The sequence below is a fragment of the Enoplosus armatus genome, chromosome 15 (assembly GCF_043641665.1).
Source record: "Enoplosus armatus isolate fEnoArm2 chromosome 15, fEnoArm2.hap1, whole genome shotgun sequence".
NCBI classification, from domain to species: domain Eukaryota; kingdom Metazoa; phylum Chordata; class Actinopteri; order Centrarchiformes; family Enoplosidae; genus Enoplosus; species Enoplosus armatus.
In genome coordinates, this window is record NC_092194.1 from 20,611,695 (window position 1) to 20,755,209 (window position 143,515).

Sequence of the window (143,515 nt, forward strand, 5' to 3'; positions counted from 1 at the left end):
ACAAGCTTGAAATGCAGCAACATACAGTCCACATTTAGGATTAAGTGCCTTGCTGAAGAGTTCTAAAGACTTCTGTATGTTTGAGATGAAAGTTATTGGACCAGGTTTAGGGCTTTTTTTATGGCACCTTACTTAAATATACTAAATTTAAACATGTTTTATAAAACACTCGTCTTTCAAAAGAATGTCGTCACAAGCAGCCACACCTGATATAAAAAAGGCCCGAAAATTGATCAAAAATATTGATTTAATTTTGAAAATATCTGATGAAGGAATACGGCTGCAACTAACTTGGTTAATTAATAAATAATTTGATGTATAAAATGTCAGAAATCATAATTTCCTAAAGCCCAAGTTGTCAAATTTATATTCATTTATTCTTGTTATTTCTTACAGTCAGAACTATGCAGTTTACTGTCATGAAAGACAAAGAAAACCAGCAAACATACACGTTTAGAAGCTTTAATGAGTGAATAACTTTAACATTTTTTAGTTTAATAACTGATAATCAAAATTATTATTATTATTTAATTTACTGTTAGCTATTTGATTGCTCAACAAATTGTTTCAGCTCTAAATGAAACTACGACGGTATATAAAGTAGTTCAAATTATCTTGAACTTAAGAAAGTTTCTTTTATTTTAATACATCAATAATAACTTCATTTTCACCATTAATCGTTTCGTCTATAAAATGTCTGACAATGATGACAAATTGCTTTTTTGTCCAACCGACAGTGAAAAACCCAAAAACAAAAGTTGTGAGTTAGTCTTTCGAGCATGTTATAAATAGACTCTTTCAGACTTTTTCAGCTTTCAGTCCTGGTTCTGATTTGTGAATTAACATCCGGACCAAAGCAGATATTTAATCCAAAACATTGATGCTGTTTATGCCTTTTTCCTTCTTTTAAAATAATCTGTAATATAATTTCCCAAATAATAAAAAACAACAAACATGAAGTCCTGGTGTGTAAATAGAAAAGCTGAGTAGATTTGAAAACTTGAATAATATCCTTGGTCATTTTTCATTCTGTGCCGGCAATAATTTAGTCAAAGTCGTAGTGATTCTTAAAAAATGTTAAATGTCTAATTTTGGAATGAAATCTTTCTTTATAGCGATGATTTTATTGACGTTACTGTTTGACGTGACGTTTGAAGCTTCTTGTTGACTGTTGATCAGTCTGCTCGTCAACCTGCTTTGTGCTTTTATTTTTTAAATCCTTATCGTCTTCCTGTTCGAGGCTCCACAAAGTAAGAGGCACATAACTGGTTTTGATGAACTGGGCAACAGTTTGGGCAACAGTTTGGGCAACGTTCGACTGGCGACACCTTCAGCAGCAATAAAGTGTTGTTCAGTGTTGATATGAACACGTAAAGAGACTCATTTAATGTTTAATAACAACATACAATACAAAGTAGTTGCATATGGAAGCAAAGAAAGGCCAAAATAACAACTATTTAAAGACCACTGAATTTATTGTATCAAAATATAAAATCTGCATTTCTGTGGTTTGAAGCTTCTAAAACTGTTCTCTCTTTCTTTGATCACATAACTGACACTGAACATAGCCCAGATGCTGAAGTTTTAATTTATCATTTCTGAATTTCACCAATCTAATTTTACCGAACAGACTTTTTTTGGCTCAACTAACTAACTGCATTTAAGCGATTTGAATATATCATATAACAATAAATGATAATAAAATCGTGTTTCTGAACTGGAAATTTCAAACCACGTGAGTTTATATACATGGTTATTATACAGTACATATACAAAATAAAATATTTTAAATGCTATAAGTTCAGTGGTATTTAAATTAATTGAAAATTAAATTAATATTCAGAGGAAAATGTGATTCTTCACCAAAAGGCAAATCTTCTACATTTTAGTAATGATTTCAACCAAAATTCAATATCTGGACATAGTTTTTCTTTATGTATTTGTGTGTATATATACTTACTGGCAACCAGGTGTTTCTGTCTGATTAAAGCAGCCATGTTGAGGCGTTGTCACGCTCACTGTTGCCCAACGTTAGTCAAAGTTGGAAAACTTAAAACTCTGTCCTGAAGCTACGACTGCTATATATCTATATATACTTCTATATTTTTCAGTGGTGATTATGATGACGTGAATGTAAATGTATGGATTTATGGAAGTCGACTCTTAATGTGTGTTTCTTGAAGGTAAAAGTCTCTCAGTCCGTCCTTTTGTTTTTATTTCTGCTTTTTAATTGTATTTGTGGAAGAGTAATTTCTGCTGCTGGCTGTGGACCGTGTTGTTGTGTGAAGCGGTGATGTGGATGGTTTGATGAAGATATTCTCAGGTTGGAACAAAAGTGGTTTTATATGAATTTCTTTGAATTAACATGAACATGAGACCTCTATCGCCCCCTGTCAGCGCTCGGTGGAACCTGCAGCAACACTGATAAAAAAATGTTTTTAAAAGTTTCCCCTCTTACACAAGCCATTCAAATATAATTAGAATAAAGACGTTGCTGCACCTTCCTCACGTACTGCTCCACAACTCAGAGGCTCCACAGTGCGTCCGGCCTCCTAAATCTAAAGTTTACGGGCACAATTATTAAACACAGGATTGAATGTAAAGTTGTGTGTGTGTGTAAAATGAAATTATTTTAAGGAAGTTATGCTTCCTCCCTCCAAGTTGAATATGAAACACAACCGTCCCCTGTATGTGTTGTATGTACAGAAGATGTTCCTGGATGAGACTGGCTTCCATGATACTACTTGTCCTCTGTAACTGCTGCTCTCTCAGACATGTTGGCTTTTCGTTTGTTCTGCTTCGCCTCCTTTTTACCTGAAGCAGGTGTGACGTTTGTCCAGCAAATTATTGTTCAGCTTAACTGTATTTGAATAAAACGGTCAAAATCCTGACTTCTGCGCTGTGATTTTTGATATTTGATTCATGCCAGTTCTGTACTAATGCAAACTCTGAGGCACTTGTACTTCACTGGAGTACAGTGGTGGAATGTAATATTTATTACAGTACTGTGATTCGAGAGGTACTTTCTACTTCTACTCCACTACGTCTCAGAGGGAAATATTATATTATTAATTAGAATCTGCTTGACAAGAATGCACAGTTTTTTTCCACAGACTTCAACCCCTCTTTAATTAATTTAATTTAGTTTAATTAATTTTCATTCAGACTAGTCCGACTTTGGAGCTCCTTTTTAAAGGGACACATTTAAATAATCAGGGCACCTCCATATTAATTACTAAGTTAATAATAAAACGTGTTATTTTACAAACAGAAAACTTCTTTATATATATCAAGAGAACATCAGTCTGTATATAGTAGTAACATAAACCAGAGACAGTATAAAAAGTACATTAAATTAAAACAGAAAAACAGAATTTTCGGTGACAGAGATTGTTTATAAAAATGAATGAATGAAAATGAATTGTTTGTTGTTCGTTATTTATGGATATAATAAAATTTCCCGCGCAGACAAGGGAGTTTCATACAACGTTAATAATAAACAATGTAGGCTATTCATAAAAATATGTATTAATAAATATAAATAAGTATGTTATTATTGAGTAGCAGCGAGTACAAAAATTAGCATCAATAAACCTTAATGTTCTTAATGTGTGTGTGTGTGTGTGTGTGTGTGTGTGTGTTTTCATGCGTGTTGTAAAAATCAAAACAGTCCCCTAATGCACCACGTGACATCGACTTTGATTGGCTGAACGCCCTGTCAATCATTGTGGAGGGCGTGTTCAGAGAGGAGTTTGTGGTGGACGGAGTCTCTACTGTACAGAGACGAGAAACAGCTGCTAAAGCAAGATGTCTTCAGTCCCTGATGGAAAGAAACTCGTCCGGAGCCCCAGCGGCCTTCGCATGGTGCCGGAAAACGGCGCCTTTAACTGCCCCTTCTCCCTGGACGAGCCGCAGTGGGTCCCGGATAAAGAGGTGAGACCAGGCGCGGGGGATTTGTTTGACAGCGAGAAGCTATCAGAGCCGCGGACACCAGCGAGAAGCTAGCTAGGATGTTAAACATGGCGCTTCCGTTTGACGTTTTCAAAATAAACACTCCTGAAACAACTTCAACAGCTGTAACAGTAAGAAAGCAAGATTATAAAAAGGGGTGATGTTAAATTAGCATTATTTGGTTCCTGTTTGTCTTTTGTCTGAAATGTAAAATTTCATGATTAAAATTAAATCAAAAAATAAACTTCCACATTTATGAATTCATTATCTGTTCATTTTAGTTATGTTGCTTTAAAAATACTTTTAATTGACTTTTATTTGAATAGCTAATCTGTTGCAAGTCAATTAATTTTGTTTATTGACTAATCAACTAATCATTTCAGTTCTACCACCAAATGGCTAATAAAAGATAACCATATAAAAGTACTAAAGTATACAACATAGACAAACAATAGTAGTATTTTTACATTTATTACTTGGTTATATTTTGTATTTATAACCTGAATCTGTAAAGTAACTAAAGCTTTAAAATCTATGTAGTAAAACATTTCCATCTCAAATATAATAGAGCAAACGCGGGTAAAGCGCTTTTATTTTCCAGGTGACGTCTCTGAACTTCCGGTTAGCTTCGTGCTAACTGTGGCTAACTTAGCGCGGATCTGGACATGGCAGTTGGCCCCCGGACTGGGCGTAGCAGGCACGCACGGCCAGCCTGGCAGCTAACGGAGGCTGTTAGATAACCGGCTAGTTAACAGCTGAAACTAGCTGTTAAACGCGGTCATGTTTAACTTCGCCGCAGATTTTTAAAGTGACAAAACATCCGGTTGTTTCGTGTGTTAGCTGACAGCTACGTCCACACTTAGCTAGCTTGTCATATTAAGCTAGCCGAACGAGCTGCTACGCTAGCTCTTCAGTGTGACCGTCCACAGCTTTCCGTCTGTTTGACTTGTCTGTTTGTGTAAGAGCCGTAAAACAACAGGAGGAGGCACAGAAAGACAAACATGTGTTAAATGTGGCCGATCACAGTGGCACTTTGACCAGACTGACCGTAAACTACAGCCAGAAAAGTTAATAATTTATCATCTGCAGGTCTCTGATGAATCTGTAAATGGTGTATGAGGGTATTAGGCATGATTATCATGAGTTATAAACAGTGTTAGAAGAAGTGTTCAAGTTAACTGAAGTAAAAGTAGCGATGCCAAAATGGAAAAACAGTGTTGCAAGTAAAATTCCTGCATTAAGTCTCAGACATGGCTAAAAAGGCTGTAAAGCACTTTCTCCCCCACCTTGCCAGCATACATGTCTGATCCTAAAGTGAAAGTTTGTGTATGTGTAAGTTTAAGTTCAGTTCCTTATTGTCCTGCACGGGAAACACTTCAAAACACACTCATCCTGCAGTAAAAAAGAAAAGAAGAATCAGTTAATGTATTAACACTAAGTAAACACACGTGTAAAAACATACAGAGCTGAAAGTCTTTTTGATGTAGTGTTAATCATTTAAATCACTTTGTAAACAAAAGTGACAAAAACAAACTTTGTCTTTGTTGGTCTTCTCAGTCCATAGGCCATTTGTAGACATCAAATTGACCAAATTATCTTACAGGAGCAACACCAACACGTGCCTGTAAAACACTTAATGGTAAGAAAGCTGAAAGAACATCGTCATAAAGTTTCTTTCTGAACGTTTTTTTTTTGTTTTTTTTTAGCTGCTGTTGAATTTAAATCCGCCCAGCTCAGCATGTTGTGCAACATCCTGTTTTTCCTCTTTCCCCTGTCTTGCAGTGTCCGAGATGTATGCAGTGTGACACCAAGTTCGACTTCATCAGAAGAAAGGTCTGTTTTGTTTTGCACCACGACCGTGGCAGCAAATCACAGCTTTATCAGACTCAAATGAGGGACACACATGCACGTAGAAACCGGAAAATTTGAGGCTTTCGCTTTGTTTCTGTTGTGAAACTCGGAAGTGATTCATTTCGCCACTAGGCTTCTGTTAATTTATGACATCACACTGAGGGCTCTGTGGTGACATTTATTTCCAGTCACTACTGACATAATAACATAGTAGATCTGTTGCTCTCCTCAGTTGTGCTTCCAATTTCTTTGCATATTTGCTAGAAAGTCTGTTTATAGTAACATGATCTCAGGAGATGTGTGTGTCCATTGTACTCGCCAGCTGTGTGGAATTAAAGTTGAAATGACTGAGGAGTGAATCACTAAAAGCAGTCTCCACTTTCCGAATGTCGCACAGTTCAAGTCTGCTGCATTACACACTTTCAGTTTCAGTGTTTTTCTGCATTTAAAGCAGTTTTGTGAATCCACTAAATGTAGGCATGAGATGTTGTTGTGACAATTTCCCTTCTCTTTAAAAAGTACTCAAGATTCTCCAATATATCTGTATTTTAGCTGATAAGTGTAAGTCATTCAGATTTCTGGTTAAAAAAATCCTTTTTTTGGAACAAGATCTCAACACACACTACAGGACAAGCGCTAATTCATGCATTGATTCGTGAAACTCATCACCTCATGATAATGTTTCACAGGGCAGCACAGGGGCTTCTGTAATAAACCACCCACATATTATTAAACGGATTTATTCCCTAAATAATGTGTCTTCACACACTTCTTTAATGTGACGTACACGATTTGAGCAAGATTAAGAGACGTTCTTTTTACATTGAAACCCACAAACTGTCTGTAAATGTGACTGTAACTGTAACTTTGTGCTGCAGCATCACTGTCGGCGGTGCGGCCGGTGTTTCTGTGATAAGTGCTGCAGTAAGAAGGTGGTGCTGCCCCGCATGTGTTTCGTGGATCCGGTGCGGCAGTGCGCCGAGTGCAGCCTGGTCTCCCAGAAAGAGATGGAGTTCTACGACAAGCAGCTCAAAGTGCTTCTGGGAGGTGAGAAGTTCAGGCACCTTTAGCTTCCTCTTTTCCAAACCTCTTTCCTTTACATTTGGTATAAATGCTGTTTCCACCCTGTCGAGAACATTATGGGGGAAACATTTGAAAAGAATTATTGGCAAAACGTCTCAACTATCAGGAGCTTCATATCGTCTGTCAAACTGTCCTTCTGATCTCATCTCTGGGCTCAAAAAGACAATTCCTGTGTGACCCTTTCTCTTTCCTTTAATAACGACTTTTTAAAAATGTTTTATTAACTAATTTACACTAGGGCTGCAAATGATAATGTTTGTTTGTTATCAAATAATCTGTAGATCATTTTCTCAATTAATCGATTCATCGTTCAGTCAAAAAATTGTCCAAAAAGACATTTTCAAATCGCTTGTTTTACCTGAGCAACAGTTTAAAACCCCAAAATATTCACTTAACTATTATATATGACAAAGAAAAGATGAAAATCTGCTCATTTTGAGACGCTAAACCCAGAAAAAGTTCAGCATGATATCTTTAAAAAGTGACTAAAATGATTTATCCATCGACACATTTGCTGATTCATTTCTTATCAACTAATTGATAATCCGCTAATCATTTCAGCTCTGATGTGCAGGTTCTTTCACAGCTGCTTTACAATAAATTCTTCACTGAGACTGAACCCATCAGAACGTCTGACCGCAGACTATAGATGTTAAAAACAGGAAATAAGTTCACTGTTTGATAATTATTAGTTAAGTTATTAGATTTTGGAGTTTGAGCTCTTTAGTGGCTCGGCCTCTTTGCTTTCTCAGTTTATGTCTTTATGATCTGACACACTGTTCCCTGTCACTCTATACAGGAAGCAGAAATACTATAAAAATCAACTCTGAGATAATCTAGCAGAGTGCCCCCCCCCCCCCCCCCCCCTCCCTGTGGTAATCCTTTGTGTTGAGTGTGGGTCAGTGTGCAGCTATAAAGCAGCAGCAGTCGGGCTCTTAATGAAAAATCCATTATCAGCCCGGAGCTGCAGGGGGACGACCGGCTGAATGCCTCTGATGTGAAGCCTGCAGCGTGTCGGGGCCTCGTGCTTTATTCATGACGAAGTGACCGATCGCTCAGCAGAAAACAAGACGGACAGAAGTTCACAAAAGATGAAGATATAAAGCAGAAAATCTCTCTGTGACATTTCCACAAGAATATCTGTCTGTTACTGTTTGATGTTTAAAGCTGAATAAAAGCTAAACTAAAGCTGCATCACTCTAAACACTTTGATGAAATCAGGTTGAGCTCTGATGACACACATGTAGACAAAAGTATTATTTTATTATTCAAAAGTTTAATCAAGCTTTAGTTTCAGCTCAAGCAGCTAGTAGTAAAGCATTTTCAAACCTAATCGCAGAGTCAGCCTGGAAGAAACTGTGATTTATAAAATGAGAAATGTGTAAGAATTCCTTATTTCATATAACAACAGAAGCAGCTGTCTAAATGATATGTATATTTAACACAGGAACTATTGTGAGCAGTATAGGATGTGGTTATCGAACAACCATAAAGTGTCAGAAAATAGTGAAAAATGTTCCTCACGATTTCCCCGAGCCCAAAGTGTCGTCTTCATGTCGCTTGTTCTGTCCGACCAAAAGTCAAAAACCTCAAATCTATTCAGTTTACAAAGAAATGAAACAGAGAAAAGCAGCAAATCTCCTCATTTGAGAAGCTGGAACAGAGAATATTTGGCATTTTATCTTCATAAATGATTTAAACGATTAATCAATCATGAAAATAATTATTTATTTCTTAATTCAGTGTGAGCTTTCAGTACTTATCAGATTAATGTTTGAGGCCATATTAAATAAAAGCTTTGACCAAACTGCTAATTATTTGTTAGCATTTTTAACCCATCTCCACCATGTTTAAATGGCAGTGTTACAGGTGCTCAGTTTTCTTCTCTGTTCATCACCTGTTCTTGTGTTTCCAGGTGGAACCTTTGTCGTCACTTTGGGAACGTCAGAGAAGTCTGAAACTATGACGTGTCGCCTCTCCAACAACCACAGGTGAGCTTTTTAAATTCCACGCTTGTGTTTAAGGGTCAGCTCTCCAGAATCACAACATTTTATTTTCCACTGTTGTTGTCCGGCCACGCTGCAGGTTTCAGTTTTATGTGCTGAGGGTTTTAAGACGTCCACCTCAAGAACTTCTGCCACCAACTCAACACAATAATTTGGCCTTTAACAAGCTAACGTTTAGCACATTAAATTTAGCATTTTAAATATTTAGCATGCCGTTCACCTCATTAGTTAAGGAATAACAACATTGTGTATCAGTAACGGTTTTGTTTTCTGGTTGTAACAATATTATTAGTTAATAATTTATGAGTGGACAAGTGATATCTGATCCCAAGTGGTCCTGAAAAAGAATATGAAGCCTGTTCTGATGTCATGTGTGAACCGCAGTCCAGCGTAAGTGGATCTTGACACAATCCGGATCTATCTGGATACAAGATAGAGGATGCGAACATGACCAACGATAGCAGGTTTCTTACGTTTACGGACGTGTCAACAACGTTTTTCAAGTATAGAAATATAAAAATGTCCTGTTACACAATGCAGATGGTGACAAATCCAGTTACAATCAAAAACGAATACCGGTTTAATTGCATTGAATTACAACGTTGTTATTAGTCAAACTGGTTTGATGAGATTTGGATATGATTTTTTAAATCAGGTATCTGTTCCTCGACGGTGAAAGTCACTTCGAGGTGGAGTTGTCTCGGATCTCCAGCATGCAGATTCTGACAGACGGGTCGAGTCCAGGAGGTGAGACTCCGTTTAGGATGTTTTTATTTATTTAAATACACACAAACAGACAGTGTTATTACCTTAGTTACGAGACATCTAAAAGACCCGTGATAAACGCACATATTTAGATCAGCAGTTCTGTCAATACGACCAGATCATCACAGAGTCCCAGCAACGTGTATTTTCTATACCAACCAAGACGTCTCCACCACAGCATACAGGAAACTCTTGTGCCTCCATCATGTTGTTTTTTTTAGCTTGAGATGGATCCACTAATGTCTTGATTAACACTTAAACCTGTTTTGTCTGTTTATTTTTCTAATCGAACACTAACAAATTCTCTCTCCTCCGCTGCTCTGACTCTGGTGTCCCGGCTCTTCTTCTTCTTCTTCTTCTGGGCTCAGAGAATGACCTTCACACTTACACCAGTCTGCTGGACAGTCACTGTATCTCTGAAGGTTAGCTTTGGTTCACTCTGGTGTCGCTCACCGTCTTCACTCCATCCCTCCTTTTGTTCTTTTCTTTTCCACATCTGGTTTCTTTGGGTTTTCATCTATGTGCATGAAGCTGCCTGAAAATGAAACCAGTGAGACTTATTGGCTTTATGTTTACGCCTCAAACACCACTAATATCTAGCTGTTATATAGCTAATGTCCCATAGCTCATGGTTTGGCTGATATTCCTTTTTGATTTTCAAAAACACTAAACTTTAGTCATCAGCTGTCGAGAGACCCGCGATAATGCTGCAGGAGTCCGCAACACTCCTGCAGCTGACGTCTGTTAATTAGTGCTGAAATGATTAGATGAGTAATCGATTAGCCGATCAACAAACAGGAAGTTTGATAATTGATAAACAGTTATTTATCAAGCAAAAATGCCAAACATTTGCTTCTTAAATATGAGGATTTCTGCTTTTCAAAATGGGTCAAAACCCCCAAAATATTAAACAGAGAAAAGCATTATCACAGAGAAGCTGAAAGCAGAGAATGTTGTTTGATAAATAACTTAATTGATTGATTGATTAATAGCTTCAGTATTGGAACGATCATGTGGTGGTTCCGGTTTGCGCGCAGTGTAAACACACATGGAGTGACGGTCTGATTTTTGTGTCCTGATTAACTTGTGAGAACTCATCATTTTACTTTGAAGGACTGTGTCACTGTGTGTTTCTGCTCTGTTCTCTCTGATTTTAATCTTCCAATTCATCTCTGTTCCTCTGACATGTCTGAGTTGTTGCATGTGTATGTTTTGCGCATGCATTAATCATTTTGTTCTTGACGTTGTTGAGGCTGATCAGTTGTGTGTGTGTGTGTGATCAGATGCTTGACACTTTCAGTTTTGGTTTGTTCTTTTATTCCACTAGACGTGTAAACTGCACCACACACTTCCCCTTTTCCTTTGCTTATCATTTAAACTCATCTTTGTTATTTCATGAAAAACCCTCCAGCAGTTTTTAATGAGCCAGAGGAAGTGAATTAGTTAGTTATGAGTGTCAAACCTCTTAAACCTCTTTTCCAAAGTGTTAGTGAGGCAAGTGTCTATTGTATTCTGTTTGTAAGACAAAACATGCACAAAATAAATGTTCTTTGACGAATAGGCTCACACAGTTTAGTCCATCAATCTTGTTTGTTGTGTGTGTGTGTGTTTGTGTGTGTGTTTGTGTTTGTGTGTGTGTGTGTGTGTGTGTGTGTGTGTGTGTGTGTGTGTGTTGTGGTGCAGGAGGGACGTCGCGGGCTAGCGGCATGCTGCTCCACTACAAGCCAATGGGCTCCCAGGACGCCCAGCAGCTCCGCCTGGAGGCCGCAGATGACAAGAAGGTGGCCTCGTTATGGTTGGCTGCGATGCACAAGGTACGATAACCAGGACGCAGAAACTCATAAAATGTTTTTATTACAGTTTATTAAATCCTCGTAGTCCTGCTGACTTTGTGTAAATATGCACTCATCACGTAATACTAGAGTGTTACTTGCTGATACGTCTAGCGGTCAACTCATCATGTCTGACTATTTTATTAATACATGCAGACATTCTTTATTTGCCACCATTAAAAGAAGCAATATTAGCTGTTGAGACTGTTAGTGGTTGTTTCCCATTCTTTTTAATATGGATGCTAGCATTAGCATTTTCAAGAAATGCTACAATTTGAGGTAAGCATTTTAATATGCTAGTGCTTATTAAAATGTTACATGGAGACATTAGCATGGCTCAGTTGTACATAATGCAAACATAGTAGCATGCCAGATATTAATATGTTAGCATGCTATATTAGCATGAAGACAAAAACAAATTTAGGTACCAACATGGCCAAAGGTGACTTGTTATAAGGATCTAAGATTAGAAGTTAAGGCATTTTATTTCATTTTTAATTTTAGTTTTCATCTAACAGTTTATTTTTCTCATCTGGCCGACTGTACCTGTTGATCTTATGTATTCTCTTCTGCATTAACATGTTGTTTTTGTTTATGTCTGTCTTCCACACAGGCGGCCAGACTGCTGTATGAAGCTCGGGACCAGTGACGTGCAGGCAGCCTGCAAGACTGAACCTCCAGGCAGCACACACCCAAGTGTTTTGTACCCCGTCTCGCCGGGGTTTGGTATCGTTTGGATTTTTATTAACGCCAATTCTCATTCTGCTTATCCGTCTGATTCCTCATCAGTTCTTGATACCAGTTCTTATCATGGAAATTTCTGCAAGAAATGTTTATATAAAAAACAATTTATTACCTCTATAACCAGTACTTTGTACATCATGTTTACCAAAAGTAGGCTGATTGTTGCTTTTTACATCTCTCAGAGTTCTTAAATCCTCTTTGGTTTAATACATAAATCAGGGCATGCAGCGTTAATGTTTCTACATGAAAATGGAACCAGCTGAGCAGTGAGACGGCAGGAAAAAAAACTTTCCAGCACAAGTGTAGTATCTGTGGATTTTGAGAAGCTTCTGCTTTTAATTCCTGTTCTTGTACTCTCTCTGATGTGAGAATTGGACATTGTTTTTGTTCGCCAATGACCCTGCGATACTTACAGTGTGTTTTTTCACACAGAAGTTGAACTTTGACATTATAACACCCATGAAGTGTGACATTATACCTTTCATTAACCATTTTTCATAACTTCAGAGATGCGGTAAAACTCACAAGAGTCACAGGTGTTTTACTTTTATACGCTGATGTTTTTTTTTGTGTGTCAACAAGGATTTTATTTCCTGGATGAAGTGATGAGACACTTTATGGATCCCTGTAGGGATGTTTCTGTTTTTTATTTTGCTGACCCGCCTTCCACAGAGGTCAGCTGAACAGCACCAAGTAGGGACTGAATGTCTCGCTCAGGGGACCTTCAGCCGGTTGGATGCTGGATGGTTGAGCTTGTTTGATCTTCCGGATAAAGCGTTGTCTCTCACAGGTTAAAGGACACCTTTAACGCAGATAGAAAAACAGCTCTGTGGGATGTACTTTGCATTTCAGGGCCCACTTTGTGCTTTTTAGTAATCTGATAGATAAGAAAGATGTTTGCTTCAGTGGAGTTTGATAGCAGTCGATGTCTCAGCAATATTACAACTCATGTCCACTGGATCTGGCTGTGTCGCCTTCCAGCATGATACACTGTGTGTGTACGAGCTATATTGAGCTTTATCGTGACTTTCAGCTCAGTGTTTAGCCGTCTGGCCGCAACTTTACTTTTTTGGTTCACTCTCACCGCTCTCATAGCGTTGTTTTCGGCCACAGCAGAAAAAGCTGTAAAAAGCCACTGTACAAACAGCAGGCCGACACGGTCAGAGACTCACTGGTGAACATTTACTCAGCCGGCAGGAGATGGTAGAGACCAGAAACAGAGCTGAAAGAGAGTGAATATTGGATTTTTCATTGAGCTTTCAACAATGTAAAAATCCTCAGAGAGGCACAGAGGGCATTTTATACACTCACAGGAGCAGGAAATAGACCAGACAGCAGTGGCAGGTTTGAATTTTGTTCAGGAGTGAAAGGCATTATGGGGAATGTAGGATTCTGTCACTGAAGCAGGAGCAAGAAGAGGCAGGTTGAGGAAACTTTCATAACAGAATAGTTCCTGAAATGCAAAGAACCTCACAGATTTATTCACCATTTAAAGGAAGTGGTCTGATTATTTTCCTTTCAGAGACCAGCTCTCATGACAGTTCAGTTCATTTGAGTTTCACAGTAAATGAGATGAAAGTTCAGGTGACGCGTTTCTGTTTCTTCTCTGTAACTTGTGTTGATAACTCTTAGTGCTCTCTGCTACACGTATTTACAGATTTAACTCTTTAGGCCGCGGCGTCTAAGGAAACGACAGACTATTCACTGATTCTAGTGATGCATAAACACACAGACGTAAATAAATGCTTTAAATGTAGTTTCATGTATTGAAGTTTTGTATAAGCTATTTTGTTAACTATTCCTACTTTAACACGAGGCGTGTGCGTACTTGCATCATTTTCGAAGCTGAAGTATGACTATAGTTTTTGTACCATTTGTAAACAGTAATTCTTTTTGTCCTGAAGGCCCAAACAGAGTCTGTTTTTCCTTTTTTAAAAGTTCTTGTCGTTATCGTCCAGAGCCACAACCAGGATGTTAAATCAACCAAATGCTGTTCAGTTCTGGTTGAGCTGGAGAGTTTGTTGGTTTGGCAGGTAGTCAGTTGTGCTTCCGGGACCTTTTTTCTAAACAAAAACTTAGTTGACTGAGATGGTGAAAGTGTTGAGTGAATTGCCATGTCAGCATAGTGCCACACAAATGACATTGTGACTTTTAAAGATTTACTCCCTGATGTTGTTTTAGTGTCCACAAATCCCCAACTTCCCTTCAAGCTTTAAGTTTGAAACTCTTGTATCTTTAACACATTGGAAATCTTGAAAATATACTTTGTCTTAAGCATGAAGTGTATTTGTGAATTTTTTAAGTGTGAATTTAAGATTGTGAAAACTGTAAACTGAAAGTGTTGTGACACAAACGTCTTAACTCTGCGTCCTCTTACTATCTTTTTTCTGGAGCTTTCAGCATCTCACAGTCTTCATCTGTTCACGTGACCTCAGTATGGAACCTCTGTAACGTGATATATGAGAGGTATATGTGATGACGACTGAGCAAACTCCATCTGCTGAGGAAGACCTTGAGACGTGGAAGAAAGCTCCAGAAAAAGCTAGAAAGTGGACCTTGAGATAAGACTTTTTTTTTTGTCAAAACACTTTGCATGCATAAGCTTAAATCTGTCAAAACACCTGAGTAAAGACATGAATTATAAATGCACAGTTGCATTTTAGTCGCTAACGCTATGCGCTACATTTAGCTAAGATTACCAAGTATCATTGGCTTCACAATAATTTGCATTTTTTAAATTCTTGCTGGCGTCCGTGTGTCTTCCCTGTTTCCCTAAGCTTCAAGAAAGAACTTAAAGCGGTTTAATGGAGCACAGAGTCGGTTGATTGTTGGGTTTGTTGGCCTTTTACCTTCGTGTGAAAACAAAATTCACCTCCTCCACTTCGTGACATAAAGTTTATTTTTATATGCTGCTCACCTAAGAATTTAAGTCACACGTCGTCGTTTTGGTTCGAGGCTTTCAGAACAGAGACGGAGGACGGTGATGGTGAGGTTTTGTGTAAAAACACGTCTGTGCGGTCACTCGATGTTGTTATTACTGTACGTTCACAAGGTTTTCCCGTTTTCAACACCAACAACGCTGTTCTTCCATTAAAGAGCTGTTTGTTATGAAGACACGTGAGGGCTGCACAGAAGGAACAAAACTGATCATCTGTATTATTTTGTCAGTTCTTAGCCTCTGTAGTGGAAGACTTGTACTAATGAGATGCATCATCCCTTCAGGTTAAGTCTAAATATGTAAATCAGGCCGGTGATTGGTAAATTGGACATTTTTCCCCTTTTTGATCACAATAACAAACTGACAAAATGCACCATCCTTCCAAGTTTTATCAAAAATACCCAAGCTTACAGTGAATTTCTGGATTTCTGCAGTTTAATTCACTACAATGATTTCAGTTTTGCTTCCTTTTGAAAGTCTATGTGATCAAACTGAGACTCTGGCCAGGCCATGACACTCACACAATGAGTCTGCACTATGTGTAATATCACCAAGTCATGGCTCAGTGTTTGTACTGCACTTTATGCCTCCCTCCACCCTGATCACCCACCCCTTTTTATCCCACCGCTTCATTTACTACGCTGAAAATGTTCTACTACACCCTTTGTTGGATTATTCTGTTGAGAATAAAATCAAGTGTTTATACGTGTGTGGTTTTGCTTGTGTCTTTTGGAAAAGGGGGATTTCTCCTACAGGAAACACCTCACGGTATAAAAATCTGTGATTCAGGTGCATTATTCATCATACAGGCAGTCCTCCTCCTTGGCACCAAACAGACAACTGGTTTTAAAAGCAACATCTTTTGAAATATACAGAATGTATATTAAAATACCATGTGTTTTTCCTCATGATCATAAGAATAACAGAAAGAAGAGAAGGACTCTGTTACTACGCCATGTGGACTTGTACAAAGAACACTAGAAGCTAATGAGGACTTATTAAATATCTGTTACCTAATAAGGTGACTTGATTTCAAGAACCTCCAAAGACGAAACAACACTGTTATTGTTCCCCGAGACGATGACTCAGCTACTTTCGCTTTAACTTCTCTTTCCCGTGTGACGCAGTTATATTTCACCATGTAAACGTGGTGTAACTGCGTGTTTTATAGACTTTAACTAATCTTATTGTATCGTCAGTTTAATCAATTAGTTCATTCAATCTGGAAAACACAAAAACCCCACGGTTGTGTAAACTGTAGTGGACTAAAAACAACAGATGACAGAGCGGGAGTCATACACAGGCACGACCACAGTGCGCATGCTCAGAACGGTTCTATCTCTCGCCGCCGGTGGAGGAGCAGGACCGACTTTCCTCGGCGGGACCGACTGTGAGGTGTGAAACTCACCTTTCGGGCGTACAGTTTGTTTTTCTTCTGCTGTCTGAAGTTTAGAATGACCGCGAATTTAACTATACATCGATTCCATCTGTAGGTTATCGGTTAGTGCGTCCATCTTGTCCCGTTTCTTTGACGTTTGACTTCTTCACCCCATCAACTTATTTGGGTAAGACACGCTTTTAACTCCGGTTACCGCGAGAAAAGTCGCCTTGTTTCTGCAAAAAAAAAAATAGAAATACATATTTGCTCTGAATGAATACGATGCCTGACACCTAAAAGGATTTGAGCCATATACAAAAAAAAATAATAATTATTTGATATTACAGCAGTAATGTGGTTATTATATATCCACAGTAACAAAGACATCAGTTGACGGTGTGTGTCGGCTTGACTTCCCTCTCTGTTTTTTGCTTTCCTTGTAAGCTAACTTTGTTAGCATCGACTTGGCACGGATTAGCCAGGAGCCCGGCGCTGTCAGGCTGTCAGGGTCTCCCTGGTCACTGCTGGCTCCAAAATTCCAAGATGGCGACGGTCATTAAACTAACCACATATGAAAGTCCAACGTCCCTCTGCGTTGTGACAAATCAACGAGAAACTGAAGTTTATATGTAGACCTGGTTTTGACTCTCAGCTCAGACAACAAAGGTGTAGTGAGAGGGGAGAAAAGACATTTAAGATCTTAGATCAGGATCAGGCTCCTGTGTCTCAGGAGCTGGATTTAAGCCAGCTGAGATAAAATACATAGCATGGTCACTACATGAAGGCTTTTACATGAAAACAGGGTTTGAGGCGAGATTTAGAAGAGGACACTGAACATGTTAACCCTGAGATCCTCAGGTAGGGCCCATAAACGAGGGGCCCTGATTGCAAAATTCAATCAGTACCTTATGTGACGCGGTGGGAAGAGGGTCCCAACGGAGGATCTCAGGGTACGTACAGGCTCACAGGGGACAAGTGAGTTAGGAATATGGTTGAAGAAGATTTTGCTGACCTAATAGACGCCGACTCATTAGCACCAACATTCAGTCAACTCTTGAATGGAGCTTCTGTTTGCCTTGCAGGTGTACGCTTGCAATGAGTCTGCTTGGCGAGACAGAGGAGGGGGTCCATCCTTCTGAGACCCCTCTGCTTGGCCAACATGGCAGCCAGACTGAAGCTCCGAGGTGAGATGAGGATCTCTGACTGATGAGAGCTCTCCTGTTCACTCCTGAGTCAGATGTCAGGAGTCAGCTCTCCGCCATCTTTAGTCAAACTGTGTGTGTGTGTGTGTGTGTGTTGTGTTACAGCCCAGCCCTGCAGAGACCAGACTCTCCAGTATTCAGTGTTGACAGCAGCTTGTCAACAGACAGCCGTAGAGTATATCTCTTAAGGAGGTAAGTCATTATTATGTTACTTTATAATTTTAGCATCTATGTTAGCCAGCGTGCTGCTATTGCTGCGTGTAATTTCATTTCACTTGTATCCACACTGACAGACACTAAAGTCAGTAACAACTCTCTCTTGTCTACTGGACACCCCAGGGGAAGTGAAGACTTCCGTGGACCCAGGCTGTCCAACAGGAGTGATAAGTCAAAAGACGCCATCATTGATTTCAAAGAAAGCTGCTCTCCCAGGTAAGCTTTATTAACATTAAAGGTCCCATATTATGTCTAAAACAAGCCCCTTGTGGTCGTGTGGATGTGCCGACAGTGAGGGACGAACAGCGTCATTTTATTTCTGAGCGTGCTCCTCAAGGGTCGATCCTTCTGTGTTATAGATTCATAAACAATCTTCCGATCAGTCTGATCATGATCAGAACTTTTATTCATATAGCACTTTGCAAAAATGATGTTACAACAGGCTTCAGAGGAAAACATGGATGAATAACACGATCTTAAAAAATTAATAATATACAAATTGTAAACAAAAATGAGAAGACTACAATGATGAAGGATTGTGTGTGTGTGTGTGTGTGTGTGTGTGTGTGTGTGTGTGTGTGTGTGTGTTGTGTTACAGCCCAGACCTGCAGAGACCAGACTCTCCAGTATTCAGTGTTGACAGCAGCTTGTCAACAGGCAGCCCTGGATTATATGAAATAGAGTAAGTCATTATTATGTTATTATTTGACAGGGAGCACGTATAATAAACATACATTTCAATATTTGAAATCTGATGCATCATACAGAGATATAACTAAAAGCTAATCTTCATCCCAGTACAGACGGCTTCCTTTCTGGGAGATCAAAATATTATTATATTCCCATTATCCTGGAATAATCTAATAATAAATATTCATGTTGAAGTGAGAAGTGGAGGGAAAAAGAGGAGAGAATCAACTGTTACTGAACGTTTCTGATGCCTACTTGTTAGTCTGAGTGTGTCCAACAGTTACTGTGGCCGGATGTCTAACGGTGTCTCTCTCTCGTCTACTGGACACCGTAGGGGAAGTGAAGACTCCGGTATACCCAAGCTGTCCAACAGGAGTGATAAGTCAAGAGACGTCATCATTGATTTCAAAGAAAGCTGCTCTCTCAGGTAAGTCATTAATAGGGAGAGGAGGGTCATTCACTCAGAATCAGAATCAGAAATACTTTATTGATCCCCAGGGGGGAAATTGTACAGTACCGGTGCTCCCATTCAAGATTAGAAAGTAGCATAGATTTAGAGCTAAAGTATGTACAAAATATAAAAATAAGAAATAGAAAATAAAAAATAAAAATATACACATTTACAGTATTTAAGTGAAAATAAAAGTAAAAAATATATACAATAACAATGTGTGTGTGTGTATATATATATATATATATATATATGTATATATTACACTGGCACATTTAAAGAATAAATAGTGAGGTAGTATATGAACAGGTGAAGTAGGTCCAGGTTTCCAGTCTCAGTCAGTCAGTTAAACAGTCTAATGGCCGCAGGCAGGAATGATTTCCTGTGGCGCTCCGTTGTGCATTTGGGAGGAATGAGTCTCCCACTGAAGCTGCTCTTGTGTCCGACCAGTACGTCATGGAGAGGATGTGAAACTACAGCATCCTCCTCTCTGACACCACCGTCAGAGAGTCCAGCTCCACCCCCACAACGTCACTGGCCTTGCGGATCAGTTTATAGAGTCTGTTGGAGTCCGCCACCCTCAGCCTGCTGCCCCAGCATGCAACAGCATAGAGGATAGCACTGGCCACCACAGACTCATAGAACATCCTCAGCATAGTCCGGCAGATGTTGATTGTTGTTGCTGTGGATGTGCCGACAGTGTTTTATTTCTGAGCGTGCTCCTCAAGGGTCGATCCGTCTGTGTTATAGATTCATAAACAATCTTCCGATCAGTCTGATAATGATCAGAACTTTTATTCATATAGCACTTTGCAAAAATGATGTTACAACAGGCTTCAGAGGAAAACATGGATGAATAACACAAGCTTAAAAAATTAATAATATACAAATTGTAAACAAAAATGAGATGACTACAATGATGAAGGTTTGTGTGTGTGTGTGTGTGTGTGTGTGTGATTATCTTTCTTCCAGAGTCCCTCTGGAAAGTCAGCGTTCAAAAGATCTCATTGAAAACGTTAAAAAAAGCCACCCATCTACTAAAAAGAAGTAAGTGTTTACTGACATTAACTTGTTGCCTCATTAATGAACATTTTGTACCGTCACACATTACATGCACAACCTATGTAGCTTTATTCCACACGCCGTAACCATCATAACAAGGATTATTACTCTGCAGGCTGCCACATCGTGTCAGAGACTTTTTCTGCAGAAGTTTCAGAAGAAAGTCGAAACATGTGAAGGAAAGTCTTCAGACTATCTGTGAGTCAAACCTCTTATTCCTAAATACACTCTTCTGCAATATATTGGTGAAGCTGTGAACATCTTTAAAACTCTTACTAACGCACTGACAGATACTGGGTGGGATTCATGTTCAATGGAAAGCTTGTGTGTAGAGCTGCAGCTATTAGCCGAACAGCAGAAAATTAACTGGCAATTAGTTTGATAATGAAGTCATTTTTCAAGCAAACATGTCCACCGCTCTCTAGTTCCAGGCTGAGGATTTGCTGCTTTTCTCTGTTTTATCTCATAGTTAACTGAATATTTGGGGGTTTTGGACAAAACAAAATTGTGGAAATTCGATAATGTAAATAGGCAGCCCTGCTTGTACAGTCAGTGTAAAGCATGTGATGCTTGACATACCAACTAATAATATTCCTGATCGGTCATCTGAAATATTGATGTATTAACAGGAGTTGTTGGGGCCGTCTGTCTCCCAATGTGTCCTGTCTGTCTCTACACTGACTGCAATATATATATATATATATATATATATATATATTATAGTGATATAACATTACATATGCCATGATAGAAATGTTTATCCATATTGCATCTTAAATCTGACTGTGTAAAGTTCTGTTTACATAATGTCCTGTGTTTCTATCAGGAAAACCAACAACTCAACAACTCGTAATCACGGCGGTCCAGAGGTAAAAGAGGCCGGATCGCTGGTTCGATCACCGGCACCGCCAGGAGGGTGTATGGTATCACCATCTCTGCCTAATTGCCTTGGACCAATACACTGAACCCCAAAAACTGACCTCTCTGATGATGATGATGATGATGACGACAATGAAGTATGACGTTTTAGAAATTGATTTTTGAGTTTCTGCCTTGTTTTTTCTTCTCTTCCATTTATTGTTGTTATTGTGCCTTTTTATTACTATTTATTACTGGTGTTTTTTTACTCGCCCTGGTTCCCTCAACAAAAAGCCAATGGGATTTTTCCATTGGATTTTGGATTATTGCAGGAAGTAAGCTCGGTGGATACTTGTTCAGCAAGGTGATCTTCACAAACACCACTTTTCTTACGCTTTTGAAGCGTAAATGCAATCGGCAGAAGTTAAAAGCTTTTTACTAAAATAGATGTAAACAAACTACGCCACGGTCACATGAGTTCAACATCACCGCCTCTGAGCTTCAAGCTCGAAAGATAATACAGATAGATGTAGATATAGAATATAAACACGAGGCTGTGAAGGCGGACTAGTGAGTAGGTGAGTTTCCGTGTCCCTGACAACCACTGTAGCCTCATGTAGCCACTCGTTAGCAACCAATCAAAAACCCACTGACTTCGAGACGAGGGAACCAGAAGTGTAAAAATGCTAATTCATTCCCGTGTTTTAGGACTCATTCCTGCAGCACTCTATTGTTGTGCCAATGTGTAAAGCGCTGGTGCTATATATAAATACATATCTATGACTGAGAAGTTATTTTGTGCAACTGGACTAACACATGGAGGAAGGACTTGGGAGATGAGCTCGGAGCAGCTTGTTTAGCGGCACTGTCAGCTAACGTGTTACCTTTTAGAAGCGGCATCGGTACCACCGGTGTGTGCGTTTCACAACAGCCAGTTATGAAGCCAAGAGAATGGCCTCCAATAGGCTGGATATGAGGGTTTGCTTCAAATCAGGCCAAGGAGGTGCAACCGTATCAGTGTTTCACAGAAAAGATGCATTGCAGCCGGATCTGCATGCAGCCGTCATGCTTTGGGTGTTCCTCGTGTGCAATACAGCTTGATGTTAGGGGCCCATGATAACTGAGCTGATCTCAGAACAGCTGTGGGGGGAAGGATTGATGTAATTTAACACACTAGAAAAATACTAACACTGCTCACTTACGTACTTTGTGCTCTTTTCAGGCTTCTTGAGCCTTGACCTGAGATTGTTGTTCCTCTTTATGCATTTGTATGACGTGTTCATTTAAAATCAGTGTCTTAATAAAACCATGCAATCCTGCTTATCTGTGTCACATGTATGGCTCTATAGGTGAGTTGACAGGCCCCAGGTCAGCTGCTGGCTGGGTTTTCAGGAGAGTAGATGAGATTTAAGGCGATCCCCCGTGAAGTCACACTTCTTATTGTATTGCTTTTTAAATTGTTTGCGTAGCGTGTTAGCACTGGTTTGTACAACATCACAGTCACATGATTATCCACGTACAGATGGCTGACACGGTTAAGGATAGGTCTTTCAAATCTGGCTTGACACAAGTCAGACGTCCATATGAACGTTAACACGACAGGTTGTTCTTGCTCCTGTTTATACTGAGCATTAACAGGCCTCTTCCTATTGTACTTCCAATGTGAGTGATGGGGAACAAAATGGAAAAAATGTATTCAAAAGTTTATCTGAAGTTGAAATGAGGCCTCAGCAGTCTGAGTTACACAAATCAAGAGCATATATAGTGCAGATAAGTTATACTGCACTGTTAAAATATTACATATCAAGGAAAAGTCCTGCTTTGAAAATGTTTCTTAAGTAACGTTCAAGTAAAGTAGATGTGAATGTAATCAGGAAATTGTACTTGAAGCGTCAAAAGTAAAAGTACTCCCTGGAGGAAAATGGCTCTGATGGAGTCTGTAAATGGTGTTTTATCCTCTGAACTAAAGGAGGAAGTGATTGATTGTCGCCATGTTGTTGTTGTTGTCTGTCTACCTGGGTGGAGCACAGATTGGAGGGTGGGGTTGACGCAGGTAAATAGTTTCACTTGTCTGTGGCGCAGTATTTCCCACCGTCTGAAGGTACTGTAACTACTTTTATATACTTTCATTCATCAAACTGCCAGGGTCCGCGTGTCATCTCTTATTATTATTATTATTATTATTATTAACGCATTTCTAGAGTTCGTTTTTTTTGTAGGCGTCAATCAGCAAAACATGAAAACCCGAAACCAAAAAACTTCAGAATCAGAGTCATAAACTGTTAATTGCTAAGTAACATACATTACAAGGAATGTGCCGAGGTCTGATGCTTTTTAAACATGTAACATATAAACACTTCAACACTATCATCCGCTGCAATTGACAATTATTTTGTCGTTTCACCGAACAAGAAAAGGAGGAGGAGCAGACTTAACGATACTGGGCAAATCCTCCGAGTAATCAGAAAAATTATTATTATTATTATTATTTCTTATTTTCTACATAAACTATAAAGTGGAAAAAGTTGTGTCACATGCGCAGCAACAGCAGCAAACACTGACATTTGAGTATCTGCAACCTGCAAACTTGATGTGACTCGACTGTTTTAGGTACAAATGTGTGACTTGAAGACCTGAACCTGCTGCTCACCAGCTTCTTATTGGTACTTAAAGGCAAACCGCCTGTAGAGAATGAAAAGCTCTTTAAAGTGTTGAAAATGCATGCTGCACTCCCACTGGAGGAGTTTAAAGTAGTTTGCCTTGTGGTCCAGCAGAGGGCGCTCTTAATGCTGGACTGATCAGCGAACTAAGCAAATGAATAAAACTGCGTTATGAGTAAAGCCATATAAATGAAGCCGTGATGTATCTGTACGTTCAGATGGTCACTCAGTATGAGATGTGTTATCATTCAAAGTGTTTATATTGTTCTGAAATATCTCAGGAAGAGCTGCAGCTCAAAGGGATGCAGTCAGAGTGCTCAGAAGTTGTGCACCCTGTGAGCGTACTGCAAACTTTCACTCGTCATAACAGGAAAAACAACAGGTGATGGCATGCACAACGCCAGAACCCTGCAAGTGACTCACCTAAATGGAATGCAGCCATTTTTGATGTTATCAGCTACATCTGTGCTTTTGCTGCTATGACATGCCGAAACGTCTGCTGTGAAAAAGGCCTCTTGGTGACATGTTTCAGTACGTGTCTGAACAATGTCCTCTACAGGTCTTATAGTGTCAAACGTATGTAATAATACTACACGTCACTTTCTGTCCCAAACCTGAGTACATTCACCACAGACAGATGTATTTCTGTAGTGACGGTGAGGCCGATTATTACAGCACAACTTACCTTTCGGTGCACTCTCTGGTCCTCCCCTAATTGAAGTCCCATCCTGAGAGACATTTTGCATTTAAAAGTGCATCTCTGAGTTTCTGTGCATGGAGATAGTTTAGATAGTAGATCGTTGAGTTTCATCAGCTCGGCGCACAGTTTTAGTTCTACGTGAAGAAAAAGAGAAGGATTTTAATAGATGCTGACTCATTAACACCACGACTCTTGAATGGGGCTTCTGTTTGCCTTGCAGGTGTACGCTTGCAATGAGTCCACGTGAGGAGACAGAGGAGGGGGTCCATCCTTCTGAGACCCCTCTGCGTGGCCAACATGGCAGCCAGACTGAAGCTCCGAGGTGAGATGAGGATCTCTGACTGATGAGAGCTCTCCTGTTCACTCCTGAGTCAGCACTCCGCCATCTGTAGTCAAACTGTGTGTGTGTCAACTGTTATTGAACATTTCTGATGCCTTCTTGTTGGCCGGATGTCTAACAGTGTCTCTCTCTTGTCTACTGGACACCCTAGGAGAAGTGAAGACTTCTGGACACGCTGGCTGTCCAACAGGAGTGATAAGTCAAGAGACGCAGTCATTAATTTCAAAGAAAGCTGCTCTCCCAGGTCAGTCATTAGTTGGGAGAGGAGGGTCATTCACTCACAGTGTTAGTGGAGAACACTAACACTGCTGCACAGAGGTGAGACTAAAACAAGCCGCTTGTGGTCGTGTGGAAACAGCATCATTGTATTTCTGAGCGTGCTCCTCAAGGGTCGATCCTTCTGTGTTATAGATTCATAAACAATCTTCCGATCAGAACTTTTATTCATATAGCACTTTGCAAAAATGATGTTACAACAGGCTTTATAGGAAAACATGGATGAATAACACGAGCTTAAAAAAATGAATAATATACAAATATATATATATATATATATATATATATATATATATATATATATATATTATATTCCTATGCCGGATGTCTCTCTCTTGTCTACTGGACACCCCAGGGGAAGTGAAGACTTCCGTGGACCCAGGCTGTCCAACAGGAGTGATAAGTCAAAAGACGCCGTCATTGATTTCAAAGAAAGCTGCTCTCCCAGGTAAGTTTTATTAACATTAAAGGTCCCATATTATGCTCATTCCAGCTCTATGTTTTTAGTCTGGGACTCCACCGGAGCAGCTTTGCATGATTCACAGTTCAGAGTCTAAAACAAGCCCCTTGTGGTCGTGTGGATGTGCCGACAGTGAGGGAGAAACAGCGTCTTTTATTTCTGAGCGTGCTCCTCAAGGGTCGATCCTTCTGTGTTATAGATTCATAAACAATCTTCCGATCAGTCTGATAATGATCAGAACTTTTATTCATATAGCACTTTGCAAAAATGATGTTACAACAGGCTTTAGAGGAAAACATGGATGAATAACACGATCTTAAAAAATGAATAATATACAAATTGTAAACAAAAATGAGAAGACTACAATGATGAAGGATTGTGTGTGTGTGTGTGTGTGTGTGTGTGTGATTATCTTTCTTCCAGAGTCCCTCTGGAAAGTCAGCGTTCAAAAGATCTCATTGAAAACGTTAAAAAAAGCCACCCATCTACTAAAAAGAAGTAAGTGTTTACTGACATTAACTTGTTGCCTCATTAATGAACATTTTGTACCGTCACACATTACATGCACAACCTATGTAGCTTTATTCCACACGCCGTAACCATCATAACAAGGATTATTACTCTGCAGGCTGCCACATCGTGTCAGAGACTTTCTCTGCAGAAGTTTCAGAAGAAAGTCGAAACACGTGAAGGAAAGTCTTCAGACTATCTGTGAGTCAAACCTCTTATTCCTAAATAATAATCTAATTTCTCACCCTGGTGGTTTTATTGGTTTTCAGAAAGTGTTTGACAACATATTTCATCAAACAGGTGTTGATCAGCCTGTTAAATCTTTATATAAAGCTTTGTATAGTGTAGAGGTCAGAGGTCAACCAGGACGATGTTTTATCTCAGACTCTATTGGCTGTTCTTATTAATGATTTGGTAACAGTGGTGGTGGTGGTGGTAGTGGGGGGGGGGGTATTATGTGGAAATATCCTTCTTCTTGCTGGTGATACTAGATTACTGTTGGAAATGTGGACGATTTACAAGCAATGTCATTAATCAGAAAGAAACACAATTCTTGTATTTACAAGAATCCGGTAGAATTCAGTTTTGTTTTGGTGATGAACGACTTAATTAACTGCATCAGTTCATGATGCATGAACTCCAGAAGCAGGGCCTCGTGGGGTTTAGTAAGAACTGTGACAATGAGACGCATCATATTTTACATTTTGAAAAATAAATTTGTAGTTGTTATAAGGGACTCGTTGTAGGGTTTCCAAAAAAAAACTGGACAAATTCACAGTATTTATTATTTTGATATAAAATTCAACATGCCATAATAGACATTTTTACCCACATTGCCCAGCTTAAATCTTATTATTGACTGCATATGTATATTAAATGAAGTCCCGTGTTTCTATCAGGAAAAGCGACAAGAGGCCGAAGACGTTTACTTCCTCCTGCTGCTTCAACTCATCCTGATCCCGTTTCTCTCTCGGCAGAAGAAATGCTGTATTACTGTTACTCGTGTCATCTGGTGTTTCCTGTAGGGTAAAGGGGATATGACGACCAAATTAAATGCACCGTTACCTTGAATAACACGACGTATTTCTATGGGTTTGAACATTGTTGGAAACATTTGGGATAATGTGTGTACACAACGCAACAAAATATATAGCATAGGTGTAGTCGTTTATAGACATTTTAATGCAGATTATATGCAGTATTATACCTTTAAGTATAGGTGAATATAACAGCGTGGGTAAAATATAATGTATGATACCATACTGGAAAAATGCAGTTTTTTTCTGTCTGTATACTCACTTTATGAATTATTATATTGTGTTTTCTCTTTGAAGGTGGTTTAATGCTTTGTGTCTGTGCCAATGTGAAATGTGCCTGAATGAGGAAAGTCATTCCTCAGCTCAGATCCTTAATTTGGCCTCTCAGATTGATCTTTATACGCTTTTATAACTTGTTCTTTAAAGCCAGTGTGTTTTAATAAAATCTGTTTTACGGTGTTTTCTGTGTGAAGGTTCATACAGTCAAATATTAATTTACTGGGAGTTTTACAGTGTATGTATACAAATATATACAGCCCTCCTTGTCTTTAAAATTAAGTGAGAGTGTTTATTCCTGGAAAGGGTAATCGTTGATTCAAGTTGATATGAAAATATTTAGTAATACTTGGCTAAACCCACAGAACTAATGTGTACTACTAATACTACTACTGTACTACTGTGCATTCTTGTTTTTTTGTTGAAATTTTACTTGAGTAGTCATTAGTACTCATTATGCAGAATGACCCATCTCAGAATAATATATCATATAATTGGATTGTGACACATTAACGTGTTCATCACTGGAGCTAATTTCAGCTGCTTTATAGACTGAGGAGTAATTTTAACAATATATCAGAATGTATTAGTTGATTTGTATTTTGTATTAATAATCTTAATCTGCAAAGTCAAATAAATGTAATGGAGTAATAAGTGCAATATTTGCCTCCAAAATGTAGTGGAGCAGAGGAAAATGGAAATTCTCAAGTACAAATACCTCAAAATTGTACTTACTTCCTTTTACTTGATTGTATTTCATTCTGTTCCCTTCTGTCCATTTAAAAGCAGCGACTTAACAAGTGCCGTTACTTACGGAGGGGATTCTGTTCCCGCTCTCAACTCTTAACATGCTAAAATCATTCATGCAGAGATTGTTGTACATTGTTCCAACACCCGACAGACAACATACAACATAATTCTACCTCTCGACGCATTTTTATTATCATGATTTAAATTAAACAACCTGTTGACAGCGCGCCACCCCTCCGCTCCGAGTTGGTCTCGCCCGTGGCTCCCCAGCATCAAACGCACATGTTGGGTGTGTTGTGTTGAGGATTGCAGCGATTTCGCGTCCGTTATCAGACCTGTGCGGGCTGTCACGTCGCCGTTTGCCCCCGCAGACCACAGTCTCAACACGATAAGCCTCGCAGTCAATGAGGAAGACTTTAAAACGCGGAGTTGTTGCGGTGCACGCTGCGGTGAGGAGGCTGACACGCGTCCCGGCGTGGCTGCAGGCGGCTACTTGACTGACGGTACCGGGCTGAAGGTATGTACACCGACACCGACACCTCACGCTCATGATGCGTTTAACTGCCCGTGAGGCGGTTTCCTTTGTAACGCGCTCATGACGTCGTGGCGGTGTCTGTTGGCGGTCTGTCGTTGAGGTCGGTTTTACCGGCTAGCGGCGCTCCGTTAGCTTTCAGCCCTGCGCTGTCAACGGCTCCATGTGAGAGACTGCTGCTGCGCGACTAACGCCAAAAGAAAGAAAAGAAAGAAAAGAAAGAAAACAATATGAATTAAACATGAAGGAGGAAACAGAAGGGACACAGCTCGTGGCTGTGATTTGGCGGTTTTAGCCCGCGAAACAGTCGCCGCTTGGCTAGCAGATGAGAAAGCGCTGAGCTAGCCGCCCGGTGTCGAGCGGTGCCACGTAGCTAGCCGGCTAATGGGAGCAGAGCAGCCGGTGAAGTCCTGCACAATCACTGCTGGAGGACCGGGGGGGGCCGGGGGTACTCGGATACTTTACTTAAGTAAAAGTACTAATACCACACTGGAAAAAGTATTCCATGACAAGGACAAAGCCTGTATTGAAAATGTTACTTTAGTAAAAGTATGTGAGTATAATCTGGAAAATGTACAAGAAAAAGTACACAATGCAGTAAAATGTCCCCATGTGACTGTTATACTATTATATATTACATCATTAGATTATTATTACTCTATTTTGTGTCAAACTGCAACTAATGATTATTTTCATTGATTATTTTGATCGATTGATTGATTGTTTGGTTTGTAAATGGTGATAAATGTCGTCACAGTGACCCAGAGCCCAAAGCGACACCTTCACAAGGCTTGTGTTGTCCAACCAACAGTCTCAACCTCAACTTCATTAACAATACAAGCATGAAAACATACATGAAAAATGACTTCAACCATCAAAATAGTTGCCAATTAATTTTGTCAGTCCACTAATTGATTATCAACTAATTGTTTCAGCTGTACTTGTCGTTGAATTAATAACACAACATCTTATTTTATGAACTATTCATATGTTTTGTGTACAAAAATCTCAATATGTAAAGTAACTGAAGTAGTGTAGTAAAAGTATAAAGTGGCATAAAATAGAAACACTGGAGTATTTCAACTGTTTACTTGAGTAATTTATTGAAACTTTATTTTACACGCTCGTTGCACTTAATTAGTTAAATGAATGTATGCATGTGTGGGTCATTATTGGCACATGTATTAATTGTAATCTCTGTAGTTATGAATATCATCCCAAAACTGCAGCAGAGGTGTGTCCTCAAAACCAGTTTTTCTCCTCACGGTGACAGATTGGATATTTATAACCATTAACTTCTACTGTTGATGCTCCCCTCTGCATGGTGTCTAACTCCTACCTTCATGTTGGCCAGCAGCTTAACGTCTTAACCTCGCCTCTCTTTTCCCATCAGGCTTTGAGGCTTGCCGGACGACACCATGAGCTCCAAGGTGTGTAAGAACTGCGGCAGCTCGGACGTCGATGTGGACCAGGCGCGCGGCGACGCCGTCTGCATGGGCTGCGGCTCCGTGCTGGAGGACAACATCATCGTGTCCGAGGTGGAGTTCGTGGAGTCGGGCGGCGGCGGCTCGCTGGCCGTCGGACAGTTTGTCTCTGCAGGAGGTGAGAGCGAGGAAACGATTCACCTGTGAAATAAAACTGCTGATTTTACTGCTTTTGGTTCCAGTGGAGAAATGTAACAAAGTACATTTACTCAAGTACTCTGCTTAAGTACTAATAGTGTTTACATTTCATGCAACTTTATACTACATCTCAGAGGCAAATCTTGTACTTTTTACTGAACTACTTTTGACTGATTTAGCTACAGTTCTTCATCCCCTTCCTGTTCAGTGACAACCATGTATCTCCAGATGTTGGTGATGAAGGATGAAGAGTTCCTTCATGTGTTGAGAACATCCTCCTCCTCGTTCAGATAAATGAACTATTTAAACCCTCCTTGGATCGGCTGGAAAATGCATCGTCACAAAGCTGAAAACACACGACGATCTTATAGAATATGATGCAGCGCTGGAGATCAAACTGCCCGCCAGTATATAAAGTAGTGCAGTATTTTCACAGTGTGGTATTAGTACTATCGGTAAAGTATCTGAATACTTTTTCCACCACTGGTGAAAAGATACACAAAACATAATAAAAACAACTTCCGTGAGCGACTTCTGCTCTTTTGTTCTCTTATCTGATACGACGAGGAGCCGTCTTGGTAACGGATCACAACTTGATGTGATTTGATGAACTTCTGATTCAGAGAGAGTCTACGGTGGCCTGCAGGGACCAAGTTTAAGAACAGACGAGAGAAATTTAAACACTGTCAACTGGAACTGTAAGCTGCCAGTGAGAGCTTTTTATTGATTGATCGTTTAAAGGCAGATTTAACTGGAATTAGTCCTTTTGGTGTTTATTTTTAAGACTCATCTGGTGACTTTCTTCTTCTTCAAGTCACTGCTGTTCCGATTGTATTTCTATATTGTTTTATTATATTACGCCCTCATCAGAAAATGTGACTTTTTTTGTGGTCGTTTGGTGTAAAGCGACGTGTGCTTAAACAAATGTCTGACAATAAAGAAGAAACATGAGTTTAAAAGAAGACAAGGCCCCTAAAGTCACAAAACTGTCGTTTCATCAGCAGTTTGACGAAACAATCTCAACTCAAGTTCCACTTACTAGTGTGTTGTTGAGCTTTCAACTGCGTCACACAGTTTTCTTTGGTGCACAGAGTGTATTCATGATGGGGTTTCTCTGAGTCCCCATTCGCCGATGAAGGCCATGTCATAGGGTTGAAAGCTTTGGAACAAGCTCGCGAGTGGATCTTGAACTGAGAAATCGGTAGTTTTGGTCGGTGTTTTTGAACGCAGACGTCCCTCTGCCGGGATCCTTTTAATCATTCTGATAGTTTGATTTAAGCAGCATAAAATCTCAGCACATGACTGTAAATGATGAATAACTTCCTGTCTGGGTTGTTGTTATTTTATACAGTGTCTGTTGTTTGTTTTCGTTTCGTAGTGTTGTTGTTTTTCCCAAAGTTAGCTGATTATCAGTGTGTCACGTTTATCAATTTTGACCTTCAGCCTGCAGGACTTCTCACTCCTGCTGAGTCTGCAGAAGACTCATGTTGTAGTTCCTCTGACTGTCCTCTAGGGAGCGCTGTCAGATTACACCACTCATAATCCACCTGTTAAGGAATTATTAGTCTTTTGTAGGGACGATTTTGTTTAGTTAAGAGATAATATGTTTGGTACATTCTGGTTAAAATGGGTTTTGGACTGTTGGTCAGACAAAGCAAGACATGGATGGACATTTTTAAAAGTTTCCAGACGTTTTAGAGATTAAAAGATGAATCGACAGTGAAAACGATCGCTGGTTGCAGCTCTATTTATGTTGTAATAGTAAGATTTATTTACATTTCTTTCCCACTGCTGGAAACACGAGTTTATTGCCCAGCTCTAACTTCATGTTCAGATCATCTGCTGTTAAACATCTTCATTGTTGGTTAATTAATCTGCAGATTATTTTCCAGATTAATCGTTTGGTTTGTAAAACATCAGAAAATAGTGAAAAATGCTTTCCCAGAGCCCAAGGTGACATCATCTTCAAAATGCTTGTTTTAACAGTCCAGAACCCAAAAAATATTCAGTTCACAATATTGTAATTAAGGAAAAACGACAACATGACAGATTTAATAACTTGGAAACGTAACTTGTTTGGAAGTTTTGCTTGAAAAATGACATAAAACAAAGAATAATTATCAAAATAATGTAGTTGCTGGTTATTTTATTAGCTTTAGTTCATTATATCATTGATCAATAAACTGTACAGGCTGCAAAAACATAGAAGATTCAATAAACATTTTCAATACAGAGTTTGTGCTGAATGACTAGAAAACAAATGAATGTATGATGAAATGATAGCAGGCGGTTTATTAGATATTTACTCCTCATGACTGTTGTAATATCTATGTGGTGGGGGCAGTTTTAAAGGCCCATTAGGGAGAAAAAGATGAAACGGTAAACTATTTTTATATTAAAGAACAAAAAGAAATGGCTCGACTGAGAGGAATCTGCAGATGTTTTTCTGTTTTGACTCGTTTTAATGTTCCAGTCAGTAAAAGTAAAGTTACTCTGATTGATAGAGAAAGAAAAAGTACTGTTTCAGTAGTTCCCCTGCTGATGTGAGTCTGTCCGGTCTTTGTCTTCAGGTGGAGCCCTCCACCACTCTTTTGGAGACGGACACCTGGCAGGTGTTGGGAGGGAGTCCAGAGCTCAGACGCTGTCGAGAGGTGAGTGACCAGCAGAGGGCGCCACGTACCTGCATTACCTTCTGCATGAGCCTCTGCAGCTCGATCCTCTGCTCAGGGACACGAGTTTGACTCTTTCATCATGTAACTTGTGTTTCAAGGAGTGAGACCTTCATGTTAGTCGACCGTGTTGTTGATTTAATCTTTGGTGGCATTCTGTCAGGAAATCTTGTCATTCTGTTCTCATAAGACTGAAGTTTTTGAGTTGTTGAGGTTCAGGATCATCATTCATACACCCGTAATGTACAGTCTTTGTTTACAGACACTTTTATTAAGCACACAGAGGTAAATCTAATAAAAACATCCCTTTTTAAGTCAACATTCATTCCTTCAGAGGATTTAAAAAAAAAAAACAGCCCTAACATGTTGTTCATAATAAGCACCTTTTCAGCCTAATTCATGTGCATTTATATTTTTTTTTAATCTTCACTTATTCTGTATTGCGTGCAAATGTTCTCTTCTGAAAGCAGCTGTGTTGCAACACGTTGGTGTTTTTAACCTCGTTTGACACAGCAGCCGAGTAATTAAAGCCTTTTCAGCATTTTCAGAGCAGATTTACCTTTTGAATCTTTTATTTTCTAATCCAAAGAACTCCTCTCGTGAATGCGCCTTTTTAAAATCACCGCAGCGGCCTTTTCTGTTCACTGCTTCGGATGGAATATTCAGTGTTTCTGTGTTAAACATCCGTTTTATTAGCTGAAGTTTGGTGTTAAAGTCAAACCACTCAACTGCTGCTTTCAGCTTTCCCCAGTTTTATTTATATTCTGTGGTGTTGGTCTGTTTATTTGAGCAGGTGAACGATGCTCGTTGATCTCAGGATTTCATCACAGGGTTCAAAACCTCAATTAGGAAAACTGAAGGTCAAATATACATCTACTAAAACACATTGCTGCTAGTCAGTTACATACTATATCTGAATGTGATCACCTGCATTTATGTACATTCATAGCAGCCTAGAAAATAGCACATTGTGATGAAATGGGTTATTATGCTTTCCGTATTAATGGTGGTCAAGAAATAGAAATGTCAGTTAATGTGCTGTATTACGCTGTTGATGGACGATGACAGTAAAAAGAGCACCGTACTTACTGTCAAGCATTTAGGAGAATATTATGTTTACACATCATCTACTGTAAGATATGATCGGAAAACCATGTAGAGGAGGTGGCAGTGGGTTTTTATCACTTCAGAGCGTCTGTCATTTGTATTTTAGCAGCTGGACAGAAAGACGACACTGACTTTTGTTTCTGTATCTGTAATAAGTCGGTGTCAGCTGATAACATTGGCCCTGTCTGTCAGTCTGTCGGGCTGTAAATGGACTTGTTACTCGTTCTTCTGGGGCCCCTGTGAGGGACCCTGAGGGGCCTCGCGGGTGTCCCCCGGACCTCACGCTGACAACAGTCAACAACGTGCAGAAAGAGACAAAAAAAACAACCAAAAAACTGCTCAGCCGACGGGTTGGCAGGCTGATGGGCGGAGAGCCAGAGCTCAGATAGGTGGGCGAGCAGCTGGTTACCGCGGCGACCGACCGTCTGCTTCAATGATGATGTTTCAGCGACGGAGCTGCAGAGTCACAGAGCTGTCAGACTGCAGCAGACGCTGAGTAATGCGAGAGTGAATGTGTGTGTGTGTGTGTGTGTGTGTGACAGTGTGGTTAGGGGATTAGTTTAGTCACTGTGTGTGTGTGTGTGTGTGAAGATGGGAGGATGAGGATCGGGGAATACTTCTGTTGTATTCTGTGTGTTTTGTGATTCTGTGTTTGTGGATGGACGCTCTGTTTAGGATATTTCTGGCGTGCTGTTTGATTGTATGTCTGTGTGTATAAATAGGGGTTACATCACTGTCACACGCTGCTCAAATTATTCTCATGTCTGTACGTTAAATATGAAGCCGGAGCCAGGAGACTGTTAGCTTAGCTTAGCATAAAGACTGGAAACAGCCTGGCTCTGTCCAAAGGTAACAAAAGCTGCCTCCGAGCAGCACCTGTAACGCTCACTTACAGACCTCTTTGACACGTCATAGCAGGTGTGATTTAAAAACTGCTGCGTTCCATTTATGTGAGCTGGTTTCAGCGTCCTGGTGTTACTGGGACTCTTGATGGAACTGAACCATCGTCAACAAAACTAGTTTGTGTTTTTCCTGCCGTGATAAAGGTCTATTAACACGTTATATCTCTAAAACGTGATTTTCCAGGGGTTTTCGTGCTGGACTAGTCTTGTTGTCACGGTGAGGTTGCTAGGCAACCATTGGAGACTCCAGGAGTTATTGTATTTGTGCGGCTTAAACATGCCTGATTTATTAGTGAGCTTTGGAGGCGCTGGTAGGCGTATTTGTTACCCTTGCACACAGCCAGGCTAGCCGTTTCCTAAGCTAAGCTAAGCTAAGCTAACTGGCTGCCGGCTCCAGCTTCATATTTATCGCTCAGACATGAGAGTGATATCGATCGCCTCAAAGATTTCCCCAAAGTGTTCAACTATTCCTGTGTGTGTGTGTGTGTGTGTGTGTGTGTGTGTGTGTGTGAGGGTGTGAGAGAGTAAAAGGTGTGTTATACTGTGTGTTTTTGTGTGTGTGGAAGTTTTGTTATCTGTGTATGTGCAGTGGGAATAGCCTTATTCCCACTGTGTGTGTGTGTGTGTGTGTGTGTGTGTGTGTGTGTGTGTGTGTGTGTGTGTGTGTGTGTGTGTGTGTGTGTGTGTGTGTGTGTGTGTGTGTGTGTGTGTGTGTGTGTGTGTGTGTGTGTGTGTGAGAGGTCTGTGAGGAGATTTATGGCCGTCTGTGAGTCTGCAGGCGTCTCTGAGAGAAGAAAAGCTCTTCTTCTTCTTCTTCTTTCTTTCTGTCCTCCCAGAAACTTTCCCCGGCGGCCGTCTGCGCCTCCTCCGTCTCGCCGCCGACTGATTCATATCTGGGAGCACAAACCCCGCCTCCTGCTGTAGTTGTGTGTTTTGCGTTGGGCGATGATGTATCACCGGTCCCTCGTGCGCCGGTCCACAGTGCGCTGCAGTGTAGGCGTCACGACTGGAATTTAAATGTAACTTTAAAAGCGACTCCAGGCAAGATTTATGTGTGAAAATATACTTTGTCTGAATCACAAACTGGAGCTGCAGTAAAAAACTGATTCCCATAAATCTGGATGTGGAGCTGGAAGGTGTGTGAATATATTGATATGAGGCCAAGATGTCATCTGTGATTCTAGTGATTTTAATATTAACAATGAATCAAACGACTGTAATGTTTTGGTTCAGCGGCACATTTACTGTCTGTACCTGCTGGTGAAGAACGTGGAACATTTAGCAGCTAAAGAGTCTGATATTTTCCAAACCACAGTGAATATTTTATTATGTTCCTGAACAAACACGACTCCAAATGAATGCTAATGTTGCTTAGTTGTCTGCGAGATTTGTCAGCAGGAAATTGTTTGCTGAAGTGTCGGCCGTGACGAGTGTTTCTGCGCTTTAAGGCTCCGCGACAGACTTTCTGAAGTGTCCTACTCGAGAGAAATAAATGTGTCTAACTGCTGAAGACAGGAAGCAGCGAGGTCCTCCTGACATTATCCGGTATCGATTGTTAATGTGCTGCCATGCAGGGCTGCAACTGATTATTCGTCGTCAATTCATCTGCAACACCAAAGTTATTCAGTTTGCAGTAATATATGACGGAGAAAAGCAGCACGTCTTCACATTTCAGAGGCTAAAACAAGAGGATGTTTGATATTCTTCACTACTTTTGCTTGAATAGTTTTTGTTACGATACATTTGTAGAGGAATGATTTGACATTTTGGGACATGTGCGTTCTTGCCGTGAGTTAGACGAGAACACAGACGCACCTCTCATGTCCGTTTTAAATAAGGTGAGCCAGGAGCCAGTTAGCTTAGCTTAGCATAAAGAATGGAAACGGCTAACCCGTCTCTGTCAAAAGGTACACGTTCATATTTAATTGACATTAAAGTGGTATCAGCCTTCTCATCTAACTCGGCAAAATGACGAAGCGTAGTTCCCAGGAAGTCCTCTGAAGGAAACAACCTCTATGATCTGACAAAAGAATCTCGACTCAAGGTCCCCTTACTAGCTTTCCTCTGGAGCTCCCAGCCCGTCCTAGTTTTAATCTGGAGCTCCCAGCCCGTCCTAGTTTTAATCTGCAGCTCCCAGACTGCCGTTTGTTTCCCGCCTTCTTAGTAAAGATTATTTTATCCAGCTGATATTTCCAAGGTCGACGCTGAACTTGTCTTCTGTGATAAACAAACATGGCTGACTTGTTCCTTCCTGGTGATCATAACGGGCTCATGTTGAACCAGAGCACACGTTACCTGTGTCTCTAACCCAGGTGTATGTAGGCTCTGATATAAATAGCTCCCCACATATTTTAATCAGATCCTGAGGACGTTTAAATGCCGCTCTGCTTCAGGCTGTCCCCGTTTTTGTTCATGTAAATGTTATTCATGTATTTATTTATTTATTTAAAGGCTCTTATTAAGTAATCGGTGGCCGTTTGAGCTGAAGAGTCATGTAAAGGGCAGGAAACTAAGTTTTAAACGTAGCAGCGCTGAGTCTCTGCCCTGCTTATCATCTGTGACACGAACTTGGCGGAAATCTTCACAGCAGCTAGTTCAAACCAAAGCAACAGATACAAAACTTCTGCTTTTGTTTTGTTCACAATTTGCTAAGTTGTGTGTTTTTGGTCTGTTTGTTTTGGACTATATGTTGGATGTATTTCTGTGCTGCATTTCTGCTGTTGGGTTTAGTTTCAGTGAAGGGATTTTAAGCTTGAGGAAGCAGCGTTGAGTGTCAGAGCAGAAGAAGACATTCATCTGAACAATAAAAATCTGTGTGTGTGTGTGTGTGTGTGTGTGTGTGTGTGTGTGTGTGTGTGTGTGTGTGTGTGTGTGTGTGTGTGTGTGTGTGTGTGTGTGTGTGTGTGTGTGTGTGTCATGCTGATGTTGAAATAATCAGCTGGTTTCAGATCTGGAAGTTTAAACTTGAACAGCATGACGAGACGCGATGAGCTCAGAGTCTCTCACGTTCCCAGACACACACTCGTTTTGACATGTGGAGCTCATCCGAGGTCATGAACTCGACACACACACACACACACACACACACACACACACACACACACACACACACGTACACGTGCAGCTGAATGGCAGTAATTATAAACTCTTTTGTCTTGAGTCCACCTGCTGCTGCACCTGAACTGGTGTGTGTGTGTGTGTGTCTAAAGGTGGAGCACACATGCTTCTGTGTGTCGCGTGTAAAGACGTAGTTACGTGTGCTTGTTTGTACACATGTACACTTGCACACACGTGTATAATGAAACCCGCCTGCTCGTCTCCAGGCGTGTGTGTGTTCTGACGTGTTTGCACACGGTAATGTTTATGTATTTGTGTAATGACGTGTGTGTGCGTGCGCTGGTCTCTGGTCATTCACGTCTTTCTCAGTGGTCATGATGTCAGATTTGGTGATCATGACGCCTTAACTCCTTGTTCTGACATGCGAGACTACATGTGAACACTGACCAATCACAGCGTGACATGCAAATGTGATCCAGCAGGAAGAGCCTGAGACAGACTGAGGTCTGGGATCACTTTATATCGCAGTATTGATATATTGTGAGTATAGTTATTTATTATAATTCTTAGTGAATGTAGTAACAGTAACAGGACGAGTGGTATGTCAACATCTCTGAACATCTTCTTGCCCACATGTTCTGTCCTGAACGCCCCCTTATGTTTACAAGTGGTCTTAAAGGACGAGGTCACATTTTTTCAAGTCCGTCTTAAAATGATATTCACATGCTCATGTGTTAGGATACATACGTACATATACATACTGGCCTGACATCCAGTGTTTCTCAGATCGAGCTCTTGTATGTTGTGACAAAACCTTTCAGGACGCTTGTCTGTTGCATTTAATTGTTCTGGATTCTCAGATAGTTGGGGGTGATGTGGGGCACCATGCTGTCAGTCCTTAATTGTACGAACTTTTATTATTGTTGTTGTAACAAAACCAACCAACTAACATTAGGCCAGTATGAGTTGATGGTTTGCTCTTATTATTTCCCATGTTGGTCTCTTATGGCCGGATTGCCATGAAATTCCGTGTGGATATTCATCGTCCCCAAAGGATGATTCCTAATGATTTTATTGACTCCCTGAGCTTTTGTCTAGCGCCACCATCAGGTCACTTTGGATGTGAATATTTGTGGTCACCGCAGGAGGAATCTCTCTAGTGTCACCATCAGGCCAAAATTTCCACTTAAACACAAGAAATGTTAAAGTTTCTGAGCACATTCAGGCATCTAGAGGATGATCCTTCAACCTTTTGGACACTCCATGACCTTTCTGCTTAAATAAACAGTTTGTTATACCTGTTTTTCCTCTTTTTTATATTAATGATAAAAGCAGACGGTTGTTTTGAACATGTTATAATGAAAATGGTCGCAACTGACATGCGTTTTTGCATTTGCGTGTCTCTTCAGCGAGACAGAACATCAACACTCTGGGTCACCAGCTGCAGATGAACCAGCACTGTCTGGACACGGCCTTCAACTTCTACAAGATGGCGCTCATCAAGCACCTGACCCGCGGCCGCAAGTCCTCCCACGTCTACGCCGCCTGTCTCTACATGGTCTGCCGCACCGAGGGAACGCCACGTATCCTTAACCCGAACCCTCTTCATTCTCGTCATTATGACGATGTTTAATTAGCGAGAAAAGTACATTCAGCATGGATGCGTTTTAGTCAGAAACACTGAATCTAAACAAGCCGCGTTTCTTTGTGACGGGAAGCTTGACTCTAAAGTCCATGTTCTGCTTTTGCTGTGACGTTGGACTGAAGGCTCAACCAGCTAATGCAGCTGAAGTATCTTGTCTAATCCTTTTCTCCCAATTTATGCATTTTGATTGAAATATCGCACCCCTTCTCCTCCTCTAACGCCGTCGAACCAGAACGCACACAAAATTCCAGAAAGAATGTGCTTCATCATAATCAAATTTAGATGTTTTCTGCAGAATCAAAAGTAATACAGGTGGTGGTTGTCTGTATCCATGGCAACAGGGCAAACAGGCACTGCTAATAGCTAATTATCATCACAGTCAATTATTATTATATTATCGATTGAATCTGCTGATATCTGCTGTTTTCTGAGAAAATCGTGGCCATATTTAAATGCCTTGTTTGGTCCAAAACCCCAATATATTCAGTTTACTATCATGAAAAACAAAGAAAAGCATCAAATATTCCTATTAAGCTGAAAATAAAGCCATTATTTTTAACAATAAACCATTTCTTGATTATCAAAATTGATGCTGATTAATTTTCTATCGATCAACTTATTGATTACTCTACTTATTGTGTCAGCCCTATACGCTATGAGCCTGTAAATGGAGAAGAAACTAGGACTCTTGTGTGACACAGAAAATCAAACCACTCTCTGATGTTAGTTATCCGTCTGCCTGCTGTGGACTCTGTGTCTCAGTCTAATCTAATGTTGAAGCAAAGTGGAAAAATCACCTGAAAGGAAACCTGATCAAAGAATATCGGCACTGCAGAGGAGACGCTTTTTATTTAATCGCACGTCTAACAGCTGAACAGCGAAAGTTAGCAGAGACAAAGTTGCGTGTTGAACCTTCCAGCCTGCATCTCAAACTGATGGACGATGGCACGTCAAAGTCTGCGGGTTACTTTTGACGTGAACCAGCGGAGGCCAGGCCGCCTGTCGCTGCCTTTCTTAATGTTTCATAATCTGCTAACGGCAGCTTATTGAAGTGGAGAGCGATGTGTCATCGTCGGGATAATGGGACTTTTAGGTTCATCCTTTTTTCATAAGCGGGGCGGCTCTTTGGTTTTTTTGTGCCGTTGTGGGTTTACTCCTGACTCACTTCGCCTCCGAGGATGATTGTGTTACGTAACGGCAGCGCAGGACGGCCGGGATAGGTTTACCTAATGAAAGAGGGGCGAGGAGGGTGTAATGCCTGCCTGCTGCATTGTTTACCAGGCTTTTGTGTGTGAGTGTGAGTGTGAGTGCAGGCCTGTCTGTTTGTGCATGTTTGGAGGAGTGAGGCCGGGGTAAAAATAGCTCCGCTCACTTCCTTTTCCACAGCTGGGTGAGTCTGTAATGTTGTCGCAGGGGAGGATCAGGACAAAGACGAAGGCTCAAGGAGAAACGGAGTGAAAAGGAAACATGCGTGTAATGCGGAGTTTAATTTAACCAGGACAAACCGGACTGTCTGGTTCTCATCTGAACGTCTTCACCTTCTTGTCTTCCCGACCTTCCTTCCACCTCTCTCTCTCTCTCTCTCTCTCTCTCTCTCTCTCTCTCTCTCTGCTTCTTGCCTTCATTTTCCCCTTCATCGCTTCTCTAGAGAGGGAAATTCCCCAAATCCCCCAAAACAGTCCATGCACCACTTAAAACGGCCAAATAAAAACAAAAATGACTCATTACTCCATCAAGCACAAAGGTCCGCTCATGGTCCAGCTGTGGCAGTCACCTTTGTTCTGTCGATAGTGATGATCTGTTATAGTCCAGCTTCACTATAAACCCACTGCATCTGTATTATTATGCTTTCAGGAGAAACGTTCAGGTCTGTTTCTCCCTCTTTCATCCGGCAGCTTTTCATTCGTCACAGTGGTTCACAATGTAAAGACGCAGAGCGGAGGCTGATGGTGATTGTGGTGATAATATACCTGTTAAGGGCTTAAAGCTAACCTTGTTAGCTATGTGGTCGCCTGTGTTTAAGGGGATGTGCACACCGTGTCACAGCACACCACGCCATCTTTGTTTCAGTGTAGCAGCTGCATTAGTTTAACATTTACACGTTTGTTAAAGTTTACGAAGTCTTGAAGTCTGTACAGATGATTGTGACGAAGACGGATTTGCAGTTGAACTTGTCATGTGACCTCTGCGTCAGTTTAAACAAACACTTCTCTGGATATTTAAATAAGTGGCTAACTGGGATCGTCCTTCCTGTTGCACCAAATAAGGTGTAAGGTTTGTTTTTTCTCCCCTCGGTGGACCCAGATGTGTTGAAGGACCTGCTGCCGTTTGCTTTCCTCTGTAATCTCCAGACGGCGTGTGCCGGGATTATCTTTTCCATTTCATCTGCACTGCTGCTAATTCCATTGTGAGGCCTTTTCAGAGGAGCCGCGCTAATCCACCCGGGCAGCCTGGAGACAGGTGCGCCCGTCGCCACGGAGACACTGTCGCCACGGAGACCGACGTTATCCAGAGCGCGGGGGCCGGTCACTGGGAGGATGATGGGATGTCCAGAGGCTGATGAGGCAGACGTGTGTGTGTGTGTGTGTGTGTGTGTGTGTGTGTGTGTGTGTGTGTGTGTGTGTGTGTGTGTGTGTGTGTGTGTGTGTGTGTGTGTGTGTGTGTGTGTGTGTGTGTGTGTGTGTGTGTGTGTGTGTGTGAGAGGTCAGAGTCGGGGAGGCGACGGGTCCGTCAGTATATTTAGAGCCGTCTGGTCGGAGGTGACCTTTCAGTGTCTCACTGCCTGAGCTGTTTCACTGTTTGTTTGTTTTTTCTCTTATTGTTTATTGTATTTTGTGTCCTTGTCTGTGAATGACAATGTGGAAGTCTCTTGATTCACACGCTGCTGCCCATGAGCAGATGAGGAAACAAAGAGCCCCTGGCTGCGACCTATCGGAGCCATTTCCATTTGCACCTGTCGCTCGTGGTTGTTGAAAACCGATTGAACAGTATTTTCCTGGAGATAAAGAGGGTAAATCCACATGACACTCCTCTGAAAAGACATTATACACAATACTATTCATAATGTTAAAGGATTAAGTGGAAAAACATTTGGTTAGGGACATAAGTACCTTTGATTGTGACTTTCCAACGTCAAATCCTTAAATCAGTCATTTTTTACAAAGGCTCTGGCTTACTGCACTAGTAGTCTTGAGTGTGTACAGTCGTGTGCGCCCGTTGAGAAACTAACACATTTAAGTCACTTTTTACGTTGTTTGTCATTTGATTTGATGGGTGTAGAATCTGATGTGGGCTTCCCTGTGAAGAAAACTAAATGGACTTTATATTTCATGACCTCTCTGTCTCACTGTTCTGTCAACACCTTCTATTTGGCTCCTAACTGGGCTTAAACAAAATAATTACAGATGATTTTTAACTCTGTGTCTTTTTAGTTGCCTTAACCATTTTTTTCTCAGACATGCTGCTGGACCTCAGTGATCTCCTGCAGGTAAGTTTTAAAGACTACAGTCGAAGTAAAACTAGTCTTCAAATGTCTTAGAATACTTCAACTTAATCAACTTAAAATAACTTTTCCGGACTTTGAAACCATCTTTTTAATTCTCTCTTTAATGTGTGTTGATGCCCACCCTGTTACAGCAGCCACTTAAATACACACCCCTACCACAAGTCCCATAATGCACCTCTGCCTAACCACTTGGTCCTGCAGTCATCTTGCATTCAGACTTTCACCCATGTAATTAAACCTCAGTCGTGTGTGTGTGTGTGTGTGTAAATTTAGAAACCCCTCCATTTGTCTGCATATTTAATGGCAGCCGATTCACGGTGAGTCAGGGGTGTGGTGGTGCTGCACGAGGTGGTGGGACATTTCTCAGAGTCACAGCTGGTCAGGGGCTTTTATTTTTATGCACCCAGCTGTCCTGGAGGAGCCGGCCGCCCCTCCCCCGTCGTCCACACCCCGGCATGAGGAGGCCGGGAGTGGATTTGGAGTGGATTTTGGGTGGGTGAGGTTGTGGGGGTTATTAATTCTAGCATGTAGGCTGCTGCTGCTGCTGCGGGGTGGAGATATTCCACCAGTCACACTTTTAAAGGATCCACACCCGGACCACTTGGTCTGTTTTGCATTGTTTGGATGAATGGGGAGCTTTTGTCAGTCTGTGCCACAAAGTTACTCGAGTAGAATAAGCATATTGGTCGGGGCTGGATCAATGCAGGCTGTAAATATCAGCAGCCCTCTGCTTCTAATGTGATGAGGCTTCCAGATTTGATCCGTTCAACCGCATGCTGTGAATGTTTTGCACATATGATGCAGAGATATGATGCATATCTCTGCAGAGGTCTGAACAACAGGTGCTTTTGGAAAGCGAACGAGCAGGGGACCCTGAATACTGTCACGCAGACTCGGTTTCAGTCTGTCGGGGTCTCCTGGAGAAGCTGAGGAAGGTTTCTTCAGTAGATTCAAACATTTTCTGTGAATATAATATTTGATTTAAAGCTCCGGTCAGTGTTGAGAACCCCCTGTTGTTCCAAGCTGGTAAAATACTCTGATTTTAGTGAAGTTTAGACTTTAAAGTTGTCTCTGTCTTTTTAGGTGAGCATTTGGCTTTCACTTGTCAGGGACAACGCTAATTGATTAACAAAAAACGAATCGTGAATGAGGCAGAGTTAGCCTGGAGAGCTAACCTTCAGCCGTCAACGCTGGCCAGATGTTAACATATTTTTGATCCATCTGAGTGTGTAGCTCTTGCAACGTTGATCTTTTAGTAGTAGTTTTAAAACATTTTAAAATACCATCGTATCGTGGTGCTTTCGGAGGGTTAAAGAAGTGATTTTAAAGAGGACACATGTTGTGCTTTTGTCCCACCTTCACAAAGCCGTGTGGAGTCAGACTACCTACTGGTTTTGGTTCGGTATGTCAGGAGTTCCTGAGGAAGACACTATTGCATTTATAATGTATTTATTAAAGGCTATTATTAAAGGATTAACCCTCCACTCGAGTGCCTGGCATTGGACGAAGGCATATTTCTCTTTAAAGATCAGATTCAATAAAAGTTTGGAGAGGATTCAGCTGTGATTATGTGATTTGATACAGCTCCCAAACTTTAATTTAACCGAGCAGGCAGCCAGTCGTGTGTCTGGCAAACATCAACGTCTTCTTCTCTTTTTAATTGTGTGCAGCTGAAGACTCGCAGACTTGTTGACAGCAGCTGTTTGGTTCTGTAGTTTCTGTCTTTAGTTGTCTGATGCTCACTCGGTCACACGAGTCGCATCAGGAATCCTTTAATTGAAAGTTCTCCGTCCGTCACTGCGTCCACCTGTTCAGACTCGGCCGTGAAGTATCGGGTGACCACGTGGTGTTTAAGATCGTAGGACGTTTGGAGTTGACCCTCGACCCGGAAAGTTTCACTTAGCGCTGCAGCGGAGAGGAGGTTGGGTTCCTCTCAGCACCTCCTCAGCCGGCAGTTCAAAGTGACGGTTAGATTTCATTAAAAGACTCGAGCTCAAGAGTTCAGTCGCACCGAATTTCATGTTTGGACCAAAGAAGAAAAGTTTCCAGTCGGTGTCAAATTCAGCAGTTTGTGAATCTGATACACACAATATGTCAAATTTATATATTTTGATAATAAAATGAAAAATAAAGTTTACTATTGGCAGTTCTAAAAGATCCCGCTGTAAATTTGGCTCAGCATCACTTTGACTACATTTTTGATTTAGCATTGATAAACTCCAAAGAGCTGTGTTTCAGGAGAGACCAGGTCCATGTCTGTAAGCAAACGGAGTCGAGAACGGGAACTATTTTATTTGGGAGTGTCATTTTTAGGCTCGTCGCGGGACGTAAACCAAAACATTGAGCTGATAGACGCTAAATGTCTCTGTAGAGCCGAGGGGAACTCACTACGATCTCATTCAGCTTTAAAACGCTGCAGCTGGAAAACGGTGAAGGTGTTGATTTTATTCCCGAGTTTCTTGAGACGAACAAAGTAATAATCAGCATCCTGGTTTTTGCCCGTCTTCACACAGTCCTGCTTGTTCCACTTCCTCCTCCACCGTTTCTGCCTTTGTGTATGAATTCCTTGCTGGAATCCACTTCCCAGAATAGCAGAGGAGCATCTGCGTCCCTGCCCGACTCCAGAGGGGTCTGAGAGCGAGAGTCCGTCTGTCTGCTCCCAAAACCCCCCCGCCCCCCCTAGCCCCGGAGGTCTGGAGAAGTCGGTCTGAAGGAATGACAGAGATCTGACCCGAGTTCACGACCTGATCCTGCAGCTTTCACTGCCTGCTGCTTCAGCTTTCAGCCCTGAACCCACCGAAACTTAATTCTGGGCTGTAATGCTGGTAATTCGTGAGGGAAATGATAGATGTGCAGCCCCGTGGCTTTGTTATTCAACAGTATTCATCTTTAGATCCTTTCAGATAGAGTGGGGGTGGGTCGGGGGGGGTGCCCGAATTTACTGCCGAGCCTTCTGGAGGTGTTGTCGGTAAAATACAATGAAACATCTGTGCGGGGAGGTGCCAGTGTGATAACCCCGATGACACACTCGCCCTCATCCACCTCCCACTCAGCCAGCTTCTCCTGCAACAAACCAGGTTTCTAGTTTGCTGCTCAGCCTAGTTTCACTGCACAAGGGAGCCTCGTCAGATCCTGGACCAGAGGCTTTGAAATGGAAATGTTTTATCCCCCAATTTATGAAGTTGAGATTTTTTTTTTTTTAATTTTTAGACACTGATGTAAATGATAACTTTTGTACAGTTATGAACATTTCTGCGTCCATATGAGCATGTTTTCCCCCTCAGCTGTAATTTGTTCATTAACTAAACAGGCCACACTTCTCAAACACAGCAGAGGTTAAAGGATCAGTTAAAGTCTATCTAAGATGTTATCTGCAGGGCTTGAAAAGTCTTAAAAGAGCAGATTTAGTTTCCTAAAAAAAAGGAAAATTAGAGTCTAAAATAGTCTCTCTCGCCTGCTGTAGGCAGTAATGTTGGTTATAGATGTTTCTGTACGTGTCAGGAGACGCTACGTTAGACTAGAAGTGGGATTGTTGCGACGGCAGTTTGTGCTGCAGGAGGCTGCTTCAGCACCATCAGACCTGCAGCTACAGCAGCTCTCACGCACAAGTGTCGATTTTTAGAAAAAACTTAAATGAACTTGATGAATTAATAATGTTTCATTGGTGAATCCCTCCACCCATCTCCTGCTGCTTCTCTGGATCCAGGTCGCATTAATTTAATAAATTATATCATTAGGAATCATTGTTATATACTGCTGGGAAGTACTGAGGAAATGTGATTAAATAATAAATCATCCTAGGCCAAATTATCCCTACTGGTTTTCCATCACACTCTGGCCGGTGAAACAGGTATTAATTTTAATTCAATGGTATTAAAAAGTCTTAAATTTAACTTTGTGAACCTGCAGAAACCCTGAAACACTCACATGTCCTCTCTTCTAGTACAAAATGTGCTATAATGTGTGAACCTGGACAGCGGAAACAGTTACAGCAAATAATAACAGTTTCACCTGCGTTTACCTAAAACAGTGTTAACACAAGCAGCCACACAAGAGCATTGCCAAAATAAAATATTATAAAATTGGTTGGGTCTGGAACCAATCGATTTAATAGTTTTGTCTATAAGATTGCAGAAAATAGTGAAAAATATCTATTAGGATTTGCCCGAGGCTGCATCGTCACGTCCCTTGTTTTATCCGACAGATATTGAGTTTTCAATCATATAATACAAAGAAAAGCAGCTGGACCCAGTGGGGGTTTGACTGAAACGGTGAATTGATTGTGAAAATGGTTGCTGATTAATTTTCTGTTATCGACTAAGCGTTTCAGCTCGAAAACTGTTAAAGTTATAACTTAAATCAGGAAATATCTGTGTAAAGAAAAAATTTGATGCAAGATTTCGGTCAGTTTTCAATATCAAGTTCGTACCTGATGCTGGAAATGTTGCCTTTAAGTTGTTGAGATAAATAATAAGATAAACCACCTTTAACACACACAGTCATCTCGCCAGTAGTTGACCCATTTTTCAGTTGTTTCTGTTGCTAAAATTAAATTTTTTTCCACCTCAAAGTTATCAAAATGACCCTTTGTCCTTTTGCTGAAGTCTCATTTTTTGTGCGGATGTTTTTGGAGAAACTATTGTCAGTGCAGATGTCTGTGAAAGGTCACCCTTTAGGTGATAAAAATAGTGGTGAGCAGATGAATCAGTCGGGCCCTCCTCTCAGATACAGAGACGTGATCAGGTCACTTCGACGAGCCAAAGTAAAAATCACCAAAAGCAGTGAATAACTGAGTTATAATGTCGCCTTTGACAGAAATGTCAGCGCAGAGAGTCAATACTGTCCTCTACAGTGCTGCTCAGACGTGTAATTTAGATCCAGGAAATCAATCTGAAGGGAAACCTGCAGGAAAGGAGAGTTCAGGGGGGCGACTGAGTGGCAGATATTTTGATTAGAAATTAATAGACGGAGCTGTGAGTTTGAGAGACTGTATGCGGGTAGAAAAATCCCTTCCAATAGCCCAGAGCTCAGCTTTTAATCACTCATATTGATGTGCAATGTTCTCCAACCTTGGGGTCGATTATGTAACCAGCACACTTAACCTGACAGTGACGTAACAGCCTTATTTCATATCCTAATAGTCTGTCTTTCTTTGTCAAACACACCAGCCAACCTCCCTCATATCCCTCCTGTTAGAGGAAAACATGGTGTGAGGTCTTAATTTCAGACTGAAGCTAAAGCTGTGACTCTATATCATCAAACTTAAGACATTCAGGATCACGTTAAACATCCACATCCAGTTAGAAGTCTAATGTTCTGACGCTTTGCTCTTCAGTGTTTTTATCTTTGCTGTTCATCACTCGCTTTCCTCCACAGGTGAACGTCTACGTACTGGGAAGAACCTTCCTCGTCCTGGCCAGAGAACTGTGCATCAACGCCCCGGCTATAGGTACAGACCTCGCTTACCTTCCCCTTGTTCTAATGGATCCACTACGCTAGACTTTGTTGAAGGAAGCTCGTTAAATTGTGAATCGGCTCTTGTCAAGCGCCATTTAGCAGATGTCTTTTATGTAGATTAGATTGGGCTGTAACTACAGATTATTTTCATGTGATATACTAATTATTGAGTAATCATTTATATCTCCTATATATCACCAGAAAAAGGACTCAAATGTCTTGTCTTGTCTGACTAACAGTCCAAAACCCAAAAGTATTGGATTTATGACTTAAAAAAAAAGCAGCAAATCTTCACATTTGCGATGCTGGAACCAGAGGGTTTTTGGCATATTGCTGTTAAGCATATTTACTTTCCTAATTTTAATGTGTGCAGCTGTATTAGGGAACAAAACCATAATGAATATCAGATCAGAATCTGGATCAGCAGATACTTTAATCATTAAAGGATCATAGGAGCAACCCTACATCTGACTGAGTGACTATAACAGTCACAGAGGCTCTTGCTCAGGTTCCCCCATGACTCCTTGGGGCCCCTGTACTGCACTGGAGGGCCCATTGACTAATCCATCCATGGCTGCAAGAACCTCCTGTTTTCATGTAACCAAGGTGTAGTTCACACTGTAGTAGCCAGGGGGCGCTGCAGTCCCTCACATCCCCACCCCCTCACCCAGGCACCATAATGATGTGACATCTGCAGCTTCAATCACTTTATAACCTTTATGTTTCATCATCAGGTGTATAAGCATTCTTGTACAGAACACATCTGGTCATCTTTAACAGCATCAAGCTGCTAACAGTTAAATTGTATTTTACAAAAGACACAACGTTTCCGAGGCCGTCCTCTGAAGTGCAAAACAACTCTGTTTTTGACAAGATTTCTACTTTTTTTGCATTTAGAGTCATAACACTACATAAAGTTCGCTCCTCGTGTAATATTGCTGCGTAGACTATAGTAACAACATTGCATATAGACTTGCAATTACACAATTTGAAGCAGTCCCTACTTGTTCCAGTTGTGGAGCTCAGCTTGATTACATAACCACAAATCACTGTATTAATGTTGTTTCTACAGCAGCCGCAGCCCTCACACACAGGCATCAGAGCAAATAACGTTAACCCAGTATTTAAATTAAAAAATAACATTAAATTAAATAAGATAAAACAACAGCTCCTTGGCTTGTAAAATAGTCTCTCAAAGAACTAACCAGGCCATTTAGTGTGACATTAGTCAAGTGTCTTTAATGCTACATTACTTTGAAGGCTGGGAGGCGAGGATAAACCTAGTTTTCCATCAGCAGTCCAGAGCAGCTTATGCGTAGAACACAAGCTCTGGGATCTGTCCTCCCTGTACTCCGGTCCCGTTGGTGCTGTCGGAGGAGCACTGGAATTGAAATGTCACCTTCCCACACTGCACCTCCGTCATGCCCTCCTGGCCAAAATAGCTCAGTTCATTCCCGTCCAGCACGGCGCTCACCGTGTAGAACGCGTCCTGCTCCACCTGAACAGGATGCTCGAACCACACCGGGAACGTACTGCTCGACCCGTCCGACACAAACTTTGTCAGGGCCTGCGCCAGGGTCACCCCTTGTCTCTTGAGTTCGATTTTCACGCTGTACTCGGCTTTGCCGCCGCTCGACCCGTACAGCCCCAGGCCGGCGATAAAGATCCTCTTGTCCACCGCGAACTGAATGCTGTCGCACCGGCCGCGGTAGCGCCACTGATTGCTCCGGTAGGCCGAGGACTGGAAGCGGTGGCACCTCTGAGGCGCCAAACCCATCCTCGCAGTCAGAGGGAAGTCCAGTTTGGGCTTTTTAGCCGCGGTGTACCACAGGAACACATTGTGCGTCTCCTCCAGTGTCAGGATATCACATTGCGCCGCCCCGTTGGCAAACTCCTCCAGGCTCATGGTGGGGATGCGCACTAAGAACAGCGCCTTGCCAAGGACATCTCTTTTGTTGCGGGTGGTGGGCCCCAAACCTTGTCTCTTGCACTCTGCAGTGGCCCAGTTCATAACAGCCTCAAACACCACCACCTCCTTGGTGTTGAGCGTCTCCCTCCGCAGGATGATCTCCAGCGTCTGCAGGTCGATCTCACAGAAGCCCTCGGAGCACAGCGAGAGCTCGGCCTGAGCGTCGATCACCTCCCAGCAGCGCTGCGTCAGCTCGGGCTCCTCGAACAGGCGGCTCTGGGAGAGCAGCACGCAGGCGTTCTTGGCCTCCAGGCTGGTTTCCAGGAAGGTGACGCAAGCCTTGGCCAGCGCAGGAACGATGTACTTCTTGGCAGCATACAGGGTGGCCAGCACCGTGTCTGCCTCCAGGTCTATCTCGTCGCTGTACATGTACCTGGGAGGAGGAAAATAACCTTTTAATCACAGTACATTGCCATTGCTGGAGAGACAGATCAAGTATTTTAGTATAGTATGAGGAACATTAGGATCACGTCAACTGACTTGGGGTCCTTGAAGACTTTTGGGAAGTGCTCATTTCTTTTTGTTTAAAAAAGCAAAATGGAAAAAAATCATCTTTTTTTCTTTCCAAAAGCCGCAAAAACCCTGACACGGGGAAAAAAGTCTATGTTGCTGGCTTAGCCAATGCTACTGAATGAGAAACAAAGGCTGGTTATTTATAACTACTAGTCTGTATATATTTCCCTCTAAGAAAGTTGTCAGGCTGTGGATGAGGAAAAGGAAAAAAAAATGTTTCTAGTCGGACAAAGAGCATTGAGAAAACCAGCAATTACAGAGCACTGTGCTGCTGCCACTGCTCGCTGGCGCTCCCAGCATTTTGGCATTCGCCTCTGCTTAGCGTTGGATGAGTAATAATATGCTTTGAAGTGACACTGACTGCGCTTGTCATCTCTCCTTCTGGTTGGCTGTGTGAGGGATGGTGAGTGGCTTACTTCAGCAGAATTAGAAAAGCAGCAGGTTCCACATCTGGGATATGGATCTCAGACTCCTCCTCCGCCAGATCGCCGTAAAACATGGCACAGAAGACCGAGCTTCCCACGGCCAGCACATACTGGGGAGGGAGGGAGGGAGGGAGGGAGGAGCAGACAGATGCGTCAGAGACACATGCAACCAGAATCACTCTTCTTTGCTAAGTTCAATAAAAGGAGCAGGAGTAGTTCCTCTCAGTGGCACTGCTGCAGAGACTCCTCTAACAGACATTTCAATTCAACACACAAACAAAACTCTATTTTGATTTTTAGGTTTTCTATTTTCTCCTAGCAAGAAACCACAAACAGTTTTTGTCCTTACCTTGTGTGCTGGAACCTTCTGCGATCCCCCCAAGGGGCCAACAATGAAGTGGACATCAGCCATCAGCTCATTGTTAAACATCAAGGCATTCCTAAAAGCAGAGCAGGTTTCATGAGTAAGCCTCAATCAAGTATTGTATAACATCAAGTCCTCCCACACTCTTTTTGCCTGGAGACACTGGTTATTTTCATGTTTGGAGGACACAGCAACAGTAGCAGGGCTGCAATTTGTATTGATTCATCTCTTTTTTTTTTTTTTTAGATGAATCTTTTGCAGTGTGAAAGAAATGCCCAGCTCAAGTTTCCAAATGTGTTTCCTAGCCCAAAGATTTTCAATTTACTATCATAAAAGCAGAAAGTATTCACAATGAAGAAGGTGGAACCGGTGAATCTTGACCATATTTGCTTAAAAACGTCCACATTAATTGTATGCACATTATTACAGCTTTATTACAGTAGGAAGGAGGTAGACGCTGCAGGAATCCTTCTGAGGACTGAGACTGTGCTGACTGGTGAGAGTTTAGTGACCTTACTGCACATATGGTGCTTTTAAGCTCCTTTTTAAACGACTATCATATTAACACGGGGACTTGTCATTACTTTATAAAAACCTACTCATGTACTTTATGGTCATTTATATCTCCTGCGTGGACTTTTTGGCGCATATACTTGTGAAATGCGGTAGTTTTCCAGCAGATGATTTGGGTCCACAGTATGTCGGAGTTACCTCTCTCTCAGTGTGGGGTGGCTGCACTGCCAGCTGGGCGGATCGACGTTGTTGTTGTTGATGTTTTGCTGGGTGGTCGGGGTGGTCGCCGCGCTGCTGCTGCTGGCCTGGCTCACCTGCACCTCCTTGGTCTTCTCGGTGTCCGCTACCGTAGTGCCGTTGGACAGGTTGGTGTTGTTGGTGTTGGCGGCGGGGTACAACTCCGCAGCCATCTTCTCCTTCTGCGTCTGCTGCTGCTTCTTCTTGCTCGTCAGGGACAGGGTCAGGATCTCATAACATACCGGCAGCTTGCCCGGGAGGTTGCCGACCTTCTTGGACTTTTTCAGTGTTTCTGGAAGTAGGAGTAGATAAGTCAGACACCTCATGATCCGGCCATGATGGAGCAACCTGCAGTCTGCCGTTGGCATCGGCACAAGCAGCCGATCTTCTTCGTGTTAATATCCGGTGAGCCGAATCACTAGCGGGCTCTAAATGAACTAACTGTGCGGGGCTTCGCTCGGCGGAGAATTCAGCCTTTTCTGGGTGAAATTCGGCTCCTACAGCGACGCTTTAAAACGGCATCGACAGCGAAGTTTACACGACAACATGTAAATATCCGTCCAGGCCCGGTGGAGTCCGTTTCCACCTCCGCTTCCAACTTCGACCACAAGCACTTTTTCTCTGTTTCCTGGCGGTCACCTCATCCTCTCCGGACGGAGAAATGTCCGCGAAGCGGCGCTTGTTTTCCCTTTTCAGCGAGTGGATAATCCGGATAGTCGCAGCTGGTATTCAAGTCCTTCCTATTTTTTTTCCCACCCCGCCTCTGCGTTAATCCTCTCGGATATTTCTCCTTCTTTCTCCGAACCGTCTGTCGACCGAGGCGAAGCCAGCTACGCTGTTCCGTTGCGGCCTCACGCATCCGAGGTAAATAGTCATTTGTCGGGAGTTTTTAAGGTCCGCTTCGTTTTTTCTGCTTTTTTTCCGTCGTGATCTCCTCGGACGCCCAGGGCTCGCTGAGGGCCAATCAGAATCACGCTGCCGTGACGTCAGGAGAGCCGAAGCTCCTCCCTCCGCAGCTCCGCAGAGTGCGTCACCGGAGCCGATCGCTCCGCCTCCGTCCGCTGATTAGACCCGCTGGAGAGACAAAAATAACATTAAAAAGAGAGGCCGGTTAAATATGACCCTCCAGCCCGGCAGAGTAATGAAATAACCCCCAAACATGAAGCTGAAGCCGGTGAACTCTCGAACATTTCACCCTCAGAGGCCACAGCTAAGTTACAGTCTGAACCCACTCTGTGATGTGTGCTGTGATTTTATGTCATTTACAATTTGTGTCAACCTATAAAGGGGAAATGTTTTATTCTGCGTATTAATAACAAGCTGGACAGACTGTGACTGTGTGGAAATGGCTCTCTAATGCAAATCCTTTTAAGGTTTTATTCCTTCAAAGTGAGCTTATAACGATATTACGTCATAAAGACACATTTCAACCTTCAAAAAGAGAGAAGGAAGCAATCAATATCAATAAACGGATACGCACAATCCAAAATATACACAAAAATAGAAACAAGGGTCAACAGTGAGGTTGCATCTTTGTGAGTAGCATATAGATTAATTATTAAATCAATACGTTCATTGATCATGTCCATGATGTTGCACATTATGTCCTGTTATGTCCCGTAAGTCATATACTGATACAAACAAAACTACATAAAGATAAGCAGACATTAAAGGGTAATTCCGGTATTTTTTTAATTAATTAATTTTACATATTTTGGGGTCTAAATAAGAAATAGATATAAAAAATTTTGGAATTGGTCCAGTAGATCGCCTCAGCCTGCAGCGGCGAAACAGTCCCGTCAAAGTATGTCCACTAAAAGTGCTTGTTTTTGCTACTGACAGGCTGGTGGGGACAGGTGGGGGAAACAAAAGAATTCATAATAACAGAACATACTGTTAAACATGTTCAAGGGATTTCAAGGAGAACACAACTTTTGTTTAAGTATCTCCATCTTCGGCCAAAATCAATGTAGCCTCGCGACCAGCGCCTGGATCGCCTGGAGTGTTAGCAACAAGCTAGTAGCTGTGTTTTGGTATTGACGTTGCTACAAATACTGAACTCCTTCCTTCATGTTGATATTGTGAGATAATCAAGTCGAATAGACACCTCACTAAAACAAAAAGACCAAAACATTAATATTATCATTGAAAATAAAATGTTATTATACACTCACTTACACATATATTGGTGGATAAACATGAGCTTGCATTCTGTGATCTCTACAAGCCAAACTAACAACTAACGCAAACATTTATCTACAAGTATCAGCAAAAATCAATATATTTCAACCTTTTTACCGCTATTTAAAACCCAAAAACAGCTAATCGTGACCGTACGTAACAGTCAAACAAACAGCGTCGCATCATATCCAGATATTTCAGCTTCAGCGGAGTTTGATATCAGTCAGTGATCTGAAACGTCATCAGTATTCAGTCTGGTTTTGAGGAGTGAGGGCTGACGGTTCGACAGTCACACAGAGAGAAGTCCATCAGAGAAAAGGGAACTCCGAGACCAATTTATACACCCACTGTAACAAAAAAAATAGGCCAGAATGGATTGCAGCTCCAAGTCAGTTTTGGGTGTTGAGGGAAGGGCGCAGCTTCCCCACAGCTGAATGAGAACACTTTAATGCTATTCATGCATCCCTGCTCCTGCGTTTGATTGAAAGGAGCAAGTTCACGGCCCCTTCTCTGGGGGTGGTCGAAGTAATTTTGGGGAATAGAAGTAGAAGTACGCGAGGCAGGTTGAGGGAAGTGGGTACACGAAGAAAGTAAACTACAGCACTCCATCACAGAATGACTCCTGGGCTGTTTGGGCATCACAGATTGATTATGTTCGACAGTGAAAGAGGATTTGAGGTCGAATTTCTTTTTTTTTTTTCTTCCTTAAACAGCCTCTTTTTTCTATGGAGATCTTGCCTGGCCCAGCGTTTACAGACACTCCAGTAAAACTTGGAGCAGTGATGGCGAGCTCTGCAGACGTATCATTACACGGTGCGGAGGGGGAGGGGGGTCAGCCTGGATCTTATTACCAGCTGGCTCTACCAGCTTTCCACTGGACTGCTCTTTAAACGCAGCCACAGACTTCAAAGATATTTGACTCCACTGTCATAGCCGGGGCATGAAACTCTACTTTTTGTCTCCCGGCTACAGTGGAAAGAAGATTCCTCCTAATTTCAGTGTTAAATTATATTTCTTAGAAAGGTAAAATCATTTTTAGAACAACAATGTCTAAAGTGGCCACCTGCCAGCCTGTTTCATTGCTAAAGCAGGTGGTTGTGATAGTTTTCTTCTCTTCAGCTGAATCCAAAGTATTTTTCATGAAGTGTATGTTATGCTACACTGTGCAGGTTTCTCAGAGACACTCGAGAAGCAGAAGGGTTGAGAAGTGAGTTTGTGATTGGAAGGTTGCCCATTCAAATCCTTTCGCCAGCTGCGAAAATCTGGACAGAGACGCTGAATGAGAAACAGGCTGCTTCAAGCTGCACTGGAGCTAAATGCTAATCCTCGAGTTCTCCAGTGGAGCTAATTAGCAGTCAGCAGTAGGAGATTGGTTTTACTGGGAAGCTCACAGGTGCTGGTATGTTTTAAATCTGTATGAATTCAAAGCACAAACTGCGTTTTCTTTGGTTCGAACCACAGTGGAAATGACTTGATTGCTGTTTTGCTTTTGGTTTGTTTGCCGCTCAGACAGAACCAGGGCGTGTAAACAAAAAGTCACATGGACATACAAGCAGGCTGTTTAATGGTTAAAGTGGCATCGTGGGAGAGCCAAACAGATCTGATATCAGTCGCTGAAACTGCAGCATGATGGACTGTGTCCTTACACCCATAAATGTGCAGTGAGCTGCAGTTGCATGCAGTAGTTTATATATAATATCCCCAAGATTTTGGACACTTATCAACAATCATCAACATTTTGTATAATCACAGGTGATGTGTTGCACAACTGTAATTATCGTTGTGGGATTGTTTGCAGAAAGTAGTGTACGTGCCATGGACACTGCAAAATGCAATGGAAAATGCAAAAACAGATTTCGCTGCATTAGGAAATTAGGGGGTAGGGGTACCTAAAGGAACAAATGAAGGAATTACTTGAATCTGAACATGCGGCTCTTCCTGTCCCAAACAGACCCGTGCCTGTACATTCCCCGCTTCGCCCAGCTGCTGGAATTTGGGGAGAAGAACCACGACGTCTCCATGACGGCGATGAGGCTGGTGCAGAGGATGAAGAGGGACTGGATGCACACGGGACGAAGGCCGTCCGGACTCTGCGGCGCAGGTAACCACGAGACGAGGCGGCGTTAGAGATCCACTTTCTGTACTGTGGAGGATTTCTTTATTATTTCAGGTGAGCAGGGACCGAGCAGCAGGTCTGTCCTCGGAGGATTCCTGGTTCCAGCCCTTTGAGAAATCTGAGGAGAGAAAGTGATTAATGCTCTGCTCTGTTGGCATCTAACATCAAGGTGCCCTTCAACCTCAGATACTCCTGAAAAGCTGCCCAGTGACCATCAACATTGGCTCATACGTCTCTAACAGGGATGAATATAAGTGGATTTCATAACGCTGGCAAGGTGACTGCCATGTTTAACTTGGCAGGTCGTGATTTATATCAGTGTTGGGAGAGGAGTGGGTGAGGAGGGTACATAATAAACCTGTACAAGGCAAAATACAAACATAAAACTGCACTCAGCATTAGATCTTTCTCTTTTTTTTATCTCAGAGTGACTGAGCGCTCCGGGGCAGATCAACACGAGAAGTTGTTTTTGTGCCTTTTAAACTACGTAAATCTCAAAAGAAATTAGTGGAAAATGTTCAATATCTCAACAAGCAAACCTCCCTGTTAGCCCAGAGTGCAGAATTGGCTGGTGATCCCTGGATTTGAATAATGTGGTGGATATTTTTGTACCGAAACTGCTGAGTAAGAAACAACCGTTTTGAAGGAGGGAGCTCACGCTGTTCCTGCGTGTTAATGGCTGTTTAATGAATAGTGCAAAGGTTTGTCCTGCTCTGTAGTGCAAAGAGTCTCGGTTTGTCACGAGTGACGTTCTGCCTGTATACACTGCAGACCTCTGGCATGCGTCTAGAGGTGTATTTTGATGTTGGACAGCAGGAAGTTCATACTGCACATGTTTACATATTAATTAATATCCAGGATGAGGAGGATTTCCAGCAAATCCTGAAAATGTCTATATATATATGTGTATATATATATATATATATATATATATATATATATATATATTCCATCATGACATTGTGGCGATGAGTTTTCTACCCCCTTACTGTGCCGGCGTCCTCGATACTGAACAGGAGACTCGTCTATTTAAACTTTTCAAGGACGCTGAAATGTGGGCAACAGGAAAATGATGTCCTGGAGAAATCCCAAGTGTCTGAAATGATGCGTTCTGAAATGGTCCCAAAATGTTTACATCTTAAACCTTTTAGACATTTTAGATGCCTTCATGTTGTCGCTTCTTGTTGTACTGTTCTTCTGATGAGATATTTAACTAATCACGCAGACCCACTTTTGACGGGTCAACGGCTCCTTTCATTACATAAACCCTTTTTTCATCTCTAATTGCCTTTTCAAAAACTCTTTAATGCTCTTCAAGTTGATGCATCTTGCAGCTGCTGCGTTCATCAGGCCATATTTATATTTCCTGTGATGGCAAATATGTAGGTAACATTAAAAAAAACCAGTGGAGGCGAGTGGAACGAGAGTTTCCTGATACAGATCAATAATGTAACACAAGGACATTAACCTGAGGCCACGTGTAGTCTACAAACTGGTCCAGTAGCTGGTGAATCCTGACAGTTATATTTGTGCCTTTTACTGTTTGTGTGGGTGAGGCAAACCTGCCAGCACCTGCCTCAACTCACCACCGTTTGTCTGGTGTTGATTTTCCGCCCTGCCCGTCATCCTCTCTGTGTGAGTTTAGTGGTTCAGTTTATGTGAAACAGCTGAGCTCAAAGCTCTTCCCTCCTTGTCGCGTCTCTGCCGGTGTCAACCTGAAGACGCTCGGCTTTGAGGCATTACCCACTAAGACGTCCCGGCTTCCTCCGCTGCCTGCGTGTTTACGCTCACGGTTTCAATTCATCGTCTTTCTGTGTTCCTCTGCTGCGCTGCCTAAATAATTAATATCTTATCATAAATCTTTGAGAAGGAAACAGTCAGATGGAAGAAGGAAAAGTTTGTTTCCAAATATGATGCAAATATCTCTGTTGACGAACCAGCAAATGTGCATCTGCAGAAAGTTCTGCCGAAGAGATTTGAAATTACATCATGGCCATGAATGTAAAGTAAAACATGGAAAAAAGTTAACTCTGCTTTATGAAAGGAAAACCACTTTGAAGTTACGTGGTTTCAAGGTAACAACAATAAAATGTTTGAGAAAGTCGTCAGTTGAGCTAAAAGCCACCACTTCAGTCCTAAAGGCTGTTACAAGTGTGCATGTAGAAGTAGAAGCATCTATCTTTTAACAGGCTCTGGAGCGAGGCAACTCTAATGACTGTTATATAACCGTTCCCCTTCAAGGCTCGCACTGCAATTCATTGCATAATATTAGTGTTGTTGTTACTCCTTTTTTTAAAACTGTTTTGGTGTGGAGGCGGACTCTTGGCTCCTCGAGCTGCAGGGTGCCCCCGTCCTGTCGGCTCTGTCCTCCAGTCGTCAAGGTGTACGCGCAGAGACGCCTAAAATCCAAGCATGATATCTGAGTGTTCACACATGTTTGCTGTGTTTGGATCAAATACAGAATGTGTGCATTTGTTATGTCATTGTGTGTGTCAGTATATTTTACTTCCAAAACATAAAGCAAAAGAAAGACACACAGAAGCTTATGGAGGACCCAGTTATAAACACCGCAGAGACAGACGTGGCAGAGTCGGTTAACTCTCATCACATTATGTTCTTTTTCTCCTGTCAGCTCTTCTTGTTGCCGCTCGTATGCACGACTTCCGTCGCACCATCAAAGAAGTCGTCAGCGTTGTAAAAGTGTGTGAAAGCACAGTAAGAAAAAGGTGGGTGGTAAAAGTTTTTCATGTTTTAGACTTTGACACTCCTCATTTAATATTTGAAAAGAAAACTTCTGAAGTATTGAAGAGAGTAAGAGTCTTTTATACACGGATTTATTTGTGTTTTTTATTTGATTTAATTTGAACTTGTTGTCGCCCTGCAACTTCCTCCTGCATTAGACTGATAGAGTTTGAGGACACGCCCACCAGTCAGCTGACCATCGAAGAGTTCATGAAGATGGATCTGGACCAAGAGTGTGACCCGCCCTGCTTCACAGCCGGACTGATGAAGAAAAAAGTCCATCAGGTGCTGATTTTAAGACGCATACTATCAGGAAGAAAGAAGCTTGTCGGTTCAAAGAGCCTTTAAATTCACCTGAGGTTTAAAAAACGTTCACATCCACAATTTTTCCTCCAGGTTTCTATCAATTTTGATAAATTCCACTGCTTATAAAATGACCCTTTATCCCCTCAGGGCATATTAAAATTTAATCTTATATTTTCTTGATGATTACATGCAGCCCCAGGCTTTCTCCAATAATTAATGAAGGGTATTAACTTCTAAAGTAAAGCTGTCAAAGATCACTTCACCGTAGGTCCTCATGTTTAACAGAGGTAGCAAACAAGCGTAATACGATGTGTTAGCTAGTGAGCTTTACAGGAGCTCGAAGATCATTTTGTTAACTTTAGACAGAGCCAGGATAGCCATGCTAAGCTAACTAACTCTCGGCAAGAAAGCAAATCGGCGTGTATCTCAAAATGACTCTGTTCCTTTAAGCCTTTAGCCACTTAGCTTCAGGCAACTTTGAACTTTGCTCTGGCAACATAATAAACAAATGTGCAGCCAGCTTTCAGGTCAGAAAATGTTATGTGTTTTTTAAAAGTAACAATTTCGTAACAATTTCATAATAATTTCATAATTTTATGATGTTTAAATCATGCAGATGCTTTAATCCACGTCTGATTTATGTTGAGCGCGCTGGTGCTTCCAGTATCATGAAGAAATGATGCCGCTGGAGTCAAAAATGTACAACTTTATAGCTAAACTACATAAGCTTGACAGAAAATAATATGTCAACACAATGTCCGAAGCTTTTGTATTTCTTGTTGAACTTGTTGAAGAGTTTAATTCTCATATGATTCCAACTTTTCACTTATTTTTGTGAGGAATTTCTGCTCAGTCATTTTCTAACATTTTCTCTCGTCACAGTGGAGAAGAGCAACTTTCTAGAAGATAGAAAAGCAGAAGAGTTATATGCTGTTTTAATCATTTGTACTTTTGCAGCCCTGAAACAAAGATCTGACGTGTGGATGTGTTTGTCACTCAGTGTGTCTCGAGCCAACAGCTTCACATCTAACTCTTGCTCGGTGTTTTGTACTTTTTAGGAAGAAAATGTACCACTGAAAGGAAAGGCAGCTGCTGTCAGCCACCCACAGTCCTTGTGTTGTGATGTTCTTTCATTCTGAGTTGTTTTACTCTGTAATCGTTTCACCCTGTACTCACTGTCGGATTGGGGAAAGGTTTTCTTCCTTTCACGCAATATCTCCCCTCTGTCTTCCTCCCTGTAGCTGGAGATCGAGCTGAAGAAGAAGATGGATGAAGTTGAAGGTATGAATGCGGCATCCTCGTCTGTTTGCCATCATCACATCAAAGGCATCTCGACTCTCAGGCTACTTGCTCTTCTATTCGCTTTTCAGGGCAGTTAGACTCACACAAACACTGAGAAAGACAAAGTTTGGTAACACTTTCTTGTTTTCATCGATGTGTTTGCCATTTGACTGACCTTGACTAAATGCAGTGTTGGATGTGGCTTAAAAAAACCCTGAAAACTCATCTCAACATCTCTCATGCTTTTTACATGATTTAGTTTTAGCACAACGTGTAATTAAGCATACATTATGTTACAGTGCTAACATTATATTGTAATTATGGGAGATATAATTTAAGGGTTTGCAAAGGTTCAGAAGAACAGGCTGTGACTTTACAAAGAACACAAAAGAAGCATCTTTTCCCTGCGTGTATCATTTTAGGAACACCAGAAAAGTTACTGCTTCTCACTTTCTGCTTTTCAGTGCTGCATTTAAGTTTATTGATGTGTAGTTTTAACTTTTATCCTCAACAGATGAAATTCAAAGCTACCAGGATGAAATAGACGCAGAGCTTCAGACCAGTAGACCCAAACTGAGAGGAGTTTACGCCGCCTACGCTAAAGAAGGTACGGAGGAGAACGAGTGTTGGCTAAAGGGTCGATGAGGGTTTGGGAGTGATAGTCCTGTAACCTCAAGGTCACATGTTTGATCCCCATAGCAGTCCAAGAATACACGTTTAGTTTGTAAAAAGTAAATGCATCCTTACAACATGGATAGAAAGCTTAGAACTGAGCCCATATACATAACATCCCATAATTAACTGGCATTGCTATAGAAACAAACTGGTTAGGAGACTTCTTGGCTGTGTCACCATCAGCCATGCCAGTGAAGTCTCTGCCACTCACTACAGGTTTAAACCTTATACTGTATATAAAGATGGACGACGTGACCGCTCCCCAAAAGTGAAGCCAAAACACCTCGATCGCCCCCTGGTGGCTGGCTGCAGTGCAGGTCATAAGCCCCGCCCCCTCCATGTTAGTGGATGGAACTAAAAAACATCAAAGTACACATCAAATACATTTCTCCCAAAGATGGTTTCTGTGCCAGAAACAAACATTTGAACAAACACGCCCCCCCCCGGACCACCCATCATGCTTTACATGTAACATAGAACATTTTCATCTGATAATCGATCACACTGTTTTGTTTTCTGGTGTGTAATCGGCGTTACTTCCTCATTTTGCTGCTAGTGTTGCTGCAGACTTGCTTGTCTTTTGTTCGAAACAGTACTCTCACAACATGAGACCTGAACACCAGCCGGACGTGTCACAGCACTAAAATGGCAGCGATAACTCAGTCAGCTGTTGACTCTGTTGAGTGAGACGCCCAAATACAAACATCACAGGGGGAAACGTTGCCATGTTAATATGTGATGATGCTTTTATTTATCACTCTGTCAGTCAGTCGGGATGAGACGTCAGAGCTTCTGTTAGTGTTTCCACACACACACACACACACACACACACACACACACACACACACACACACACACACACACTCAGGCCCACCCATGAAAAATAACACACTTCAGAGTGCTCTCCCTGTCATTCTTTCTCTTTATCTGTTTCTACCTTTGGCCCTTTATCTCTGGCTCTCTGTCTTTGTCTGTTTTTCTGTCTCTCTCTCACACACACACACTCCTTGTTTTCACACAGTGGGGGGGGGGGGGGGGGGGGGTGTCGCAGGCTGTCACTGATTTCAGGCATGTTGCTCTTCCAGCTGCTGCGACGCTCTCGGATCCGGCGGCATTTCGTTTCTTCTCAAACTGATAATCGAGTTTATTTTCTGACTTGTGGGCAGAAGTCTGTGTGAGGACATTTTAATTACGGCTGATTAAAGGACACATTTTTAATTAGATACCGGGGCTGCGAGAGGACGGCCAAAATTATGATCCAATTATTTTGTCTGGATGTGATAGTTTATCACCATTTTTATTCTCCGTGATTTGGGGAAACAAAATTATTTCACTTGTGGCATTTTTATATCAACATCAGCAATGGTGGGTTACAACAGCGGTTGTTCTAAATGTAATAAATAAAAGAAATCTTGTATTATTTTTAATTGGGGGAACTGAAATTCTGATTTATAATTATACCCAGCTAATTACACAATCTGACCATATACAGTCACTGTGCGCTGCTTTATTAATCCACTGGGAATACTGAGGAGTCATGAACTGTATAATGAGATACAACATAGTGAAGGTGAGACAAACAGTATTATAATTATTAGAAATAACCATGTTAGTTTGCACCAGGACACATTAAACTCATTTCCTGTTGCAGCAGTGACCTTCTAGTTACTGGACTTTGTGACTGCTTGTATTTCTCACTACATTCTGACATTTTTACACTAAAACAATTATTATATATTGAAATATAATGATTGGAAGATTCATTTATAATGAAAATAATTTCATTATTTTTCGGTGGATCTAGCTAGCATCACCGCAAAGGCCGTACTGCAGCTAATGCTACTATGACACTAAGCTAATGTACCGTACTGTCTACTACTGTGTTCTTTTCTTTACTGTACACCAGGTCTAAGCAGGTTTTGAGTATGTAGCATGTTTATACTGAAGTGAAAACAGCTTGGGGTGAGTTGAAATAGTCCAAAAAAAAAAAAATCAGTACGAAAGCTGAGAAGATGCTTGATGTTCACTGATATACTCAAACTATGTGAGTCACAAAGGAACAGAGGACTCGTAGGCTCTTTATGAATTTGAAAAAGAAAAGTTTGATATTATGTTTATTCACTTTCTTTGCAGAGAGTTAGATCAGAAGGTCGATGCCACTCATGTGTCCGTTCAATATGAAGCTACTGGCAGGCTGCAGTTAGCCTAGCTTAGCATAAAGACTGGAAACAGGGGGAAACGGCTAGCCTGGCTCTGTCCAAAGGTTAAAAAATCTGCACGTAAATACCTCTAAAACACAGCTTGTCATACAAACTGAAGCGTAACCCGCACACTAGATGATTGTTGGTCAGGGACCCCCAAGGTTTTTGAGTGTCTGTAGGACGTCCTGAGCTAAGTGAGAACTAGTTCAATTATAATAAAATCCTGATTACTGATTCTAAATCTACTGAACCAAAACTTTGTACATGTTAGTGTGAGAACTACTTTTTGGTCAGCTTGGTGGCCATGTTTGAAGTGTCAGTCCTGATGATGTGTTCAAGATACATTGGACCAGTTCCTGACTTCTGGTGGTTGCTGGCAAAACAGGTATTTATTTAAAGGGATAAATTAAACACCACATTAATTCCATATCAAACTCTGTTTGTCCGTCCCTCTCCCAGACGGTGAAAGCGTCAAAGACGACGTCCTCTCCACATCGTCTCAGATGGCAGACGATGAGGAACCAGAAGTGGAAGACGAGCTTCAGGCCGTGGCCAAGCACTTTGGCAAAGAACTCGACGAGCTCACACTGGAGGCTCTGATAAAACTAGAGCAGAAGAGACCAGAGGAGGACCAGGACCTGGACCAGGACCAGGAGCAGGAGGAGGATGTCCCAAAGCGAAAAGCTCCGTCGCTGGCGTCCATCCTGGGCACGATGCCCTCATCGGCCACTCTCGGCCTCAACGAGTCCATCAGCGACTGCGTCGGAGAGGAGAAGGAGAATGGTGAGTGCAGCCTGATCTTTGAAGCTTTTCGGTTTGTCTGGTTTCAGGCAGAACAATCAAATTAACAGAAATTAATTTAACTAGATCGGAGCTTTTCTTGGTTTTGTCACAGATTGCTGATTTCTGGGGCAAAATAATCTCATTTGTTGGCAGAAAATAGCTCTCTACTTCCTCTCTCTTCCTGTGACGTCGTCTGTTTGTGCTTTGTAATTCTTTTCCTCTTTCTGCAATTTGATGTGTCATCAGTATGATCCAAGCAGAGGTTAAGGAAGAGCTCTCGACCACAGTAGTTACACGATTAGAGACAATTTTGAGAATCTGGTGCTCTCAGGACAACATTTCAGGCATTATATTGTTTGATTTAGCCAACATCTTAATAAAGGCAGCCGTACCCTGGAGGATGGTCTGATTATGAATGCTGCGGTGATACCGTTCATCCTTGACTGTGTCTGGTACCTACTGTAACACCATAATAACCCATAATCAAGTTAAAGAATGCTCTCCCAGGTTTAATTGTCATAATTAACTCTGCTCCAGAATGAAATTGGCTGAGCCGTGTGTGAAATTTGTCATCCCTCATTATACTTTACCCTCTTTAGTGCACTACAGACAGGAAGGGAATGTGTGGGAGACGTTCAGGAGACGGGGTTGCCAAGTTTCTTAACCCTTGAGGCGGTTGATGTGTGGATTTGTGCCAAAATTCTGCAAGTTGTTGCTGCTGTTTTTGTTTATTCGCGGCACATCGAAGCACACCTCTCTGGAGAGGCTGTCTGTCAGCTTTTTGTGTTAGTGTGGAGGTGTGTTAGGTTAACATCACCTGATCAGATTACAGGAAACAGTGCAAGGGTTTGTGGGTAAGCGCTGGTGGACTCGAGTCACATGACAGGAGTTGATTCAGACTCAACCGAAGAAAACATAAAAAGACTTGGAACTCGACTTTGATTTTAACACTTGACTTGTGATGATTTGATATCCTCCCCAGGCTCAATGGAAAAATTATGTTGCGTATAAATGGAGATACTTTTAATCTGCCTGACAGCAGCCAATCACGTTGCTCGAACAGGAGGAAAAGGTACATTTGGCGGCGCAGATCAGCAGATAAGTAATGACCATTTTAAGACTTGAAGCACAAAGTTTAGGCCTTGGTCCTGACCTGGAACTTTGCGCTCGGACCTGATTTGGGAATTGTTGGTCTCAACTTGGAACGTGTTCTGGGATTTGTTGGCCTTAAATCTGGCCAAGACTTGGGACTTGTTGGTGTTAACTTGGTACGTGTTCTTGATCCTTATGACCACCACAGGAAAAAGGCATGCGTGGCAAAAATCAAAACCTCACATAAGACGGCCGATCAGCCAGTTTCTGTTTCATGAATTAGCTACTTAAAGGATCAGTCTGGTATCAACAAATCCCATGAAAACGCCAAAACCAACAATATGTTTTTCCGTCTTTCGGTCCTTTCTGACCTCCTCAGGACGAAGCCCATTTGTTCCTACTGAAGACATAAATCTTGGAATATTTTGCATTGTCTTGGGATTTGTGGACGACAGACTGTTGTTCACAGGCTCTTGTTCACATGCAGTCAGGTACGGGGAACCTCGACGAATCAAACAGTAGAACAGACGGAACTTTCCGCTGCTGTTAGAATGAAAACAATACCTGAAACAAACCGTAGGAGTGATCCCACCCTCTGTCAATGTGACTTAACAGTTGCAAAAATAAAACAACTACAGGGATCCATCATGCGTTGCCTGTAATTACCTAATTACATGAGTGGGATGTTCTGCCCCCCCACCCCCCACCCCCCCCTATCTGGGAGTGCAGAGGCGTTGATGGATGCGAGGTATAAGTGCCACGCAGCTTCATCTGTCCTGATGAGGAAACCTGTGTTTTTATGGCTCTGAGTAGGAGGACGGGAGTCAGGAGAGGCCAGGGGTGGGAGGTGAAGTGTGTTTTGATGGATGGATGTTCTGAGGGGAGGGGAGGGGTGGTGAGGTGGGCCAATGTTTGGAGAATATCCTGTAACATAAAGGTCAGAGGTTTGAATCCCGGCAGAAGCCTCTTTGTGTCCATAAATATTGACCTGGGCCCCATAACGATTACGCATACAAGTCAAGAGTTTGTTTTTTTTTTACAAATTTTTACACGCATTACCTAAAATGGCACTTCAGGCCGAGTGTAAGTGGATGCTGTTTAGAGATTCTGAACGTTGGCTCTGGGTGGAGCTGAAGAGGGCGGTGAAGACACTTCACACATTAACGTGGTGTATTTAACTGTCTGTAATCTGTTCTATGTATTAACAAGAGTCTGCAGCGATGCTAGCGGCTCTGTGAGGCACGGCGGTGCTTAGAGCTAAATGCTAATGTCGGCGTGCTAACATGCTGATGTCAAGCAGGTATAATGTTTGCCATGCTCACCGTCTCAGTTTAGCGGGTTAGCATGCTAACATTTATAACCATTTGTTTGTTTTGCAGGTATTTTGGTTATAAACCAAAGTAAATTGAAACGTTGAGCTGATCATGGTGCCAAAGAAGAAAGTTTAGGGATCACTAAAGTTATTTCCATTCATCCTGAGGGGGACGTGAATGTCAGTAACGTAATAATTTCATGATAATCCATCTGATCTGGTTATATAGGTATTTCAGTCTGGACCGAAGTGGTGGACCTACTGACAGCCACCTACAGAAACACAAAGAAATAGTTTAATCTTGACTAGCTGACTAGCATCTTTCAGCTTCCTTCTCTTTATTGATTCATACATCATGTTACTGGGTGGATGTAGCTGAAGTTTAAGAAAATAAACTCTAACACAAATTAAACCTAAAATCAATATGAACATGATTTATTGTGAAAATCATTCTGCCATCATTTCTTCATTAGACCTAAATATGTGGCAAACAACATATGAACCATAAATAAAAAGAAATAGTAAAATATAGAAACTAAGGCGCGGAGATGGAGAGGAAGAGGACAATGATGATTTAATCGCTCATTTGACATCAAACGTCCCTTAACAGAAAGCATCAGTGGTCGTGATGAAATATATTGACTTGTAAATGAACAAAAACAATAAAATTCTAACTTTAAAAAGGTTCATAAAATGGATTTTATGACAATTCAATATAATAATCCTTCCAGCTGGAAAAAAGTGTCCATTAAACCGTTAAAATGTAAATGATGTGCTCCTTCATTTAAAACACTAAATTGCCATATTACATTAAGTATTACATTAAGTATTACATTAAGTATTACATTAAGTACATAAATGCAAACCTGAATGTGTCCAGGTCTGTGGGACGGTCTCTGTAAAAAAAAAAAAAAAAAAACCTGCCTCCCTAAAACATCCATCGCTCGGGTCAAACCACCCATTAACCTGACGAAAATGTCCCCCAATATTACCACTGACCTCATTTCATCATGGGAATACACAACGGGGGGGCGAGGTTAAGAGCGAGCAGAGCCACAATTACCAAACTGCGATGAATCACGTCTCTCTAAATCAGAAGCTCTCGTGTTAATTGTAAGCGTCTCCTGTTTTTTAAATTGGTTTTTGTTATAGAGTGACGTTAGCTTGAGTCATCCCCTTCACGTCGACGTGTCATCGTTCGGGCCGTGAACGACAAAATCGGCACTAAAAAATGAAACATGGCCGCGATTTAAAGGGTTTAATCGCTGGCCTGTGGGACTTGAGGCTGATCTCACCGGGGAGCTGTGTGATTAGAGCTTCGCTGCTCTTCCCCCTGAGAGGTTGTGTGTCTCTGTGCTGCCATATTGTCTGATCTCAGGACTGAGCGGCCAACCAGCGACACACCTTTTTGGGTGGATTTTCTATTTTTCCTCCCCAGTTTCAGAAGTTCATAAAGACAATTTGCTCTGACTCATCAGAACCAGTGCGCATCTGAAAGCTAAATTGCAAACGACTGCCTAATTAACAGTTAACAGCCAATTAGCTTAGCTTAGCATAAAGACTGGAAAAACAGCTAGCCTGGCTCTGTCCAAAGGTAACAAAACTTGTTGTTTTTACACTTTTTGTATGGATGGACGGATTCCTTGTTCTGCTGTTTTATATTTCTGCTCCACTGCAATTATTTGATCACTTCAGTTACTCGTTACTTAACAGATTCAGATTAATGGTACAAAATATAGTCAACAAATGAGTGTATTATTAGATCTCTGGGGAGCATTTCAGAAGCTACCCAGCGGAATATAAAGTAATTAATATACAATATACTGCATCATGAGTACTTTTGGTAGTTTAAAGTTTGATACTAATACTTTTGTACTTTTACTCGTAACAGAGTATTTCTGCAGTGTGTTATTGCTGCTTTTACTTAAGTAGAAGTTGGCACACAGTAAAACAAAGACTAACACAGTTATTGATGTTCGATGCTGTGAAAAGACAGAAAACTTCTTTAGTTTGAACTGTTTGGTTGAAAAGGACGATTTGTGTGTCGTGTTGGGTGTTTGCGTGTTTATTTGTGTGTAATCTCAGTTATGTGTGTGTGTGGCACCGAACATGTGTGTCTGATTACACTTGAATTAGTGTGTGTGACCAGTGTGAGTGTTTGTGTATCTCCGCGTCCACAGGAAGTGTTTTCCTGCCTCCGTGTCTTTGTTCGGAGGCCGGTCACACGGAGCTGGATGCAGATGGAGGTTCTGTGGATTCAGGCTGGTCCTGGTTTGGTTCAGGCTTTGGCTAATTGTGGTGGATATGGGAGGGGCGGGGGGGGTATCATGGCCCCCCCAAGCTCAATCTTTGAAGTATTAAGTGGACAGGGTACCTTGTCATTAGGGCTGAGCCTTTCATCTATACTTTGGAGAGTGTGTGTGTGTGGACATTGCTAGCAGAGGGCACTGGAGGAAGAGGGTGTAATTTTGGATTCTCTCGGGGAAAAAGAGACCAAGAAAGGAAACAAAATAAAAAGGAAACTAAATTAAAACCAGTGGAACAAAGTCACTGGTTGATCTTTTTAGACACCCACACAAGAGCTGCTTGGTTATAATTGTGTATTTACTAGCATGGACACATAAGGCTCATTGTCTTCATTATTTTTAAAAAAGGCACTGGTGAGTTTCAGCTGATTTCTACCCACATTTTATGTCCCAATCATCCAAAAGTTGTTGTTGTGCTTGATGAAGATAATCAGTAAAAACAAGAACCTCTTATGCTGACAGAGCTGTCAGAAAAGCCCTTCTGATAATTGAAAGAGACAAAGTCCTCCTGTGCAATTAAAATACAATAAACAGCTAAATGAGAGAGTGGGCACTGCCAAAGGTGTTTTTAAAATCAGATGTTTTTGAATTGTCATTTTAAAATCTGATTTTCACTTGCCTTTTAATCAAAACCCCAGATCATTTCTTGATGAATAAAACCCCAAAATGATATGAAAAAGAGAGCTTTCAACATGGCCGTGCAGCCATTTTACACACATGTTCAGTCTCTTAATGAAAGTGTTTCTCTTTCCGTGTGGGGAAGAGGAAGCAATGCAAAGCTGGTTGGAGTTTGGCAGTGAAGGAGCATTTAACAAACTTAAACTGGGTACGGATCATAAAAAATAGGGAACGAGAAACAAAGAACAAGGAGCCGCGTGGGTGTTGCCAAATCAAAGACAGAAATGTACAAAAAGAGCAATCTTAACTCTTAAGGATCTAATTAACCCGTCACTGCGTCTTGCCAACAAACAGTGGGGAACATAAACCCTGTGAAACCACAACATGTCGTTTTTTGTGCTTCAGTTTTTGTACAAATTAAACAAACAAGATATAAAGAGCTTGAGAGGTGCTGGGAGGTGGATGTCTTTATGCTAAGCTAACCAGCTAATATCTCACCACACAAGTCTCTGCAAAGAGTCTTATAAAATACCAAACTGTTGCTTTAACACAAAGACACTGATTGTTGGCGTGTGTTGCAGCCTCAGTCCAAGTGTTTGTCGCTTCATCTTCCTTTTTTATTCTCAGGAGAAAGTAAATATTTGCCCAAACTAATTGCCCTTTTTACCCATTCTGTGAGAGCTATGAACTAAGTTGGTACTCTTTCCTTCATCACTCACAGAGGAAAGTGAAATCTTTGCATCTGTCAGCTCTGATTACTTAATAATCAGTGAATGAATTGATCATTTTGTTTCTAATCAGTAAAAGTAATAAATGGAGTTAGTAGCGCGTCACAGCAGGAGATTAAATAGATTACATTTATTAACTTTGAGGGTTTCTTAAAGATGAACTGCATCCATTTTTGGAAACGCTGCAGTCATTGAAACCGTGACAGCTGTGCATCCATAGTTACCCTCTTTTCTATCTTTCACCGGGTGTCACCCCCCTCCCTCATCGACGGCCTGTCTGAGTAACGGCATTTTCATTAACTTGTGCTATCAGAGGAGAAACTGAGAGCGGCCGGGCCGGCCAGCGCTCTGCCAGCAGAAAGAACGTGACTCCGGCACCTCCGGATGACATTGTCACATTCGTCCATAGCCGAGGTCTTCGGGGAGCTCCGCCTCGCACCATTAGAGGCAGCATTGATTGAGGCACACTGTTTTCAGCGTAGCACTTAGTTCAATCAATGACGTTTGCCCTGACCTTAACTACCTCAGTGAGCACAGCTCCCCAGCTCTTGACAAACCATTCTGCCGTTTTTATTGCCTGAAAACGTCTGGGGAAAGAGCCGTTTGAAGTGTGTGAAACTCTAGATTTCAGCGGGGCCTTTTGCTCTTTGAAGAATCCATTTCATTTTTAAGATCTAACTTGGTTTCACACCCCGTTTTTGTAGCTATTTTACAGGTGTTAGGCTGCGTTTAAGGAAACCGTCATTGCTCCCCAGACAAGAAGTTGTTCTCCGAAAACACTTTCTACCACCCGTCCTCCTCACTAACAGCAATTACTGCAGTAAATCGTATCTCTCAGCGTTTCGGGGCGTGGTAGAAGCTCTCTGACAGATCTGCGTTCTGACAGCAGCTCTGCTGAGTCAATTATAGTCTTTTTAAATGAGCAGCATCTGTCTCTCTGTCCACAGAGGAGTCGTTCAGGGATGAAAGAGTCTCATCCTGTGCTTCAGCAGCAACACACTTCACCTCCTCAGCAGTCAGATCTGGAGGGGGGGGGGGGATCTACAAGCTCCTTTTGTGTTGTCTTTTTGAGATGCTAATGAGGAGAGAGGCAGCCCTTCAAATCAGGAGGTCACTGGTTTGATCCCAGCAGCCACCAGCGTTTCCAGATCTCTTTCATAATGGTGGTCTACGGGCCACAGGGGATGTTGTAGTTGTAGTACTACGTTTGACCACTGGCCAGTTCTCTTAATACATTTATTCAGAAACTGCAGTAACTTCCTTTTTAGTCTTGACGTCACAGTGAGTTTGTCGGGAGACTCCAGGAAGTTACTGCACCTGACCAATAACATCCCCTGAAAAATCACGTCACACCACCGTCTTTCAAAATGTAGCGTTAATGAGCTTTTAGAGGTTCCCTCCCCTGTTTACAGCCTTAGCTAAGCTAAGCTACGCTAAGCTAAACAGCTGCTGCCTGTAGCTTCATATTTACCGTACAAACGTCTATCAACTCTGCAAGAAAGCATGTTTCCCAAACCGTTTAATTATTACTTTAACAGTAGGGTAGAGGTCAGTAGTACTAGGGTGCATTATGTTAATGGGGGTTCTCACAAATACAGTACAAGGATGTGTGTGTGTGTGTGTGTGTGTGTGTGTGGTGGGGAGATGATGAGTTGAAAGACATGAATCTCAGCAACTGTCCCATAAATATTTGATTCAGTGGTTTTGTTCAGTCAACAGTTTTGAACCTGTGGCCACTTTCTGCAGGAAAGATTAAGCGTATTGTTCCTTTAATTAATAATGACTTATTACTAATTTATGCAGCTAATCCATTCACACAAACTTCGTTCCACTCATTTCCTCTCTGCTGCTGGGACAGCTGGGCAGGCCTGTGTGTGTGTGTGTGTGTGTGTGTGTGTGTGTGTGTGTGTGTGTGTGTGTGTGTGTGTGTTACAGTGCCTGGGGCGGTACAGTAGAGCTTGATGGACATATGGCCGGATGGACTCAACCTCTCAGAGGAGCAGAGCGACCGGATTGGGCGGCAGACAGACAGGCATGATGACAGCGCAGGGAGACGGGCGTCACTGATACTCAGCAGAAAAACAAGAAGAAGAACAAAAGTCTAATATTTATTTCAAGCTCTGGCTGCTCTCCATGGACGGCCAATCATACGCTCTCAGTATGAGTCAGTGCAAGCTAAGCTACCTCAGCAGCAGCAGCCGGGTGGCGTGGAATATGAAATCAGTGTGTGTGTGTGTGTGTGTGTGTGTGAGCAGCAGTTAGCAGTCAGTCTCTCTGGTGAGATGGTTGCGGCGGCCCGTCACAGCAGCCGGCTGTGATTGCAGATGATGTGCGTCTTCTGGCCCGGGGAGGGAGAGGGAAGCCGTCTCGTCTGCCGCCGCCAGCCTGACGGGAGATGACAGCTACCGTTTAGCAGGCAGGCAAAGGCAGGAAACCGCTCGCCTCTGGCTGTTACGTCACAGCAGATCTCACTGTCTCACCCTCCTCCTCCACCCTCCTCCACCCCCCTCCTTACACTGCAGGACTGGGGATTTTAGCAGGGGCCCCACCCAGACCAGACAGTGTTTGGGATTGACTCCAAATGTATGAGAACTTTTTGTGGTAAAAACGACTTTTTAATCAAACTGCGGTCTGACTGTTTTGATTGTTCTGAATATTAGAAGAGCCAAAGAACAATAATCTTCTACCGACTCACATTGTGTTGCTGTTTTCCTGGTGAGATCTAACAGTTTGACTTCACCACTGAAAAGAGTCTAGTGGAGGAGGTTTGGATGGATGGTCTGACGTATAGTGTCCCGTTCCCTACCGAGCGATCAACCGTGAAGACGAGCTTCCCTTAACCTCAAAGGGGGATTCACAGTTGTTCATGTGACTACGTGTCGGCTCCGTGGAGACCACAAGAGCTGTGATTGGTCAGCTTGTTTTTTCTCTCACAAGTTTCTGATGCCGGTGGAGATTGTTGACGGTGAAGGAAACTTGGAAGCAAGTTGAAGAAGACTGCTCGGTTATCTTCGTCTTTTCAGAACTGAACTTATTTAGTCTTTTAGTCTCATAATGTTTTGTAATTTGAGGCGTATTGATCCAGGAGGACGGTGTTTGGTGTATCATCATGTGCCCTGTTGAACCAGCGTCTTGGTGAAGGAAATAATGTCTAATCAGACTAAAGACAGACATTTAAATCCTGATTCTGTCAGTACAGCAAACTAAGACGAGTGACCAGATGATGATTGTCGCTGTCGGGTCTTTAATGTCGCCATGATTTAGGTTAAAGTTTTAGTTAAAAAAAAAGAGAAAACAAATCCAGGAGGATCATTTTGTTTCTGGAAGGATCCTCACGAGAGAACTAAGAGACTCTGAGTCTGAACGCTGAGGATGTCCAGGTTTGAATATAATTCAGAGTGAGTTTTCAAAGGAACAGACGTCAACACATTTGGGTCAATTCAAATTGCATATAAGGTAAAGTCTTGAGTCAAAGTGGACTCTCAGCTTTCCAACTACATCAGTTAATGTGTTAATGTTGTCGAGATGAGCTGCAGAGGAGGCAGCAGTAGGAAGACTAAAGCTCAGAGACGCAGGCTTGTAGCTAAACTGTCACAGGTTTGATTCCCTACACTCTGCCATGCTGTGCAGATACTTGTGAGGAGCCCTTCAGCAGGCAGATAAAAGTTAAAAAAAAAGTAGTTTAATTTATTCATTTAGTTTTAAATTGGTTCGTTCTTGACCTTTTTAGAAACAGCCGTAGTTGAAACAATCTCTCCTCAAGGTCCATTAGTAGCTGTTCTGGAGCTTTTGATCATAGCACTCAATCTTCATCAGCAAATGGAGTTTTTCCGGCTGTCATGGAATTGTACATTTTAAAATTTTAGATGATTTCTGATCATTTAAGGACTTCATGTTCGTGTTGGCTTAAAAGTTGGGATCGAAAGTTCTTTCTCGACCTTTGAAAGATCTGAGGAAGACAGTGTGACACGATTTAAAAGCTCCAGAGCAGCTACTAATGGCACTTGTGGTAAGACTGTTTTGCCAGCTGTTAAATCTGAAACATTTTAAAGAATTCAAAACATCAACAGTAAATGTCAGCTTTTCTTGTCACTTGGAAAAGAGGCATTTTGCACCCACGTTCATCCAGCATACAGAGCGAAATCCATTAGAGGAGAGGAGTCGAGACTGATTTCTAAACCCACAGTTGCTTGAAAAAAAAAACATACACCAGACTGCATTGCAATTATAAGACGTTTTGTGTTTTGAGTCAGGGATGTGACTCCTGCTTGTTCTTAACTGAAAAGCAAACATAGAAAATCAATATCAGAAGCAGAAACACATGTAGAAATCATTGCTGGAGCTCCTTCAACATCCCAGACTGATGATGTATAACAGCAGAAGGGGATCGGAGGGAGGATTTGTCCTTTTTTTTTTTTGATTTGGTGTCGTCTCTTCTGGTTACTTCTATAGAAAGTTTGCAAATGTATTCATGCAGATGAGCAAGTGGTTGGCTTTGGTGTAAGACACACAGCGCTGATTCATCCGTGTGGCAAAGGCAACATTTGGCTAAACATTCCCGCGGGAGTCATCTGACATTTGAAATGTTTGATTCTCATGCACAACAACGCAGACATTAAGCTGCTCTTGTTTTCATGACGACATTCTCCAAATACTTCAGTTGTACTGCCGAGGCCGCCGTGACGGACTACAGAATGTCCTCCTCCTCCTCCATCAAAGAGCCTTTCAGTTCGTCTCATGATATTCTTACGTTGTGGGTTCACTCAGTGCTGATGATTAATTCATCCTGCTCTTGTGATGTAAAATTACACACTGTTTGGGAAAATAGGCCGAATATTTGAAGTGGGACAAAATGACAGAACATCTCCTCTGATCAAAGGCATTCGTTCAAATATGGAAAACGTGGCTCACGCTGTTGAAAAAAGACGTCACTTTCAATACAAACATTTGTCTAGTTTGTGAGAGGACACACAGTTGTGGCCGCCACAGATGGCAAAAGAGAGGAAAAACAATATGGCCGGTCATAACAATGGAAACAAAAGTGATGTAATGTCGGCTAATCCAGTCTTAAGTCCTGTTTGTGTTCTACTGTTTAGGACAGCTTGCGTTTTACTTGTTAGGTATGTTTACAGGACAACAGTACAGTTTAGTCTGGACACAAATAAATAAATCTTAACTCGCAAACCAACCAAAAGCTCTAACGGTGTTCAGACTGAATGCAAAGCTAATTCTCATCTCGTGTTATTCGAGCAAATTTGACCGAACTGTATTTCAGTCTGTGATAATTCACCACTGGAAGTCACTGACCAACAGCTGACATGGTCACGTAGGTACGACGAGCTGTTTTAATCCACTTTACACACTTAGTTTGTGCATAAATAATAAAACAAAAGGCCTAAATAATCCTAAAAAGTTTTACACTTGTTGGAAGTTGTAAGAGTTGTTGTATTGATGAAGAGAAGACGTGATAAAGGCTGAACTACTTATTGTTTAATGACCAAAAAGTAAAGAGTACAGAGAGCAGGTTTGTCCAGGTGACCCTGTGGTCGAGGACACACTCCAGGCAACCAGCTGGGGACATTTGCTGCATGTCCCCCCCCCCCTCCCCGCTGACATAAACACCACCCAGAGCGTGGACCGTGGGAACAAATGAACTCGTCACAATATCATAAATGCCATCTGAGGTATGAAACGGAAATAAAATGTCATGACGTACCACAGTCACTGATGCTCGTTTAATAATCTTTTTGTCACGTCCTGTTGAGTACATTTACATAACGCTAGCCAATGAAAATGTCACACTCACTTTGCATTTTATTTGACCACCTTTTTAAACTAATTTGGACCGAAACACAACTAATAACACAGCTGAAAGGGTTCGCACCTCTGCCCAGAGGTTACCTCTACAGGCCTGCTGGTTAATTAGGATATCTCAAAATTTAGGTGGAAAGCTACAAGTGGTTAGTTCTTATGCAAAATATATGCAAAATTAGGCATTTCTTACCATTTCAAGGCGTAGATCTTTAAAAACAGATCGCAAATACATACTTTATTCTTTAAAAAGGCTCAGTGATTTCCTAAAACGGGAGGAAATTGTGCATTTCTTGGGGACTATTTTCAGCGGCGGATTAATCCACATGTGGTGCTCTAGTGAGCATTTGAGGCAGCAGGACGGTGTGTGTGCGATTGAGTCAGAATACACTACAGAGTGTGTGTTCATGGTGATGAAGGTGTCATAGTGAGGCGTGTGTGGAGCTCTATGGCGCAGAGGAAGAGCTGTGATACACACTACGTGTTAGTAGATAACATGCATTGTTTTCATGGGATTTGTTGGTAATAAGAAAAATACTGTTAAAAACAAGTTTATAAGGTAGTAAAGCCTTGGCTGAGTGCTTTTCTTGTGTCCCAAACGCACAGATTTATAAGCACAGCTGTCAAATATAAACAAGTGGGACACAGTTTGCCTCCAGGAGTCTTATCGTCCACCAGCTCCTATATGCATATATATCTCCCCGCTCCCCCACTCTGTGTCCAGGGAGGAGGAGGAGGAGGAGGAGCAGGTGGTTGAGTGGGCGTACCCTCAGTCTGGGCTCCTCCAAGGTCGGGGAGGTCAGGTTTTAATGGGCTCGCCCAGCCCGCCCGTGTCAGCGAGAATCTAGCACTCTATTTATTGCCTCGGCTGGCTGGTTATTTCTCCGGGGCAGAGTTGGCACCGAGCCTTATTACCTCATACTGCTGCAGGGAAGGACTTTTACCAGGAGCTGCTTTTTTTTCCTTTTTTGCATTTGAGGCACTTTATAGACAACGTGATCCATAGATGTCTTAGCATGAGTGCAACAGTGGAACAGGGTGAAGAGTGAACGCTGCAGATAAAACACGTCTTCACTCTTTGCATCCTTTTTCTTTTAGCTGCAGAATAAAAGCAACTCGAGGTTTTACTACATGCAGGTTAATTATTTGTTATCGGACTCGGATTGTCTCAGACGTTTTGGTCTGTGATTTGGCAAAAAATGTGACGGTATATTATTATTTCCCTCAAAACAGTCTTATCTTCTAGAGCTGAAAAAAAGAAACGATGACATCCAATGACATCTTTGATAATCGAATTGTTTAAGTCCCTTATCAAGTAAAGATACCAAACATTTGCTGTTACAGCTTTGAACATTTGAGGGTTTTCCTGGCCTTCATTTGATATCATTAAACATGGAATATTTTGTGTTTTGAAGTCTCGTCACTGTGAGGTTTCCAGGTTTTGGCTCTCTCGGATTTTGTCCCTGTATAGAGACCGATGCTAAAAGCCGGTGCTAACAGATTGTATCTGGCAACGTGCAGTATGGGCGAAGAGGACTGGACAGATGGAGAAACTGTTGTTTGTCAAGAAGTAGTTCCAGCGCATAACTCCCTCTACAAAGTGTTTAATCTGTCCACAAACACAAATGTAAAAACAACAAAGGAGATTAACGTTCTTTTGTCAGCCATAGAAGAATTGGTAGGCGTGTTTTTGACCTTTTTGAGAGAAGGCTAACTGTTTCCCTCTGTTTCCAGTCTTTATGCTAAGCTAAGCTAACCGCCACCCGCCTCCAGCTTCCTCCTTAACGTGTAGACATGAGCTTGATATCAATCTTATTAACAACAACTGGAAAGACGGCTAATAAGCATATTTCCCCAAATGCTAAGCTTTGAGTTCTGATAACTTGTGACCTGCGTTTGTTGTTGTCTTTTACTTTTTATAGATCAACTGATTTATCAAAAAATAGCAATAATGAAAATGATCATCAGCAGTTCTTATAAAATACCTCAGTGCCAGTCTGTAGAAATGTAGCCTAGTTCCTTTTATAAAATGCTATCATTGATTTTGTCTCTTTGCAGCAGTTGATTTCACTTTACCTTGAACAGTCACTTTCCCATCTAAAAGCCAGACTCCTGACAAATTGAAATATCTCCCTTCGTGTCTGCCTCTCCTCCCTGCAGCCCCCGTGGCCGGGCTCGGTGCAGGTCGAGGGCTTTTAGTTTTGTAGGAGCGGATCAGGATTGTTGCTGACATGAAGAGCTGTGAGTCTGGATAATGTGGGCGCCTTATTTGAAGTGTGGATGATGGGTGATCCTGCAGCACCGGGGCTACACAGCCCCATTCATCCTGCAGATCACACACACACACACACACACACACTCTCTTTGTTTTTTTGGAAAGGGGAGGGGGCGGCGGAGATCTGGAGTGAGGGAGGGAGAGAGGATGGGAGGTGTGGAGGAGTCAGCAGACTGACGCTTCTTTTAATTTAGCCAGCACGACTTTTTTTCTATTTTATTCCTCGTCTTTTCAGATGAGGCCGAAATGAAATACAGCTCAGGATTATAAGGAGATCAGTGAACTCCCCTTAAGCCTCCCTTTTCTCTCCCTTCCCTCGTCCATGTTTTTGTCTCAACCTTTCTCCTCTCTGTTTTTAACTTTTCCCGTCTTTTCTCTCTCTCAGCTGCTGTCGGCTCGTTCCTCCATGTCTTCCCTCCTGCTGGTTTTCTCCATCAGTCTCTTTTGTCTCTCAGTGTCCTGCCTACCTCATCCTTTCTCTCTTAATCTTTCCAGCTCAGCCTCTCTTTGTCTTTCTCTGCCTACTTTTCTGCTGTTGCCATTTTATCTTTGGTCTCTTTGCTGTTTACCATTTCTTATTTTTCATCCTCGGTCTCTAAAAGGCTCCATAAGGCTTCCAGTATCTTATTTGTTTATTGTCAACAAATGCCAAATGCAGACAAACCACTCCTCTTTTATTATGTTGAAAATACTCACTAGAGCAACAAATGTGTATTAATCCGCTGCTGAAAATAGTTCCCAGCAAATCCCCACTGTTTACTCCTGTTTGAGTAACGTTTGGTGGAAACTACAGTGACTAGCTTTTTAGTTTTAGGAACTCTTTTTAAGAGTGAAGCTTTATATTTGTGAGACTTTTTTTTAAAAAGATTTACGTCTTCAGTGGGAGCCGATGAGCTCGGGGCTGAGAGCCACAGACGGGAAGTCAGAAAGTATTAAGAGACGGACTAACACATTGTTGTTTTTGGTCTTTTCCTGGGACTTGTGGACACTAAGAAAAATATAGCACACCACCAGCCTCATCCTTTAATATCTCAGTCTCTTACCTTCTATGTTTGGCTCAATCTCTCACCCACCAGCTCTCCCTCCTCCCTCCCCACTCTTGCTCTTTTAAATCTATTGTTCTCTCCCTCCCTCGCCGCCTTCAAAAGGCCGTCTTCTTCACCTGTTAGCGTTCGTTCCTGCAGGGCACATTTTCTGTGTCTTTGTCTTCTTTCTTCTCTTCTTTGGTATTAGAGAGTGTCTGCAGTGAAGCATCTTATTCTCCTGACCACATCAGACAGGCCTGCCGCCGCCTGGGACACTGCGATGTGTGGGAGACGGGGGAGGAGGGAGGGTATTTTCAGGGGTATTTCTGAAGCAGTAGGGGGAGGGGTAGAGGGGTAAACCTGGGGTCAGGTTACCTGTCTGTGAGGACCAGGAGAGAACAGGTGTGATGGAGTTAACAGCCTGCAGGCGCGACAGTGACGCATTCCTCGCAGACGGATCAGACCGCTGCTTCGCCGTCTTCCTCTGTTTCTTACTCGATTTATCTTCAGGCGGCTTCATTCACCAGGAGAAATTGAATTTGGCATCTTCTCAGACTGCCGCCGAAAACACGCTGCTGTGAGCAAACACGAGGACACTCTCTGTGACGCCAGGTGACGACTTGGAAAAGCACCAGAACAAATACTGTTGTGCTAAAAACTAGTGCAACACTGTGAAATACATGTGGCCTGCAGTCAGTTACACGACTTTGTTGGCCAGTTGCCGGTAATGGTTTACTGTGCGGAGATGAACTGGGACAAGTTGAGCTGTTCATCCTGAGCACGCTGCAGCGCTTTTTTAATTTGGTCACAAACTCGTCATTTCAACACGTTGTGAAGGTTTTTAATATCTCAACTAACGATCATTTTCATTACCGATTTAATCTTAATAATCTAAATTTATTTTGTTGATGAATTGATTTGTTTTGTCTTTAAATTCCTTGTTTTATTCGACCAACAGTCCAAAACCTGAAGACTTACGTTTTAATATCATAGACGACAGAGAAAAGCAGCAAATCCTCACATTTGAGAGGACTATTAATTTATTATAAAAAAAGTATTAATCAAGTGTTCATCAACAAACTTCATGGGACACAAACATCTGGGTCACTTTGCCTAAATGACTTACCTCTAGTGGTATCTCTCCATGCTGATAGCTTTTGACTTTTATTCGCTTTTAATAAATCTGTCTTGAGATTTCTGACTCGACCCCAATTTGGAAAATTCACCGATTTACCAACAACTCTGTTATCAAATCTTTCGTCCCTCCGTTCTCTTTCTTATTAGCAACAAGCTGAGTAGAAAACGTAGTAAACGTTGTTGGCTGCGTACATTAGCACTCACGAATTAGCATTAGCATTAGCTCAGTGACGTTAACAACAGGCCAAAATGACACTTCATCCTTCATACATCCACAGTTTGAAAGTGATGCGTTCATGTTTAACGCGGAGCTTGTGAAGTGTAAAGCGTAGAGCGTAACTCCCCCATCAGACGCTGGAAGAGGAAAGTGAGAAATCACCCAAATGTTTGTAGTTTGGATGAACTCAATGAGTGAAAGTGACTACTTGAACTGTTGGCTTGGTAGACTGATGAATAGTGATGATTGATATTATCATGTGGCCGTCGTCTCTCCCATCGCTGCCCTTTTCCCTCCATCACGTCTTCTCTTCGTCTCTTTTCTGAAATCATTTGCTCAGGACGGATCCCTCCCTCTCCTCCTCCCGCAGCATGAGGTCGGAGGTGTGCTCCCGAGGGATTCACTGCTGGAGAGCAGAAGCTCCTCGGACAAGAAATAAAGATGTTTGGGGAATCCGCCCCCCCTAACCCCCTGTATTGATATGCAGGCCGAGCTGGATCTCTGAGCCGCTGAGCTGCCGCCAAAAGACCTCGGGCTCCTGTCAGCCTGGACGGGAAGAGGAAACTAGTCTCTCACTGTGTCCGAGGTCATCAGGGAGGTGACTTCTGTTTCCCTTCAGGAGTTTGAAGTTTTGTCAATGTGCTGCAAGTCTTCGGCTAATGAGATGATGTAATCCACTTCTTCTCATTCAGCTGTTTCCACTGATGAAGGCCAGACGGCTGCAGACGTTTAGTTTTCCATCAATAAGGAGGCGAGTCATTTAGTGCAGCCCTCACCTGTCATGGATTTACTGTTTGTGTAGCATAATCTGACCACTGCAGCCAATTCTAACAGGAGAGGGTAAAAATATTATACATATATATGTATATATATATACATATATATGTATGTGACACAGCTCATAAATGAGTCGTCAGACCTTCACATTTAAATGAAAACTTTGCTTCCTTGTGTCTTCACCTGAGAAGGTTTTTGACAGTAGTAAACGCTGTATGAATAGAACAGTTCAGGTGTTCAATCAGAACTGTGATGATTACGTCTTTAAAGTATCCAGAATGCTGACCTCTAAACTAATAGGAGGTCCCTCATTACTTTTCAGTAGTTTGTGTTTGTCCTCGTCAAAGAGGTTTGAAAGGTTGGCTTTTGTTGTCCTGTTCGTCTCAGCGTTCTTATCAAACAACAGTCTGCTGAGTGGATCAGTGGTCCAGGGGCTGTCTATCAAATCCCTACATGTTTTGACCTCTGATCGTGGCGTGTCTGAAGCTTCGAGTGCTGCATCAGAAATACGGAAATGTAGCTTTGAATGCAGATTATAAGAGCGCGTCCACTTCAGTGTTTCAGAGAAACGGAGCTTTTCCAAAACGAGTGTATAAATCCGGAAACGCCGGCCTGGTGTTTCAGGTTGTTCGGTGAAAACTGACGGTCGGGCGCTGTCAAGTTAAGAAGACAACTTCCTGTTGCATTAAGCTCATTTTCAACACCAGTATACGCCGTGCAGCTGTTGCCATTAACCTGGATTCATGTTGAGTTCGTCAGACGATGTTGCCATCATAAAAACAAATATTTTCTCAGCTCAGGCTTGGGAATGACTGCTGGTCAACACGCGACTAATATCGCAATTTCATACTCGTTCCGTTGTCCTGACAACAGAAATAAATGTAAATGACGGTACAGGTGATCACAGAGAGCAGGAGGGAACTGAGCGGTTGTCTTTCAAACTCTGTGCTAGCTGTTAGCTAGCTGTTAGCTAGCCGTTAGCTGGCCGTTAGCTGTAATGCAGTTTTGCTGTTTGCCAAATGAAAAGAGGGCGAAGAAGAGATTTACCTGTTTTCCTGTCGTTAAGGTGTTTCACTGTGGACAACATCTGGAAACGCTTGTGTGTTTTAGTGTAGATGTAGATGTCTACGTGTGACCGTGACGTCCTGGGTTCAAGTCTGGACGAGGACATTTGTCTCGTGGCGCCCCCGGCTGTCTCCTGGGCCGTCTACTCTCTACATGGCCAATGGGAGGACAAAAATGAAATAACTCTTCCTGTCTCATATTTCAACTTTAACTTCCTGATGATCCTCAGGTCTGCGGATTCTTCTGCACGCTCACCAAGAACAATTTTATGGGTTTGATCAAATTAGCGAGTGTAGATATATCAAAGCTGCGGCTGAATAATAACTTGGTAATTGCTCCCTCCCTCTTCCTCTCTCCGGGGTTGGACCGGCGTTATCAGCTCTTAGTCTCGCTGCCTCTCTGCCTCCCGGAGCTGCCAATCTCTCCCAGGGCTTGTCTCCATCTTATCTCCCCCTCACACTTCACGGAGAGGAAGCTCTTAGAGGGCTGGGCCTGACAGATAGCGACTGACCTGTCTCTTCCCTCTGGAGCGGTTTCTTTTTTAAGCAAGCTGCAAACTGCTAACTGAACTCAAATGGCTGACTAGATTACCCCCCCCTCCCTCCCCCACCTCCTCTGTCGTGGGAGAACACACTCTTTCCTGTCTGAGGATGGGTGTTCTCCTCTTCCTCATCTATCCGCTCGCTGCCTGTGCACCTGTCTCCCCTTAATGAAGCGGGAAAGCTGCCTGTGGACTCAGGTGGCTCGTCTTTGAAGTTGCCGCCCCGTTGGGAGTTTGAACCCGAGGAAGGAGGGCCCCTGCGAACGAGTCAAAGGCAGAAAGCTGACAGAAGTTAAACGACTCCTATGAACCTGCCGCTTGCTGCCTCTTTAAAACGTTTCTTTCCAACTTCACTCCTTTTGATTGACTGTCTGATGTCTGCAGGCAGCCTGAGAAGAGTTGCACTTCGTTCCTAAACAGCTAATCAAGGTGGAGGATCTTTGGAGTGAAAGCTGTTGAATTTCTATTGATGGTTTTCTTCTCCTGTCAGAGCCTGCACCCGCTCCCTCCTTTTGTTTCCTTTATCAAAGTCAATCACGTTGTCTTTGAACTTTTCTCTTCCAAAATTGAACCGCGTGCACGCCGAGGGATTTCAAAGACCTCTTTCTTTTGTCAACACATTCAAATGTTGCGTTGCGTCTCGGCCGCCGCGGCATGAAAAATGCAAATTTGCCGTTTCAGCATCTCCCCGTTTCAAAAATAAACCACAATCTAGAAAGCGTATCGTAATTGAAAAGAAAGTGTGTTAAGGTAGATCCGCTTAAACGCGAGTTAAGCCTATTAACGTCTTATCGGAAGTCACAGTGCGTTTTTTATTTGCTGATTAACCCCCGATGGAAGATGCTCCACAGCACTTCCACAAGGGAGACGCGCAGCAGGATGTGTGGTGTCTTTTTTTTTTTTTTTTTGTTGTTTTTTTTTCTCGGCCAGCTGCTGTTTCCTGTTTCACCCCTTTGGGACGTGGAAGCTGCAGGGAAAATGTGCGTTACAGCAACTTTTCTAAGTGTGTCCACTCTGATTTTTGTCTCCGTGACAGATGGTGCTGCTGACAGCGGGGAGCTGGACCTGAGTGGGATAGATGACAGTGAGATAGAGCTGGTATGTTACCTGCTGATGGATGAGATCCACTGTAACTGAGACACACTGCAGAGAAAAGTAGCGTAATTACCTTTCCTGAAGATGCTGTAATTAATAAGTCGCATATTAAATACATAACGTTAACAATCTTAATCAGGCTACACAAAGGCAGTGTTTGTTGCAGGACTGTTGCATTGTGGTAGATGTACATACAGTGTTTAAAGTGTTTAGTAAGAGACTATTTGACTTAATGCAGAAAAACACCAGTTATTTGGTACCTTGTTCGCTGACGCTCCCTCTGCCTCTCTGCAGTATCTGCTGAGTGACAAAGAAATCAAAATCAAGACGGCGCTGTGGATGGCAGAAAACTCCGACTACCTCAAAGAGCAGAAAGGTACGTTCAGGATGCCACGTGATTTCTGTGCTGGTTGTGTTTCAAGGCAGAATGTAACTGCGTTTCCCCAAAATGTTCCTTCCACTTTCAGTGTTTTTATCAGCCAAACAGAGTGAAACCTGCAACTGAACCTACCAGAGTTCAGCTTGTGGCCTGTGGTGATTTCCCACTGTGTCGCATTGATGCTGTTATCTCAGAGTTTGTGTGTTCACACTGTTTCTTGTTTCTGCTTTTAGAAAAGGAAGCAAAGATAGCGAAGGAGAAGGAGCTCGGGATCTACAAAGAAAAGAAGGTAACGGCATGCAGCCTTAAAAAACTTTATGATAAGTGCGGCCGGGTTGTCGGAGCTTCGGCACGGACGGGAAGTTGATTGGAGGCAGTCTGATGGTCTCAGAAAGCTCAAATGGACTGAAGTCAGAGTGGAAAAGAAACACGACTACTTTGCTTTGCTTGTAATAGATAGTTTACAATAGAGAGCTGACAGAAAGACGGAGTGACAATTACATTGTCAGCATCTCCAACCTCTAGACCACAACGAGATGTTTGGTTTAAGAGAAATGCTAGAAAAGAATGCTACTGGGGCCTTTTTCTATACAAAGTCAGAAAATGATAAAACATGTCCATCGCAGTTTCCCAGAGCCCACAGTGACGCCTTCACGTCATATATTCAAATTTCAAAGATATAAAACGGAGAGAAAAGCAGCAAATTCTCTCACAATTGTGAAGCTGGAATCACAAAATATTCTGTGTTTTTTTTTCATTGAAACGATTCATAGATCTTCAGAATTGTTGTCGATTAGTTTTCAACATCGAGGAAATCTATAAGTAGTGAGATATTCATAATGTCAGATGGTCAGACAGACTAAACACAGACAGACAGGCTGTAGGTCCTGTGAAACTGGTTCCCTCTCGTATCCCATTACTGGTTTTGGCAGTCCCAGATCCTTTGATAGACCCAACATCTGTTCACTGGTTTTAACTAGCTGGATTAACTGCAGTGGATCTAATGAGACATGCAGCCTCCCGACAGCACTGATCTAACCAGCAGCGCTCAGTCGCTTCACAGACAAAGGAGTGAAAAAATAAATACAACGGAGGACGATCTCGTTATTTTTCTGCATGACAAAGTGAGCGTCCGTTTGTGGTTCCTAACGCTTAACATCCTGAGTTGATTAGCTGCTGCTGCGGGGGTCAATTTACTGTCAGCTGAGGATTTTAAGTGAAATTGCCTGAAATCAATGTGTGAAGAAACTTGTGAGATTTAAGACCCCGTCGCTGTCGCATGAAATGTGTTTAAAAGTTTATGTTTTCCGTAAAGAGAAACTTGGCTGATCTGCAGCCTTGATTTGGAGCGAGGTCAAGGTGAATGTGGAGTAACTGCGACTGGGTGACGACCCCAATCTGGCGTCTTAATTGAGATAAATTGCTGATTACAGAAATGTGTTCAGCTGTAAATTTGCGTGCATCGATGTTCCTCTGGTGGTCTGAAATTACTCACGCTCATTTTTATTTTTTTTTTTTAGAGGGCAAATCTTTCCCATCTGGGTCCTAAATGGTCTAATAGGAAGACAAAATATTTCCAGATAACATCTGACCCTCATCCTCTGAGCAGAATTGCAGTAATTTGGATAAAGTTAGATTGACTACAAGGTCTTAATCATGACTTGTTTAAAATGTGGCGCTGCAGTCATGGCCAGGATGCTCAGGACGAGTAGTTGTTGCCGAGGTAACAACTAGTGGGAGTCAGATAAACAAACTTTTCATATTTTTACCTGGTATACATCGTAATAACTGTGATCACCTGACTTTTCATTAGCATTAGCAAAATGTTAGCATGCTAACACACCCTGTGATTGACTGGCGGACCCCGCCTCTCGCCCAATGTCAGCTGAGATCAGCCTTAGCCCCCCCACCCACCCAAAGGATAAGCGGTTATAGATAATGGACCATGCTAACATGCGAAACTAAGAGAGTGATAATGTTAAGCATTATACCTGCTAAACACCAGCGTGTTAACATAGACGCAGAGGAGCTTTGAGCTAAATGCTAACATGCTAATGACAAGTACATCCTCTCGTGGCTGTAGACGCTTCAGTAGCAGTGAGGGAAACATGGAACAGATGCATTTGCACATTTGATTTAGGAATAAATGTAAATATTCTGCTTAAATATATGAATTATTTTTATTCAGTGGATAATTTACTTTATAAAGATGATTTCATACCTCCGGTTTCCCAGAAGCAATGAATACATAACGCTCCACACTGTGTGTCCGTCAGTTCTGCTGCTTTCTTTTCAAATTATTCTGTCAGAGTTTATCAAGATGTCTTGAGCAGTAGAGCACACCTCCCCTCGAGGTTTGAGTGCATGAAATAAACCCTGAACTTTCAACGTTTGTACCTTGTTATTGTAAAAATGTTTCCATTAACATCACATTTATATATGATAACATGCACCTGAGCATGCTAAAAATCTCAAATATTACCCTGATAAAGGCTCTTTTTTAAAATGGTTCTGTTTTAAATCCCGACAGCCCAGAGGACCCGCGAAGAAGCGCCCCCCGATCCAAGCCAACACCGCAGACGAGGCCATCGAGAAGATGCTGGAGCAGAAGAGGATCTCCTCCAAGATCAACTACGACGTCCTGAAGGACCTGAACATCAAGCCCGGCGCCAGCCCAGTTCGCACGGCCGAGTCCCCGAAGAAGGAGCCGGCTGCCACGAAACTGACCGGACGTAACCGTAAACCTGCTCGAGCTCCGCTCAGCCTCAGCACGCCGCTCAGCACCCTGGGAAAGAGGTGGGTGGACGGGCCTGTTTTTATACTTGTGAGCAGGTTTGATCAAGTGTTTTGTGTCTCGGTTTATTTTGGAATAAACCTACTTCGTGTGCAGACAAACGGTGTAATCTGAACACTTGAAATCATAACGTGGATCAGTGTCATCAAGAGACCAAGAGGTGCAGACGCAGCCCTCATCTTTCGCTTTTTTCCGTGACTGGAAAAGCTCTCAGTCTGTCTTTGAGGATACGGTCACCACTGCTGGCTTTCTTAGAAGAATTCTGGGAAATGTAGTCACTGAAGTCACAGAGCACTTGTTGTTCTAGGCTGGTATGTAACATGAGTAATGCTGACAGATTAGTCCAGTAATGAATGAACTTATGACAGAAGATTTGCAGATATTTTGATAATCGATTGTTTTCCATTTAACAAACCTGAAGCTTCTGGTTCCAGTTTCTCCGACGTGAAGATTTACTGCGTTTCTCAGTTTCATGTCCTTGTAAACCTTTGACTGTCGGTTGAACTGAACGAGCTGTTTTTGGCTCCGTAGACTTGTGATGGGAAGTTTTTGACATTTTATGGACTCTGTGATTGATTCATTTAATCGTTAGTTGCTCCACTGAACATAATATACATCAGCTGCAGGAAATTACGATCGTCCGCTGGTAGTTTTTGACTTTGGCTAATAACTGTCTAATCAATCAGTAAGTTCATTTTGTTGTGGACGTGAAGTCCATATTAAAAAATGATCAAATAGATGAAAGATAATGGATAACAAAGTTTTAAAATGGATTATACCCTTTTATATTATATTATTAGAATAAACTTCTATAGCAGTGTAGGTACACCTGTCTGATACAGCAGCTCTGCCATGACGTCCATCTTTACCAGCTCATGATGTTGAATTTTTGTTTATTGTAGGAAATGTTACCTTTTATAATAGTTATGCCAGGTAACTTCTTCCTTGTCACAACCTGGAGCCTACATTACCCATAGTGCAACTCGACCACCAAGGGTTCCCAACACCTGTAAACAGACTTTGATGTTCCCATTCTCCATCTTTACATCTAAACGTCTGTACCTTTCTCTCTCTCTCTCTTTTTTTTTGTAGCATCAGATCTGAAGTCAGCCTCCTCCATATTGTGAACATATGAAACAGCTCTGATGTATATCGAGTAAACACGACCTCCTAAAGGTAACAGCTGTTAGCCGTTCTGCCGTCTTCAAGAGGTCCTTTTCCCAGAGTGCATTAATAAATGAGGGATTTTTAGATCATCTTAAATACTAATCAGATAATGACTATGTGCCCTCGTCTTGTCAACACTATTACCTGTAATGTCAACCACCAGTATGCCCCTGATAAACAGCGCCTAAAGTACATAAATCCATATTTAATTGTGTCTGGGTCTCCTCAGTCCCTCAGACTGTTAAATAAGCCTCACTGCAAACAGCAGTTGCTCGACTGAATGAAGACGAGATGGATGGAGAAGGTTTCCTCCTGTCAGACTCGCACGTTTTGTGTTTTTCTGGCACGTGACGGTGGCTTCACTCCATAACGATGAGGCGGCACTTCTGCTGTCGCCCAGAATAATCACCTGCGACAGCAGGACAGATGCTCAGTTTTGTGTGTTTTTTTTCTTCCCGACTCTTGTGGGATTTTCCTTTTTTCTTTTTTTTTTTCCTGGAGATGCACCGTCTCTGCCAGGATTTGTCTCTGGCTGTTGCTCTCCCCACCTCCTCTCACGACTCGCGTTCACAGGACTGATCCACATCGAGCCTTTCAGACGATTGTAATGGGTTTTCTGCAGCGAAGAGAGAAGCCGAGAGGTTTTCTTCAGTTTGTTTGGTGTTGGTGGAAATTGGTTTTCTTATGGCTCTGTTTTTAAACCCCTTTCAGTTAATGTTGGTTTTAGGCACCATCTTGAAGCTTTATAGGAGTCATATAGAGGCAGCTGTTTAGTGATTAAGGGAACCCCCCCCCTCGTTCTGTGGTTCTTCATCTGGCAGCAGTTTGCTAGGCCTTTGTAAACCCTGTCCTGAGCCACCCAGACCCTCAGAGGACTTTGATATGTCTGCTTATTTCTTATTCATTGCAGTTGGGAGTGTTTTTAGCGCCGGTTTCTCTTCAAGTCAAATAAAATGTATTTTTAAAACACTCTTTAACAAAATGGGTCCATCATCCGGCTCTCCGGAGTGACGGGGACGTAAACACTGATGAAAACAGAGACAGAACAAACACATTACAGACCCGAAGACGTTTTGTGTGTGTGAGTGAACAAAACAGTGGAAATCCAGGTCATGGAAACAAATATGAAACATGGAAACAGAAATTCACTTTAATGGAAATCCCGCAAGCATTTTCTCTAACGAAGCTGTTGTCAAATAAATTGTGCTGATGATGAGTTATGCTGTGGCTCACAGAGCAGAGGACGGCGTCCCTGAAGGCCACGGTCGGTGGTTCGATCTCCGGCTCCCTCCTGTCCACGTTTCCTTGAGTGTGTGTGAGATTGTGTGTGTGCGGGTCAATTTATTTTGTAATCATGTGTTTCTATCGCCATTTTTCATTATTAATCTACAACCAGACACTTGATTGGAAGTTCATGTTATTACAGACAACTGAAAACCAGAAAGAGGAAGAAAAAGACGGAGAAACAGAAACACGAAAAGGAGAAAAACAGACAAAAAAAATCCTGAAAAACAGAAACAAAAACAACGGATACAAAAAACCTGAAAACTACAAAAAAAACTCAGCCAGAAAAAAAAAATAAGAATGAAATAAAAAAAACAAACGGGAAAAGCTGAAAACAGAGGAACACAAAAAACCTGAAAAAACAAAAGTTGAAGAAAAAATATAAATAGAAAAGGAAAAGAAAAAACATCCCAAAATCAATCGAGAGTCTCGATCCGTCTCAAGGGAGGAAAAACAAACCCGCACTGACAAAATGATTGATGACACAAATTATGACACATTATAGCACTTCCCATTTAGAGGACAGTAATGTGATGCGTTATTGATCCTTTGTGTTCACACACACCCCCCCCCCCCCCCACAGGGAGGTCAGAGGTCAGCCTCAGCAGCTCGGTGAAGCTGGCAGTGATGCAGCGTCTTGCTCGAGGACACTTCAGCAGAGCGTCCGTCTGCCTGATGAGGCTTTAAGTGTCGTGTTCGTCCTCCGTACGATGCTCCACGTGGATCCTCGACGGCACTAAAACAGTGCTGCTGTGTTCGGTTCTAACCAACTGGTCCCAGTTTCTCCCAAACAGACACTGTTAGAGACGAGCTGGTGCAACGTAGTGCAGCATTTAGCAGCTAAAGAGCCAGAGATTTCTCCCAGGAGGTGGTGGAGACCAAAACCGGAGCTAACAGAGAGAGAACATAGGACGTATAGTCATTAAATGAATGCTAATGCTGCTCCAGCAACTGCTTAGTAATAGTGGAGGCAGAGATGTTACAGCAGACTAATAATCAAGCAGAACTATGGAATCATACGTGAACCTGTCTGTTTTTATCATTCACAATCTGACGAGTGTACAGACGCCGAAGATCACACAGAACTGAAGCTGCTGAAGTTAAAAAAGTAACCGCAGATCAAACACGGTGAAAACCCACGAGGACCAACTGTTAATAAAATTGGATTTTTACCAGTTGAACACAGTCTCAATGTTTATGTTATTCTGAGGAATCTGACTAAATGAACTTGAAAACGAAGCTTTACCGAAAATAGTCTTCTGGATATGAAACGATGAATTGATTAGTCAACGTTCTCTGTTCCAGCTTCTTTCTGTTTCATATTCTTATAAGTGGAGTATCTCGGACCAAACAAGCCATTTGTAGGCGTCACCTGAGTCTCTGGGAATGTTTTTGTTTGATAGACTAAACGGTCAATAAATCTGGATTCATATTTTCGTTGTCCTGAAGTCAAGTAAACAGACAGTTTGATGGGCGAAACCAATCAAGACTACAAATGTATCTTGGCACATAATTTGACCTCCGTATGTATCAGCGACAGAAGTTTGCAGCCATGATGACGCCAACGCAGTAACAACAGTGGACGACAGCAGAGCGGAGAGGCTGCTGGATTTGAGCCGCTCCAGTTGGCTAATAGCTGCTGCCAGGAAGGCAAATCTCTTCCTTGGAAAGCCGACATACTCCATGAATGAAAGACCATCTCCAGTTTCATGTTTTGGCTCTGATCTCTTTGAAGAGGGGGCTTCACTGGCACAATCCCTGTCTGCTGGTTTTTAAGAATGGACGCCCTTTCCTGAAGTGTTCGACCTGTTTGAATTTTTAAAATCCATCCCTGCCTCGTCAATGAATCATTCATGGCCATCGCTGTTGTGAATCATTCATTCCACACTTTCCTTTCATTTTTCTTTCCCTCTCCTGAATGGAAACTTCCATCCATTTATCCAGAATCCGCTGAACTCTGCACTTTGTCGCGTTGAATGCACAACAATGTTATCAACCCCTGCGGTTTTTCGGTTTTCAGTAGCTCTACCCACAAGCCATTAGGAGCAAGAGAATGCCCCGCATGGTGATAATCTCCCATTCTCTCACGGCATGTCAGTCGCAGCACTGGAATGGAAGAAAAAAAAATCAGGAGGAGGACAAAAACAATCTCAAACGGCGACCGTTGAGCGCAGAATGGTCTCTTTCAGGCCGGCGGTCGAGGAGCAGACCGTTGCTTCGGCCCCTGAAAAGGTTGTTGTGCTGGTTATTGAAAAAGGGGAGAGGCCTGGTGTCAGGGAGACCTATGAAAGTGCAGGAGAAGGCCTGCTGACAGTGCAGCCATTGTGCCTTGTTTCGAGGCCTCGCTGAGGGGCTACACTGAGGCATTGTGCTGCTCCGGCCTCCCCTCCCTCTCCGGGTTCCTCCTGCGGGCTCCTGGCTGCTCCCAGCGCTCCGCTCGAGGGTTTTGCTCTTGTAGATGTGGGCTCTCGCTCGGCTCTGAGGATCAGCCTGGAGGTTTCCTCTTGTTCTCCATCACTCTCTCCTCCGTCTGTTGCTCTTAATATTTTCTCCTCTTCTGTGTCGGACACGGTCGGATCTCGTTTGGCCTCTGAAGTACAACAATAAAGTTTACTTTGTAGATGATAATATTGATCTCCAGACTGTTTCAGCCTCCACGTGAACTCAAAGACCAAAATACAAATCAAATTAAATCTGCGTGTACAGCATAAATCGATATACCTTCAATAATCGGACTCACCAGTGATGATTAATAACTCGGTAACATCTCAATAAACACGTGTAATAACGTCACGTAGGATGGTTAAATTATTATGGTGAATCATTTTATTTTGAGGTGAAATGTAAAGTCTGACATGTCGATCTCATTTTGAGTTTTAAGACGACTAAATGTTAACTCAGTCATCGTTAGCTGGCCTTTAGCTAGCTCTGTATGTAGCGTTGTCTCATGACAAACATGAACAAACTGTTGTTTATCATATTGCACCCCTGAAATTAAAGAAAAACCCAAACAACTTCAACTTTATTTATCTCTCAGTTCCCCAGTTCAGTGTCGGCTCTCAGACTTTGATCTGTCTGCTGCAAATCCTCCTCATGATTATTAAAAACAGTCTTTTATTTTTATGTCTGGAATCGGGACTGTTGACAAGTCAATACGTTTTTTTAAAGAAGGCCGTTTCTCTTTCGGCCTCTCTAAGTTTCAGGCTTCAGAAGCATTTTGAGAATTGCTCAGCACAGCGACTTTAATCGCAGTCTGTTGTTCCTGCACGCGCTCCTTTCTGCCCGTCAAGACGACGAAACATCTGTGTGTTCTGGTTTAAACCCGTCGTGACGTGTTGCGGGTTTCTGGTCTTTGTAGCTTTCAGCAATCTCGAGGTAATCTGTTCACCTGTTCGTCTTCTACGTCTAAAAACAGTCCCGTGTCCTCCACCTTGCGTCCATCGTGTCTTCTACTTCTAGAAAATGGCCCTCACCATTCACCTCTCTCCATCTTTCCTTCACCTTCCTCCTTATTGCTTTCTTGTTCTTTCCCCTCCATTTCCTCTCACTTTATTTCCCATCTTCTTTCACCCTCTCCTCCAAGTTCGTCTCCGTCTACTTCATCTCACTTTTTATCCCTCTCCCTCCTCCGTCTGTCCTCTATTCTCTCGCCTACTTTTCTAATCCTCCCTGTGTCTCGCAGTTAAAAGCCTTCAGCGGCAGCTACAGGCCTGTTGTATCACTCGGCACCATCAGGTCTGCTCTTGCTTTGGGCTTCTGCAACTCGCTAACGAGTTCTTTGCCTCTCTTGTGCTCCCTCTTGTCGTGTTTTTTTTTTTCTCCCTCCCCGTTTTGTCTCTTTCATCTTTTCTCTTGATCTCTCCACTGAAAATGTTTGCACTTTACAAAACATGGTGTGAATTTGCCTCTCTTCACTCACACCAGTTTGATGGCAGGACTTTAAAACGAGCAGCGGGTTCGATGAGACCACTTAGAGTAAACAGAGAGCAGCGAGGCTGACATCTTACTTTTGTTTTTAAAGGTCAGAGAGGATTTTTGTTCCCATTTATCTTGTAGATTACGTGAAGCCACAGCCCGACAGACTTTGTCTTCTTGTGGGTAACAGAGCTTCAGTCGGTGTTGTTGGCCGCCGGGCCGGACTTACATGGATGAAAATGTAGCTGGGGAGTCATTTACAAGCATGTAGAGGAGCTCTTTACTGTAGCAACAACATCTCTGACTTCTAATCCAGGATGGGAAGCCAACTGCACTGATTTGAAATGTTGGAATCTGTCAACAGTCAAGTTAAATATTTGAGATTCTGTCAGGGATTGAATGATAACGTCCAGACTTCATCGTTATTCCTGGAGCTTTTTCCAAGATGGAAACAAGCATCCATTAGATTAAATTGGATTCAAACACAAGGTGTTTGGGATGGAGGCCGCGTTCAGACCGGCATCAGCACGCTGTCAGACAACGTGGAAAAAAACTGCAAGATTACTCTACAAAAAAGTTGGACCTGATTTAGCTTTTGCTTCTACGAAACGTCGCGTCGTCCGTCAGACGCTGTGCTGCCAATCATCAACATCTGTGTGTCCACGTCTTCCACTAAATTGAGCTTTTATAAAGCGTCCTTAGTAGCTGATGCACCATGACCAGACCTCCATAGGTGTGTAGAGGGAGGCCTGTAACACGTCTCTCTGTCTGTCCCTCTGTTATCTTGTCTTTGTCTCCTCACTGTCTCTCTGAAGTCCTGCTAACTCGGCCCTTCAGGGACACCAGAGTCCTGCTGTACTCACTGTACTGGACAGTCTTTAGGCTCCGACGTCCCATGCACTCTTTCACTTCTCCTCCTTTCTGTTTCTACCCCCCTCCCTCTGTCTCTCCACCCTCCACCTCCTCCAGCCAGCTGCCAAACAGACCCTCCCTGTTCCCTCCATCCCTGCTGGAGGATGGAAAAGCAGTCTTCCAGAAATAGCCCAGATAATTGCCCTCCGGTGATATTTTTTCCTCCCTCTCTCTCGCTTCTCTGCTCCTTCATCTGCCCTTTTCCCATTCAAAGCTTTTTTTTTTCCCCCTTCTGTTTATAGAGAACTTGTCTGATTCCAGAGCTTTTTTTGGAGAAAGAAAAGAAAAGACGAGGAGAATTCCTCAGTGCATTTTATCCCTCAGAGGGAGAGGAGTCGGGGCAACCGCTCCGGTCTGTGTTGGTTTTCCTGAAATGTAAATCGGACCCGCAGACTTAGCCAGCGCTGAGGGAAAAACTGGACAACTCAGCAGTTTTCTGGCCAGATGTCGCCGTTGCCACCTCCTCTCCGAGGCGGTGCCAGAGGACGGGTGAGGGGGGAGGAAAAAGGAAATGCTTCCCATTTTGGTTTGTCAGAGCAGGTGTCATGAGAAAGTCAAAAAGTCACTCGTGTGTTTAAAAAAACTTAACAGAAACAGGAAAAACTGACGGAGCGAGAGCGGCTCCAGTTAAATCTCCACCCGCAGCGAAGTGGGGGGGTCGCACTCGGACTCTGCACTTTATCATATTTTCCTGCCCGGCACACTCGATCGAAGAGGATGTTTTTCCTTGTTATGCCACCAGCTGTGTTAGGGGAGGGTGTATAATTTGTCTGTGGTTTGCAGCCCCTCCCTGTAAGCCTCTGATCCCCCCCGACGCCTCCCCCATCCCCTCCCCCCTGCAAACTGTGTCCAATGAGCCGTTGGATGGTGGAGGACGTTAGCAAACGGACGGACAGAGAGGGTCATGCCCCCCCCCCCCGTCCAGCAGCCATGTGACGTGCCACATATTGCTGATGAGATTAAAAGCTTGTTTCTACAAAACGTGAGATTTTCAGGAATTAAGGGACAATAAATGTTATAAAAGCTGTAATTTTGAGACTAAATGAGTGAAATCTTTAAAGTGATAATATTCACTTCATGTGGTCAAAGTTTATTTGTAAAACTACGTCTTTACTTTACTTTCTTAAGTAGTAGTAGTACTTTATACTACTTTATACTTTAGTATACAAAGTGTGGTATAGTGTGTCCCTTTCAGAGTGATATATTGTAAAAGTACAGTTTAAATTAAATATCAGTTCAGGAGTATGAAACTCACAAAACATCAGAGAAAACAATGAATGTCCAGTAGAGTAACTTCTTTATACAAATGCTTATACAAACATTAAGCAGTTATTATTACAGCATCATTGACATGTCTATACTATATTATACTGTTTGATAGTAGTTTAATCTATAACAATGCTTCATATTATAGATGTTTGTTTGTAAAATCCTAACAAAGTAACTGAGAACTGCAGCTGTTAGATCGAATACTTCCTGTAGTTCCTCAGTAACTTCCTGAAAAGTTTCCTGGTACTAATCGTGGAGAGTCTTGAGACGGCTGTTTGAGTTTAGTTAACTGTGTTGAGTTTAAATGTAGGTGTTGAACTTTGGAGGGATTTTAAGAACTGTGGAAGTACTGAAGGGAAAATTGTGTTGAATTGTAAACTCGCCCGCAGAGCAGTTTTACATTTCTGCATGTTCAGCTGAGCTGAGAGGAATTTCAACAGAAACTGCCCCCATTTCCCCTGTAATTAGTACCAACTTACATCATCTTTCTCAGGGAACTAAGAAGGAACATTTAGTGGTAGCTTTGTTCTTTAGACACTTACAGCAAACATCATTATAGTGCGCTGCACAAAGAGGAACGGCTGAACTTTTAATTCAAGGAAGAAAACCAAACGCACCCGAAAGAGGAATCATAACTCTGTTAGTTCACGGCGGTCGTGCATTAGATAACATGTTAACTGAGCGCGAGCTCCTCGCTGCAGCGATTTGGGTACTTTCAGGATTTTGCCTCTGAATCTGGCCACTGATGCCGTGACGTCATACGTGACAGGAGGCCAGTCGGCCTGTTCTGCTGCAGGTAGCACGTTCAATCAGGCGCATTTACATTTAGGTCTTTAGCCTCCACTCTCATCCAGGGAGATGTTCACATATTTAACCCCCCCCAGCCCCCCACCCTCCTCAGACGAGCCCGTTTCTCATAAAGTGCTGAGAAATGAGAGCGTCTCTTTGATTGTGGACATCCGGCTCTGCTCGCAGCAGCGACAGCAGCTTTCCCTCCGCAGCCTCTTCCATCCAAACAGCTTTCAACGGCCAAACCTTTGTTCTCCCGAGCGCCTCGCGCTGTAACTAATGGGCCAGCCAGGGCTGGAATTTTGAGGAGAACTCTAAAACTGGGCCATTTGGAAAACATCCCAGTTTTTATCCACGGCTTAGCCACAGAAAAAAAAGAAGAAACAGCGCAGCCAGCAACCGAAAATGTTGACACTAAAAGAGTTACTATTGTGGTAGTTCACGGCCTCACAGAGCCGCAGCGTAGCTTAGCAGCTGAAGACTTTCCCCCTGGAGCCACAAGAAGGGGGACGCCTTAGCACTGAAATACACTGAGATACTTCCTCTTTTGTCCCTCTTTATCTTCACTCTCAAGTCGGTCTCCACTCTCTTAAAACCCAAGATGATATATTAGTTTCATTTTTATATTTTATTCCCCTTCCCCGCTAAGTTTTACTGACACCCCCTCCCCCCCCCCCCGGCTCCTGCCAGTTGTCAGCCAGTGGCTAAACGGCCTCCCTCAATCGCCTTTTCAGCTCAGGCTTAGTCTCATTGGCAGTAAGCTGATTAGGAACGAGCCGCTAAGCCCGGCAGAGACTGATAGCCTAACAGAGAGAGAGTGGATGAGTGGAGGAGGTGAGGGAGGGTGAGACAGACGAGAGGCAGAGAGCTAGTGAAAGGATAGAAAGTGAGACAGACAGACAGACAGACTGAGATTAATGGATGGGAGGGGGGGGGCGCGCCTCGTCAGCTCACTGGGTCTAGCGTGTACCACGTCATGGCTGAGTCCTGACTGCAGCGGCCCGGGTTCGAGTCCGGGCTCATGTCATCCCCCCTCTCTCTTCCCCGCCCTACCTGTCTCTCTACTTGTCCTGTCAAATAACAAAAATAGATGGAAGAGGGAGATAAAGTCGAGGAGGAGGAGGAGGAGAGGTGAGGAAGAGATAAAGTTAATACATGAATGGATGAGTGATTGTGTTCAAGAGAGTGAGATTGTTGATAGAAAGAGTGAGAAACAGAAGAATTGATTTACAGTCCTGCGTTAAGTCGTATCTGACGTGCAGCTCTTAATAAATCACAGAGATACTGAGCTGTGATTGGTCAGCTTGCGTGTCTGATGCTGGTAAAGATTGTTGATGGTGAAGACTACATGATGAAAGTTGTGGAAAGTCTCTGCTGTCTACAAAAACAATCCCACTACAAATACATCCTCATGGCAGTGAATGAAATAGTCGGGTTTGTTTTAAAAGAATGGCGGCCGTCCGTCCGGCGGAGCCCAGAGACCGATGAGGAGTACATCATCATCATCATGTGCAGCTCAAAGAGTAAACAACATTAATCCCACAAGTAAACAGACGTTTCCATGCAGAGTGAGATGGTGAAGGAGAAGGGGGGGGGGTGACCTTGACGTGAAGGTCAATGATGCTCCGTCGCTCGTTTTATTCTTTTTACTACAAAAACTACAAATCTGCGTCGCACATGAGCATTTCTCAAACAGTCCTGATGTGTTTTAGATATTTGATTGTACTTTATATCATTTTATTGACTCAGATTAATCGATTACACAAGTTTATCAATCTGCGTGTTGTACAGGATTGAGTGGAAACCAACGGCTGCACTTAAGTACAATCTTGAGGTACTTGTACTTCACTTGAGCATCTCCATTTTCTGCTGCTTTCTCCTCTACATTGATTTGATAACTTAAGTTACTTGTTACTTTGCAGATTTAGATTGATAATAAAAAAATATAATTCACAAACACATGATGAAGTTTGAAGTAGTTCAACTTGGCTCCATCTTTACCGGCTGCGTTCAAAAACTGATCACAGATGGCTATTGATCAGAGTGGTGATCGATTATCTGTTAATAAAGCACTTACTGATGAGGATTTATCGTTGTTGGCAAATACTTTAATAAACACTTAAAAATCTGCTTAAATCTTTTACATTTTACATTACAGCTGTTTATAAAAGGTGTTAGTTCACATACATTTACTTTATTTTAACCCCCCTATTTAATATTTAAATCCCTCCCTCACCTCCTCCACTCTTCATCATTGGAGTCACACATCAGATAGAAATCCACTCAACACATTGTGAATGAAACGGTGAAGCGTTGAAGACGAGGACCTTTTTGTAGAAACTGAAGAGGGCCGACAGAAAGAGGAAAGCCGTGACCTCCTCGTGGAGGTGAGGGAGGCGGGAAGAGATGAGCAGCGACGCCGTCTAACAGACAAACAGAAGAAGTGTGACCTTAAAGAAAAGGTCAAGAAGTGAGGAGGGCCAACAAACAGAGAGGAGGCAGGAAAGATACAGCCTCAAGCCGGTTATTGATGACGTAGCTCGTACTGGACTGACAGACCGAGGAAACGTGTGGTTTAAAATCTCCTATAACAGGATCTGTAACTTTGATATAGACTCAGTTCACCTCACGATACTTTAATCTGTACATTTAGAAACACAACGGAGAGGAAAATACATCAATTAAAGCACATAACAAAAGAAGCCAATATAAAGAGAGATTGTCTGTATGAATATTAAGAAAGAAATGTCAGGTTTGGGAGTCAGAATCAATGAGCAGCCATTTTGGATCATGGAGGAAATCCATCAAAATAGAGTCCAACATCTGCACCCACAGCACCAGAAAATGGACCAGAACCAGATGTTGAGTTTAGCATAACAGAGCGGCCGGGGGGTCACGGAAACACAACTTTAGGCCTGACCTGGGGGCGATAACACGGAGGTCAAAGGTCAGAGCTGCAGCAGTGTAACAGTGGTCGTGTGGAACTGGAATAATTGATGATGATGATGATGATGGAGAGTTATCAGGAGGACAAGCAGGAGTTAAAGTCAGCCTGGAAATCCCTGCTACCGCCTTGAGAGCAGATTAGAGGAGGAGGAGGAGACGTGATTCAGCAGAAGAGGAGGATGTTCGGTACACGATTGTTCTCACAAACGGCACCTCGGCTTATCACGTCTCCGTAATTCAGCCTGTGAAAGTCTCATTTTCTGAGTTTTTGACCACTAGTAGCACCACGGAGCCGTGTCTTTATGTTTTTATATGTGGGTCCCGGTGTTGTTTGTGTTGTTTGTGTTGTGCGGGCGGCACCATTCACATCCTGCCAACAAAGGCAGAGAAGAAGAAGAAGAAGACTGCTAGCTAGTAAACATGGATGTAAAAAAAATTGTCGGATTTGAAATATTTTTTTAAATAATTGGCTTTGCAAATGTTTTCTGAGGAGGGAAATGCATTCAGCACATTTGTCTGCCCTGAAGGAGAACGCTGAATGAAAACACAACTTTGATTTGTTTACAAGAAAACTCCAGAGGGCACCTTTTTAAGCCTTCTTTTCAGCATGTTTTCGTGAGCGCAGAGTGAAGTGTGTTCGTGCCAACGTTCAGATCCTGGATTACATTCTCCGTCTTTTATGGGCTGAGTGAGCGGCCAGCGCCACAAACACACGTGGTTTGTTTGTTTTCCTGAATACAGGAATATTTAAAACAAGTTGATTTCTGTTGGAAAATGGGTGAAATTTTTTACAGCACTGCAAAATGTTTTTAATGGAGTCCTCGAAGTCCTGACAGTCACACCTAGTTTCTCTAAGTAGATTTTTTACCAACAAAGCTAACTGGCTGGAACTTAACTATTAGGTCACTTGGACACCCAGAAACATTGATTTTAGTGTGAGTGTGAGTGTGAGTGTGAGTGTGTGTGTGAGTGTGAGTGTGTGTGTGTGTCGTCCTTTATGAGAGCGCTACATGTGGCCCCATTGTTTTCCTCGGGGAGTGATTTATACTCGGCCGCTGTGTCGCACGGCGAGGCCTGACTGGGCGTCGGGAGCCACTCCCCGCTGCTGTAAATAGTCACCATGGAGACGAAGGTCTGCCGAAAAGTCTGCCGCAGCAGGACGCTGGCAGCGCTGTTGACGGCCGTTTGACCTCCGACCTCCACAAGTGACTCCAGGAGTCTCCCAGCGAGCTCAGATTAATCGCCGCTGTCACGTGGGAAGCTTGTACCTCCAACATGTAAACTGTCGTGGCTACAACTCAAGTCTCGGCGATTGTTTGTTTTAGAGGGACCACCCCATAATCGTCCACAAGATATTTGTTCAGGTTTTACGTGTAAAGAAAACTAAACATCTTGTATTTCTGATTGATATCCACTTCCTGTGTTTAGATTGTGAGATCGGTTGAAGGGAAAGTTGCTCACCTCATGAAGCCTGAAGGCTCATATTAACCTTCATCATTCATTCATCCAGTTTCATTTCATTTTGATTAATGAAACCGTTGTGCAAAGGGAAGGGGAACAGCAGATCAGAATCATTTTCAACCAAAATACTCATGAACATGACAAGAATTATGGAAATGAAATGGAATTACAGTACAGCTAAAATGAAACCAAACAGAAAATCACTCTTAAAAATGGATTTATTGTTTACTGGAAGTCACTTTTAAGCAAAAACACCAAACATTTGCTGGTTTTTGCTCCTCAGAACTGAATATTTGCTGATTTTCTTGTTGGAAATAAATTATCTTTGGGTTTTCAACTGTCGGGCACAAAACAAGACAATAAGAGACCTCTGGGACTTCGTGATGGCCACTCTTTAAACAATTGTCTGATATTTTATACATCAAATGATTAAAAGATTAACTGCGAAAATAATCTGCAGATTAGATTGGCAGTGTGATGAACATGTGTTTTGAAAATGTGGGCTTTTGAATTCATAGAGAAAGTCATCACTGATGAGATCAAACAGGGAGTCATTAACTTCATTAAATGTAATAAATTTTCCTTCAGTCCAAAAACAAAGTACTAACTTTGTTTCTGAAAGCTTTGAAAGTCAAATCAAACTGTAGATGGAGCCGCTGTGCTCGGCTACACTGAGATAAAAGCAAAGCTGATTGACGGTGAATAGAAGGAGGCCATCTGCCTTTCTAGAAAATCATTAACACGTCCACCATAAAGGACTCGGACCTTAAGACTAAAACCTGAGCACTATTGTTTTACAGATCTCGAGGTCTAAACGAGTAATATTTATCAAAAGTTTTGGACGCAGTAGATCGTCTCAGCTGCGAATGCGCTGCAAAGTGCTTGTTTTTGGCAGTGACAGGCTCAGATCGTCACTCTGATTGTCCGACAACATTATGGAAAGGATCCCTGCAGAGAGAGACGGGACTGAGGTGTTTCACAGAGGACAAAGAGGAGCTGAAACACACGTGATCATGAGTTAGAGCAGCAGGCAGAAACCCGGCTTGAATAAAAGGACAAGATGATGAAGTGGAGGTAACGTGTAGCCGGAGCTGAGGAGAGTCTGCAGCGTGGGCTGGAATACTAAGATGGTGGTGGGAAGCTCGTCCCACAGGACGGATTACAACTTTTAAATGCTCCCTTCCTTTTGATAAAGTTGAAGGATTTCTGAATACTAATTAAGGAACGTTTCCTTGACTGAAATGTCAATAAATGCGGACGGCTTTGCTGCTGCTTTCTCCCATAACATTAAAAAAAAGACCACAGCTTAACTGTTTCGGTTGACGCTCACCGCTCTCATCGTCTGATTCAGTCAGATGGTTCCCGGTGTCACGTGTCCACATGTGTCCGTCCTACGGCGGTCACTAAGGCGGTCTTAAGACCATGAAACGCAGCTTCCTCGTCCATTTCAGTGACGTCACTGCGTTGATGCACAAAACGCAGGGGAAAAAAAGCTGAACCTGGCTCAGCTTTGTCTGGATGAGCCGCATGTCTACCGTTCACCTGGCAACTGTCAAGACTAAGGACAAGATGTCTCATAGCTTTATCTGTGCAGCATCTGTTAGTCAAACTAGTCTCTTCCTAATATTTAATAGTCTCACCTGTGCCTCAGACAACATGCCGACACCGACTGTTTTTTAACGCAGTGCTGTTTTGGGTCTTTACGTCCAGTGAGGCTCCATCTCGCCTCCATCCGACCTCCATTAGTTTGTTTTCTGTGCAAGATTGTCCCAAAATAATGTGAATATCAAATCACAAAGGAGTGAAGCTCCACATTATTTGGGATGTTGTGTATCTGTAGTCATACCAAAACATTAGATGACAACTTGAGCTGAATGAGCAACGTGGCCGTGACGACAGCTGCAGTCTGAAACTGTGAGGATGTGTTCATGCAGAGACCGAAGCCAAAGTTTGCTTCCTTTCATTCTGTGAATTTGACTGCTGGACCTTTTTTCTTTTTCTTTTTTTTGCAGCTCGTGTTTATTTAGCTGTAAGCTAAGCTGGAAATGGACGAGTCTGTGGGAGTGTATCTGTGTCCCTGTTCAGCCTCAGACTTCACAATCCTCTCCAGCCCCTCGTCTTCTTAAAGAGAAACTGGGTTTGTCATTAAAACGGCACAATCCTGAAAGTCCGTTTTGTTTCCATGGTACCTGAAGAGACGGAGGTGTTCAGTTTGTAGCGTCTGCTCGTGGTTACGGCTGTTGCTATGCCACCGTGGAGACCCCGACGGCCTCGCGGCTTCCGTCCTCTCTGGATACATGTGATGAAGCGGATTAAGGAATCTGAACTGATTGTAAATGAACCAAAGAGAGATGAAGACGGAGCTGCCTCTGTGCATCACTGTTGAAACAGGAAATGTTTTAAATATCACTGAATGCTGTAACATGAAATCAGCTGCAGAGCAAAAGTGCTCAAAAGTACGTCGATACTGTCCACAAACTTTTGGCTATATGGTGTTTATATTTGTTATTTTTTAATCTATTTTTGTCTGTTATGCTTTTTGTTTTTGTTTTTTTACAGTTTTAGATAGTTCATATTGACCTTTTATCTATTTCAGGTCTTTCCTTTTGCATCTTTTCCTGGTTATTGGTTGTAATTAGTGTGTCTCTACGTTAATACTACACACGATGTGCTGAAGCAGTAATGTTGGTCGGATCGGTTTTACTCTCGTCGAGCTTCAAAGAAGTTTCTCGTGGTGTTCAGTGAAGTGAAGTATGTAGAGGTAACGTTTATTGTTCTTTAAGGAGAAAAACTTTTCCCCAGTTATGGATTATGAAGTTGAAGGCATCAAAGCCTGCAATTAGTTCCAGCACCTGGTACTTGTTTTTATTTTTAAATGCTTTTCTTAAATCTAAGACCTCGGCTCACGTCGAGGCTCATTCCAGGACACTTTGTGCTCCAACTGTTTTTCTAGGCAGGAATATTTTTATATTGTTTCTTTTCCTTTTGCATTGTCTCGTGTTGCAGCAGAGGTTACTCTTAAAGGGAGATTTCACTGCAGCAGCTGCAGTCAGAGAGGTGGCAGTCACACGTGAAATAATATATATATATGAAATAATTTAAGCATCATTTCACATCATGTAATTTAAGTCCTGACGAGTCTGAGATCGACTTTTTCAAGAGTTTATTTTAGAAAATGAAGTGTGACTTTGTCGCCACAAGGTCTGGCTTTGTAGTACGAGGGAGTGACGTGTGTGTGTGTGTGTGTGTGTGTGTGTGTGTGTGTGTGTGTGTGTGTGTGTGTGTGTGTGTGTGTGTGTGTGTGTGTGTGTGTGTGTGTGTGTGTGTGTGAAAGATCATACTCATGTTAACCCTTTGATCTCTCAGACTTCATGACTCTGATCTGTGAGTGTAGGTGTGTGTGTGTGTGCGTGCGTGCATGCATGTGTGTGTGTTAATAGTGTGTGATCCTCCCCATTTGTGTGATTAGTGGTGTGTAACACTGTGATCCTCCCCTCTGGTCCCGCCACTAGCCACACACACACGCACACGCACACATACATACACACACACACACACACAGTCTTATAACACACTGATATTTTATAAAACACTTTCTGATTTGTTCTTTCTGTCTCACACACATTTTCTCCATAAAGCTGCACTGCATGTCTTTCTTGTCACACTATCTCCCATTAGTGTGTGTGTGTGTGTGTGTGTGTGTGTGTGTGTGTGTGTTTTTCCCACAGCCATTTAGAGCCACCCGTCTCAATGAATGCCTAATCTCTGTTCACAAGACCAGTCACGTTTCCCAAAATATCTGCGAAGGACGAGCGCAGCGCCGCAGTGCGCAGCCGGGCGCTAAATGACCCAGAAATCCCATCCATCTGGAGAAATGTCACAGCTCTCATCAAACAGCCACGGATGGGTTAGTGGGTTATTAAATATGGCTCCCTGTGTGTGTGTGTGTGTGTGTGTGTGTGTGTGTGTGTGTGTACCGAATCATCTCATAAGCTTAGAGACAGTGATGGAAATCCCCCCAAAATGAGGGTGTTTCCTTCCCTAGAAACAATAAAGTGACATTGTTAAAGTAAAAGTGTCCTATAATCAGTGAACACACAAAGTTCTGTGTGCTTTGCTTTTCTGTATTTATGAGGATGTTTTCTCTCCTAACTTAACTAACCTAACGCTCATCCAGCCGCAGATATCCAGTGATTTTAAAAACAATTTATAAAGCTCTCGTCAGATTCATAATCTTGTTTAACATTTGAGAAAAAGGATTTTTTATTATTATGTTAAAGTATTGGAAAGAGAGCTGACTAGCGGCAGCATGTTCCCAGCTTCTGAGGGTGTTAGCGGTTAGCTCACCACACGTATATAAATGTCGCTGTGCCACTTCCTGTTGTGACCGGGCGAAACACACGCGTGTCGAAACACTTTAAGGTTTGAGGTGATTTGTTCAGCCGTTAGAGGTTAACGAAATAATGCAGAGTCCTCACAAGTATAGCAGCAGAGTGTGTTTGTATGTAAAAGTGTCAGTGTGTGTGTGTTTGTGCACACATAGCCAATATATATAATCCTGCCCCCCCTGTGAGTCGGCAGTACCAGGTACTGTGTGTGTGTGTGTGTGTTGAATGCGGTCAGTGCTGGATGGACCAACCAGAGGAGAAGAAAACACAATCAGTTCTTTTGGCTGAATCTGTGTCTCCTCCTGCCAAGCTGCACACCGGCCCACAATGCACTGCAGCCTGAATGGAGACAACTCTGCACAAATGAGTGTGTGTGTGTGAGTCTCTATTGTGTGTTTGTATACAAGGTTGTGTGTATTTTCTGTGTGTGCGCATGTACTTTCCTGTCTGGGAAAGTATGAGTGGGAACCACAGTTGCGTGTGTGTTGGGGGTTTTTGTGATTATGCCTGATTTAATTGTGCTGAAGGAGGGTGTGTGTGTGTGTGTGTGTGTGTGTGTGTGTGTGTGTGTGTGTGTGTGTGTGTGTGTGTGCGTGTGCGTGTGTGTGTGCGTGTGTGTGCCTCGGAGGACCCAGTCCCCAGCTGGAAAATCAAGTTGGAAGCTCAGATTATTATCATAATTTATTTACATCTGAGCTCATCGCAGAACTAATTCCATTCAACCTCCAGTTTACAGATTATTCCTCCTCTCCGTCTCATCCTCTCCTCTCGTTATGTTATTGATTGGATTATTGTATGAATAATGAAATTATACCCGCTACATCGGTTTGTCTCAGTTTATTCTCGCGGAGGTGAAACACAGAAGCAGTGATTGGAAATAGAAATAGAAGCTCTTTGAGCTAAATGCTAACGTCAGCATGCTAACAATAACAATATAGCATGATGATGATGATGATGGTGTTATGCAGGTATAATGTTTACCGTTGTAGTTTAGCATGTTGGCATGCTAACATTTGCTAACTAGCACTAAACACAAAGTACAGCTTTAAGAGACTTTGTTGGGCCAACTGAAATTTTGACCCGATGATGGCGCTAGAGAGAAGGTCAGGGGATCGATAAACCTCATCAGCCTCATGGTGGAGAGGGGGGGGTCACCAAACTCAGTCGGCACCAACATTTGTACCATTTGCACATTTGCAGCTTGCCTGGCTAAACACAAATGTCTCTCTTACTCTTTTAACCCTCCCCTTTCTTCGTAATGATCATTCGAGGTTCACCGATGCTCCCTGTCGCTCTGACCTCTGACCCCTCTCACTATTGACAGCCGGTGATGATGATCAAACGTGGATTCTGTTGCAGCTAATGATCCATCTACAGCTGAACACCCAGATTAGTCCTCTTTACAATAATAAAAACACATAAAACTGCTCAGCCGTCAGTGAAACAGGTGGAACAACCAAACCGAATGAATGAATGAATGAATGAAGCGTGAATAAATTAGTAACTGAGGTTTCTTTTGATTATCACCTGTAGATTTCTATATTGGATCAATAGTCTTGTTTTGTCTGACCGACAGTCTGAAATGCAGAAACATTCAATAACAACGAAACGGTGACGAGGTAACCGACCGATCGATGAATCCGCTCAGTAAATATTAAACGTCGAGTCAACTTCAGCATCTGGAACCGTCCTTCCTGTTCGTCTGACAATGAATGAAGGTGAATTAGTTTCCTTGTATTGATTATTGATCCACATGTGATTGGGGTCTCCTCCGTCATATCCTCTACCCGTCCTTTCTTCCTGTTCTTGTTCCTTCTCTTCTCTCCTTGTATCCTCCCTCCTTACCTCCTCCTCTGCTGCCTCTCAAACCCCCCTCCCCTCTTTCTCTGTGCCCTCCCTTTGTACCCTCCATTCCTGTGTCTTCCTCCTCTTCGTCACCCTCTCTCCACCTCGCTGCCTGTTTGCTTGCCTTCATCCCTTGCTCTCATCCTCCTCCTCCGTGCCCTTCATCCTTTCCTCTCTCCCTCCCTCCCCCCCCCGGTGTCCGGGTCAGGGCCCAGGGGAGCGAGTGTAGTCTAGCACATGTACGGGGGCCCTGAATAGTTCTCACAGCGGGGAGCGATCCGCCGGCCTGGCTGAGATCTTCTAATGAGCTTTGAGGAAGGGGGGAGGGTTAGTGTTGGGGGTGAAGATGCCACATTCGTTTTTACCCCCCTTCCTCTCCTCCCTCTCCCCTGGTTAAAGCAGATTAATTAAAAGCTCTCTCTCTCTCTCTCTCTCTCTTATCAGTGAGAGTTGAGCACTTACTGTAAGCCTCCAGGGAGGGCTCAGCGCCGGGCCGGGTGGGCAGGGAAGGGGGCGGGGAGCCTCCGGGAACGATGCTAATTCCAGCCAGTGGGACGGTGGGACGGCTGCTTAGGAATTACCGCCGGTGGTACGTTCATCGCTGATTATCTCTGACTGTCTAGGAAGAGATTGTGCTCGCAGACAGACAGACAGACAGACAGACAGACAGACCGTCTGCCTGTCAGTCACAGTTTGGGGCTCATTTCACATTCACACCATTTTTTTTCTTGTGCTCGTCAGTTGCCTGGAAATCTGAGCCGGTCGCCTGGAGCCAAGAGACACTCGGAGACCAGCCATAGAAATGAAATCCTCAACAGTAGATCCTGTAATAAAGAGTGTGTGTGTGTCTTTATATATATATATATATATAAAGACACACACACAGGCTGCAAAGAGGATGTTAATAATATCCAGCTGTGTTTTCTGAGCAGATGGCAAGTGACTGTTATTATAATAATTATTAATAATTGTTATGTTTTTCACTTTTCCATCCCCCGAAGGCCGCTGTGACGCCTGCATTTATTTTGGCCTGTCCTCGTTTAAAATAAGGGACCGTATGAAACGTATTTGGGCGACAACAGAGAGTTCTGGATTTATTTTTTCTCTTTGTTTACAGGAAGGTAAACAAATGATTTAGGAGCACAAAGGAGGCCAACTTTCTTTAGTTTAATGTATTCGATGAATTGCCATTAATAACACTTTATGACACACTTTGTTTTTCCCCATTAGCCTGAGCTGTACTTGTGCTAAATGTTAGCATGCTAACACACTACACTGAGATGGTGAACATGGTAAACAGCATGTTAGCATTGTCATTTTGAGCATGTTAGCATGCTAAATTTAGCATTTAGCTTGAAGCACTTCTGTGTGTGAATACAACCTCTCAGAGCTGCTAGAAAATAATAATACTAATAATAGTACGACGTGTTGTTCGATCACACCGTTTGTAGCTGATCAAAAGACATTCGCAGTGTTGTAAACATAAAAAGTGAGAAGTAGTTGTCATGAATAAAAAAAGACCTTGCGAGAGAAGTTCAAACCTATTTTACTTGCAACAAAAAAGAAAACCGAACATGGTCATTTTACATGTAACCTAAAGATGAAGCGGCTAACGTACGGGCTAACGTTAGCTCATTGAAGGTGTAAATGCAGTATAATACGTGCAGTACATAGTTTGTCCACCAAATAAAAACAGTATCGAAAATGTCAACAACAGACTGCTCGTACTTTCAGTTACATGAAGAATTCATGTAATCACATTCATTATTACAGGATGCTACAACTCTGCGTTTCAGCGTCGTCGTCCTCCTCAAACCTTGTACGTCTTGTTCTGTGTCGCTGGCTTCAGGCGACAAAGAGACAAGAAACTGGAAGCTGCAGAGAGACAGACTCGCTGTCCTCACGGCTGAGGTGAACACTGAAATGCAGAAAGATTTTATTGTCTTCTAATGAATATCATTATTACTTTCAGGCTTCATAAAGTCTGCACATTTAATTCCGTTGTAGACTCACTCAGACTGCACTGCAGTGTGAATAATGGTCTTCATTTTCTGCAGCCACGTGACCTCAGGGTCGTGATAGTGAGCCGTTATTTAAAGCAGCCACTGCTGAGGGATTTCCTCTGATGGTATTTCTGTGGTCTTTTTTTCATATGAAGTTATTTTCTAGTGATTAAGTTTCTGTTAATGGCGTTCTTCTTTGTTTGTTGATGCTGAATGATCACTGCTTATGCTAACTATCCAGACCTTCCTCTCTTCAGGCTTAGAGGACGATCAACACCTGAAGTATTGATCATGTTCTTACTGCCTTTTTATTTGGAGTATCAACAGGATCTGTGTCACGTTATGAAGACTCTTCTTGGTGTTTTCCTGTGTGCATGCATGAAGAAGTTAACTGAGAATGATTACCTTCAAAACTGTCTGTTTTAACATGCGTTTGATTGAGTCATTGATGGAGAATAACAAAAAGAAATGCTGAATGGCAAACTATTCAGTAAGTAGTCTATTGATACCATGACACATGGCTCTCTCCTACATGATAAAAGTGGTATTTCCCACCCGTAGATGATGGAAAACGTGTGTCCCTTGTAGCATTTATATATTTCCAGTGACGAATGGAATATTTGGAACTTTAAAGGTGCAGAGCCTGTTTGTTGAATTGTGAAGTGTTTTTTTTTTCATGTGAAGTTCATCATGGTAATGGCTTGCAACCTGCTCACAAACTCACCCATTCACATTTATCATCACCGCTCCACCTAGAAGACAGGAAGTAGCAGCCGGAGCAGTTTAGACATGTTGAAAAAGGCAGTAGCCTCTGGGCTTCTGTCACTTCAGTATCCTGCAGGTCTTCCTGTAGCAGCTTTTAACCCGCGATGCAAAGTGTTCCTTTACGCGTCAAACCCAAATGTGAAAGTGAAATGTAGGCAAGACGTGTGAATAATGAAATAAAAGTGAAACACAAACCGTGAAGCTGAGGACTGTGTTGTGGTTTGTGTTGCAGGCTGCAGCCGTTCATCAGCGGACAGCCCAACAAGAAGCTGGCTGTGGAGCAGGTGAGCCGCCGGTCGTCTTCACCACATCTGCTCTTCGTCTCCGTCGCCCTCCTGCACTTAACAGACGTGCACACACAAACGTGCACGAATACTCAGTCACCCAGTCAATCACTCAGACAGATAAGCCCCCCCCCCCCCCCCCCCTTTGCTCTCTGAAACAGTCACTCAGTTATTCGCTCACTGTTACGGAGTCTTATCTACACACACACACACACACACTACAGTACAAACAGTATTTTCAAAGCAGCTTTAAAAAAAAAAAAAAAAAAAAGGTACATTTTCCAACAAATGATTCGTCTCATATGGAAGTTTGGAGGTTTGGCAGTTTTTACTGTGTGAACAAATTCAACCGACAAAAAGGAGCAGCAACAAATGAACTGGGAGCAGAAAACAAGCAGCCTTACTACTAAAACATGATCGACTACAGTTCCAGGACGGTTTTGACGACATATTTCACGAGATCAGAGACATTTAATGTGGCATCTTTCCCTTTAATATCTCTGTGTGCATTAGACCATTGTGAGCAATGGTGCAAATCAGTGAGCGCTGCTTTATGGCAATATGGGATTTACAGGATTTTTACATCAATGTGAGAAAATACTTGACTTTGTCAATTATTCAGCACACTAGATTAGCCAGAAAACAGTTTGGGGATCATCGCAGCCTGTAATAGTGGCGATGTTAGCTGGAAAACATGCTTTACATGAGGACATAATCTAAAAGAATAAAGATGGGATTATTCCACACTTTTCTTTTAATCAACAAATCCCATGAAAAGAGCAAAAGTGTCTCTCAGGACCCTTCAACCTCCTCACTCTGAGGCTCTTAGCCGCGAGCTCACTGGTTCCTACTGAAGATGTAAATGTGAATGTATAGATTCATTGTTTTAAGCTGCTCACTAACAAACGTTAAGGAGGACAGAGTGCAATTGTTGGGGACTATTTTCAGCGGCGGATTAATCCACCTGGTGCTCTAGTGCGTATTTGGGACTGAGTCGAGATAAACTGCAGTGGGGGTGTTCACGGTGATGAAGGAACATTCACTGTTGGTTTTGGTTGATTCATTGACAGTAAGAAATATATAGAATATCACCAGACTTATGATTTAACTATCTGAAAACACGTGATGCAGCTGACTGTAACAGACGGCACCTGGAGGCGGACTGTAACTCAGGTCGGCCATTAAAAGCTGATTGCTGATTGCTCAGATCTCCTGCAGAGCGGAGGCCGTGTGAGAGGTGAAGCTCGCTGTCTTTGTTTGCCCTTCCCTTATTACTCCTCCTCCTCCCTCTTCCTCCCTCTTCCTCCCTCCAGGGCGTTCACTGCTCCTAAAAAACTCTGACAGGGTCTTAAAATAAATACGACCTTAAACTTGAACATAAAAATGTTAGCAGTCCTTTTTGGTGCCCTGCAGCGATGCTGAGGCTTCTGTTGGCCGAACGCCGGCTTTTAGATGAATCCACAGAACAAAGTTGGTGGTTCGATACGAGTCCTATCTGCTTTACGCAACCCAGTTAGACTTCACCTCTTTGAACAGTTAATTTCCGGATGTCCTCATTCTGCCCATTTATAGCTTCACAGCGTTCGCCAGCCGTCTTCAGGGAGAAGTAGGCCGGTTTTCCCAACTTTGTTTCTTAATTTGATTTTAAATTGGACCCAAATTCAATCACAGGTAGCTTTACATCATCTTCATATCTCACTTTACACATTCCTAACTGTCCTTTCTTCCCTTCCTGCTTCACGCCACTGCTAATCTGTCTCGTTTCTGATGATTAATTCTCTCGTTTCACCACTTCGTCCACGCTCCTCTTCATCGCTCCGTAAAAGAAGCGAAGCGGCAGGAGTTATTTCGGGAGCGTTTGGGAAGTTAAAGCTTGTTCGTTTTTTCAGGCATCGACAGCGTAAAGTTACAAGCCTGTGGACAGAAGAAGTTGACTACAACTCCCATTTCAGTACGAAACACCCAATCACAGCGCCTGTAATTCTGTTGATTGACAGAGAGGAAACATTATGCAGCGAGCGCCATGAGAAACCATAAAAAAGTTCACAGTGGGGAAGAAATACTTCCAGAACCAGTGACTCCTGTCTTCACTGTTTCTCCTCCAGCTGCTTCCTGCTGTTCTCCTTTTTAATTTCTAAATCTCTTTTTATTCTTTCTTCATCATTTCACTTTCACTGCTTGGTTCCCTTCAGGTCGTCCAAATCTCTCTCCTCCTCATCTCTTCCCTTTAACGCTTCGCTCTGCTGCTGTCTCCTCTTTCCCGTCATTCTCCTTTTATGTTTCCTCTCCTTCTTCACATTCCTTCCCATCCCCTCATCTCTCCTCCTCCTCCTCCTCCTCTCAGTCTTTTTTCTCCCTCTCCATCATCTGCTGTTGGCAGCTCTGAATGGAGGAGCTCGGGGAGGAAGAAAACATTGCCACGAGGGGCCGGGTCAACAAGGCTTGTTACTTAGCAACCCCCTCACCTCCCCTGGGAACTGGAGGCAAACGGCCGTCGCCATTGGCTGAGCCCGCCCCTCGCTCGCGGCTCCTGTTATGTAATGTTGCCATTTCATTGCAGCGACGGGAGCAGATTGAAAAGAGATGTTTGCGCTCCGGGTGTCGCTTGCCAAACTCTTTCTGTCGGCCGCTCAACTGAAAACTGATTTCCTTCACCCTCGTCAGTGACCCAGCAATTAGTCTGTACATTTCTCAAACAAGCCAAGGGGGGAAATGATCACTTTACAAGACAGAAGGAGAAACGAGTTGATTTCTGCCAATGGAAAGTGGCCCAGCTGTTCTTCTTCTACTCCCTTGAACCACATTTAGACCGAGAGTCGGGCCGGTGGAGGGATTTTCAGAGAGGCTTAGAAATCTGAAAAGGGTGATGAGGTCACGGGAGAGGGGCTTTGAACTGCAGACAGTCGCTCTGGCGTTGCAGCTATAGTCTGCTTATGCAAGCAATAGTCTTGGCAATTGATGGCTGAGTCTATTTGAAGTGGGGTTCTCAGAGAAGCTGTCAGGCCAGGCCAGCGGTGAACCACATGACGTGCAGCGTGTTCAGTCCTGTAGAAACGCAGCGACCTCCTCGCTCACCCCGAAATAAAGAGGACCTTTTAGAGAGGCCTAACGAGCTCTTACAGACTGTCTGTCTTCAAACGCACACAAAAGGTGCTAATCCACAAAGTGACTTATTTTGTTCACATCAGAACAAACAAGCAGAAGTAGAGCTATTAAAGTTATCACAGACTGAAAGGTCTTGCCATTCGCACAGGATTGCATTTCTTAGAGAAGGCAGATTTATTTGTACCTTTCAACAAGGCAAGTCGAAGTGCTTCACATAACAGAGCAGAACATAAAGGCATTAAGACGCGACATAAAAGAACTACAGGGAAATATGAAAAGAGACTCATAAATAGGATTTAAAAGGATTAAAAACCAAGTAAAACAGAATGAGAGATTAAACAGTAGAATAAAAAATGAACTTAATATAGTTGGAGCAGACTTCAAGTTTTCTGGGTGTTTGTTACATAAAAACTGAACGCTGCTCCTCCGGGTTTAGTGTCGACTCTGGGGACAGTAAGACCTGAACCCTGAGAGGCCTGTCAGAGCCTCTGGGACTGTAACTGGTTCCCATCCTGCTGTTGTTACTACGTCCTGTTTTATTGGAGAAAACAGGGACGAGAATTTATACTTTCTGGTTGTGTCGCCATTTAAAACACTTATATGAGCATTAATCCGGACTTTGCTCCGCCAGTTGTCCCACGCATGAGTAACTGGAGGCTATCAGATGTCAACATCCTCACACCCATAAAAACCTCCGAGCGCTTGTTTCCTGTAGTTGGTTGTAGTTGCGTTCTCACTCCTAACGAGCCGTCCTCTCATTAAAGCGCTGAGACTAAACGCTCCACAGTTTGAGTGTCTGCTTCTGCCACGCAACAGGATGTTTGTAGTGCAACATTATCTCCGTATAAATACGAACAGTGAAGCTCAAACCAACGCAGAAACATCTCGCCTGTCCTTCATCCTGACACATTTAACAGCTCTCACCCCCCCAGTTAGTCCGGAGCACTGTGTTTATGCTGCGCTGTGTTCTTTCTAATCATTTTTCCAATGTTTCTGCATTGTTACGCCCGTGTTCACCGGCGGTTAATGAGGCGTCCAGCTCCTGTGATGAGGTGAGGTTAAAGTCAGCAGGGATCCACTGAGAGGAAAGGGGAAGGACGGCACTGGTGGTGGACGTTACGCTGTAGGTGTTTGTATTTTTTCATTGTATCATCGTTGGGCTTATGTCAAAATCTGAGGACAGAAAAACAGGAAGAAAAGTGGGGAGCAACGAGCCAAAACGAGAATGTGTGAAGAAACGAAGGAAGGAGAAAAGGATGAAGTGAGGAAGGATGTGGGTGGAATAAAAGAGAGGCGAAATAGAGGAAACATGACATAAAAGAAAGGTGGGAGGAAAGGAAGGAGGAGGAAGGAATGAAAGGCAAATTGGAGGGAGAGATGGCAGGAGGAGGAGGAGGAGGAGGAGGAAGGCCCCAGCAGGGACTCCAACAGGCTGTTGCTGAGGAGAACAGAAATATCTCTCCGTCACACTGTGGACCCTCCACCTGCTTCTCCTCCAGCTTTATAATTAGCCCCGGCTGAAAGGAAAGTGATAACATGCAGGTTTCCTTTTAGCTGCTGCGGAAAAACCGAACATGACGGGTTCCCTCTGCGAAAGTGTGGACTTGTTTCTTCCCAAAGAATCAGACAAAACAAACCGAAGAGAGGTGTCTGGTCGTAGATGTTTTATTAGTTTCTGAAGGCAGGTAGAATGAAATGTTCCTCCCTGCTGTAGCAGGTTGTTTGCCTTTAGATATCTGTACAGTTCATCACTAAGCTGAGGTATAAGACACCATGTAACACCGTGGCTGCGTAAAATAGTCATTTCTGATTGGCTGGTAGGTGTCCGTCATAGTTGTATAACCGGATCTCAAGCAAAGACCCAGTCAGCAGTTTAACCTCCATTTTAAATCAGTGTCTGGTGACTTATTGGACTTGATGGACTTGATGGTCTTGATGGACAGTCCCGGTCGAATCATCAGTGCAAGAGATGAACAATTGTGTTAAAATATCAATTTCTTTTACTTAAAAACTACAGTTTATTACAACTGAGATGAGATTTGGTTCGACGTCGCTACAAGGCGAGCCGACAGGTGGTAAACAAACTGGACCAGGTTAGCCGAACAGAAAAACCACGACCCATACACAGTTTACAGACCCACTTCCTGGTTACTCTCTGACCCGCTGTGCTTGCCGTAGTTGCGTGCACCAACATTACAGGCCTAAGCTACAGCCTGTCTGAAAATAATACCCAAGTTGTAATAAACTTCACTATTTTCCTTTTTAAGGAGAAAAGTCAGCTGCAGCTCCTGAAACTGGCCAGTATAAACTTTGATTTGTGTTTCTCACTGGCTTCGTCTCCGTAGCAACAGCGACTAAGGCTCATGGGTATCGTAGTATTTGGAATCGTCCACGATACTGATGGAAAACTATTTTTGTCTGTTTAAGTGGCCATTTATTTGGTGGAACTGTGGTCCTTTAGTGGGAAGGAATGTACTAAAATATGAAATGGAGCGTGATGCTTCCACGTTAACTCTGAATCTCTGCCTTTGACATTGTTTTATTGTTGTTTCCACGGCTGCAAAGTGCTCCCCTCTCTGTCTGACTTTGTATTAAACCAGCTGTTTGTCCGACCTGCTGCCAACGTTTCCTCCCGTTTCAGGCGGCTTGTTTTCTGATCAGAACCGGCTCCATTGTTGTCTCCCAGCATGCAACTGGAAAGACTGGAATCACCTGCGGTTGCATTCGTGCGTGAACGTTTGACAGCTCATCTAAGACAATGTGAACGGGCTGAAATGTAAAAAAAAAAAAAAGGCACTCTAATTACATTTCTGCCCCACGCTCGCCCCCCCTTCAGTTTTAATTTCACAGGCTTTTCGTGAACTCTGAAGGGCAGTTCGGTCCCGAGGCTCTGGTTACGTTGTGACCCTGTTGTACGATGCAGAGAAGAATCTAAATCAGATAACGATGGGAGATAATAAAGGCTGTGGTCACGCTCCGCCGTCTTTAGTCGCATGCGATGATGCTGCGGCAGATGAAATATGTCCCTTCTACCTCTGCCTCCCACCTCACCCCATCACTACCATACTACTGTTTATTATTTTCTATCATTTTAAAGGAAGTGGGGCATATGAGATCTGATCTAGCTTAGATTTCCCCGGGGAGCCTCGTATGTCACGCAGAGGAAAATATTAAAAATACTGAGCAACACACGTCTGCTCGCCACCAACAATATTTCCTGTTTGCTCAGATTGCCAATTCCAACCCCCTGCCGGTGGCGGCGGGAGCCCCCGCCAGCGGAGTGTTGGTGGAGAGCGGGCCGGTCCTCTACGATGAAGCAGCTGCCGAAGAGGAAGATGACGAGGAAGAGGAGACTTGTGTCAGCGCCATGGAGATGTTGGGCGGCAACGGTCAGTTTAAACACACCCGGTGTTGATGTCAGTTTGGGTTTCCAGGTTTCTACCCGTCACTCGTATAATTACTTTAACAATCGGGCAAAACATTATTCCAATGATTCCCAAATAACACTGTAGATTTTCTACCGACTGGAGCTGCAGATTATTGTGGAACCTTTAGACAACAAACATATATATATATATTCCTACAATACAAATGCTGATCGTAACTGTTGAACTTTCATATTTGATACCAAAGATTTTCAAAAGGTTTTACTCTTTGAGGCTCAGGGACACGTCAGCCTGCTTCAACAGATCAGCTTCACTCGTGAATCTTCTAGAAATCTGTCAGTCAGGGCTGCTAATTGTGAGTGATTACATGTTTCCTAGTCTTCACATTGCTTGTTTTGTCTGAACAACAACACGAGACAACACAAGGGAACGTGAGCGCATAATAAAAAGTAATCATCATAAAAACTTTAGAACCCAAATATTTGGCAGGTTGGTTGGTGAATATGTTTTTAGATTATTAATGGATCAGAATCAGGAGAAAAATGAAACTCCAGTTGAAACGAGTTGATTTGAACGTTTGCATTTAGCGGACAGACACCTTCGTCACGTCTCTGAGTGTCTGGACTGTGAAATAGTTCGAATGACTTCTTTAATGAATGAGCCGCTCCGGGTCGCGGACTCCTGCTTCGTTTTAATGAGCCCTCTATAAGATTACATTTCTTCTTTACGTCTCTGGCTGTTAAACTTTCAGGTCCCCGACTCTGCCGCCATAAAAAGTCCTGAGCTACTTAATTGATTCCTGTAGGGAAACTCTTTGTTTCTACTCTTTGCCCCCTCCACAGTGAGGTCAAAGGTCAGGGTCAGCCTCAGAGCAGCACCTCTGGAGCTGGTAGGGACTCGGGGACAGTTGAGCGGGACGGACGGACTGACTGACGGACGGTCAGTCAGTTGGTCTCACTGTTCCTCCTGCGGAGATTTCACTAGTTTGACCTGTTGCTGCTCGCCATGACGTCGCACATCGGAGCGTCTCCATGGAAACTGGAACTGTTAACTTTTCTTCAGCGACGCCTGCAGTTCCTCTCGGTCCCTCTGAGAAACGTCAATTAAAAACCAGAGTTTTAGGCTCTTTCAGCGTCTCTCGCTCACTTTTCTCAGGCGGCGTTTGAGTGAAGCTGGTGACCTTTCAGTCGCAGGCTCACTGCTGCCGAGTGTCTTTTCAGTAATGCCAACGTTTTATTGTACTGTTTACCTGCTGGTGTCTGACCTTACCTGGCTGAGTGGAACAGTTGGACAAACAATGTTAAAGCAAGGCATGTTTATTTCAAAAACAGGCGATTCAAAGTGAGGCTCATTGAACATCCACCAGTATGTTGGTTCCGTCTGTGTTCAGTAGCCACATGCAGAACCCGGTTTAGTGCTGACTCAGGCTACTATCAGCTGATCGCTTCCAACCGATCGAAGAGACCCACTAGAACTATATTCTTCAAGAATATGACGTTTATAAACGGCAGCAAAAATAGTGTAAAGTTAAGATTAAATAAGGAAGTGTGGAACTAAACAAGACTTTTCCGGTACTCGGCTGCACGGACTCATTTTGTTCTCAGAAAGTTTACTTTTCTGGTTGTTACCAACCTCAGATTATAATTCAACACCAACACCTTTCTTCAGTGAGTAAACTGTGTATCTAATCCCCCCCCCCCCCCCCCCTCCAGATTATGGCTGTGATGGAGATTACGACGATGGATTCTAGCAGCGGGCTTCCCTGGATTATCATCCCCAGCTAGTACGGACAACTTTGAGTAGTGTATCAAATGTTTACGACCAGGGACACAAGAGGGGAGCTGCGACACCGAGAGGAATGAGCCCCCCCCCCATCAGGAGTACATGGGACACGTGTGCATCCCAACTGGACTGAACTGGGAGGACGCACTGGGAGGACGAGGGATACAAGTATATTTACCTGTGTGGTGCAGATAATGCTGCAAAATCAATGGGAGGAAATGTTCCAGTAAGCACGGGTTTGTTGATTTGCAGGTCAGAAGGCGTCACTTTTTAAACTGAACTTGGTTTTAAGATGGACGTCTTTTTGTCCTGCGAAACACCAAATCGGCGTTGACTGTGAAGCACTCGTCAGATTCACTGCGTCCCCTCTGAGGTTTTGTTGAGATGTAATTTAGCAAAAAGAAAAGCCAAACAAAACGCATTATCCTTTAATTTGCACTTTGCATTCATAACACTGAAGTACTTAACAGCATGTGACTTCCTCATAGCCGACTCTGTCTCGACACTATTCACACTGTGTCTCTCAACTGTGACACGTACTTAAAAACAAGCATCCAACTATCAGGTAGCGTGAGATCAATCATCGTTATCAGTATTACGGAGTTCAGGTGAGGTTGATCGGATCAATATTTATTAATGCCTTAGCTGATGAGTGGGCCGACGCGCGCTGTCTGCTCTGCTTAAGCCAAAGTATCACAAAGAGGTTGCCTTCGAACTGTGTGTGCCAATGTTTGCCGAGATGTTATTAAACCCTAAAATAGTGAGATTTTAATTCCAGGTCTTGTTACTACAAAGACCGTGATGGTTTGATTAGATTTTATGTTGCTATGAATTTGGTTTGGGCTTTTCTTGGTTTTGTTTTTTTGATGGAATTGATTCTGTGATTAATTTAAGAGCGTGTGTCGCTCTTCAGGACGTCCTGTCGGAGGCCACGGAGGCGTCCAAAGCCAGGATGTAAATACTTTCTCTGCAATATTATATTTTCCAAAAGGACGACGGAGCCCAGTCAGAGAATAGATCTATTTTGTATTTAAGCTTTTATGATTTTTGTGTTTGGAAAAATGATTCTTGGGAGGTGAAACAGATGGTGGCCTTTTCACTGTGTCCACACACACACACACACACACACACACACACACACACACACACACACACACACCAGTGTTTAATGAGGTGTCTCGGTTCAACTCGACTGCCTCTGTGTTGCTGCTGCTGCAAGTCATCATGTTACATCTGCATATTGTTGTGTGCATTTGCTGCTACACTAAAGGTTTCACCAAAAGAGAAAAAAAAATGTGCCTGTTTGTTTTCTTTTTTTTTAATGTTTAAGGAAGTGACGTGCAGCTGCTAAAGAAAAACCAAAGGTGACATGTTGAAATGTCGGCGCACTAACACCTGAAAGACTTCATTTCTACTTGGCTGACTTTGACTTTAAGACTTAAATCCGACTTTAAGTATCGAACTAATTTAGCAGTTGAGTTTCTGTCATGTTGCATGAATATTTATCTGCTGCTCACTTGGTGCTTTTAGCTCCGTTCACCTGGTCGAGGTGTTTTTTTTTTTTTAAAAAGTCCCTTGAGCTTTCTTTGTTTGGTTTGAAATGATTTCGTCCGTCTTCTTTTCATCATCTCTGAGTAGAATTGGACTCAGCCTGAACTACTGGTGACCCGACACCATCTCCCGTCGGCAGCGGTGCGTTTGATCAGATAAGACGTTTCAGTGGTACCGCTGGATCATTTAACACCCGTACAGTATTTCATTTTTCTGGAGGTATTGTTGTTTCCAGAGATATTAGGTGTCTCCGGGTGTGTGTGAAGACTTTCTATAGAAAGATGAGTCACTCTTCAGAGTGGGAGGAAACCTGAAGCTGAGGGTTACTTCAGATGAAGGATGCCGAGCCTTTACACGCAACGATTCCTCTTGTCGGGGCAAAAGGTTCCTTAAAAGAGTTACCAATATTGTTGTAAGGCGTTTTAAAGTCACCAGAATCACTTAAATTGCCAAATAAAACCAGAGAAACGGTCGTTGACTTTGCTGACAAAACATATGAACGAGTTGGTGTCGCAAAGTCGATGACTGCAGCGACTTACTGGTTCAGATTAAATTCAATTTTTACTCTAAATAGAATATGGATTAATATGGATTAATAGCTATGATAAATCAATACTGACGTTGGATCATAGACTCTTGCAATAAAGTTTCTGACAAGTTAATTTATAAACTGTAGCCCAAAATCACATCACAAGTTTGCGACTCCTCAGACCCTCGACAGTCCGCCTGAAAAACATTTCTATCTCCCGAAACGGTTTCCTGCTTGAGCCAATTTGGGTTTGAAACGGTGTAAATGTTCTAACGTGATAAAGAAGTTTGAAAGTGGGCAGATGACAGTTCTGCCTTTTGGAAGATTTAAATCCAGAACCAGCCTCTGGTCCTCAGTGGCAGCACTGAGCACAATGTTGCTCAGGAAGTGAGATATATTGTGATTTTCATGGTTTCTACTAAGTTTCATGGGTCACCGGCACTCCAGCAGAGTTAGCTGAGCTTTTGTTGTGTTACATCTGACACGAATGTTAATTCTGCTGCTGAGAAGTTCACCTGCTGCTTAAAGCAGTTTGACTGTTGTGGGTGTTTAAACGTGCGATGTGTTACTGTCCTGCATCGTGGACAACACGATTTAAGAGCATCTTTGTCTTATTATCAATCCAGATGTAATCAGGCGAAATATCCAAACTACCGTTTTGAAAAATAATTTGCTGTCTAATATTGACAGAGAACTTCATCAGTATTTCAGCAGCTTTTTAACTTTTTAATCCCGCAGTCTGTTTCGGAGAAACGGTGTCAGTTTCTTCTCCCAGGTGGCTGACGTCTCATTTAGGACTGAAGTCTTCATATTTACGCTGCTACAGAGCGTCTGCTCTGTCAGTGTGGGGCTGCTGCATTAGAAGGGGATTACTGCTAACCTTATGGAAAACCATTCAATTCTTACAGAGGTTCTGCATGTATATTCTTTCCTAGTTGTCAGGTTTTTGATGTCCAGGTCTGCTGCTGAACCGGTTTAAAGAATCATGGAAATGCCTCGACCCCGGTGTGAACTGAAGATCTGAGACGTTCAAATCAGCTTTTGATTTGAGAAAAGTGTGACACCATTTCTTGGAAAAGTTAGAACATCATTGTACTGTCGAGAGCCTTTAACCCGAAGTTCGTCTTTATGTGCGATGCAGTGATCCGGTTTTATGAAGATGCTGTCGGTAGTTTGGAAAGCTGCACGTTCCTCAATTTAAATGAAACGCATTAAAGCTGTAATACTTAAAAACATTAGGAACAACTGTGTTTTATAGCTGACAAGTTAATTTTCAAAAGGCTGCAGAATATTGTTTGTTTGGAAAAAGATAAGATGAGATCTGATAAAGGTTTAATGACCACAGTGGGGACATTTGGTCAAACCTCCGTCATCTGCTTTAATTTTGTCCAACTGACTTCAACTGTAACCTTCTTTTAAATGCTGAGGAGCATCAACTGAGGCTCGTCTTTAAATGCCTCCTAACCTTTAACCGTCCCTTGTTGCATGCTGGTCGCGGAAAAGTCGCACCGTTTAAGGAAAAACAAGAAATCCCAAGATTCAATTACCATGACCGATTCATCTGAGGTGCGGCTAAATTAGTCCTATTAACAGATTAATAGACGGCGTGAAAATGTCATGAGTAAGCCTTGAGCTGTCTCAGGGAATTATCGTCCCTTCATACACGCCAACATCTGAACCCGACTTGAAACAGAACGACGCCTCGGGCCTTTTGGAACAGAAAGATTGGAGAAAACTATTAAATTACGCTGGTATGACCCTCCACTAGTGTCCCTTTTCAGGTTGGCTTTTCTCCTAACGCGGCCCGGAAAATAATTTCATGGTTTATGATGCTATGTAATTGTGCTGTCAGGTCAGCTTTCGGAGGCCCCCCCCTCTCAGTTTTCCACCCACCCCTTCTCTCCCTGAGTGCTGACTGTACCTACGCAGCCCCCCCCCCCCTCCCCCTCCAACACTTAGAAGTTCCACTGAAACTTAATCTTCCTCCGACACCAAACTTTTACTGTAACCTTTACAGAGCAGCCGAGGGAGGAGGAATTAAAAATAAAGTTCCTGTTTAGTTTTGCAGTGTTTGTGACCTCGCCGCCCTTCCTCACTGGGGGAGCCACAGGCGAGGATTCCTTCCGCCTGTGAAAAATGTCCTTCATGCAAGTTGATTAAACGGGAGTAGCAGGGTTTTTTTTTTTTTTCGAGCTGAGCCAGACTTTTTCTTTTTTCTTTTTGTTTTTGCTTCAAGCGTGACTCTGAGGAAAAACTGAGGATTTAAAAAGAGAAGCGAGTCCCTCTCCTCTTCCTCCTTCCCTTAACTTCCTCTCCTCTCCTCCTGCTTCCTCTTTCCGTCACTGCGAAGACAGAAGTTTGTTTTTCCTGAGGTGTTTTGTCTCTTTCTTTGCCTCCATCTTCTTTCTCTCCTCTTAACCGTCACCTGTGTCTGGCGTTGTTGCCCTCACAACTGTCACCCCCCCCCCCTTTTTCTCCTCTTCTTTTCCCAGCATCCCTCTCTGCCATCAGCTTCTGTCTTTTCACTCTCTCCTACTTTTCCCCTCCAATAATTGATCCTCATCTGATCTCTCTCATTAAGGCTCGGTCACACCGGATAGTGACGCTGAAAAATGAACGTGTGCAAAAGGAGACACAGTGAGTCATTTGTCAGTTTGTGCTGTAGCCGGCGGACTGGCGGCTAACAAGCCATTAGCCAACTAAAGTCAGTCCTTATGGAAAAGATTAGATGAGATCTGATGAAGGGTTAAGTGGGGGACATTTGGGTAAAACCTTCACGCTAACAAACCGGGAGCTGCTAGCTCGAGTCAGTCCCAGCAGCATTTTCTCTGTACTGGTTCGTTTACTGACGTCTTGTTTTCAAATAAAGAAGGAGGAAAGAATTGCTCTCCAAACTCGTGACAGTTTGCAAACGTGTTCGTTCGGACGCAAACGGGACAAAAAGTTCACGCAGTTTATTCAAAACGACACATCGTCATGCCTCTTTTGTGGAGCGCCTTTTTTACTCCGACAGAGGAGGTGAAATAAAAGTGGACGGTGACACACGGCTAATAAACTACAACAGCGTCCTCCATTTTGGACTCCCTCAGAGCTCAGCTCTGTGTAGGCGGCTTGTTGTCCTCTGTCCTCCCTCCATCATTTTCTGTCCCATGTCTTTGGTCTCTCTCTGAATCCTTTTCCTTGAAATCATTCATTCCACCCAACTTTTTCCATCACATTTTCCTTCCTAATATCCCTCCATCCTTAACTCTTCTCCTGATGTCCCATCCCTCACTCTCCTCTCCCCTTGTCCTCCCTCCATCTCCCTCTGTCCCCCATCCTTTACTTCCTCTCCCCCCTCCCTCTGACAGCTGCAGTTTAGCCACTGTGCTAACTTCTCCCCGGAGGCTGTGTGTGTGTTTCTGTTTGTGTGTTTGTTGGTGTTTGACTCAAAGGCACCTTTGCAGCATGAACCCACCTCCCTCACACACATTTGTACTTCTATACATGTGAGGACCCGTGACTGACATAATGCATTCCCTTTGCCCCCTAACCCTTAATCATCCTAACAACATGCCTAACCTCAACCCGACTTTAGCTTCAACATAATTCGAACCTTCTAAAACTAAGATCTTAACCCTCAAACAGCCTTTTGAAGAAGCGAAGAAACTGTCCTCACATTTAAAAAACGTTCCAAAAACACTTTTCAAACATGTCCTCTTATAAGACAAATGTCCTCACTTTCCAAAACTTTCTTTGCTAACTGTCCAAAATGGCCTCACTTTTCAAAAATATCACCTTTTTAACAACGTCACCAAAAAAAAAGCTATACTTGGTTTCTTTCAAAACATCCTGACATCCATGTCTTCACCTCACAGTCGTCTTGCTTTTCACACACGTTCTTGTTTCCTGAACTTTTCCTCACCGTCAAAAATTTGTTTAAGGGTTAAACTGGGGTTTCTATAAAATGCATTCTCTTTCCAAAAATATCTTCACTTTCTAAAAGCGCCCTCACTTCCTAAACTGTCCTTGCTTTCTGAGAGTGTCCGGACTCCCAAGGTCTAAAGCTGACATTGGTCCTCACAAAGACAGAAGTACAGGAACACACACACTTCTCCGAGGTCCGGACCAGGCAGCTTTGTTTCTTGCCAGAGCCATTTTCCTAATAATCCCACCCTGCCTGCCCTCAAACCCCCCCCCCCCCCCCCCCCCCACTTCCTTCTCCGCACTGCGTTTTCCTGCATCAGCATATCAAACTCACCCCTCCTCGATCCGCATCCCTCCCCAAACACCACAGCCCCCCCCTCCCCCAGTTGCCTTCCTCACCCCAATTATTTCCCGGGACTTTAGCTTAGAGGGATTCTCTCACCCCCCCTCGCTAACCTTCCCTCCACTGCAGGCCACCGCGTCCATTGTGTAATAAATACACGGAGGTGTTCGTGTCGCCCCTCGGTGCCCGAGTTCTCTGCCGTCATCAGGATGAAAGCTCCTGACGGGTAGCTTACGGAGGGGGGTGTTGGGAGGGGAGGGGGGTGTTGAGGTATTCCTACACTGGATGTACAGAGACGGTAACGACGGTCCAGCGGGAGCTTCTGAAGGACACTGAAGACTTTTCATTTCTCATCATACTGAAATATAGTTTTTCTTTTTAACTGCTCGACTGTGTCAAGCTACAGCCTGCTGCCTCTCCTGGCTAGCTTCACTTCCACCAACGACACCCACACTAAGCCGCCTACAGCTGAGAACACATCTCTCCTCTCTGATTGGCCCTCTGTCCTGACCACATGACCCTAATATTCAATACTGATGTTGCCCATCACACGTTTGCCTAATAGGTAGCGTTTATGGGCCACAATCAAATCACCATTTCATCCTTATTTAATTATTAAGTATTAGTTCGGGCATCTTAAAATATAGTCTCCCGGTTTTATGATGCTCTCTGATTGGAGTTTATCTTCGTCATGGCGGTCCTGAGATAGAGCGGGCAAACTGTGAAGCACCTTGGACTAAAGAACTATTTATTACTATTTACCAGGAATGTGCACTTGATTGGCCAACGCAGCGCTTTGCTGAATGATGTCGCGTTGCATTGTAGCTGAAGGTCTCTGCCGGAGCCCCCCTACGTTGGGTCCCCTGCTGCGTCTTTGGACCGGCTCCATGGCTCCATGCTTCTATCTTATTTACCTGAGTTCTGTTGGTCTAATCCAGCTAAAAAAGTCAAGGCAGGTTTTATATATGAACTGTCTCTGAACACTGAACGTTACAATAACGTGACACTTCTGGTGTATTTAAAGGTTTAGCTTATAAAAAGCTACTGAGGTCAACAAGGCCAATGAGGGCTGCTGGGTTTTAATGGAGCCTTTAAATAATAAAAGAGGTTTTGTTCAAAACCAGGTTAGGGTTCAAGTCCAAGGCAGTATGTGAATTGCTTCTATTCATTAAGTTTTTTTTTTACTAATCTGTATTCTTTAGATTAAACAGCCCAGATGTTTCTGCATTCACTGAAAGCAGCAGTGAGTTACAGCTGCACTTTGGAAAGTTACAGTTTGGTCATTTTGTGTGACAGTATGTCAGTTTGGCAGTTGTATCTGAGCGAGAATGGGCCACCACCACCGCAGTACTTACAAAAAATAGACACATAATGTGGAACTGGCCCTGGCCACTGCAGACAACGTTTGCATCTTCTCAGAAATGTGGCTGGGAAAATGCCACCGCGTGACGCTGACAAACCCTCCTCTGCTCACTGCCGAGTGCTACAGAGAGAGAGAGCTGAACCAAATCAGTCTGAACGGCGTGGAAAATGAAGAAATTAGTCTTGGCTGCGGAGCCGTCCAGCCTCTTGGCTCCGAGCTGAATCCGCCGCCGCGGAGCGCCGAGCTCTTGTCGTCCCCCGGTTCACAAACATAAATCCTGCACGTTTTTTGGCTTGATGCGTGACTCGGTAAACACGCGGAGGAGGAACGGGAGGCTCCAAATTGTTTCTCTGCAGCCACAGATGAGTTTGGTGCTCAGCTCGGAGCTGTGTTTTGATGTATGGTCCCATCTCTATAATTGAATTCATTAAGGAATAACTAAACCCCCCATCTGTGGAGACAACTCCCATGACAGCCATCTCACGCACACACTCCCTCACACACACGAACACGTATAGCTGACACGTGGACACTTTGCATGTACAGACGCTAAGTGTTAATCTGTCCCACAACACATGTATGTGCACGACTCCAACGCAACGTGCACACATTCAGAGACATGTCGAACCAGTTTAAACACATCTGAGAGCGAGTGAGCCGAGACCAAAACAACATGCAGAAAACTCAATGAAACCCAGGATCTAATTTGTGCACTCAGCAATCATTGATTTGGTGATTTGCAGGCAAAAAGACGTCTAGACATGAATTAGTTTGAAAAGTATATGTTTTTTAGACATCTAGGTGACATATAGCTGGTGTTTAAACAGCCTTGATTGACTTTATTTCAATGCACAGCAGCAAATACAAGTTGAAATATACTCATTTAAATGCTGTTTATACAACAGTAACATGTAATTAACAAAATTTTTCATTTTTTAAACACATTTCTGCAATCAATGCTCATGGGTAGAACTGTAATGCTACGTATTAATATCCTGTTGCTTTGTGAGGGAACATTTTACTTAATATAGCGCCAAATCACAACAAAAGTCATCTCATTACACTTTACAAGTAGAGCAGGTCTAGACCGATTCTTTACAATATTAATACAGAGACCCAACTGTGCTTGTTAGTGGAAGAATATTAAAAATACGAACTCACAGCAGACTTGTGAACTTTGCAGCAGCCTGTATCAAGTATCAGTATCAAACACATCAGGACTCTGACACAGTGCAGGTGATGTCTGTTTGAAGTCACTACGACTCATTTAAAATCAAAGATGGCTGCTACTTTCCTCCTCGCTCTCTTGATGGATGCAGTCTAAACTGACAACATTTTACACCTGTGGTCTGGTTCAGTTAGTCCAGACCAACTTTACTCCCGTCGTGTTTCGAGTTCACGCTGACTAATTACAAAAAAGGGGTAAAGAAGAAATCCTATGACAGGAAGCTCATTCATTAGACAGTTTTGGGGACGCTACTGTACATGGACCCATGGAGCAAAGTTTAATCAGGCAACTGAAATCAAGTCATGCTGCACTTTACTGAGTCTAATTATCACAGAAGGCTCATAAAGAAACTAGTGGCCTTGTTATTAGGCTGAGATCTGGACCTCGTGTCATAAATAAAGATGGGTACCGGAGAGAAACCACACCAGTGTTCACTTAGAACTGGACTGAGATCCACCTTTTAAAGCAGTCTTAGTCCCCACCAGAGTTCAACTGGCAGCCTTTGCATCAGCCCAAATAAACTGAACCAAATGGGCAAATGCACCGGATTCAGATTTGATGTGAAACCCCCCCCGAGACCCATTTTACTAACAGGTTAAAACAAACAGGTATAAATGCAGCCGTCTCTCCAAGCTGCATATTTGATCTTTATTCCTCTCTGAGCAGAGCTACATTGCATGCAGTGCTGGTTGATTGTTAGCTAGCTAGCTAACTCCAAGCTACTCCAATGGTTTCTTCCTCTCTCCCTTCTCATTGTATCTCTCCTCCTCCTCCTCCTTTCTTTTTCCTCCCTGTGTCCCTGTTCTTCTAATCCTTGTCTTCTTTCTTGTTCTTCTTTTGTGGTTTAAGGCAAATAGTTGGAGTGTGGAGTGAGTCGGGGCGTACGCTGATCTGAATCAAGCAGGAACACCAAATGGTGTTATGTGGTGCACACACACGAGTAAATGACAACGTTTAAACTGAAGCTGGATTTTGTCTAGTTATGATGAGCATGATGAGTATAAACGCAGTCAGGACGAGATTCTGGAAGAACGGGACCTCAGATGCAACGAACAGCGGGGCTCTGAAACATACGACAGGCAGCAGATTTACAGTGAGGCCCTGATGGGAAACAGAGCAGTATGACGCAAGTCTCCTGTTGTGTGCATGTATAGCTGCTCTGTGTGTGTGTGTGTGTGTGTGTGTGTGTGTGTGTGTGTGTGTGTGTGTGTGTGTGTGTGTGTGTGTGTGTGTGTGTGTGTGTGTGTGTGTGTGTGTGTGTGTGCGTGCACCCCCTCTGTTGTTTTGTTCCATTGCAGCCCTGTAATTACCTTCAGTCAGATCTGCTTCTGTAACACAGGTGGGAGACACAGAATTTAATTACAGGGTGGGAGCCATGCTGCAGCCCACCTGCATGAGTGTGTGTGTGCGCACAAATGTGTGTGTATGTGTCCTTTTTGTTGGTGTGCACAGATGAGTGAATGCATGTGTGTCTCTTGTATGCTTAAGTTATACATTTTGTTATTGCAGTTATCGCAGTGTCTCCAGGTTTGACAGATGAACATGCATGTTCAGGTGTGTGTGTGTGTGTGTGTGTGTGTGTGTGTGTGTGTGTGTGTGTGTGTGTGTGTGTGTGTGTGTGTGACAGAGAGAGAGAGACAATGATAGGGGTGGGCGAGCGAGCCTGAGAGAGATTGAAAGAGACAGAGGAAGACAAAGGGAGGGAGAGAGGGTTTGACTGCCGAGAAGGTTGAACACCTGGCGCCTGATCTGAAGCAACATGATGGAGATTAAAAAGACCAAGAGGGGGATTCTTCTTCTCTCCTCCCCCCTTCTCTTCTTCTTCTCTCCTCCCCCCTTCTCTTCTTCTTCTCTCCTCCCCCCTTCTCTTCTTCTTCTCCCCCCTTCTCTTCTTCTTCTTCTTCTCTTCTTCTTCTCTCCTCCCCCCTTCTCTTCTTCTTCTTCTTCTTCTCTTCTTCTTCTCTCCTCCCCCCTTCTCTTCTTCTTCTTCTTCTCCTCTTCTTCTTCTCCCCCCTTCTCTTCTTCTTCTCTCCTCCCCCCTTCTCTTCTTCTTCTTCTCTTCTTCTCTCCTCCCCCTTCTCTTCTTCTTCTTCTTCTCTTCTCTCCCCTTCTTCTTCTTCTTCTTCTCTTCTCTTCTCCCCCCTTCTCTTCTTCTTCTTCTTCTCTTCTCCCCCCTTCTCTTCCTCTTCTTCTTCTCTTCTCCCCCCCTTCTCTTCTCTTCTCCCCCCCTTCTCTTCTTCCCCCCCCCCCCCCCCCCCCCCTCTCTCCAGTTGGGGCTCGTTTGTTTCGTGGTGATCAGACAGCAGCTTTGTTCTTCAGCTCAGTCTCAGCTGTGAGTGTCAGTCGTCAGAGACCTTTAAGGGCTCAAGGTGTGCTTCATCATCTTTGTTGCTAAGCAACTCAAAATTTGACATCTTGGGAGCTATCTAATTAGCTTTGGGGAGCTTAGAGATTTGCTCTCCAGAAATATATTGGACAGGTCTGTCTGTTGCCGGTTCCAGCAGCAAGACGTCAACATCAAACCAACACCTGCTTCAGGTGCTTCAAGCTGGATTGGTAACATGTTGCCAGATGATGATGCAAAGTGATACAGCAGAAGTTCAACTCAGCTGTTGATGATGTTGCTATGAGACAAACCCTCCGGCATTACAATAAACAAAGCTAATTGGCTCATACATGGGAGTCTGTATGAAAGCCTCCTCAGTGAACTTAATGTGCAAAAAATCTGCATCAATGCGCTGATAACATGGATGAGAAAGTCGCAGTCATTTAACGATGCAGCAACAGTTAACGTTACTCGTTAACAAAGAAAGCTTTATCCACAAGGACGGCCACTGAGTGTGCAGCGAGGCAGCCACTGCGGCACTGACAACATGCTAGCACTAATGTTGTATCATGCCAGTGGGCTTGTGCTGTTGATTTTGACATGTGAAAATGCAAATGAAACACTGCTATATACTCCCTTTAACGCAGCTTCGGTGGGAGACAACTCTTCTACAATCATTCCCACTTCATGCAGCCAGTGGTTTTAGAATAAGCTCTCATTTTTCATTCATCACATAACTAATTCTGAACAACAACACAATGAAAGCCTCAGACAAACTATCCTGCACGACGTGTCGTTTCACCTTTTCATCTGAAGCATCCTGTGACCGTTCTGTTTCTTAACAAGCGCTGTTTATTATCAGATTGCATTGTTCATGTAAATTGCAGATGGATTTGTCCTACGTGCATCCTCGCACACATCAATAACCAATAATCTAATTATACGGTGCTTCTAGACTTCCTGGACAGGTGCGACCAGACCAGTCAATCAACATTTCCCAATAGCATGGGGTGTTTTCAAACCACAGAAGACACAGATGCCTAATTTTAGCTATAAAACCCTGTGATCACCGGCTTCCCCACTCTGTGCCCATTTATTTCCAGAAGACAATATATTAGCTTTGCCTCTTGTTCCTCAGAGACCAGAGCCCCACTGGGCCAGGACCACTAAATATGAGCTTCATTGTTCAGTAATGTAGACGGACCATTTTACAAACTGCTGCTAAAAGGCAAAAGGTCCACTTGAGGAAAGAAGATCTTTAACCATTCAGTCTGTAGAGGTTTTTTTTTTTATTTTCTCAACCAAGGATTTACTGTACCAATTATCTTTAACATCCGTATCTAATTTTGTACTTTTAATCACCCTAATTTTGGAACAAATTCCTCATATTTTTTTCATGGTAGCCTACTTTGCTTTACCTTTCAAAGCCCTCTCTGTCAGCCAAACTCATTTTGAGCTTCAGTCACCAGCCGGTTCCCTCTGCTGGCTGCATTATTGCCAACCTCATGGCCTGGAAACTCTGCCAGTACACCGCGGCCCATTATTCCTCCACTGGTCAGGATTCAGAGGTATATGCACAGCCACAATCAGCACAAAGCACAGGTGCTGAATACCAATAATTACAGAGGAGACAAGGGACACAGAAAAGTCTTAACTATTTTTCCTCGCCACTGCAGCAGAAGTAGAGAACTGGCTGCTAAAAGAGTTTCTAAACTGACAACTTTTCAATACAGAAACAAATACACAGATTGACTGCAGTCGCTTTTTGGTGAAAACAAACTGAACTCTGTGTTTCTGGAGATGCTGGCTTTGTGATCAGAGTAGTCACACGTATGGGATTAGTTTCAGTTTAGTTCATTCTTGTCTCAGACGACAGAGTTCAGCACAGGCTTTGCACCCAGTGATGTTAATAAACAGTGTTCAGTAAACACTGCTTCTATTTTCTGTTCCAATTGAACCTTTGTGTGACCAGAAAAGCCCCATTGAGATTAAAAATCTCTTCTTCCAGAGTATCCTGGCCGAGATTAAATGGTGAGACGTCCCCTCACCGTCTAAAGCTCGCCGTTAGAGCATTTAATGAACCAACAGGCAACATTTTGATCTGACAAAGATCTGGTTCAGTCAAAATGTTACTAAGACGTTCTAGTTGTGAGCTTCAGACTGCAGACAGGATCGTGTCTTCTCTTCTGTCCCAATGGTGGTCGGTCCAACACACATTAAATAAAATCTCTTTCACAATTAAGGCACAAAAATGCACAAAACAGTTTATATACTATATAACTCAGTCAGGTTTTATAGTTGTTATTTACAGTAGGGAAGTTAATTGGTTTTTTTTGGAGAATTTCCTGCTGATTCCTCATTTAAATACTTCAGCTGATATCAGATTTCTGTCACTGACATTTGTTCGGTTCTCGTTGGAAGTAGTATATCCAGCTGTACGCACTAGAGACAGAACACAGTACTTTTCTCCCCACAATTCAGAACTGTACTCACACTCATTCTACATGTATTACGTATGCTGTGTTTAAATCTATTGAATCCTCTGCAGTGCAGTTTATGATGATAGGTGAGTGCTGAGCAGATGGAAGTTCATCCAAGAAGCTTTGGCTCATTGAGCTGCAGTGTGACTGCCCGGAGTCGGCCAGGCCGGCTTGGCTGACTCCCTCCCTCCATCCCAACAACCCCCCCCCCCCCATCTCCCCGCTGCCCTGCTCTCTCCTCCATCACTCATGGCCGATCCTGTCAGTGGCGCCCTTGAGAACAAAGGTTAGAAAACCTCAGCAGCACACAGCCGTGTGTGTGTCTGCAGTTACTCTGGTTATCCGCAAGTATTGTATTGTTTGTTATTCGATCATTGTTGCTAAGCGCTAACTGCTGTTTCTGCCAGACATTTCCATGATATCACAGTCGGTCAAACAGTGTGGTTGAAACATGTGCGATGTTTTTCTCCTTGGATATGTCTGTCACTGTGACCCTCACTGCTAATGCTAACTACCCAGTTCTTTGTTTTCTTTTTTTTTCCTCTTACGAAACCCCAACGTTCCTGCTGAAGAGACGCTGGGGACAAATAAGGTGACGGCAATGTGATCGACGAAAGCAGCTGAACGTGACAAGCTAGCTACTTGCTCTATGTACTGATAAAACAGAGTAATTGTACCCGACAAAATCAGGGGACAACAATTCGCAAGTTGTCTTCAGCTATACTGCGGCTCAGCTGAATGCTAACATTAGCATAGCAACAGTCCCTTTACAGTCAGTTAGGGTCATTAACTGTAAAAGAACCAGTTTGTACTGCAGATGGCAAGTATTTACAGCTGCTGTTACAAGCACTTTTGTTGAGGCATACAGGTCTCTTTAAAGTCCCATCAGCATGGTAATATGCTAATGCTAACAGGTGCCCCCCCCTCACCCGCCCTGAATCTGTTTATTTGCATTCTCACCCCTGACAGCGTGCAAAGTTTAACACCTCACTTCTAGTTTGGAGCTGAATCAGTTGTGTTTCAGAGTCTCAAAATGGGCATTTAATCATGTAATTATATAACTGACTTAGAGCTGCAACTAGCGATTATTTTCTTTATCAATTAACACGCTGATCATTTTCTCAATCAATCTTTTGGCAGATGAAATGTCGGAAAATAGTGAAAAATTAAACCAGTAAATGGTCTCATTGGAGAATCTGAAACCAGACAGCGATTTGAGCTTTTGCTTAAAAAAAAGATGAAAATTGATTATCATAATAGTTTTACTTGATTTATTTTCTCGAACGTTTACAGTCTGTTGTGTCTAGTTTAGGTTGGTTTGGTAGGTTTGCACACACACACACACACAAACAAACGCACACATATGGGTATATGCACAAACTCACGCAGCAGGTACATCTGTTCGGTCTGTTGTCTTAACACACTCACACACACACAGACAAAAACATACATGTCAGCTGTCTGACCTTTGAGACACTCACGATAGTAGAAGAAGAAGTGAGAGTCTTCCTGTCTGTCTGTCTGTCTGTCTGTCTGTCTGTACTCCCCCCTCCCTCCATCCTCTGCAGCTGTACATCAGCTCCGTTAGCGGCCCGTACGCTTCCCCCTCAGCAGATAAATCACTCATCCCCGGGCGGCCGAGCGCTCTGCAGCTCCGCCGGCTGCTGCAGACTCCTGTTTGCGTGGGAACGGTGCGTTATGAGCTACATCCACATGACCTTGTTTTGACACTGCGGTGAATGGCTGCTTGTTTTTGCTCTGCGGCGAGCCTCATCACTCCGCCTTCCACTTTCTGCATGCATTGTTTTCCAGACAATGACCACAGAGGCTCACGCACGCCTCCAAACAGGATGCTGGGCCGCTGTGTCATCAATTAATGATCACAGCTCTCCTACCTGAACGTCTGGAGCGAGCTGTTATCAGGGAAACTGTGTTCGGAGGGGCGGGCGGGGGGGGGTCAGAACACGGGGCTTTTCAGGGCTCAGACAAATCAAATTGTTTACAACACAACAGTGAAAGTGTCAGCTGTTTATTGCAGATAATTCATCTCTGTTGACGACACGATGACATAAGTGGATGTTTAACCTTTATTCAACCTTCATTTCATAAATGTAGGATTTCATAAATATGACTCATCTTTTATTTCCTTTAGATTTTACAGATCAGGAGCAGATCAGTTTGCACTATCACATACAGTAGTTTCAGTGGCAGTGCCCTCGTCCCTGAGATTTACTCTTAACTGGAAATCATTACTGGGATCTAATCGGGATTCTCTCTCGGCTCTGATGCTCCGAGTCTGAAACATGCAGACCCTTAAGCCTTGCTCCTCATCACCGGTGGCGAGGCTCCCTGCTGCTGGATCCTGTTGATCCTGTCAGCCTGTGAGAGACCCACTGTGGGGCTCAGGGCTAGAGATGACACCCGACATCTGGGAGAGATAAAGCCTGAGGGCCAGATCATGTCTGCTTGGCAGCTCTGACTGGTCCATTAGTGGAGCTGAATGACTGTATTATAGTCCTGGCACTGCCACTGGAGGTGATTCGGCTTCCACTTGGGGCACTCATATTAACAACAGCGATGGTCATGTTATTTAAAACCAGCATTAATCAATATTTTTAAACTGGCATTAAATCATATTCCATAGTGAAATAATCACAGACAGTTATTACCAGCTTTTTAACCTCTTTTAGCTCCTGGTTTAGGTTTTATGGCACATTTAATTACATCTAGGGCTGGACTAACTATTATTATGATTATCTATTAATCTAACAATTATTTTCTAAATTAATCCTTCAATCATTTCAAAATTGTGAAAAATGTCCATCCCAATTTCCTACATTCCAAGGTGATGTCTTCAGATGGTTTGTTTTGTTCAACCAACGATACAAAAACCCCAAAATATTCAAAATATGATACACAACAGAAATAAGCAGCAAATCCTATTTTGGCATCGATTTGACTGTTAAACAACAAATAGGTGTAAAATCAAAGATCACTGACATGAAAACAATAAATCATCTGTCGACAGAGGAGTTTTGCAAAATGGAGAACCAAAATAACACCATGAGATGAGATGAACCCCCCCACACACCCCCCTGCCGGTACTCAGCAGGCCTCACTGTGGAGAGTAACATTTATCCCCCCTGCTCTACTCCAGACCTTTCTCATATACCCCCCACCTTGAGAATCATTTTTCCTCCCTCAGTGTGGACTGACTCACGGAGCTCTTGAGGCTTGTTGGGTTTATTGTGTTTGTGCAGTTTGCTCTGTGTAGGAATGAGGGTTTATTATGCTGCCACCCTGCAGAGCTCAGCAGATGAGGCCTTGGCAGACCGCTGATGCTAAAACTCCTGCAACGATCCCACGTGAGAGGAGGAGGAGGAGGGGGAGGAGGAGGAGGAGGACGGGGAGTGTCTGGAGGAGAGTAGGAGGCGTTGATGGGAAGGAGAGGAGGATTTTTATAGGAGTTGGAGGAGGCACACTAAAGGTGCTACTGTTGTACTGTGGGGTTTTATGATGTCAATAACATTATAAAATAAAGCTACGGACTGTCTGTCTGGTCACAAGTTATAATATGTATGAACTTTGTAAAATTGGGATTTTCCCTTCACAGATTTGTCTACATTCTAGAAGCCGGAAGTGATGAAGAGCCAAAATGAAGAAGAAAGAAATGCCAGTTAACCATTTTTAAATCCCTCAGATTTTAATGTTGCAAAGATGATGTTTCTTCCATCATCATCACAACATCCACAAAATAATGTTTCAGTTTGTTCAGAAGACTACAGAGAGCCTACAGTCAAGCTAGCGGCTCTGTGAGGCTCTTAGTTTAGTGTGTTAGCATGCTAACATTTGCTAATCAGCATTAAACACAAAGTACAGCTGAGGCTGATGGGACATCATTAGTTACCAAATACCTGCAAAAACAAGTTGGAATTCTGGCGTGATGCTGGCGCTAGATGCAAAGTTAAATGATCACCACAGTGATTTCAATTTACCCTGAGAGGAATGTGTGCCAAACATCATGGCCATTCATCCAAAAAAAAAAAAATATATATATATATATATAATATATTATATATATATATATATATATATATATATAATGAAGAGAAAACAAAATATATATATATATATATATATATATATATATATATAATATATTATATATATATATATATATAATGAAGAGAAAACAAAAAAATCTGAACTTATTTGACGTGTCATAAACCCATATTAAGTGACGCAGCTCATAAAACTTGATAGCTGAGCAATCAAGCCATCTATAGTATCCGTTTCCATGGTGACAACCGTACATACCACCATGTATCTGTTTGTTACCATGTAAATGGATCACATTTAATGTTTCAAAATTAATAGAGTAATTTTTTAAACATTTTTTTGGTTGCTAAAATTCTCTCTGTCCTCACTCTAAGTCTCTCTCTCTCTGGATAAGGGGTTAAAGTACACATCTTAAAAACGTCAAAATGTAAATGAGGTCTGGTTTAGTTCTGATTGGAGCACCAGCGTCTTGATTTGAGTAATCACAGGTCGTGTTTGTTCGCCTCGTTCAGCGATGCCACTCATCCTAATGAGCGCACTAGACTCCCAGCTGCCTCTGTTTGGGTTCACGTTATTTACTGAGCAATTAGTCATGAAGCACAAGCTTTGAGTGGAATATGATTGTACAAAGTGATAGAGCAACTCCCTCCTCACTTACAGCAACACACACACACACACACACACAGAGGATCCTCAAGAACTATGGTTTTACATTTATTTCTCACTCATTCAATGACTCATAGTGACCAGAGTTTACATTTTAGGCACGAACTGAAGGCAGCTTACGGCCTGTGAGAGAAAATAGTCTTGTCGTCCAGTGCAATGAAGTTAAAAAAGTGAAGGTCAAAGAAAATGGAGCGGAGAAGAGAAAGGACAATTGCTTCGTTTAGTCTTTTGTTTTCTTTAAAGCAGCACTAGATGGGATTTTCAAGGGAGATGCATTAAATTATTGTCTAAATAAAAAAAAAGGGGGCTGCAAAAGTGTCCCATCCACCCCTGATGGAGGTTATTTATTACCCATTACTTATAATTACTTACTTACTTTTGTTTTGTTATTTGTTTTTAGACGACTGAAATAAATAAATTAGTAAGATTTTTAAATAATTTGGGGGCTTTAATTAAAAGTCAACAATTGAATGACCCAATAGTAATGAAAAGAAGTCTCTAGAAAAATACAATTTATTATAAATGAAATTCAGATTAAAATCTGATTTTATATTTTATGTATATTATTTACACACTATAGTTTAACTGTATGTCTTTTACTTTGGTTGTTCAGAATAATTTCAGCATATTTGTGTTTTGTCCACATTTTAGAGCTTCCCTTTCTGTTACCTTGTCAGCTGGTTTTTCTGAGCTGTCCGAGCTGCAAAATAAAATCAGGTACGTTAACTGTTTGAAACAACCAAACTACAACCAAGCTAGCAGCCCGTGAGGTTGTACTTAGACACAGCGGTGCTATGAGTTAAACGCTAACATCATCATGCTAACATGCTCACAATGTCAATGCTAACATGCTGATGTTTTGCAGGAACCATGTTTACCATGTTCACCATCTTAGGTTAGCTGGTTAGCATGCTAACAGTTACTAATTAGCACTAAACACAAAGCACAGCTGATGGGAATGTCAGTAGTTTTGCTGGTAATTAAACCAAAATACTGGAGTTTGTGCGAGATGAAATCAAGTAAAGAGATCACCCAAGTCATTCAAATTCTGTGGGGACCATGACTGTCTGTACAGAGCTTTAAGGAGACATTTCATGTGAGACGGGGAGGTGGACATAATTGTGGTGAACAGCGTCTTCCTGCAGCAGAAAACACAAGTTTTGGATGCGTTGCACGATAAAATCCAGGTAAAGAAAAGTTTCATTAATAAGTCCAGAATATCGATCGTGGTCTGTTCATTTGTTATGTTTTGCAGACAAGCTGACAACCATCAGCTGCTGTCTGTCCCCTCAGACACACAGCCGTGAAACACTGAATGTTACACATACTGTATCCTCAGTGATGTTGTAGTGTATTATTCATCACGTCTTGCACTGGTTTTACACTCCCTGTGAGCTCCAGTAAATCATGTCATTGTGTTATTGCGTCAACACAAATGTCCACAAATGAAGGCTGTTGGTGATGAAACAGGCCGACTGTCCTGATGCAGAGAACTGGATCTGTTTCATCATGGGGAACACAGGTAGGTACTGAGCCCTGGCTCAGCCCCCATGGTGGAGACCAGGCCTGGTTGACATCATTTTGATATCTACTTGGGGAGCTCTCTGATTGGGTGGCGGTCCCGTGGAGAGGGTTCTCATTACAGGCTGTTGTTTTGATATCTCCCTCCTCCAGACCTGCGCTCAGCACTTTCTGCAGGCTTAATTGACATCGGCAGCTTGCAGAGAAATGATACTGAGACAGCCTGTTAACAAATAACTCTGCTGCTTACTGTACATTCACAGATTATACTGGAGCAGTGTTGCCTCTGCTTAGTCAGTAAAAGTACATTCAGTTTAAATTCATCCAGCACAGCCCAGAAATACAGTGCGACAGTCAGTCACATGGCTCAGAACATGTATATACTGCATGCTGTGTTACTATGAGTATCAGTACTGCAACACTTGTTTGAGTGAATCTATTGTGGGAGGATCTATACAAAATATGAAAACATGCAACAATGAATCACAGATGTTTTTAAAGAATAACCTCACACGACAGAAGTTATTTGCTTTTTTAAGAATAAAAGAAAACCAAACACCTCATTGCTAATCTAAGCTAGCAAACTGCAGTGAACCACTTTGTGGGCGGTCAGTGAAGATGGAGACTCACCGACCTCTCAAACGCAGTATTAAATTGCTCTTTGATTGGCCGTTTCAGTCATTTTCTGGGCAAAAGAAAATTCAAACATGATTGTTCCAGCTTCTCAGATGTGAGGATTTGCTTCTTTTCTGTCTCATATTACTGTAAATAGAATTTCTTTTGGGTTTGGACAGTTTTTTTTTTTTTTTTTGAAGACATCACCTCGTGTGAAGGAAATCTCGCTGGGCATTTTTCATTCTTTAGCTGCAGCTCTAGTTATGTAGCACCAGGTGTAGATTATTTAGATTACATAAAAATCTCCTCTCTCATTAAACTACATTTAAAGAGCAGGAGAATAATCAGGAACGGTTCTTCAGTGAGAGCTTTCCTGGTTCTACTTGGATCTTTGGATCAACCAACATTTGTGGATTTACTTTTCTTAATGACTGTAGTCTCATACAGTAAAAGACCAAGAGAGAAGCAAAACAGACTGTAAAATGACACTGAATGCACCACATATGAGGGACGAATGTCCCCTTGTGCACATAACAACAGTCTTTTTCCAAATGATTTATTTTTAAGCCTGTTTCTAAAGTCAGTGAGAGGTAACGCTGTTTACCTGGATTGTCTGAGGTGTCCTAAATAGTACGTACCATCTCTGTTTATTATCTTACTTTAAAGAAACAAGTTTTGATGCAACATCCGTCAGTAACAGACTCTTTGTAAACCATGCAGGGGAGGACTGAGGCTCTCTTGTTCCAGCGAAACGTAGACTTAGTCAATTACCTTGGTCCGCCATGTTTTGTCTCGTCTTTCTTTCCTTGTGTTTTCCCTGCAGTCATGAATATTCAGAAAGAAGATATTTATGGCTGCTAATGAATATTCTGCACAAAGTCTGTTTCGCAAATTAGGCGAGCGGAGGGAATTGGATAGCCACTAGGTGCTTCTCTCAAGGCAACAACAGGAAAATCAACTAACTCTGCTTTTGAACGGCTAATTTGATGTCATTATTGCTATAGCTTATATGCCTACAGTCCCAGATAATACATAAAGAAATGAGCTGCAGAGGGAAACTGGATCATTTCACAATAAAACATCTGGTGGAAGCTTTAAAATCTGGTCAGAATCCCTCCACCCATGTCATTCGATGACTGAAAAGTTGCCAAACAGACTTCACGTTGGTGATAAAGCTTCGTAGTAAAGTATCGATAATAGAACAAAGAGCTGACACAATAATCTATAAGCAGTTTGATTCGCCCCGCAAGCATTTTTCATAAACTTGTAGATGTGGACGTTTTCTCAAGGACGTTCTGATCTAGACTCCTTCTCACTGAATCCCTCCACGCCAACCAAAAATGAAATCTATTTTTAGTGGTTCATTAAAGCCACTTCTATGTTGAGTACCACACCAACATTCAGATTGGAGTAATTGGTGGGATGGGTGTATGTGTGTTTGTGTGTAGTGGTGGTGGGGGTGGGGGGGTCGTGTTCCACTCACGATTGAATTTGAATGTTTGCGTTCCGAATGTGCAGCTCCTGCATCACTAATGAGGATTTGTAGCGTTAATCAAAGGCGCTGCCGTGGGTGCCAATCAACATGATTACAGAGAGAGGAACTGGTTCAGATCACTGCAGCAAAGGATGCTGGGAGCTGGGCACATGGTTGTCTGTGAGCGTGGATAAAGTGAGTGAAAGGACAGAGAGAGACAGGTGAGTACTGGGTAACAGGTTTCCAACATTAGGCTAATCTATGAACAAAAATCAATATGATACTGGTCCATTAGCCAGTCCGACATTTTAATCTAAAATCTCAACAACCAGTTAAATATCTCGACAATATGGCGACGGATTTCCCTGAAATCTGGATCAGACATTCATGATCCCCAAAGGATGAACACTGCACTTTGAGATTAAGGCTAATGTTGACATGCTAACCTGCTAAACATTAGCATGTTACACTGGCATAGTAAACATACAATTGATTTTCAGACAGTTAAACGTTATTACTCCAGGTCTCATTTAATAGTGTTCACTAGTGACAACTTCTGGTCAGAACTTCAAGCAGTCAAACTGTAAAATATCAATCGTGTGATTACTTGGTAAACAAGGCCTCGTTTATCATCAGTCTGGTTTCCCACAGCGTTTTATTGCAGAGGCACCCCGCCTCCTCTCAAATAAAGAGCACCTCCGCTAACATTAGAATGTATTATTTTATTTTTATATCTGCCACCACTGCTAATCAATTTCTGGGAGCGCCATTTACAAAACAGTACGAACCTTGACACAGAGCTGCTGCAGACGCCTCAGAGGTGCCTCATGAAACATAACATCACTAATGAATAGGATATGTTATGTATACTGTGTTTTTAGCATGTAGGCAACATATAACCATTGCTTCAACACCATTTTAGTGACCATTTAGGCTCCATTGCTTTGACCAAACTTGGCCCTGTTCAACCCTGACATCTTCATCTTTTGATCTATCAACATATCAGTGCCTACTGGGGGGCGCTTTTGGATATCTGGGTGTCTCACACTTTAGTTCTGAATATAGGTTATCCACAGAAAACACTAACCCTTTATTTCACTCAGAAAATAAATTCTGGATTTAGGTTTCGTGCATCTGCATATGACAAGACTGAGACACTGAGAAAGAAAAAACGACCCAGAAACCCCCAGAGGCATAAAAACACCTCACTCCAAAAAGAAAAAAAGGCAGAGGGGATAGAAAATCAAGAAACAGACTCAGGTGAGAAGGCAGCAGAAGCCAAATGAAGTCAAGTTTGCTGCAGTGAGTTTGTAATGAAGTGTGTGTGTTGTTGAGAACTAAAACTCCTTCCTCTATTCAGGCGCTAAACTATCTCCCCTCGTCTTCCTGGAGGTTTCTTTGCCGCCGCCGCCTCCTCCTGACGGGCCTGTTTCGGTATCATTGTGATTGGAGGGGAGCGGCGACTCTGCAGGCATCTGCTCGTTTTGTTAGGAGCTGTGTGCAAGTAAACACTTTTTGCTCACGACCATCTGTCCAAGCTCAGATCTGCATGAGAGTTGGCAGACTTGGCTGGAAGAGATCGAGGGGGGGGGGGTGGAGAGAGGAGGGAAGAAAGGAAGGAAACGTGATGAAAGAAACTGGAGACGTGGAGAGAGGAGGGAGAGAGAACAGTGATTTCTGTGCTTGTAGAGATTATAAATACAGGATATTATGTGATCAAATGTTTTTTTTAATTTGATATTCATTTAATGTACAATCAAAAATGTCAGTCAACAATCCAACAATAAACTGATAGTAGTGCCAACCGAGACTTATGGCAAAACCCAAACCACCTCCAACACCCCAATGTCCGAGTAAAGAAATCTAAAAATAAAAAGGAAAAAAAACAACAAACAGGTTTTTACTGTCCGACAAAATGTCAAAAATATATATCTGTAATAAAGGGATGTTCATCAATACTGACGACTCTAGAACGAATTGACCAGCTACTGAAACGTATCGGTTTCTTTGAAAGATCTCAACATATTCTCCGAGGATGGAGGTCAGCGCTACAAATGAGAAACCGGCACCTAAAGACTGCAAGAGAAAGAAGACAGAAAGAAAGGCAGATGAAATGGTGGAGTAATCCTCCTGACTGTAGCAC

At 42.7% G+C, this 143,515-nt stretch overlaps 4 protein-coding genes and 1 long non-coding RNA gene across 12 annotated transcripts; 4 read left to right on the plus strand and 1 right to left on the minus strand.

Moving 5' to 3' along the window:
- Positions 1–3,792: 3,792 nt before the first annotated feature.
- zfyve21 (zinc finger, FYVE domain containing 21) lies at positions 3,793–15,875 on the plus strand. Of its 2 annotated transcripts, XM_070920690.1 has the most exons (8): positions 3,793–3,933; positions 5,734–5,784; positions 6,681–6,849; positions 8,801–8,876; positions 9,547–9,638; positions 10,025–10,078; positions 11,340–11,470; positions 12,102–15,875. In XM_070920690.1, exons 1-8 carry the CDS (start codon positions 3,808–3,810, stop codon positions 12,135–12,137), a joined length of 735 nt encoding a protein of 244 aa, XP_070776791.1. In that variant the 5' UTR covers positions 3,793–3,807; the 3' UTR covers positions 12,138–15,875. The 2 variants fall into 2 exon arrangements, with proteins under 2 accessions (XP_070776791.1, XP_070776792.1); XM_070920691.1 differs by lacking the exon at positions 10,025–10,078.
- A 666-nt stretch (positions 15,876–16,541) lies between these two features.
- Positions 16,542–22,346, plus strand: LOC139297609 (uncharacterized). Its single transcript, XM_070920357.1, has 9 exons — positions 16,542–16,565; positions 17,631–17,732; positions 17,856–17,942; positions 18,090–18,182; positions 18,565–18,648; positions 18,991–19,083; positions 20,080–20,154; positions 20,285–20,367; positions 20,996–22,346. Coding segments are annotated over exons 2-9 (606 nt in total). The 5' UTR covers positions 16,542–16,565; positions 17,631–17,643; the 3' UTR covers positions 20,998–22,346.
- Positions 22,347–23,061: 715 nt separating this feature from the next.
- Positions 23,062–27,469, plus strand: LOC139297605 (uncharacterized). 2 transcript variants are annotated; one of them, XR_011598484.1, is made up of 7 exons: positions 23,062–23,128; positions 24,608–24,709; positions 24,879–24,971; positions 25,359–25,451; positions 25,887–25,961; positions 26,092–26,174; positions 26,873–27,469. It is a non-coding gene; the product is annotated as an uncharacterized lncRNA (long non-coding RNA). The 2 variants fall into 2 exon arrangements; XR_011598485.1 differs by lacking the exon at positions 24,879–24,971.
- A 2,517-nt stretch (positions 27,470–29,986) lies between these two features.
- LOC139297655 (transcription factor IIIB 90 kDa subunit-like) lies at positions 29,987–119,367 on the plus strand. The gene is made up of 18 exons (XM_070920417.1): positions 29,987–30,170; positions 32,761–32,841; positions 39,335–39,508; positions 43,026–43,057; positions 48,452–48,524; positions 56,686–56,835; positions 59,483–59,576; positions 59,751–59,877; positions 61,140–61,179; positions 61,694–61,786; positions 64,515–64,838; positions 84,779–84,840; positions 85,132–85,213; positions 85,450–85,505; positions 87,747–88,012; positions 110,987–111,038; positions 117,373–117,532; positions 119,242–119,367. The coding sequence occupies exons 1-18, from the start codon at positions 29,987–29,989 to the stop codon at positions 119,277–119,279; spliced, it is 2,088 nt and encodes a 695-aa protein (XP_070776518.1). The 3' UTR covers positions 119,280–119,367.
- On the minus strand, positions 49,236–53,408 carry LOC139297648 (BTB/POZ domain-containing protein 6-B). 6 transcript variants are annotated; one of them, XM_070920406.1, is made up of 5 exons: positions 52,706–53,408; positions 52,515–52,621; positions 51,789–51,879; positions 51,431–51,549; positions 49,236–50,874 (listed from the first exon to the last, which is right to left on the minus strand). In XM_070920406.1, the coding sequence occupies exons 1-5, from the start codon at positions 52,919–52,921 to the stop codon at positions 49,842–49,844; spliced, it is 1,566 nt and encodes a 521-aa protein (XP_070776507.1). In that variant the 5' UTR covers positions 52,922–53,408; the 3' UTR covers positions 49,236–49,841. The 6 variants fall into 6 exon arrangements, with proteins under 6 accessions (XP_070776507.1, XP_070776506.1, XP_070776505.1 ...); XM_070920405.1 differs by having other exon boundaries at positions 52,515–52,630; positions 52,703–53,408; XM_070920404.1 differs by having other exon boundaries at positions 52,515–52,613; positions 52,680–53,408.
- Positions 119,368–143,515: the final 24,148 nt, after the last annotated feature.

What these genes read in the sequence shown, in the direction of transcription:
- LOC139297655 (XM_070920417.1), top strand. Translation starts at nt 29,987, where the DNA reads ATGAGCTCCAAGGTGTGTAAGAACTGCGGCAGCTCGGACGTCGATGTG. An exon ending in CGGAGAGGAGAAGGAGAATG is followed by an intron (nt 64,839 to 84,778) that starts GTGAGTGCAGCC and finishes TCTCCGTGACAG; the next exon opens with ATGGTGCTGCTGACAGCGGG. An exon ending in GGAGATGTTGGGCGGCAACG is followed by an intron (nt 117,533 to 119,241) that starts GTCAGTTTAAAC and finishes CCCCCCCTCCAG; the next exon opens with ATTATGGCTGTGATGGAGAT.
- LOC139297648 (XM_070920403.1), bottom strand. Translation starts at nt 52,921, where the DNA reads ATGCCAACGGCAGACTGCAGGTTGCTCCATCATGGCCGGATCATGAGG. An exon ending in CACCCCACACTGAGAGAGAG is followed by an intron (nt 51,880 to 52,514) that starts GTAACTCCGACA and finishes CTCTGCTTTTAG; the next exon opens with GAATGCCTTGATGTTTAACA. An exon ending in AGAAGGTTCCAGCACACAAG is followed by an intron (nt 51,550 to 51,788) that starts GTAAGGACAAAA and finishes CTCCCTCCCCAG; the next exon opens with TATGTGCTGGCCGTGGGAAG.
- LOC139297609 (XM_070920357.1), top strand. Translation starts at nt 17,644, where the DNA reads ATGAGTCTGCTTGGCGAGACAGAGGAGGGGGTCCATCCTTCTGAGACC. An exon ending in AGCCAGACTGAAGCTCCGAG is followed by an intron (nt 17,733 to 17,855) that starts GTGAGATGAGGA and finishes GTTGTGTTACAG; the next exon opens with CCCAGCCCTGCAGAGACCAG. An exon ending in CACCCATCTACTAAAAAGAA is followed by an intron (nt 20,155 to 20,284) that starts GTAAGTGTTTAC and finishes ATTACTCTGCAG; the next exon opens with GCTGCCACATCGTGTCAGAG.
- zfyve21 (XM_070920690.1), top strand. Translation starts at nt 3,808, where the DNA reads ATGTCTTCAGTCCCTGATGGAAAGAAACTCGTCCGGAGCCCCAGCGGC. An exon ending in AGTGGGTCCCGGATAAAGAG is followed by an intron (nt 3,934 to 5,733) that starts GTGAGACCAGGC and finishes CCTGTCTTGCAG; the next exon opens with TGTCCGAGATGTATGCAGTG. An exon ending in TCGACTTCATCAGAAGAAAG is followed by an intron (nt 5,785 to 6,680) that starts GTCTGTTTTGTT and finishes TTTGTGCTGCAG; the next exon opens with CATCACTGTCGGCGGTGCGG.